We start from the raw sequence: 144179 nt of genomic DNA on the forward strand, positions 1-144179 counted from the left end.
TGACAATTATTATCTTTAATTATGCATTAATAAAAACTATACAAAATCGATAAACTCAAAATTAATTATAACAATACAAATCTAATAAGATCTAAGTTGATAATGGTTTTTTCTCTCATATATACATACACAATTAGACATGACCAAATTTTTGTAACTTTACCCTTATGAATAGTAAATGGCTCAGAAAAACAGAGATAGTAAAAGATAAACTAAAGTATAACAATGAATAACCTAATTTTATCCTTTTATGTAGTAATATCCCTAAAAAGTTAGGAGTTGTTCACTATCATTTTATGTACTCACGTTCATTCAATTATTAATTATTTGTAAGAAAGAAGTAACTAAAAACTAGACTAAATCTACTTAGAGTTAAAATGAAATCAAAAAACAATAACGTCACGAACTACTTGCATATCTTTACACATGTATTATTATGATTCTGATGAGTTATGAATGATAAAGACGACAACACGTACAGATTTAAAAAGTCCGCAGAGCCAAAGGACAAGTGGTGGATACGGAATACTACTTGTAGTACTTGATATCACAAAGGACATTTCTCCTTTATACTTGATATATATAACATTCAATTATTGTTTTCATTCCATTAGTATCTTATTTTCCTTACTAACCGTAGTATACGTTAAACTACCAAACGTAACCTAGCTTCTTTCAGAAACGGAAGGTGCAGTAGTTAAGAAATACCCTAGCTGGCTAGCTTAGCTACATTAAATTGTAACAAATTGATGGAGAAAACAAGAATTGGCAGGCGGAAAAAACCAGAATTGAACATAAAAAATCACTGAATACCAAACATAAAAAGCCATTGATTATTTGGAGTAGGACCCTCGTCATTTAATTAAATTATGAATTGCATGCAATCTGATGAGAAGAACGAAGAGCACGTACAGATCAGATCAATCACTGACCATTTACAGATCAGATCACAGCTATAGATTAGGATGACACTCAAGTATTTGTATGAGAAATTTCTGATAACTCATCAATGATGAGTTGTAAATTTGTAATGTTGCACTATAATTATTCACCAAAAACAATGCCATTATATTTATATCAGTTCAATGCATGCAAAACTTTCATATACAGTATAATTCTGATCGAGGTATGTAGTAATTTTTTATGCTAATTATGAGGTGATATTCTAATTTTAAGTGATTAAATTACGGAGTATTTATATTTTACGCAACTCATGTATTTAGGGTGGATCTATTTAAGTTAGGACAAGTTTTTTAGACTGAATAGATCTCTCATACACTCGCATATTAATATTGCTATACTGAAAATTTTGTAAGTTCATATGAGTTAATGGTTAATTTGGACTGATTTCGAATAATATAGTATGAGTATCAAATTCAGCACATGGTGGGTTATATTCACTCTTATGAACTTATCTTATCTTATTTAAACTTATTTGAACTTTTTCAGAACTTTTTTTGAACTAATTAATTAATTAGACTTTATTTAAATTATTTTAGTTGTAATTTGTACTTGTGTAACCCTTGTTAAACCTTCCTGAACTGAACTTATTTAAACTTATTTGAACTAATAACACCTAAAATAAGTAAAATTAAGATGAACAAACATGCCCTTAAGTTGAAACAAACAAATTAAAGGCTTAATTTTCCATATTTTCAATAATTTGTCCATACTTACCATTTGATATAACTCATACAAGATTTTTTATGTGTTGTATACAAGTTCATTTTTAAAAATTATCTACATGTAGGAGATTAGAGGTCGAGTATATTATGGAGAATTTCACATTTTCACTTTAAAATGATAGTTGCAAATGCAATGAAAGCAGAGTGTGGAAGTGTCATGTGGCTAAGCCATGTATGAAATTGTGGATAAGAAAGTGATATATGGCAAAGAAAACACATCATTTGACAAAGTTCAGACTAACTGCCTATATATGTGCGTACATTTAGGCCTAACCTTTCCTAATATGAAACATTGATTTGACCTACCATGTTAATGATCATAGTACAAAGTCCATCCGGATGTACACATTACTTATGCCCCGTTCTTTTGAACTTCTCTGTAGACCTTTTTAGTTCAATTCAGCAAATTTCAGTCCAAAAGAACGGGACCTTAATTGGTATCTATAACGTACCCTAATTCAAACTTCTTTATTTGGTGTTATTTACTTAACTAAAGAGATAGTCAATTAGATTTGCCTAGCTAAGATTTTCTTATAACTTGTTTGTTGCTCATTTGGATCCGACGTCCTCAACGACCACAAAAAAAAAATCAAATTAAGACAATTATATTCGAATTGAGAGAGTAGCAATAACTTACCCTAATTAAGATGTATTCGAATTGAGTTCTCAATAAGCTAATGGCCGGTTGTATACTTGTATGTAGTAGCGCAGCGTTTCATTACCTTTTGACGGTACTCCCTAAGCTAGGTAGTCGTTATATATACTCGTACTTGGCTACTTCCTACTCCGTAGAAGTTAATGATCGAAGTAGCAATTCAATATTTGTGTTCAACATGATTAGCTATTGTACTGTTTTTTTTATAGCTAGATCAGATTTAAAAAAATTAAATATATGGACCGTTCTTAGAAAATTGATGATTGTAATTTTGTTATTAATTTTCTCAAGGGAGGCCAGGTAAAGTATAATTCCTAATAACATCCAAGATATAACTTTTTTTGTTGTCAGATTGAGGAAGATAGATTATCTCATAGTTTGAAAGTTATGTACCCAAGAAAAAAAGACTGTTTTACTCATAACTTGGCAACTTTTGTGTAAGAGGCTATACTCTAAATAGCAATTATTTTTGGCATCTTTCAATTTTAACACCAACTGTATACTCTAAAGTTGATTTTTACCATTACTTGACTGAACATCAATCAGGCAGCAATGATATACTAGGTTTTCAAAACCTAGCTTACTGTGAAAAATTAATAGTAGTCGCTAGTGTCATTACGGACCTTACTAACTGTAGATCAAATAATATAATTTCAAATACTGTAGTAAATTACTCATATTACTGTACACCAAGTGTATACAAAAGTTACTCTTAAGTTTATACAAAATAACTTTAGAAAAGATTATTTCAAACAAATTCAGGCCAAATATAGCTAGCTAGATTTAATTGTTTAAATAAACTAAGTTCATATAGCATAACAAGATAAACGTATACAATTTAAATCGAATAGGACATACCAAAAGCCCAAGAGCTTTTCAAATTATTTGCATGTACTGTAGTTAATAATGTTTGATCTAATCAAAACAAGTGTTGACGCATTTGTGTTAACTAATCTTAGTTCAACTTAAATCCAAACATTTTTTTTGTTTGAACCTAGATGAACTTATTACCTAGTCCATATTATCTGTCTGAAATTGTTTGAAAGTATCTATACTAATTAAATCGTCTAAATTAAATTTTTTGAGCCTGTCTAATTTTTTAAAAATTAGTTGAACAAAACAAAGTAGGCCTAAAAGTTACTCCGTACTACTTAATTAATCGCTCAAAATCTTCAATGTGATCACATATAAGTACTGTTTAACAGATTGTTCATACAAATATACACACAAAGCCTAGGTGGGCTAGGTCATACTTTGTGTTTCATAATTGATAACCATAAATTAGCTAAAACTCACCTGGCCTCAAATCATACAAATTAAACGTTAATTGTCAGTATAGGTTAATTAACTACTTGTAACCAAATGATGATAGCCAAGTAACTTATTTGAATAAAGTCGTTGAGTTGGTTCCAAAAACCTAATTTGAGATCAAATCCCTTTTACATCACTGTCCTATTAGCTCTCTTTGCGAACAAAAAAATATAATACTACATATTTGTAACTCAGCATGACATACACCATTTATGAAACTTTGGGCGACTAAGCATGTTGTATAATCAAGTATAAGGATTACAAATTAGGTAAGAGATCGAATATCCGAGATCCAAAAACACAACACAAACAAGTAGAAGAACGAAGCAAGTTCAAAGTGAGTGCCTAAGGGTATACTGAATACTGAGAGTGGGGTGTTGTTGTATAGTGTATAGTAGGACAACCATTGCGAAATAGACGTTACATAAGCTAATAAGAAAGCTAAGGATTTTTCTTCACATGCAACGGTCTCCCTCTTTAATATCACGTCCTTTGTCGTTTCTTCCGCCGTGTCTTTCTTGCCTTAGCCTTTTTCTTCCATTGCCTTCTTATCATCATTAATACTTTCAATTTTTCCTATAAATACCTACCTAATTTACATCATTTTACACACAAAAAAAGTGCAACCTTAAGCCTTAATATTTGACCAAAAAACATAATACCATATTATATAATTTCCTACTTCTATATAATCTATACTAAGCTTAGCTTGTTCTATATTATGGCATACTCTAAGCTCATTTCTAAGAAAAATAAGATGATCAACCTTAAAATAGTCATGGAGAAGTTACAAAGGAGTTTCTCAAAAGGGAAGAGGCTTTCGATGTCCGATGTTGATGAGCTCCAAGATCAACATGATCATGAGGAGGAGGTATGTCACTCTGGAGGTGACTCAAACATGGTGCCTGAGGATGTCAAGGATGGGCATTTTGCCGCGGTGGCTGTTGATGGAGGGGAGGTCAAGAGGTTCGTTGTGCCTCTAAGGTACTTAACACACCCTATGTTTCTAGCATTGTTGGAAAAGGCAGCTGAAGAGTATGGGTTTGATCATGGTGGTGCACTTACCATACCTTGTAACCCAAGTGAAATTGAGAATATATTGGCTGAAAGATGGGATGGAGGTAGACGATCTAGTTCTAGGAGAAGGTCTAATAATTATAAGAGAAATTTTAATATTATGGTTCAAAGCTATTAGATTAATTAATTAATTACTTGTATTATGTGAAATGGGTATATATTAATGCATGTAATGCTTTTCTCCCCTTTAAATTCTCAATTTTTTTTTTCTTTTTTTTTTTGGAGGGGTTGTTCTAATTATATATATACTTATTATCTTGCTAATTATGATATTATTAATATAAATATGTTTGACTAATTGAAAAACATCTAATATAAAAAAATAAAATAAAATGGATAAATAAAAATTAGGAATTTACGTGCCACAAACGATCTGGAACCTACACTGCAAATATAATTAGCACGAATAGCAAATTTAAAAATAGTAGAGACAAATATTTATGAGGAAATTTCAAAATGATTTTTTATTGTTAAGTTTATGTTCATTTTAAATTACGAGTATGTACATAATAACTCTCTCAATGATTCCAATCACCAGTTATTGATTACTTCTCCTTTATTAATTTGCCCATACATATCACGAGTTTAGTCTATTTTTACTTGAAATGTGGTCACTTTAGCATTAAAGACACCTATTTAAACCAAATTTTAGTATAATTTGCAATATATATTCATTTAAAAATTTCCTTCAGCTTGCATGTTGGCCTAAAATGCTAGGAAAAATACATGATTTTTACTTATCTAAACTTATTTTTCATAATTGAACTTATCAAACCTTTACAGAGTAAGAATGTGGATGTTAATTGAACTTGGTAAACCCTTCTAATTTTTAAACTAAGTTTATTTAAACATGTAATCCCTTCAATTCATTCTTAAATAATTGACACAATTAAACTTGATACAAATGTCAATGCATTACTTTGATTTTAGATGTATATGATTATATTATTAATAATTATTAAAAGGTTAATATTATGTAACTTTATATTAGTACATATTTAACAATGTGTTTCAAAATAATTTTTTTTATATGTAATTATACTAAACAATGATGATCAAGTTAATTTTTGAGTAGTGAAAAAAGTCAAATATGTCAACTATGGAGGGAGTAGTATTTTATTTTATTTTATTTTTTAAAAAGTTAACTTATGAATGTGTACTTATTTTCTTAATTGGACTGAGCTTATTTGCTTGTGCTAATTTTTTCTCAAATGTGAAAATAATTAAAGTGATCAAATCAAAGGTAAACAAAACAAAGTCTACTATACACCATATATAGAGAGTGTAGATAAAAGGATTCAACTGGAAAAGCAAAGGATCGGAAAGGTAAAATGAAATTATTTTCTTTTCCTGATACTTTATTTATTTTTTTTTACGTATTATTTAAGGCGAATAAAAGAGACACTTGGCAGCATCATATTAAAAAATTTCCCACCAAAAGTATTTTCTTAAAATAAAGTATTCATATTTGTTTCAAAAAAAAAGTATTCATGTTTCTATAACGGAGGATTGTGTCTAAAAATGATATTTGCTTTATATAAAATCTAAACTTGGGTCTATTCTAATTTACTGAAAACAACTAAATTGAATTGATTGGGGCTGAACTGAACAGAACTGAATAGAGTTGAAATGAATTGTTTATGAGAGAAGGAAATTAAGAATTGAACTGAACTGATTGGAGTTGAATTGAATTGAACTGAACTGAAATTAAGCTAAACAGAACAAACCCTTAATTTTCTAGTTCATTATATAATAACCATTATAGAGTGGTTATTTACTTATAATTGAATAATTGGTGTGTCAAGTCCTTATATTTTTACTCATACTAGGGAAGCCTACACGCGCGATGCGCGCGATACAGCTAGCCATCATAGAGGAGTTATAAATTTAACCCTCAAAGTTTACGTACTTTGAGTTGTTGTTGAATTATACTTGTCTTAAGTCGATCAATAAGAGATTATATCTTAATTTATTTAATTGTAGAAATATGTTTTGTGTTATGATTATTTATACGAAAGGTTAAATACTTAAATGCATCAAAATTAATTTTAATTTTATTTAATTGTAGAAACATGTTTTGTGTTATGATTATTTATAAAAAAGTTAAATACTTAAATGCATCAAAATTAATTTTAATTGGGGGTAAATATGTCAATTAACTTTTTCAAGGGTATAATTGTCTTGACATTATTCATAAAAGTATTTTCCCACTTTTTATAAGGTAGGGATGTCGTTTTTATTATTTGGTTTTCACTATTATTATTTAACAACCTTGCATCTATTGTACGGGATTTTACCAGGGTTTATTTCAAACTAGATCGATCCTAGCTATAGTTTTAGCTATAATCAGAATTTAGCTAGAACGGTGATATTGTTTTTCCTCCAAAACTCTAGCTCTCTAGCTAATAGCTAGTGCCAATTAATGATCACTTTAACATCTGATTTCTCGAGTTCAGGGTGATCGACAAACAACAAAGAAAATAGTCAAATACAGTGCAAAGTCATCATTTCAAAATTGATTTCTCACAAGCTGAAAAGGACACTTGCAAAATCGAATGAATTTGCTACTATTGTCGATTAGTAGGGGTGGCAATTCGGGTCAGCAGGTCGGGTTCGGGTCAGATTTCGGGTCGATTTCGGGTTATGCTTAGAAACTATTAAAAATAGTGTAAAACTTAATATTATTACGAAATATGAAATTTGGGTCAAAACGGGTCGAATTCGGGTTGTTCGGGTTCGGTTCAGGTCGGGTTCGGGTCTCTCTCAGTAACTTCGGGTCGGGTTCGGGTCGGGTTTTCGTGTCGGGTCAGGGTTTGCCAGCCCTATCGATTAGAAGATAAATAATTAAATAGGCCAAAGCATATAAGACTTTGTTCGATTTATTCCATTTATTTTACTAAAAATAAGTTCTAAAATAAGGTCATGTTCACATTTACTTAACTTCACTTCTGTTCAGCTTTTAATTTCCCTCTCTCATAAAATACTTATTTTAGCTCAGCTCAATTCAGTTCAGTTTAGTTCAGCTCCAATCAGCTCAGTTCAGTTCAATTCAGCTCAGTTCAGCTCAGTTCTGTAAATGTGAACAGGCCCTAAGACAGTTCTTTTATCATATTTTAACTAAACTGAAATTATTTTTACTCAACTGAAATTATTTTTACTCAACTGAAATTAAATTTATTAAACTTAAATTAATTTTACTAAACTGAATTCAAATTAAACTTACTCATTCTCTATTATATTTCTTCTTTTAATATTTTTTTTAATGTGAAGTAAACAAGAACTAAGTTTAGATAGGATAAGTTCAGAATAAGGATGTGTTCATCAAAACTTATCTTTTTAGAATTGATTTAAACTTTTTATTAGAACTTAATTACCTGCACTTATTTGAACTTATCAAACTTTATTAAAACTTGTTATAATTTGTATTTGAAAAACTCTTATCTGAACTTATTTTTCTTGAATCGAACCAACCTAAACTTATTAGAAGTTATTACACTTAAAATCCATGAAAACAAGGTAAACAGAATAAGCCCAATAGTGTATAAGTGAATTGAAACGGCTGCAATTACAAAAGCGGTGAGAGTAAGTATTTTTAAGGATAAATTTTATGTTATGGGTGATTTTTGTAGTATATATGGGTAACTTTAAATATTTTTAGGGTAACCTTGATTCATTTTACAATAACTTAATGAAAGTCCGTCTTAATCAAGAATTTGTGCAACCATTATCAGTTTATCACCAGATCGAATAAAGATATCTAAAATATGTAATTAAGATGAAACTCATCTGGTATTACATTAATTATTTAATTATCATGAATGTTTTGATGCCACTTCTATGTTATAGTGATAAAAATCTCAATGTCATAAAAAATAAACGGATTTGATTTTCACCTTGATAATTTAGATTTTCAGCTAATCTAATTATAATCTTCCTCTATATAATTATCAAATTATCATTTAAGGATTAATTATTGAAACTAGCTATTCAAGTGACTAAGCTAGGCAAGGGTAGGTTTTGCATGTTCTAATATCTGAACTAATGTTATTTAAACAAAAATAAATTTTCACGCAATTTTTAACACAAAATAAGTATTATTTCAAACACATTTAAGATAGCAAAAACTCTAACTTTTTTCGGATAACTCACATAAAATATAGTTATATATTTTGACTTATATTGTTTGAATTTATTTTAATTTGATATTTGAATTTATTTCACACCCACTCACTGGGCCGGCCACCTCCATTCTTACTACCATCCATATATTACTTCAATTACATTTATTTATCAGAGTATCTAAGTAATAGAGGAAATACCTAAATCTTTATCGGACTTACTAGTGGCCAATGCGAGAGATTAAGGGTGAGGGTTTTGTTTGAAAAATACTTGCCCTAATAGGGCCATATAGTTAGGAAGCATAGTACTTCTATTAGGACCAAAGGCGACAAAAGTTGAAAAAGTGCTTGCCCAAATAATTGGAGATCGCGATAATGCTACAGTTTTTGCGATCAACTTTTCTCATCGCCCCACTCTTGGGTCATCATGACCAAATATTGACATATAGCCATATAGCCATTGATTGTTAATTTCATATGTCACTTTTTTTTTTTTTTTTTTTTTTTTTTTGTTTTTTTTTAATAATATATTATAGTCAATTAGTCATACTATTTAAATTTTATTTCACAAAGTTTTATATGTAACTAGCCATACAATATAATAATCAGGGCTACTTATTCAGGGTTTAATTAGTCATAGGTTGCTTGGTTAGGGGTTATTTAGTCAGTTGTTACTCAATCTGTAAGGGGTTGCCCGTTTAGTGTTTTAATATATGTCAACCGGCTACACAGAAAACACATTGATTTTATTTAAACTAGTGCTTTTAATACTTTGTTAAATGACCAACTTAATCCAAAGTTTTACTTTGAGTTTGAAGGCCAGGTTAGGTTTATTGGTGACATGGCTCAGTATGTCTTGCAAAACTTAGACAATGTTATAGGACTATAGGAGCATAAATTTCCGTAGTAAATTGCGAATTATTGTGGCTATTCCCCGCACGGTTCTTGTAGTTTAATGAGCTCGCCGATGCAACATTTTAGCACTGAATCTTGGTTTTTCGTGAGATTAAGGGCACAATAGCAATTGGTTTTTTTTTTTTTTTTTTTGTTAGTATTTTATTTTTTATAATACGAAGTATTTTTATTTTAGGTAATATTTTGTAGGAGTACTAAATATTCATAAATGTTGTCTCTATCTTCTTTAGATTGTTATATTACATAGTCCTAACAAGTCGGTATAGGTATGTTTCAATAGCAAGAGCCAAGAAGAAATGACTTGATATCGAACTCTCACAAATTTCATCACGTTCATGAATACCCTACAGGCCTACATACACATAAAAAATAAGTACATACATTGACATTTCACAAAAACTTGGACCCTCTTACCTTCATGAATTATTTCTAATGAATCTCTTTTTATTATTAGGGTACGGTACCCAATAGTTATAAACCATGACTTTTAAAATCAATGCAAAGTAGTCTCAAACTAATTCATTGGAGTGATTGAGTTATGTAAAATTGTAATTCAAATAAAAGAAAAGTCTTAATATAAAAGCACGTTAATACATGTGTATGTGTTAATTATCAAGATTTGAATCTGTTACAGAGTACTGTTATTATACTTTATAATTGGTATATTCCCGAGTTAGAACCTGTTTTGATTTACTGAACTGAACTGAACTTAATAGAACTGAAATGAATTGTTTATGATAGAAGGAAATTAGAAACTGAACTGATTGGAACTGAACTAAATAGAACTAAAATTAAGCCGAAGAGAACATGCCCTTAGTTGTGCAGTTGTTTCATTTCACAACCCTCAATAACAAAGATATGTCATCAAAGAGTTGGTAAATGGAGTAATCTTGAAATAAGTTAAAATTTTGAAAAGCGAATAAAACGTCAATCATGTACAAGTGATACACTAGATACTTGGGGCGAGTTCGAATCACGGTTACCCTATACAAATCAATGCAATAGCAACAACTAAAACCAAACCTTTCTAATAATGTTAGCATCATTTTAATAATAGTGATAAGGTTTGACATAGCCAATCAATTATGATAAGCTCCATATATATGTCATTAAAGCTAGCTTGAAAGAGATGTGTTAAGAAAAAAAGTGCAAAAAAGTGCATAAAAAGCGCAAGTAGAGCGACCAGGGGGTTCCACGTGGAATTAGACGAGTGCTAATTGGTAGGGTTTTTGATTTAACCCAATTATAAATATCTAGCTGGATCATTTCTCAGATATTTTTCATTGTCTTCTTAGAATATTATTTCAACAATAAAAAGATATTGTATTAGATATTCATTGCCAACTTTCAAGATTGAATATTTGAATGTATGTCCCTTAGCTAAGTAAAAAGGAAACATGGCGGTTTCCTTTAGGCATCTCTATTGGGGTATGATATTGAATAATGTATGGACAATGGAAGTTATCCAAGAAAATAGTACACATTTCTAATTCTCTATTTGTTGTTTTGTACGGGGTACTTGTATATTGGTCCTTAGTCTTGCAAGTAATAACTACTAACGATACTAAAATATTTTACAAGAAGCGTTACAAGAAATGATGAAAATTACAACCATCTTGATGATAACTCTATAATTTGCAAAAAGAAAAAAATTGACGTACAGATATAGAACTTGTAAAAGGTGATAAGTTGATAGCCAAGAGCACAATAATTAAAGTTACAGATATTATTGATTGGCAAAAAGTTGCTTAATTGTAATATATATGTCAATGTGATAGATGATTTGATAGAATAGAAGTGAGCTAGAATTGCTTGTTTAATGTATTGTCTTAATTGACATGAGTGTAATTGGATTTATTGAAAACAAGAACAGCAATTTTGCTATCATAACATGACTTTGTTTAATTAGTACTTGTACTTTATTATTATTATTAGTAATAGTACAAGTATATAGTAATGATGAACAGAATTTTCATTAGTTGTGATTGGTACTGTACATTGTTAATTTGCATCCAAAATTAAAGGTACATATAAGTAGGGTAATATCATAGCTTACTAATTAAATTAAGAGGAAGCCCTAATTAATCAATTTGATAAATAAAATTTGTTTATCAAATGGCAAAATGGTAAATAAAACAACATAAATGCCCAGGTATCATGGCATTTTCGTAAATATATCAACAATAGTGGGTCCCAAATTTACTAAAAAGTTGTTGGTTTATTTACAATTTTGTCATTTGATAAACAAATTTTGTTTATCATATTGATAAACTTGGATTTTCTCTTAAATTAATGGGTCATAAATTTAATACTCTTCCAAAGAAATAGACTATATTATGAAATAATGATCAAATAAGACCATAATTTGCACATCTGAAATTCTAATTTACGGAAATGACACTAGCACGTCATTACTCAATTTTGGTTACGTTGAAATTGGAGTGTGACATGCTGATATTATATGCACAAGTGTATACGAATAATTATTTTCCAATCCATCCGGAATATATCTTGTCTTTGGAACGTACGCATCATAGCAAAGAACAGGACAGCAACAGTGCTACAACATAACAAGTACAGTAATCTATTGAGACGGAAATCATAAATAATTTACTCGGTTTTCGGATAATCAAAGTTTTCACGTTCTTCCACCAAAAAAAAAAAAAAAAAAAAGTTTTCACGTTCTTATTCAACTCCTTCAATACAGAATAATATCTAAAATATTTATCATATTTTATCAGTATTAAGTGTTATTGTACTTATAGGTTATATGCCTCGGACACTGAAAAGTAACCACTGATTAAGTGACGAATTTAGTGGTGTGATCGTGTGAGTTGATATCAAGTAATTGTACAATAGTATATTAGTATTTTCTTTAAGCATAAGTTTCATTGAAATATATTTATATGGCCATATTATATAATTATTATATGTTATGGATGGATAAGAACTCTTTAATTTATCACTTAATTAATTTTCACAAATTTGAAGATGCTCCTCCAATTTTAAATCAGCATGAGAAATTTAGAGAAAGTAACATAATAAAATTAGTGAGAAATTATGTATGATAATCATTTTATTATTATAATTTATACTAAAAAAAAGCTCGTCTAGTGTGTGGTTGGCCACACCGTGTGACCACTTATAAAAGAATAAGGTAACCTCTATAACGCTGATTAAGTAATCCCTGTAACATTGACCGAGTAACTCTTATAACACTGACGAAGTAACTCCTTTAACACTGACCAAGTAACCCCTATTACACTAACGAAATAATCCATATATTGGATGGCCACACCGTAAAGCCAGTTAAAAAAAAAAAAAAAAAAAAAAAAAAAGGGAATGAACGAAAAACATGAATGACTTGCTAGCCACTTAAGAGGTTAGAGCAACAAAGAGACAATACAAACATGCAATTGATGTCTAATGGTTGGGTCCAATTCGGGTGCCTGGTTGCCAGCAATAATGTGCGCCCTTGACTCTTCGGTATTAATAGAATTTAAAGAGCACGTAGAGGTTGTTGCTTGTTAGTTGTTGCACCAACAGTTGCACAATAATTCAATCACTCTAAGGGGATGCAATAATTCCAATTCTTATTTGTTACTCTAGTTACGTTAGTTTGCTCGTGTTAAGGTTGAAGCAAGTATAAGGGACTGATTTTTAAAGGGAACAAAACAATCTAGCGGACATGGCTTGTGTTATATGATTTGGGCCGAAGCCTAATGTTGAAGAGATTATTGGGCATAGCTTCTTATATCTTAAATGGACTTGTATGATCAAATAATCAAGTGTACGTACAAAAGACTTAGGGTCTGTTTATATTTACTATATTGAGCTGAACTAAATTGAACTGATTTGAGCTGAACTAAACTAAATATTTTATGAGAGAAGGAAATTAAGAGTTGAACTAAACTGAACTGAAATGATTGGAGTTAAACTGAACTGAACTGAAATTAGGCTAAAGTGAACAGACCCTTATACAAAAATGTAAAGGCTTGTTAAAGTTAAGGCTCATTAAGAATCCTCACCGATCAACAAGTTCCAAGCTAGATTACGTTCCTTGATTTCATGTTAAAAGGGAGGGTAATTTTGTTGTCCACTATTACCTTGGTAGATTAGGTTTTTTTTTTTTTTTTTTGGAATAAAGATTAGGGTTGTTTAAAATTGTTTGGATTTGGAAATTCGTTATCATAAAAGTTGTATTCTCATATAGTCATATAGTTATATGTACTCATAGAGTCATGGTCTCATGGATAAATTATCTATTGATTAATAAATGCATTAAGCCATTAATCATTCCCCTGGAAAATATATAATGCCTTGTATTTTTTGTATTTTGAAGCTAGAACAAATTTTATATGACTACTAAAAATAAGTGTTGCATCAATACGAAGTACTATAAAGTTGTTTATAAGAAACAAGTCTAATACGGAAAAATGTTTACCAAGTGTGAAAGTACCTGATTACGAGTAACATGTTTTAACCGAACTTGTTTACGATCCCGTGGTGTTATCTCTTATTTTCGGTATTTTCGCGCACTTTTGTTTTCGAAACAGATCACAAAAAAGACCAAACCCCATTGATGCAGTCTCAACAAAACACACAGAGTTAATGTCACAAACAATGCTGAAATTCCACCGCCATTTTTTAACTAGAATTCTTTGATATCCATGTTTCCAGGTTAGATTATTATCTCTTACCATGAGTTCTACTCCACATTTTCTTACCTCTTCTTCTGATTACTATGCTACTCTGCTTCAAACTTGCTCGAAATCTAAACACTTATCAGTTGGGAAATCAATTCATGCTCAGATTATCAAACAAGGTCTTTTTGCAAGTGTATATCTTTTTAATAATCTCCTTAATTTGTATGTTAAATGTGGGTTAAACTCTGTTGCCCACCAACTGTTTGATGAAATGCCTGTGAAAAAATTGTTTTCTTGGAACACAATTGTATCAGGGTATGCTAAAGTGGGGGAAATGGGTGCGGCTAATTTTGTTTTTCAACAAATTCCGGACCGTGACTCGGTCTCTTGGACTGCTATGATTGTGGGTTACTATCAAATGGGTTATTATGAAAATGCATTGAAAATGTTTTTGGATATGATTAGGGATGGAGTGTCACCTACCCAGTTCACAATTACTAGTGTTCTTGCATTATGTGCAAATATGAGAGATTTGAATGTTGGTAGAAAGGTTCATTCTTTTGTTGTTAAGCATGGACTAGGTAGTTATGTTTCAGTAGCAAATTCACTGTTTAATATGTATGTAAAGACTGGTGATCATGTAAGGGCAAGGATTGTTTTTGACAGGATGGGGATCAAAAATGTTTCAAGCTGGAACTCTATGATTTCCTTGCATATGATGTGCGGTGATGTTGATCTTGCTCGTGCACAGTTTGAACAAATGAATGACCGCGACATTGTGTCATGGAACTCTATTATTACAGGATACAATCAAAGGGGGTTTCATATTGAAGCTCTCCAAGTATTCTCGGAAATGTTAAAGGATTCTTCAATGAAACCGGACAAATTTACGTTGGCTAGTGCTTTATCAGCTTGTGCAAGTCTTGAGAACTTGGAACTCGGGAAACAAATTCATGCATATATGGTAAGGACTAAATTTGATGTTTATGGGGCAGTGGAAAATTCTTTGATCACAATGTACGCTAGGTGTGGAGGTGTAGAAAATGCTCGAAAGATCATACAAAAAAACGGGATTTCCAATCTCAATGTGATAGCATTCACAGCTTTAATGGATGGCTATGTGAAGCTTGGAGATATTAGGCCTGCAAGAGAAATATTTGACTCATTGAAAGACCGTGATGTGGTTGCTTGGACGGCAATGATAGTAGGTTATGAGCAGAATGGACTTAATGATGATGCAGTGTCATTATTCAGATTAATGCTTAGAGAAGAGCCGAGGCCAAACAATTACACATTAGCTGCTATGCTGAGTGTCATTTCAAGCTTGGCAAATCTGGATCATGGCAAACAGATTCATGCTGTTGCTATAAGGTCAGCAGAAGTATCATCCGTTAGTGTATCCAATGCACTAATTACCATGTATGCCAAGGCTGGAAGCATATTTGGTGCCAGACGTGTCTTTACACTACACCGCTATAGAGACAGTGTTACATGGACCTCAATGATTATAGCTTTAGCTCAGCATGGTTTTGGAGAAGAAGCAATAGAACTGTTTGAGAAAATGCTGTCATTGGACATTAAGCCTGACCATATAACATATGTGGGAGTACTTGTTGCCTGTACCCACGCTGGTTTGGTAGAAAAAGGAAAGAGCTATTACAACATGATGCAGAATGTGCACAAAATTGAACCAACTACAAGTCACTATTCTTGCATGATTGATCTCCTTGGACGTGCTGGCTTGCTGCAAGAAGTACAGAATTTCATTAAGAAAATGCCTATGGAACCTGACAATATTGCTTGGGGTTCAATTTTAGCGTCTTGTTATGCTCATAAAAATATAGAGTTGGCAAAAGTTGCAGCTGAGAGATTGCTACTTCTTGATCCAGGGAACAGTGGTGCCTTTGCATCCCTTGCTAATCTATATTCTGCCTGTGGAAAGTGGGCTGAGGCTGCTAAAGTTAGAAAATCAATGAAGGAAAAAGGAATTAAGAAGGACCAAGGACTGAGCTGGCTTCAACTCAAGAATGAAGTGCATGTCTTTGGAGCTGAAGATGCACATCACCCTCAAAGAGATGCAATCTATACAAAGATGGCAAAAATATGGGACGAGATTAAAAAAATGGGCTTTGTTCCGGACACAAATTCAGTGCTACATGATCTGGATGAAGAAGTGAAAGAACATATCCTTAGGCATCACAGTGAAAAGCTTGCTATAGCATTTGGACTTCTAAATACTCCCGAAAACACCACCTTAAGAATCATGAAAAACTTGCGTGTATGCAATGACTGTCACTCTGCTATCAAATTCATTTCAAAGCTAGTGGGCAGAGAAATTATTGTAAGGGATGCTACACGATTTCACCATTTCAAAGACGGTGTCTGCTCATGTAGAGACTATTGGTAGTGTAGATATTTGGTGATAGGTATGCAATTCTTGTATGTGGTTCTTTGCAGAGGGTTATCTTATAGCTGGAATTTATAGGACTGGAGATAGACAAGGTAATATGAGGATGATGAAAGAGTTGAAGCACCGTAGTTGTGAATTAATGAAGACAAGGGATTGGAGAACCAATTGTTGTTATATGAGGTATAGTGCTGTATAATATGTTGGAGGTTGAAAATACAGCTTACTCTTTGAATCCATGTGACGAGTCTGAAAGGATGGTGGTTTTTATAGTTTACTTATAGTAAGCTCATGATTCTTGATTCTAAACCATTCATCACCATATATACCTCAATAGATATTTGCAGAGTGAATTGTTTTGTCGCTCTTTGGTTTTTATCTGTCCCAAATTTATGCAAGTCCGTTCCACTTAAATACTTTATAAAGGCTGTTTGCTCAGAGGAAATCTTCCTGTTCATCAAGTGATGTGTTCTTCGTATCGTTGCCAAGGTCATCTACTACTAGCCAATAAAAGAGTTTACCATGGTAAATGTCCTAACTCCAACATCAATGACTCCTTGAATTCAGATTTTCTTCTATTCGTGATGTGTGTGAAGACCTGTGATGATAATTATTCTCTCTTCAGAAGAATTTTTTTTCGAGTTAACTGCAATAAATACAACAAACTGCTGATATTTTAAAGTTAGTATATCTTTCAACATTTGTTAGGAAATTTGTAAAAGATGTTATAAAAAAAATCATTACATTGAACTGTAAAGTCATTGCCCATTTTGCTGCTATATACATAACTATTAAGCTGGAACAACTTTATGCAAGTGATAAAGTAGCACTCCATTCTTGAAATGGACTTTTTTCTCACATTCTCTGTATATTCCACTATGCAATTTCATTCTGCTACATTCTTGTGAAACAGGGGAAAAGCTGTATGTAATTAGTATCTGGTAAAACAATGAATGGATCTAAGCCTAACAGGATTTCATGAGCTTTTGAGGCAAAATCCTTATTGCCTGGCTGAAGCTGTGGGGCGTAAAATTATTTGTATTGTACATTCTGTGCTCAAGTGCTTCAAGCTGAGCCAAAAACATGTATCATGGGCATCGAGATCAAATTTGTACATGGTATCTAAGCCTCTTAGGACTGTGTAAGTGCCTCTGCAAATATAAACCAACAGCCTTTCTTTGGACTTCAGGCTTTCTGGCCTGCATATCTACCAAGGTTAAAAATCTGGTTATTACACATTTAGAAATATGCAGTTGATGTCAGGTGATCCTTATTGTGTGTTAGTAGGTGATGTATGTGGAATTTGCCGACGGTTGCAGGAGTTATTGTGCCATGGTTTGAGAATTAAGAAGATTTTCACTTTTGTAGAAGGTTACTTGGTGAGTATAAAATGGAAAGAGGAGATGCTCATTCTACAATTAAACTATTGATTTTGTACACATTTGAAGGCAACAATGCTATTGAGCATAACTTCTTGGGTGGTCTTTGCTCCTTAAATTTATGTCAGAGATACCTGGCTAACTGCAACACAGATACACAAACCACCAAACTCAAAAGAGTTGGATGGTCTGGCATCTTACTGCTTCTTGGGTCCTCATGCTTCAGATCACCAAACTCAAAGAGTTGGATGGTCTGGCAATCTGGTATCTTACTGCTTCTTGGGTCCTCATGCTTCAGACTGTTTCAGTTTCAGTTTCGAGAAAACTTCTGATCATTTGCTCCTATATTCATCTTGTTAATCTTTAATACCTTGCGGTTCTCAAGCTGTATACAACATTTTTGTAGCGGATATGGCTAACTAATTGATCTTAATCCCTTTTGTTTGATTGTTGCCTTTGTTGGGATAAGAAATTTAGACATGCTAAAAAAAAACTTTGGGTAAAAAAAGCTGTGGAGAGGTGTGCTGTTTCAGCCTTTCAGGTTGTATTGGGCCTGGTGGCTCTATTTTTGGGATGTAAGACTGTTAGTTGTTTCAATCTTGAACATGTTACTTCTCCCCTACTTGGTCATATCAAAGAAGAAAAGCAGTTAAAAGTAGTATATTCACCAACAGACCAACTCCGTATAACACTTCATCATGTATATCCTATACAATAAATTTAGTCACTCCAAATCAAGTTATACTCATACGACTCATCGCGATTCTTAAATTAGAATATACAAGTTAATTTCCTTGATAATCAAATAACAAAACTGTAAATGAATCAATAATTTTTTATTATAAATGAATTTTATTTATCAAGGAGATAAAATGGAGCGTCCTCTTCTTAAATCTAATCATATAACTAATATATAAAGCTAAACTTTTAGCCAGGCGACGAGATATCGACACTTGGCGTTCCAACTTTTCGCCAAGTGTCGCACCACGTAGGATAGAATTATATAGAATTTAATTTGTAGGATAAAAAAAAGTTAATTTAGAATTCTATTTTCAATCAAATTTGGATAGAATTTTTAGATAAAATTGTTAATTTAGAGTTTTATTTTCGATAAAGTATCAATATTTCATATGTACAAATTAATTTATAACTTTATTAAAAAAAAAATTATAACACTCATAAATTATCATATAAATTTTTTTTGAGAGGATTTCTTTGGAGAAGTTTAGAGTATTTGATGAGAGGTGAGAAGTTTAGAGTATTTTGATTCTCTTTGTTCTCTCTTTTAGGTTTTTCCTCCTCTCTTTAGGTTTTTTTTTTTAAAAAAAAAAAAAAAATTGGAGCGAAGGAATTAGCACCACATCCATTATTTATAATATATTCTAATCAATTTAAACAATATACTTTACAATCTAATATAATTTTATTACTGTGTGTAGACCTTTCAATCGGGTTGGGTCACGAGTCATTTCGGACAGGGTCATTATTTCAGGTTACGGGTCAAGAAATGTTTAAATCATCACAAAAACACATTAACTGCTAACTAATTTTGTATCAATGATATGTTTTAAAATTTGACATATAGATTAGAAATTTATCTTAAAATTCAAGAAACAACCCGGGCATCGCACGGGCACAAAACTAGTATATATATATAAAGGGGAGTTTTTTCCCGAGATTTTAGAGCGCCACGTAGGATTTTTATTTTTAAAAAATTATTAGAACGCCACACAGGATTAATATTTTTAAAACGCTACAATTGGATTATGCCACTGAAGATCACAAATTTTTGTATGTGGCTGGCCACATGGTGTGGCCAGCATACATAACGGGCCCAAAGTTTCGAAGCCCAAAATATAACGGACTTTTATGTAAAAAATAACGGACCCATTTGGTACCCCGTTATTTTTTTTTAAAAACCGTTTTATTTGAAATTGTGTTTTTGTATCTCTTTTCCCAAAACCGCCATTATTATAGAGTTGTCTCTTCATTCAACCGCCATTATCACAGTTTTTTTCTTTCTATTTTCTCTCTCATCTTGCAATTTTCTCTCTCTAAATTATTTACTCTCTTTATTGCTTTGCCTTCGTTCTGAGTTTAACTTGTTATTTTCTGTGTTTTTTGTGTCATCTAAGTTTAATTTTCTGATTCAAAATGGTTAAATTGAAGATTATCAATCGCAAAGGAAAGAAAGGATCGCCTTCTTGTACAAATGTTGTTGAAACAGGTATTTTTAAAATTTTAATTTGTATTTCTTTGATAATTTTGCACATTGTTGTTGTTTTTCGAGTGTTTTGATCAAAGATTATTTGTATTTCGTTTTGATTTTGTGTTATTGTTGTTTTTTATTGTTATTCGACTTAGATTTAAAGTATTTTACCTATATTTTGTTGTTTATTTCATTTAATTTTGTTTTTGTTTTTAAATTTTTGTGTGTTTTTTTGTTAGGGTTACGTGTTTGATGTTAGGGTTACGTGTTTGATGTTAGGTTTTTTACTTTTAATTTTGCGATTATTCTGTTTTCAATCTGTTTTATTGTTTTAAATGCTTAATTTGTATTTCTTGAATTGTATTATATCTTGATTTTTTAGTTGTAGGATATGCTTAATTTTGTTGAGCTTTTTTAATTTTTTTTAGGGTTACTGTTATTTTTATTAGTCATTATTTCTATGGTTACTTGTATTTGTCCTTATATTGTTTTATTAGTAATGCCATCTTATATTGTGTTACTTTTATTGCTTTTTTGTATTTAAATTTTGTGTTTTGTATTTGGTTAGTTGTATAGGATTAGTTGTATTTTTTGTAAACTAGTGTTACTTGTATTAGTAATTCCTTATTGAAGGATGTACATGTTATGGTTACTTCTATTGAGTTACTTGTATTTAGTTATTTGTATTGAGTTACTTGTTTTGATGAATTTTACACTGAGTATTATACTCTTACTTGATTACTTGTATTGAGTTACTTGTATTTAGTTATTTGTATTGAGTTACTCGTTTTGAATTACTTGTATTGGGTTACTTGTATTTATTTTAAAACTATGGTTACTTGTATTTGTTGTAATCTATTGTTACTTGTATTATTAATGGTTACTTGTATTTGTTATACATAGAGTTACTTGTATTGAGTGTACTTGTAATTAATATATAATGTCTTAGTTTGAGTTATTATAGTGTGTATCATTAACTCAAACAAGTATTCTAATTTATTTTGAATTTGTTTATTGAACAGAAAAACATAATGCTATAGGTGATATTGAACAAGAGAAGGAATTGAATGCTGAGGATGTTAATGCCGATTCTGACAATTTAAATGTTGAGGATGTTAACTTAGAAAAAGATAATGCAAATGCTGGTGTGAATGCAGAGCATAGTGTGAATGTTGAGGATGATGTAAATGCAGAGGGTCTGAAATCTGATAAAGTGATTGCAGAGGATATGAAAGCTGATGAAGTTGATAATACTCCAGTAGAGGATGTTAAACCTGATCTTAAACTTGTCATTGCTAAAAGAGGACGCAAAGGTCGAAGAGCTGCTGCAACTGCTACTCAAGGTAGTCAAGTGGTCGAAGTTGTAAAACTTGAAGAGGGGTATGAAACATTATCCTGATTAATACATTTATTCTGTTTTATAGCTTTTATATGTTGTTTCTGTAATATGGTTTAGTTGTGGTTACTTGTTTTATTATTATGGGTTACTTGTTTATTGATTATTGGTTACTTGTTTGTTGATTATAGTTTAATTTTAGGATATTTTAATATGAGTGTTACTTGTTTGGTGTTATTTTTTTATTTTTTTTTATTTTTTTTTATGATTATAGGATAAATTTTTTTATTTTTTTATTTTTATGTTTATAGGTTACTTGTTTGATGATGTTGGGTTACTTGTTTTATGATTATGGTTTACTTATTAAGATTATTTTTGATATGAATTTTGATGGATATAACCTTCAATCGCAGTTGAAAGGTTTGGAATCTTGAGTCTCGGTCAAGAAACGCTAAGCAACACGAGCTTAAAACCTAAACTAGGTCAAGAATACACAAGCACAAGCTTACGTAAAACTTTATAAATTTCAAATCAATCAATCATACTTTTCGTTAAACACCATCACGTATTTATAAGCTAAATAATTAGCCTAAAATCGGTAAAACAAATTCTAATCTAACTAGGAAACTAACTCTAACTTGTAAAGATAATATTTTGCAAATATGATCTTTAAAGTTAAGCTTATCTTATACTAACCGAATTAAACTAACAAAAATATCCTAATCAATTCGGTCACCTAATAATAAACTAAAAATAACAATAAAAATAATTATAATAACAATATTGATGCCTTGGAACCGCATCAATTTTTATGTGAGTGTTACTTGTTAGGAGGTTACTTGTTTAGTTATTTTGAGTTATTTTTAAAAGATTTCTATAGAATATTATTTATTTTTAGTTACTTATTTGTTGATTTTGAGTTACTTGTAACAGGTTTATATATTATGAGCTACTTGTAAGAGTTTTATTTTTTATATGTATTGTTTGTAAGATTTTTAATAATTATGAGTTGAAGTGAAATAGAGTTACTGGTTATTTGTAGTGTATAACTACAATTTGAAATTGATTTTTTATTTTGTTTTGTTTTAGGGAGGATGTAATTGTTTTGAGATGTAGACCGTCTGGTGTTTTAGACTTATATAAGAAGTTATTTGAAGATCAAAAGCAAGCAGTTGAATCTATTGGGTTTGGGAATATATCGTTGATCAAGTTAAGTACCTTTCCAATAGAAATGATTCGTTGGCTTTGTAGCTGTTTTGATCCTGCAACCTGTATCTTTAATTTACCTTCTGGAAGAAACTTTCAGCTTACAGCAGCTGATGTTTATGACGTCTTTATGATTCCAATGGGAACAACACCTGTTCCTATTTCTCTTAAAAAGCAGAATTCTGATTTGAAGACTGGTTGGAGGAACTTGTATGGGAGTAAAAACCTTGATATTTCAGTCCCCCTTTTGTGGAATAAAATGATAAGTGATGATGTGATGAAAAAAGGACATGATGATTTTAAAAGATGCTTTGTCATGTATACTATGGTTACTCTGCTTGCTCCTACATCAAATCGATCTGCTGACTTTAAGCTAGTTTTAGCTTTAGAGGGTGTTAACAAAATCAATACATACAACTGGTGTCAGTATGTATTAGATGACTTATGTGAGAAATTGTCAAGTTGTTCTCTTACACAGAAGTATTTGCCTGGTTGTCTTTTATTGCTGCAGATAGTTTATTTTCATAGAATTAAGGTGGAAGGAAGTACAGTTGATAGTTCATTGCCTTTAATTAAGCATTGGACTGAAGAAAATTTTAGAGAAAGGTTGGGCAATGAAAGTGGGAAGTATGGTCATGGTATGTTAGATGAAGATACGTATCCTGTATCTAAAATTGGTGATACAGTTGATACCAAGAAGCAGAAAAGTAAGGAAACAAAGTCTGTTGTTTCTAAAAATAAAGGTGAGAAAGTAGAAAAGAAAAATGAAGAAAAGAAGAGAGAAGTAAAAAAGAAAGATGTTGTTGAGGCTGAAAGAAAAGTTGTAGGAAAGGACAAAAAGAAAGAAAATTTGAGTCCAAAAAAGAAAGTTGAAGAAAAAAAAAAGAAGAGAAGGAAATGGAAGTCCGAAAACAAAGTTTGAAAAGGCGTAGAGCCTAAGGAAAAAAAGAGAAGGCATAGGCTAAGAAAGGCTGACTTTTATGTTTTTGAAAAGGAAAATATAATTGATTTTGATGATGCTAGAAATGAGATTGAGAAAAAACAGAAGAGAAGACTTGTGAGTGATGGAAATGAAATAGAAGGTGATGTTGTAGTTGAAGATTTAAACATGGATGATGCTGATGATGCAGTAGATGATGATCATGGAATTGAAGATTTAGTAGGTGTTGATGTTGGACGGGAAGATGTTGCTGGTTCTTCTCGTGTTATTTCTTTTGAAGTTCCTCATGAAATTCAAACAAATGATGAAATTTCTAAACTTGCAAAAAATGTAAGTGTTTTAACTGTTTTTTTTTTTATTTTATTTTATTGAAGTATTAATGCAGTTACTTGTATGTTTTTTAAGTGTTAGTTGCAGTTACTTGTATATATTCTTATATATGTAGTTACTAGTATTTTTGTTAAATGTTAATTGAAATTACTTGTATGTGTTTTTTTGTGTTACTTGTATATTTATTAGCTTTGATTGGAGTTATTTATATATAAGGTTACTTGTGTTAATTGAAATTTGTTAACTTGAGTTACTTGTTTTGGTGGTTACTTGTGTATATTTTTTTTTTATTATTAAATTTGTTAACTTGAGTTTCTTGTTTTGGTTATTTCTTATGGTATTACTTGTATATTTTGTATTTGAGTTACTTGTATATTGAGTTACATGTATGTTTAGTGTTACTTGTATAATAATTGGGGTTCATTGGATTTATTTTTATATGGAGTTACTTGTATATTTTTATTTTATAAATTTCTTAGATTGAGTTACTTGTTTTGGTTATTTTTTATTGTATTACTTGTATATTTTGTATATGAGTTACTTGTATATTGAGTTACATGTATGTTAAGTGTTACTTGTATAATAATTAGGGTCCATTGGATTATTTTAAAAAGTTTTTGGTTTAAAATTTGAATGTGATTTATTTGTAGGATGTGGAAAAGAATTATATGCTAATGCAGAGGGATATGAAATTAATGTCATATCAATTTGAGCGTTATGTTGAATCAATGAAGCTACAATTGAACACTGTTGAAGTTCGTTCTAAAAAGGATAAATCTCCTGTTCTGTCTCAGCTAGATCCGATATATAATGATCAGTCATTCTGGGATCAAATCGACAAGATTGTGAAACAGAATGTTGAAATGAAGAAAGTCGTTGATGAAATGCCATTATTTAACCTGTTTTCTTGCACTGATCCAGAATCAAATGCTAGGTTGTTATCTAATGAAGAAGTTCAGAACATTTTTAAAAATGATTCTGCTCAACAAATTCCTATCGAGGATGTTCCTATATTTGATGATTCAATGGGGGTTGATCGTGCAAGATCGGTTGTTGAAGATGTTTTGCAATCTATTAATCTAAATGAGATTAATGATAATGATGATCCTACTGATGATGCACAAGGACAGAATGGAGAAGAAAGAATTTCTGCTGCTTCTGAAGTTAAGAATGAAATGAAAGGAACATCTGCTGATTCTGATGTGCAAACTGATGTACATTTGAAGGTTCCTGAATCATCATCTTCTGTTGCTTCTGATGTTTCTGATGTTAATCCTTTGGCTATGGTTCTTTACAGTCCAATTGTTGAAAGTCAGGACATTCAGTCATCTAGCCAAGATAATCTTGAATTGGCAACAAGTCAAGATATTTTTCAAAGTCTTGAAACTCTGGATACACTTTCAACTCAAAATGAAATTATTTTGTCAAGCCAGGAGTTTAATCAAAGTCAGATAGTGGTTTCAAGCCAAGAATTTAATCCTTCTTCTCAAGAGAATATGAAGGAAATTTCTGAAGATGTTATCGAACTTTCAACTCAAGAGAACACTCAAAATATAACAGAAATTCCTGGTGCTGGTGATGATGCCCTTCCTCTTTCAACTCAAAAATGGCTTGATGAAATTAGAGAAATACAGAGGAAAGACAATCCTGTTACTTCAAAGAGAGGGTTATCTGATAAATCTGTTACTACTTCTGGTGAGGCAGCTGAAGGATCTGATAAGAAAAAGAAGGCCCCTCAAAGAAAGAATCCTCAGAAAAAGGCTTCCACTCAAGCAAAAGGGAAAAAGAGAGAAAGAAAAGAAGTTTTGACATCTTTTGTGGCAGGTTGCACTCCCGAAGAGTCAATGAAAATTCTTAGGGAAATATTTGATGAAGTTGGGATGCCAGATGGTGAGGAGATTAAAACTTCTGATGATAATGATGTTCAATCTGCTGAATTAATTAGCTGCGATATTGACTGTGGTGCACATGGTGCTTATAAATTACAGTTAATATCAAAATTTATGAGGCTTAACTGCAAGAGAGTATCAACAATGAGGAGTTTACGGCTGATGGTTGCAGATTATTGTTTTATTCAAAATTATTTTGGAGTGTCGATGTCGTAAGTTGTTTTTATGTTTTCTTTTTATGTTGTGTTAGTAAAAACTTTTAAAATATGCATTGTGTGTTACTTTTGTTATTAGTGTTACTTGTATATGATTACTTATTTTATTAGTATTGCTTGTATAGGGTTACTTGTGTTACTTATATTCAGTTACTATTATTGGGATTAGTTGGGTTATTTAGATTTGGTTAGTTTTAGTTACTTGTATTGTTGTACTGTTGGTTACTAATTACTTATATAGGGTTACTTATATATGATTATTTGAATTATTGCAAACTAGTTACTTGTATAGGGTTAGGGTTGCTTTTATAGGGTTACCTGTATAGGATTATCATTATTGGTGGTTACTTGTATAAGGTTACTTGTATTGTTGGATACTAGTTACTTGTGTTTGTATAGAGTTACTTGTATAGAGTTACTTCTAAATTAAATTCACTTAGTTATATCTGTTACTTGTAAATTTAATTATTTGTGTTACTTTTAAATTTTTATGTATTACTTGTAAATCAAAGTCATTTATATGTGTTACTTGTAAGTTATAAAATTTTGCTTAAATTATATTTTATTTACTTGTAAATTTTGATTATATGTTGTTTTATGGTCTATGTTACTTACTTTTCTTCATTTTTAAACAGGGAGATTCTAGTATATTTTAATGAGTTCTACAGTTTACCTAGAGAAGAGTTTTTGACATTGTACCAAAAGGAATTGATTTCAAGTCGAATTTTGGATTGTTTTTTTATCTTGTTGAATTATGTTGAGGTTAAACAAGATAATCAATTACCAAGATTCTTTTTTGGTGGTGAACATATGGTAATTCTTAAATACTTTTTTTTTATAATTTTAAAATTTTTATGGTGCATGTCTTATATCATGTGTTTATATATTCTTTATGTATACAGTTGCCTCTTTTGCGTTGTATATGTAATGGAGATGGTTGCATATATGAAAATGAAGTTTTTGGAGCATGGGATTTGTGGACTGAATCAGTTCAGTGTTGTGAATTATTGGATGCATTGTTGGTATGTTTTTGTTTTACTCTTTGTTTACTTGTATTCTATTATTTGATTTATTTTTTACCAGATGCTTTAGTTGAATTTAATTCTTTTGTGCAGATATTCATACCAATCTATCATGGCAATCACTATTCTGCTGTAGTGATAAATTTTTACACTGAAACTGTTGACTACTTGGATAATAGAACCTATTCCATGCATGTTGAAGTTGAAGAAAAACCCAATTCAAAGAAAGGGAAAGTTGCAACCAAAGGGGGTACTAAAAAATTCAAAATTACTACAAATTTTGATGAATTTCACACTGAGTATTATACTATTACTTGGTACTTGGTAAGTTTTAAAATTTTGTTAAGTTAAGTTGTATATTACACTTAATTTCTATAATTACTTGAATTTGGTTATTTTGAGTTACTTGTAATGAAAATGGTAAATATGATCTTGGAATAACTGGGGTTACTTGTAATGAAATTATTGGGGTTACATATATTGTGGATTACAGGTATAATATGTAATTAGAATTATTGGAGTATAGTTTATAGTGTAATTAATTACATGTTAGTTAAAAATATTTAGAGTTACTTGTATTTGGAGTTACTTGTATTTTGAGTTACTTGTATTTTTAGGACTTTTGGAGTTACTTGTATTTTTTTTTTGTAATTTTGAGTTACTTGTAATGAAAATGGTAAATATGGTCTTGGAATAACTGGGGTTACTTGTAATAAAATTATTGGGGTTACATATATTGTGGATTATAGGTATAGTATGTAATTAGAATTATTGGAGTATAGTTTATAGTGTAATTACTTACATGTTAGTTAAAAATATTTGGAGTTACTTGTATTTGGAGTTACTTGTATTTTAGGACTTTTGGAGTTACTTGTATTTGGAGTTACTTGTATTTTTAGGACTTTTGGAGTTACTTGTATTTAGAATTTCTTGTATTTTTAGGACTTTTGACATTACTTGTTTTTTTTCGTATTTAACAGATTTTAATTGTATCAGTTGCCTTTGTAGTTTATTTAAATTGTAAACCTGTAGTTCTAATATTTATTTTTTTCTAGAGGCTTTATATGTCGAAATATTTGGTTTTAAAAGGCCATGATTCTGGAGAATTTGTCAAAGATTTCCTCATTCAAATGATCCCACTTGATTCTCAAAAGTGCTCTTCTGAAACAAATGATTGTGGAATCTTTTGTTTGTACCATTGTGCCACATTTGAGGGGAAAGCATTCAAATGTAAAAGTTTGACTCAGGTATAATGTTTTTATCTATACTTTTATTTAATTTTGTTTGCTATTTTTATTTTTATTACTTATTACTCTAAATTTGTATTTTAGGCATTGGAAAGACGTCGTTTCATAGCAGAAATATGTGCATCTCTGGTTTTATGTAATTTGAATTTAAGACGAGATGATGTTTTAACAAGTGTGAATGCATTTTGTGACAATAACGAAGAGATTTATGTTGAAGTCATACTTAATGAAGAAATAGAAAAGACTAACAATATTGCTCAACAAATAAAGAAGGCGATGAAGGTTAGTCTGTCTAAAAGCAAAAAAAGGAGTTTGTTGAAGAAAAAGATGAAGGCTAAAGAAAATACACCTGATAAAGAGAAGGAAGAAGAAGCCTTTATGATTGCAGCAACTATAGCTGCAGAAAAAATGGCAGAGAGAATTAAGGTTGCTGCAAAACGGTGTTCTAAAAGAAAGAAGTAAGAACTTTAGTAATAAATTTTAATTAGTTATATTGAACAGTTTTATTTTAATATGTTGAACACTTTTTAGGGGGTTGTAATATTAATAGTATGACAGTATTTCATTTGTTTATTTTAGTACATTTTAATCTAAATTTATATATATATATATATATATATATATATATATATATATATATATATATATATATATATATATATATATATATATATATATAAGAGTTATGTTACTTGTATTTCATTACTGTTATAGTTTTACTCAAGATAATTTTAGTTAGTTACTCTTATTGTTTTACTTATCTACTAGTATTGGTATAATTGATACTGTTAACTTATATTAAGTTAATTTTATTGAGTTTAGTTTGGTTATTTGTATTTTTTTAGTTTTGGTTACTTGTATTGTTTGTTACTGTAACTTGTATTGTTGGATGCTAGTTACTTGTATATAAGTTATATATAGTTATTTTATGTTAGATTTGATTGTATAATAATACTTGTATTGGTGGTTAATTGTATAGGATTAGGGCTACTTGTATAAGATTACTTGTACTGGTGATTATTTGTTTTATTGGATACTAGTTACTTGTATAAATTAACTTGAATAGGATTACTTGTATTAGTGGTCACTTTACTTGTATAAGGTCACTTTTCTTACATATGGTTACTTGTATAGGGTTACTTGTATAAGGTTACTTGTATTTTAATATAGGGTTACTTGTATAATTAAGGTTACTTGTATTTTCATATATGGTTACTTGTATAAGGTTACTTGTATTTTAATATATGGTTACTTGTATAAGGTTAGAGTTACTTTTATAGGGTAACTTGTATTTGAATATAGGGTTACTTGTATTTTAATATAGGGTTACTTGTATAGAGTTACTTGTATGAGGTTAGGGTTATTTGCATTTTAATATAGGGTTACTTGTATTTTAATATAGGGTTACTTGTATATGGTTAGATTTACTTTTATAGAGTTACATACTTGTATTTTAATATAGGGTTACTTGTATAAGGTTACTTGTATGAGGTTAGAGTTACTTGTATTTTAATATATGGTTACTTGTATAGGGTTACATGTATTTTAATATAGAGTTACTTGTATTTTTATATAGAGTTACTTGTATACGGTTACTTGTATGTATATATATGGTTTGATTTACTTTTATAGGGTTACTTGTATTTTAATAAAGGGTTACTTGTATTTTAATATAAGATTACTTGTATATGGTTAGATTTACTTTTATAGGGTTACTTGTATTTTAATATAGGGTTACTTGTATAGGGTTACTTTTATAAGGTTACTTGTATTTTAATATAGGGTTACTTGTATTAGGTTACTTTTATATGGTTACCTGTATTTTAATATGGGGTTACTTGTATTTTAATATAGGGTTACTTGTATTATAAGGATACTTTTATTTTAGTTCAGAGTTACTTGTATAGGGTTACTTGTATAGTGTTACTTGTATAAGGTTACTTGTATGAGGTTAGAATTACTTGTATTTTAATATATGGTTACATGTATTTTAATATAAGGTTACTTGTATTTTTATATAGAGTTACTTGTATACGGTTACTTGTATGTATATGGTTTGATTTAATTTTATAGGGTTACTTGTATGTATATGGTTTGATTTACTTTATAGAGTTACTTGTATTTTAATAAAGGGTTACTTGTATTTTAATATAGGGTTACTTGTATAGAGTTACTTCTATAAGATTAGGGTTACTTGTATAGGGTTACTTGTATTTTAATATAGGGTTACTTGTATATGGTTACTTGTATGAGGTTAGGATTACTTGTATTTTAATAAAGGGTTACTTGTATAAGGTTACTTGTATGACGTTAGGGTTACTTGTATAGGGTAACTTGTATTTTTATATAGGGTTACTTGTATACGGTTATTGTATGAGGTTTACTTATATGGTTAGATTTACTTTTATAGTGTTACTTGTATAGTGTTTCGGTTACTTTCATACAGTTACTTGTATTTTAATTTAGGGTTACTTGTATAGGGTTACTTTTATAAGGTTACTTGTATTTTAATATAGGGTTACTTGTATTAGGTTACTTTTATATGGTTACCTGTATTTTATTATAGGGTTACTTGTATTTTAATATAGGGTTACTTGTATTTTAGTTACTTGTATTATAAGGTTACTTTTATTATTTGGTTACTTGTATTTTAGTTCAAAGTTACTTGTATAGGGTTACTTGTATAATATACTTGTATTTTAGTGTAGGGTTACTTGTATTCTAGGTCTGGTGATGCTTCCTGATGATCAGCTGAAGTTTGTTGTTGATTACTTGTAGCTTCTTGTTGACCAAATGAGTTTTCCTTCTCCTTGTTCTTTTGCCAATCCCTTTTGAATTCATCTGCCTTCTCTTGTATCATTTTGAAATGTTCTTCTACCAAGTTTCGTGTCTCTTTGTGGTTTTGACATTTTATAAGTAGATTGTAGCTTCTTCTAGTCATTGTGTGACGCCAAGGCATTAATTTGTCTGACTGAGATTCTTTTTTTGCTCCATCTTCATCTTTCTTTTTCCAGACATGTGCTTTTGCCATTTTAGAACATCTTGTTGAAATATATAAGCTAGGAATTCTTGTCACATTATGATGATGCAAGATCTTGATACAATGATAACAAAGCCAACCAATTTCTTCAAAATTCTTGCAAGAACATGCTATCTTATTTTCAGCTTTGTTATATGTAACCTTCTGTCTGCTGCTATCATCATACTCAATCTGCACTTCATAAAAGTAAAAATCTCCCACAGTAGCATGAAGATAAGTTATGCATCCAATTGAGTACATAAATTCCGTTTCAAAATATCTGAAAATAGTTTGAGTGTACACTTCTGAAGCATGTTTAAGTAATCCCATAAAAGGAATACTTGAGGTTGGGTTGGAATTTGAACATTTAAAATCAGCATCCGACTCATTCTTTCTCCACCTCTTCACTGTTTGATTGAAAATTTTGAAGAAATCTGTCAGGCTTGTGTTTTTGTTGGCCTTAAACCCAACTGCATTATTTGCACTTTCACTTCTTTGTGATGATAGTATACCAGCAGAAAAAAGTCTTTACTTAATGTTGTACACCATTTTTCTCTCAAACCATACAACCTTTTAAACCATTTATTGTTTTCAAGTTTGTATTTGGCAATCATAGAATCCCATCATTTCTGTAAATTCATATTTATAAGTAATGGTTTAGAATACAAGTAATTAAAGAATAAAAGTGAAATTAAATTCAGATTTATAAATAATGATTTAGAATACAAGTAATTAAGAATAAAAGTGAAATTATTGTTTATTATTAAAAATGTAAAAGTAATAGTTACTTATTAAAATTTATGGTTACTTGTTAAAATTTATAAGTAATGGTCACTTCTAAACTATATAAGTAATTATAAAACCATTGTTAAAATTGGTTATAAAATATACAAGTAACTATACACGTAACATCATACAAGTAAGCATACATGTAACATCATACAAGTAACTATAAAACCATTACATGTAACATCATAATTATAATGGTTACTTATTAGTATATATAAATATTAGTAATAGTATGATGTTATAGTATTAAGATTACATGTATTATTTAATTTCTAGTGAGGTTACTTGTATTATATGTGTTGTATTATATGTGTACTTGTATTGATGTTACTTGTATTATATAGTTTTAAGTGAAGTTATTTGTATTATATGGTTACTTGTATTGAGGTTACTTGTATTATGTATTATTTGGTTACTTGTATTAAGATCACTTACTTGTATTAGGAAGATAGTTATAAAGGTTACCTGAAATTCTTCCTCTGTCACACATCCTGAAAGACATTTGTTGAATGCATCTTTGAATGAGGTATCTCTTTTCAGTGCTCCAAATCTTGATACAGCATTCTTTATAAGATGTCAAATACATAATTTGTGTCTTGAGTGAGGAAGGACCTACAACATTGTAAATGAATTATACTGTTAAAATTATGTGGTGTTTTTTTTATTTTTTAAAGATTTGATCTTACTGAAATTATAAGCTAATTCATAAATCACCGTTTCAATTGCTTTAGACATTGCCAAGTCTTGATCTGTAAATATTGAAGCAGGTTCACTACTTCCCATTGACTTTTTAAAAGGGTCTAACACCCACTCAAAAGTTTCTATTTTCTCATCAGCAATAAAAGCACATCCAAACATAACATTCAGCCAGTGATTATTGAGACCAACAATAGGGGCACAAATAAGGTTATATTTGTTTGTCCTATATGTGGTATCAAACACAACAACATCTCCATAAATTTGAAAATCTTCCTTCATTTCAGAATCTCTCCAAAAAATAACAGTGAGTTTGTTTTCATTATCACCACCTCCTAACTTAAATCTGAAAAAGAAATTCCAAAGTTAGTTGTTTTGGTAATAGAAGTTACTGGTATAAGTAGAAAATCATCATCTTCAGATTGCCTTTTGTATAATCTATCTATTACTGTTTGTGCATCACCTCCTTGAATTTCTTTCATTTTTTCCTTGAAATGTAATTATAATGATCCGTTATAGTGTGTCCTACAAGTTCTTCTCCACCAGCTTCACTACTTATTAATCTAAATGCATCTGCTGGTCTTAACCCACTGTCTGCCATTAAATCATTGACTTTTGCCTTTTCTTCTGTTATCTTTCTCTCTGATCTATGTAAATGCTGCCAAACACTTCTTGTCAACTCATGGTTATGTGCTATAACATGTTGTTCAACTACAAACATTCCTTCTTTGTTTTTTTTCCCTAATGAATGCATTGCAACCAGTCCTAGTAATAGGTACTTGATGTGTTCTTTTTTTTTTGTTTTCACTTGGTGGAGGAGGTGTTCTTTTGCCTTTTGGTATACATCTGAATCCTTCTTTAGAACAAACAAAATCCTTTCCTTTAATTTCTCTGTGTTTCCCTTGTGTATACCTTGTTGTTGATTGTCTTATACTAAATCCTACAACCATAGCATGAAGCCTATATTGCTCATATATTTCATCTAAAGTTAAGGCTGTAAAACCTAGTAGACTTCCTGCAAAATCATCCAATTGTAGTTCAGCTTGATTTGCACTTTCTTCTGTCAATGTGCTATTACTTGTTTCTGCAGTACTTGTATTTATTTCTGCAAATTATAAACTGAATTTAGGAATATATAGCTTGAAATTGAAATAATACATAGGAGTTATAATCAGGGATTACTAATTAGAAAGCACTACATTTACTTGTAAGTTTTTTTTAAAGTAGAGTTACTTGTTGTTAATTATTAAAGTAGAGTTACTTGTTAGATTTTTTTGAAAGTGGAGTTACTTATTGTTAGTAAATAACAATATAATCTGGGTTTACTCGTTGTTACTTATTAATGACATAAAAAAGTAGGGTTACTTGTTTTTCAATGGTTACTTGTATATAATCAGAGGTTACTTGTTATAAAGCACTAGGGTTACTTGTAAGTTTTTTAATATAGAGTTACTTGTTGTTAGTTATTAATGTATAGGGTTATTTGTATTTTAATATAGGGTTACTTGTATATGGTTAGATTTACTTTTATAGGGTTACTTGTATGAGGTTAAGGTTACTTGTATATGGTTACTTGTATTTTAATATAGGGTTATTTGTACAGGGTTACTTATATTTTAATTTAGGGTTACATGTATTGAGTTACTTGAATTTTAATATAGGGTTACTTGTATTTTAATATAGGGTTATAAGTATAGGGTTACTTGTATGAGGTTAGGGTTACTTATATAAGGTTACTTTTACTTTTATAGGGTTACTTGTATTTTAATATAGGGTTACTTGTATATGGTTACTTTTATAAGGTTACTTGTATTTTAATATAGGGTTATTTGTATTTTTATATAGGGTTACTTGTATTTGGTTACTTGTATTTTTGTTCATAGTTACTTGTATAGGGTTACTTGTATAAGGTTACTTGTATTTTAGTATAGGGTTACTTGTATATGGTTATATTTACTTTTATAGGGTTACTTGTATTTTAATATAGGGTTATATGTATAGGGTTACTTGTATGAGGTTAGGGTTACTTGTATAAGGTTACTTTTACTTTTATAGGGTTACTTGTATTTTAATATAAGGTTACTTGTATATGGTTACTTTTATAAGGTTACTTGTATTTTAATATAGGGTTACTTGTATATGGTTACTTTTATAAGGTTACTTGTATATGGTTACTTTTATAAGGTTATTTGTATTTTAATATAGGGTTATTTGTATTTTTATATAGGGTTACTTATATTTGGTTACTTGTATTTTTGTTCATAGTCACTTGTATAGGGTTACTTGTATAAGGTTACTTTTATTTTAGTATAGGGTTACTTGTATAGGTTAATTGGTTATTTTTATTGGTTATTAGTAATCTACAATTAATTACTATTTAGTTACTTGTATTACTTGTATTATTTTAGTATAGTCTTACTTGTATATGTTACTTGTATTACTTTAAAATGAATGTTACTTTTATTATAAAATAATATATTGATTACAGAATTCAATAGAGTTACCTTTTCATTCATTTTTTTTACTTATTAAATGATAAACACAATGTAGATTTTACCTTCTATGTAGTTGTTGACATCAATTACTTCAATTTGTTTGTATCTGTGTTCATCTTCCAGATCCAATACTTGATTATTGGTTTTGATTTCGAGATTCATCAATGAATCCTCAATTTGCTCCATCTCTATTGATTCCTGCGAATCAGGTAATTGTTCGAATTCTTCTGCCATAGTTATTCTTGAATTTCTGAAATAAAAATGGATCAAGTTTTCAATTCGATTTTTCTTCGTTTTTATCGCCCTTCTAGAATATTGAGTTTCGCCGCAATAAATGTTTTTTCTGGGTTTTAGGGTTTAGGGATTTGTGCGCGTCTTTTTTATAGTCATTTAGTTTCATTTAGCACGTGTAATCAATCCCGTTTTGCGCGACTATTTAGTTACTTGTATTATTTTAGTATAGTCTTACTTGTATATGTTACTTGTATTACTTTAAAATGAATGTTACTTTTATTATAAAATAATATATTGATTACAGAATTCAATAGAGTTACCTTTTTCATTCATTTTTTTTACTTATTAAATGATAAACACAATGTAGATTTTACCTTCTATGTAGTTGTTGACATCAATTACTTCAATTTGTTTGTATCTGTGTTCATCTTCCAGATCCAATACTTGATTATTGGTTTCGATTTCGAGATTCATCAATGAATCCTCAATTTGCTCCATCTCTATTGATTCCTGTGAATCAGGTAATTGTTCGAATTCTTCTGCCATAGTTATTCTTGAATTTCTGAAATAAAAATGGATCAAGTTTTCAATTCGATTTTTCTTCGTTTTTATCGCCCTTCTGGAATATTGAGTTTCGCCGCAATAAATGTTTTTTCTGGGTTTTAGGGTTTAGGGATTTGTGCGCGTCTTTTTTATAGTCATTTAGTTTCATTTAGCGCGTGTGATCAATCCCGTTTTGCGCGACTATACTCCGTTATTTTTGCTGACATTGCAGAAGGCCGCACCATGTGGCCTGCTACACCAAAAAGGCGCCGACCCAAGATTAGTTAACGTGCCACGTAAGATTATAAATTATAGTTATATCCAATAAATAATTCAAGTGCCACATAAGAATAAATGACTAATGAGATTTTAATGGTTACATTAATTAAATACGAAATATTATCTTTTGAGATTAGAAATTTTATCTAATTTTAAAACAAATACGGAGAAAATGATATATTACATACAACTAATAAAATAACAAATGTAATTACATAAATATGAATATTTTTTTTAAAAAAAAAAAAAATCGATCCGTGCATCGCACGGGCTTCATCTAGTTACATTATACTTGTATCTTTAATTCTTTATACATTCACCCTTACACAATAGTAGTCTGAGAACAGCCAAAAACAAAAAAAAACCTTGTAGCAGCCAAAAAAAAAAAAAAGAAAACAAAAAGTGATGGTCCGATTGGAGATCAGCCAAGTGAGTACTAATGGGCCAAGGAGGCGCAAGCCCGTTATCCTTCCACTGACAAGAGCGGGAGGTTTTCGTTGCTCTGTGAAACCAGCCTCACGCGGTCCCCTCCACTTTAGGGCCCAAGAAGATTGAGCCTTCGCCCAACCCTTTGGAGATATTATCTTTTGAGATTAGAAATTTTATCTAATACTTTAAAACAAATACGGAGAAAATGATATATTACTTACAACTAATAAAATAACAAATGTAATTACATAAATATGAATATTTTTTTTAAAAAAAAAAAAAAATCGATCCGTGCATCGCACGGGCTTCATCTAGTTACATTATACTTGTATCTTTAATTCTTTATACATTCACCCTTACACAATAGTAGTCTGAGAACAGCCAAAAACAAAAAAAAAAACCTTGTAGCAGCCAAAAAAAAAAAAAGAAAAAAAAAAGTGATGGTCCGATTGGAGATCAGCCAAGTGAGTACTAATGGCTAGTTACATTATACTTGTATCTTTAATTCTTTATACATTCACCCTTACACAATAGTAGTCTGAGAACAGCCAAAAACAAAAAAAAAACCTTGTAGCAGCCAAAAAAAAAAAAAAGAAAAAAAAAAAGTGATGGTCCGATTGGAGATCAGCCAAGTGAGTACTAATGGGCCAAGGAGGCGCAAGCCCGTTATCCTTCCACTGACAAGAGCGGGAGGTTTTCGTTGCTCTGTGAAACCAGCCTCACGCGGTCCCCTCCACTTTAGGGCCCAAGAAGATTGAGCCTTCGCCCAACCCTTTTGAGATATTATCTTTTGAGATTAGAAATTTTATCTAATACTTTAAAACAAATACGGAGAAAATGATATATTACTTACAACTAATAAAATAACAAATGTAATTACATAAATATGAATATTTTTTTTTTAAAAAAAAAAAAATCGATCCGTGCATCGCACGGGCTTCATCTAGTTACATTATACTTGTATCTTTAATTCTTTATACATTCACCCTTACACAATAGTAGTCTGAGAACAGCCAAAAACAAAAAAAAAAAACCTTGTAGCAGCCAAAAAAAAAAAAAGAAAAAAAAAAGTGATGGTCCGATTGGAGATCAGCCAAGTGAGTACTAATGGCTAGTTACATTATACTTGTATCTTTAATTCTTTATACATTCACCCTTACACAATAGTAGTCTGAGAACAGCCAAAAACAAAAAAAAACCTTGTAGCAGCCAAAAAAAAAAAAAAGAAAAAAAAAAGTGATGGTCCGATTGGAGATCAGCCAAGTGAGTACTAATGGGCCAAGGAGGCGCAAGCCCGTTATCCTTCCACTGACAAGAGCGGGAGGTTTTCGTTGCTCTGTGAAACCAGCCTCACGCGGTCCCCTCCACTTTAGGGCCCAAGAAGATTGAGCCTTCGCCCAACCCTTTTGAGATATTATCTTTTGAGATTAGAAATTTTATCTAATACTTTAAAACAAATACGGAGAAAATGATATATTACTTACAACTAATAAAATAACAAATGTAATTACATAAATATGAATATTTTTTTAAAAAAAAAAAAAAAATCGATCCGTGCATCGCACGGGCTTCATCTAGTTACATTATACTTGTATCTTTAATTCTTTATACATTCACCCTTACACAATAGTAGTCTGAGAACAGCCAAAAACAAAAAAAAAAACCTTGTAGCAGCCAAAAAAAAAAAAGAAAAAAAAAAGTGATGGTCCGATTGGAGATCAGCCAAGTGAGTACTAATGGCTAGTTACATTATACTTGTATCTTTAATTCTTTATACATTCACCCTTACACAATAGTAGTCTGAGAACAGCCAAAAACAAAAAAAAAAACCTTGTAGCAGCCAAAAAAAAAAAAAAAGAAAAAAAAAAGTGATGGTCCGATTGGAGATCAGCCAAGTGAGTACTAATGGGCCAAGGAGGCGCAAGCCCGTTATCCTTCCACTGACAAGAGCGGGAGGTTTTCGTTGCTCTGTGAAACCAGCCTCACGCGGTCCCCTCCACTTTAGGGCCCAAGAAGATTGAGCCTTCGCCCAACCCTTTTGAGATATTATCTTTTGAGATTAGAAATTTTATCTAATACTTTAAAACAAATACGGAGAAAATGATATATTACTTACAACTAATAAAATAACAAATGTAATTACATAAATATGAATATTTTTTTAAAAAAAAAAAAAAATCGATCCGTGCATCGCACGGGCTTCATCTAGTTACATTATACTTGTATCTTTAATTCTTTATACATTCACCCTTACACAATAGTAGTCTGAGAACAGCCAAAAACAAAAAAAAAAACCTTGTAGCAGCCAAAAAAAAAAAGAAAAAAAAAAAGTGATGGTCCGATTGGAGATCAGCCAAGTGAGTACTAATGGCTAGTTACATTATACTTGTATCTTTAATTCTTTATACATTCACCCTTACACAATAGTAGTCTGAGAACAGCCAAAAACAAAAAAAAAAAACCTTGTAGCAGCCAAAAAAAAAAAAAAGAAAAAAAAAAGTGATGGTCCGATTGGAGATCAGCCAAGTGAGTACTAATGGGCCAAGGAGGCGCAAGCCCGTTATCCTTCCACTGACAAGAGCGGGAGGTTTTCGTTGCTCTGTGAAACCAGCCTCACGCGGTCCCCTCCACTTTAGGGCCCAAGAAGATTGAGCCTTCGCCCAACCCTTTTGAGATATTATCTTTTGAGATTAGAAATTTTATCTAATACTTTAAAACAAATACGGAGAAAATGATATATTACTTACAACTAATAAAATAACAAATGTAATTACATAAATATGAATATTTTTTTTAAAAAAAAAAAAAAAATCGATCCGTGCATCGCACGGGCTTCATCTAGTTACATTATACTTGTATCTTTAATTCTTTATACATTCACCCTTACACAATAGTAGTCTGAGAACAACCAAAAACAAAAAAAAAAACCTTGTAGCAGCCAAAAAAAAAAAAGAAAAAAAAAAGTGATGGTCCGATTGGAGATCAGCCAAGTGAGTACTAATGGCTAGTTACATTATACTTGTATCTTTAATTCTTTATACATTCACCCTTACACAATAGTAGTCTGAGAACAGCCAAAAACAAAAAAAAAAACCTTGTAGCAGCCAAAAAAAAAAAAAAGAAAAAAAAAAGTGATGGTCCGATTGGAGATCAGCCAAGTGAGTACTAATGGGCCAAGGAGGCGCAAGCCCGTTATCCTTCCACTGACAAGAGCGGGAGGTTTTCGTTGCTCTGTGAAACCAGCCTCACGCGGTCCCCTCCACTTTAGGGCCCAAGAAGATTGAGCCTTCGCCCAACCCACATAAATGTAATTACATAAATATGAATATTTTTTTAAAAAAAAAAAAAAATCGATCCGTGCATCGCACGGGCTTCATCTAGTTACATTATACTTGTATCTTTAATTCTTTATACATTCACCCTTACACAATAGTAGTCTGAGAACAGCCAAAAACAAAAAAAAAAAACCTTGTAGCAGCCAAAAAAAAAAAAAAAAAAAAAAGTGATGGTCCGATTGGAGATCAGCCAAGTGAGTACTAATGGCTAGTTACATTATACTTGTATCTTTAATTCTTTATACATTCACCCTTACACAATAGTAGTCTGAGAACAGCCAAAAACAAAAAAAAAAAACCTTGTAGCAGCCAAAAAAAAAAAAAAGAAAAAAAAAAGTGATGGTCCGATTGGAGATCAGCCAAGTGAGTACTAATGGGCCAAGGAGGCGCAAGCCCGTTATCCTTCCACTGACAAGAGCGGGAGGTTTTCGTTGCTCTGTGAAACCAGCCTCACGCGGTCCCCTCCACTTTAGGGCCCAAGAAGATTGAGCCTTCGCCCAACCCTTTTGAGATATTATCTTTTGAGATTAGAAATTTTATCTAATACTTTAAAACAAATACGGAGAAAATGATATATTACTTACAACTAATAAAATAACAAATGTAATTACATAAATATGAATATTTTTTTAAAAAAAAAAAAAATCGATCCGTGCATCGCACGGGCTTCATCTAGTTACATTATACTTGTATCTTTAATTCTTTATACATTCACCCTTACACAATAGTAGTCTGAGAACAGCCAAAAACAAAAAAAAAACTTGTAGCAGCCAAAAAAAAAAAAAGAAAAAAAAAAGTGATGGTCCGATTGGAGATCAGCCAAGTGAGTACTAATGGCTAGTTACATTATACTTGTATCTTTAATTCTTTATACATTCACCCTTACACAATAGTAGTCTGAGAACAGCCAAAAACAAAAAAAAAACCTTGTAGCAGCCAAAAAAAAAAAAAAAGAAAAAAAAAAGTGATGGTCCGATTGGAGATCAGCCAAGTGAGTACTAATGGGCCAAGGAGGCGCAAGCCCGTTATCCTTCCACTGACAAGAGCGGGAGGTTTTCGTTGCTCTGTGAAACCAGCCTCACGCGGTCCCCTCCACTTTAGGGCCCAAGAAGATTGAGCCTTCGCCCAACCCACATAAATGTAATTACATAAATATGAATATTTTTTTTAAAAAAAAAAAAAATCGATCCGTGCATCGCACGGGCTTCATCTAGTTACATTATACTTGTATCTTTAATTCTTTATACATTCACCCTTACACAATAGTAGTCTGAGAACAGCCAAAAACAAAAAAAAAACTTGTAGCAGCCAAAAAAAAAAAAAGAAAAAAAAAAGTGATGGTCCGATTGGAGATCAGCCAAGTGAGTACTAATGGCTAGTTACATTATACTTGTATCTTTAATTCTTTATACATTCACCCTTACACAATAGTAGTCTGAGAACAGCCAAAAACAAAAAAAAAAACCTTGTAGCAGCCAAAAAAAAAAAAAAAGAAAAAAAAAAGTGATGGTCCGATTGGAGATCAGCCAAGTGAGTACTAATGGGCCAAGGAGGCGCAAGCCCGTTATCCTTCCACTGACAAGAGCGGGAGGTTTTCGTTGCTCTGTGAAACCAGCCTCACGCGGTCCCCTCCACTTTAGGGCCCAAGAAGATTGAGCCTTCGCCCAACCCACATGGGCCAACTCTCAACTTGGATAGGGCGAGCCAGCATTATGCCAACCACTGACCCGACCCAATTGGCTGAAGACCTGTCCCATCACAGTAGTGCTCCCACTTGGGTCACAAGCTCGCGTTACCAAGCTCAGCGATAAGTAACATGCTTGTACGAATATATAAATTGAGGAAATGTTTAGAAATCTTTCAATGTGGGACTCTTTTATGTTTATCTCATTAAGCTTTGTAATACTCCTTATTTAGCTTCTTTATTTATGTTTCTTGTTGGTGTCATATAGGTATATATATTCAGCGTTGCTGGGAAGGTGATGAATCGGCTGTTGATGAGAATATTACGTCGTCGATCATCTGTCGAAAATTTCACGCTTACCCCGGGGAAGGAGATGTTAGAGTTGATCTGTGTAAGAGGGAACTTATGCTTCATTTAGGATTTACTGAATATGTTGTTTGTTTTAAGAAGTGAGGTTGCACATGAATTAAAGATGATAGATATTCATACATTGGAAATAATGGGATGCTAATCTTGAGGAATAAAGGGTTAATTTGAGGATGGACTTTATACTGAGAAGCTAGTCAAATCATGTGAAGAAAGAAAGCTAAGGTAAATTAGAAGCTTGGTGAGAATGGCCTTTGAAGAACAAAGCTAGGAGACCCCTGCAGAATGTGCAAATAAATGAATTGATGGGTTTAATTCATATTGGATAGGCATAAAAGGAAAAGTTTTGGTACACTTCATACAAGAATTAGCCGTTCTCGATCGTTTAAAATCACTTTTTACACACAAAAAAAGTTGACTTTTATGTGATTTAGGATGACTAAACATGTTGTATACAATACACCCGTTGTATATATTTAAGTCATTAGAGTGTTTATCCAAATCTAATTACAACTCTATTTTGTTACAAAATTAGTGTAATTTTGTGAATTTGAAGTCAAACTATTAAATGTATCTCCGTGGTTTAAGAATTACTACTTGTACATCTTATAAAGCAAAATCACCACTCTTGGTAAGAATACTACATCTACACACTGCCAACTTGAAAGCTTTGAATGTTTAATGTATGTAGACATGTAGTGCATATTCATGTATGGACTATACAAATTAAAATTAGACTAAAGAAAATCATAAACTAAATACATAATGAAAAATTACAGAGCAAATGCTTAAAATTCTATTGTACAAAGTTAAATCAAATGGTACATACTACTGTGTTACATATTGTAAAATAGTTTATTACTTTATTTTATTTCATTTTTTTTTAAACGATTTATCTAATTATTAAAGTTTGTTTTGACAAGATAGCAATAGTTGAGATTGTTATCAAATTGCCCTAGATACAAATTTGTAGCCCTAAAAAAAATACAAATTTGTAATCCATATTTAAGTTAGCAAATTACTTCCAAAAAAAACCAATTTCCACGTGGCAAAATATGAACGGCCCAATTAAGAATCCAATCCAACAAATGAAATAAATAAACACATGTAGACCATCAATTGGTTAACCACATATCCAAATATGATCCAACTAGGACCCCACATCAGATAAGGTGTAATGCATCAAAATCAACCATCTATATTTCCACATTTCTCCTTCTTTCACCAAAACTAAACCACCATTGTTATCTAACTTAGAGAGAGAAAAAGAAGAAGAAAAAAAAGATGGCTCAAGCAATGGCTTCAATGGCTGGCTTACGCGGCTCATCTCAAGCTGTATTGGAAGGTAGTCTTCAAATCAGCGGCTCAAGCCGGCTTAGTGGGCCGACTACAAGCCGAGTTGCGGTCCCTAAGTTGGGCTTGAATATTCGGGCTCAGCAAGTGTCAGCTGAGACTAATGAGACTAGCCGCCGATCTGTGTTGGGCCTTGTTGCTGCTGGACTTGCTTCTGGCTCCTTTGTTAAGGCTGTTCTTGCTGAGGCTAAGTCTATCCCTGTTGGGCCACCACCACCACCATCCGGGGGTCTTCGTAAGTGTTTTAACTTATTACTTCCTCCGTTCCTTTTTATTGGTTACGCTTTAACTATTTTACTCGTGTAAAAAGATTTCATACTTAAACCAATCATAGGAGGGAGTATTTTATGGTTTCATTGCTCTTAATTTGGATTTTTGACATACTATTTAAAATAAGAGTAGAAGTTTGTGTATGAAGTATGTAACGATCTTTAGACCAACATATATTTATTTTAGGCTATACAGGCATGATCAATTGATCGAATGTTGGATAAAGCTAGAAAATGAAGCATATAAATGGTGTTAAAAACAATACTGGTATCATTTTTGTGTATTAAAATAGGCATGATCGAGTGGCTAGGTAAAAAAAAAAAAAAATACCTTATATGTAATTGAAACGAGAAAGAGTATGATTATAATAACTAGGGTAATAAGTTTGGAATGACACATACTGGTTTGCTTAGTTCAAATTCAAAGTCTATCTACGTTTAACTTGATATGTATTGGGCAGCCGGGACATTGAACTCGGACCAAGCAAGAGACGGTACCTTGCCCTACACCAAGGACAGGTTCTACCTTCAACCCCTGCCTCCAACTGAGGCAGCTCAAAGAGCAAAGGAATCAGCCAAAGAAATCCTGAATGTGAAGCAGTTTATCGAAAAGAAGGCATGGCCGGCTGTCCAGAATGACCTACGGCTCAGGGCCGAATACCTTCGCTATGACCTCAAAACTGTCATCTCATCTAAGCCCAAGGAGGAGAAGAAATCTCTCCAAGACCTCACCAGCAAACTCTTTGACAGTATCAACAATGTGAGTGCTCTTACCGTCTTTAACTGGTTGATCTGGCTATCGATTATAACTTCTCGTGTTATTATTATCAATGAAAACGAGTAAACAACCATCCATTTTGCTAATTGACTTACTTTGTCTCACAGCTCGACTATGCTGCAAAGAAAAAGAGCAGTACAGAAGCAGAGAAATACTATGCTCAGACTGTATCCAACCTTAACGACGTTCTTGCCAAGCTTGGTTAATTGTATATCGCTCATTGTAACCTCGTGTAAGAATTGAATTCATGCTCTTATATTATGAGGAAAACCATTTTGTAATGAAAACCCTTTTATTTCATGTGTAGTTCCTAATAATCTTCAGGGCCGAAACTCGAAAATGCATATATTTGTGTTACATTTTTCAGCCATTGTGATTTCAATTGCAGAGGTATCCTTGGATTCAAATTTCAACACACTTCGGATAACTAGATTTTCATAAACGAACAATGAATTCACCATCCACATAATCCAAATCAGGATCGACAATGTCGAACTCGATCCACATAATGAATTATTCGGTTGTGCAACATTGTATCTCTCTACTTAGTGTGTGGCTGTGTGCCATTCAAACACAAATTGCACAAAAAAAAATGGTAAAAAAAAGATTAAAAACACAAGAGCCTAGTAAAATCATAACAGCAATGATCACTAAACATTCATATTTACTCGAGCTATAATAAGATTGATAACAAGATATGCAGAGACGCCACTGTTTATACTACAGAGACAATGACAAAATACAAACAAGCCTCAAGAGGAAAGACATCATGGCAATCTGAACAATTTCGAACGCCATTAGCTACCAAGAGAAATAAGACAAACAACGTTTGTGGAAGACAAGTACCAACTGTTCCTCAAATACATTCAAGACTCGACTGTCAAAGTTCATACCACGAATACCAGTAGACAGGGGTGAAACAAACCATATACGAATTACAATGATAACATTCTCACCCTCCGCTAAATTATTACTACTAAACTCCAAGCAAACAAAAAGGAAAGATCAGGGTTTCCGAGAGACAGCCTGGAGTGATCCAACTGCATCGCATGATATTTAACTTTCTTCTAATACTCAGCTCACACCCTTATAAAATTAACATCTCATTGATGGGGATGAACTGATACAGAAAACAGGAACTCTAATCCTCAAATATTTGTGAACTGTCAGAATCTTCAACAGGATCAACACAGCAAAGATGGCATTTTGATACAGAAAAGAGTTAAAAGCAAAATAATATTTCATATTGCTTTGACAGGAATAAGAGAGGTATTAGAGAAGTAAAGAAGCGACGATGAGTCGATGAATTACTTGGAGACAACAAAGATGAATGTGTAAGTAGCAATAATACACCAAGTAAAACAAAGTGCAAATCAAGCGAATAATTCACTTGAGATGCCCCTTGACAACAGAGATTGCTAAACAAAAGTGACCCCTCACATCCCCAACTTCCCATCAATGAGAAAACAAAGATCAAATTTATAGCAGAAGGTTCCCGCCAAAAATAAATAAAAAATTTAAAAGTATGCGGAAACTAGGCCCTATTACTGAAACTTGACAGGGAGAACATATAGACCTCAAAACAATGGCAGTTCAACATCCATCAATAAAGCATTAAAGCCTCTCTATCTGCCTCCAGTATAGTATTCATCCCAGCACAATATCTTCTAGTCCTCGACTTCCAACTGCTACAATCTTAGAAAATACTGTGTACACTTAAGTCTCGTTGTCACGCTTTCAGAATAATATGCAAAGAATAAAAGCTAAATTATCAACAAATGACAAACTAAGAGGCACAGATAAACCGACAGACCAAGCAACATTCATGGAAGCATCAAAAAGACAGGTACCTTACAATGGCAGAATGAAGGCAGATATTATCATATTGAAAAGGGCAGAAGTTAAAAGAGCACGAATAAGCAAAAGCCTTGGTTATCACAAGCATCAAAGCAATATGAGCAAAGGCCAAAGGGTAACTTTTAATACAAATCAATACTGTTGAAAGGCCAAGAAACACCTTGATTTTATTTCCACAGCTATGATGAATTTAAAGCAGCATTATACATCAAAGACCTTCAGACACAAAAGCGTTTGGATATATTGACCTCTCTAATCCCCTTCCCAACCCTCATCAGTAAAACAAAAGCCAAAAACTAACAAGGACCCAATCTTGTCTCAAAAGACCAGGAACATAATTCAGAAACTAACAACATTGCCATTAAAGATTGTGACAGAGAACATCACATTTCAACAAGGAACTAAATGACCACAAGAAACAATTCAAATCCCTCCGATAAACCCAATATTCCATGATTCCATCATGAACAAGGGCACCAAACTCCCCTTGCTTAAATCCTTAAATGCCATGTAACAAAAACACCTGAACATATTTAATGATGACAAGCTAAGAGTCAATCAAAACCAAATTAATGGTGTTAAGTGACAACTATCCTCCTATGCAAGTACAGATACAGATAGAAAACACAATCAAAGCGGCACAATCAATATGATAATCTAAGAATCCAGAAGAGCAAAATTAACTTAAAGCCTTAGTTATATCCCACCCAAAAGCAAAACCAAGCAACGGCATTAAAAACATACTCAGCGAGGCACACAATACTCACAAGTAGAAGAACAAGAACCAAGATCTATACCTGCAAAGAGCATAAGCTTAGTGAAAATAAAAAGCTCCATAACAGCAAAAGCATGGTAAGAATAACAACACTAGCAATAAGCATTTTACACTATAAGAAACTAACAATAGACAAACCATAGTCAAAGCATCTCAAGATATGATCTATAAATCTAAACAAACAACTAAAACCCTAAAAACATCCTAAACATAAAAAATCCTAAGCTTGATTAGGAGAAAAATCATCTCCAAGAATCGAGTAGACCAACAAACCAAACAGCATTCATAGAGCATCAAAAGGACAAGTACCTTACAATGGCAGAATTAAGGTGTATTTTATCATATCAAAACAGGGCAGTGGGTAGCCTGAGAGTATAACTAAGCAAACGCCTTGTTGATGTTTTCCGCAACTAAGATGAATGTAAAGTAGCACAAGAGTTTCTTCTCTTTCCATTCCCAGCCTCCTTAAGTGAACCAAAAATCAAAAACTAAAGGAAAAAGTACCCAAGAACCCAACCCGGTCTCTAAAGACAAGGAACATAATTCAAAAACTAAAAAACCTTGCCATGAAAGGTTGTGACAGATAACATTACCCTTCAACAAGGAACTAAAAGACCACAAGAAACAGTTCCATTTCCTCCAATCACCCAATATTCCTTCATGAACCAGATAAACAATTCCCCTTGCTTAAATCCCCAAATGCCATGAAACAAAAACTCCCAAAATAATTAACAATGACAAGCTAAGAGCCTAAGAGGCTTCCAACAGCACAATATTTTCATTAAGGGAAACAATCCCAAGATTCCCAACCAACTTAATGGTGATAACTAAATTAATGGTGACAACTATTCTCCTATGGAAGTACGAATACAACTAGATATCACAATCAAAGCGGCAGAATTAGTATATAATTATTCTACAAATCCAAAAGGAGGCTTTAAGCAACCAGAACAGCAAAAGCCTTTATCATAAATGACAAATGCCTTAATACATCTTTAATAATAAAAAATTAAAAGCCTTAATTATATCCCTCACAAATGTAAAAGCAAGCCACAGCATTAGAAATGTACTCGTCTACAAACCTTGCCATAAAAGATTGTGATGGAGAACACCACACAGGCACACTTCAACACATACCAAAATGACCACAAAAAACAATTCCCCCTCCAGTAAACCCAATTTTCCTTCATAAACAACAAATCCCCTTGCTTAATTCTCCTAATGCCGTGTAACATAAACACCCAAACATAATTAGCAATGACAGGCTAAGCATCCCAATAGCACAATAATTTCATAAGGGAAAACAATCCAGACCAAATAAATGGTGATAACTAAGTGACAGCTTACCTCCTATGGAAGAATGGATACAGCTAATAAACACAATCAAAACGGCAGAATCAATAGGATTTTTCTAAGAATCCAAAAGGAGACATTATACAATTAGACAAGCAAATTTAACTATAAGCCTTAATTATGTCCCACCTAAAAGCAAAAGCATGCAAAAGCATTTAAAATGCTCATTCTACAAACAGCAAGGGAGACAACACTCACAAGTAGAAGAACAAAAACCAACACTTGCAAACAGCATAAAATTAGCGAAAATACAAAAGCACACCAACAGCAAGAACAAGATAAGGATAACCAGACTAGCATTTCGCAAATTATACTATAAGAAACTAACAATGACCAAACCATCGTCAAAGCATCCAATCGGAAATCTAAACAACAAACTGTACTCTAAAAGCATATTAAACATAAAAAGCCTCTTAAAAGGGACACATCCTAAGCATCCAATCGGAAATCAAAACAACAAACTGTACTCTAAAAGCATATTAAACATAAAAAGCCTCTTAAAAGGGACACATCCTAAGCTTGATCAGTAGAAATATTATATCCAATAATAGAGTAGACCAATAAACTAAACAGCATTCATAGAGCATCAAAAGGACAAGTACTTAAGATAGCAGAATTAAGGTTTTATCATATTGAAACGGGGCAGTGGGTAGCCTGAGAGCATAACTCAGCAAAAGCCTTGGTTATCAATGCTATTAAAAGGCAGAGAAAGACCTTAAAATGTTTTCCCCAACTAAGATGAATGTAAAGGAGCACAAGAGTTTCTTTTCATTCCATTCCCAACTTCCTTCAGTGAAACAAAAACCAAAGACTAAAGGAAAAAGTACCCAAGAGCCCAACCCAGTCTCTGAACACTAGGGGCATAATTCAAAAACTAAAAAAACTTGCCATGAAAAATTGCAATGGAGAACATTACATTTCAGCAAGGAGCTAAAAGACCACAAGAAACAGTTCCATTTCCTCCAATTAACCCAATATTCCTTCATGAACAAGATAAACAACTCCCTTTGCTTAAATTCCCAAATGCAATGTAACAAAAACGCCCAAAATAAATAATGACAACAAGCTAAGAGCCTAAGAGGCTTCCAAATAATTTCATTAAGGAAAACAATCCCAACCAACTTAATGGTGATATCTAAATTAATGGCGACAACTATCCTCCTATGGAAGTACTAATACAACTAGATATCACAATCTAAGCGGCAGAATCAATACAATTATTCTACGAATCCAAAAAGGAGGCATAAAGCAACCAAAACAGCAAAAGCATGATAAATGCCTTAATTACATCCTTCATAAAAAATTAAAAACCTAAATTATATCCCTCACAAAAGTAATAGCAAGCCACAGCATTATAAATTTACTCGTCTAAAAACCTTGCCATGAAAGGTTGTGATGAAAAACACCACACAGGCATACTTCAACACGTAACTAAATGACCACAAAAAACAATTACAATCCCTCCAGTAAACCCAATCTTACTTCATGAACAAGAACAACTCCCCTTGCATAGATCTAACGCCATGTAACATAAAAGCCCGGACATAATTAACGATGACAGACTAAGCATCCCGACAGCACAACAATTTCATAAAGGAAAACAATCCAGACCAAATAGATAAGTGACAGCTAACTCCTATGAAGTATGGGTACAGCTAGAAAACACAATCAAAAAGGCAGAATCAATATGACTTTTCTAAGAATCCAAAAGGAGACATTAGGCAATTAGAAGGGCAAATTTAATTATAAGCCTCAATTATATCCCACCCACTAGTTCTACAAACAACAAGGTACACAACACTCCCAAGTAGAAGAACAAAAATCAACACTTGCAAACAGCATAAAATTAGAGAGAATATTAAAACACACCAATAGCAAGAACAAGATAAGAATAACAAGGCTACCATTTCGAATTTTATACTATAAGAAACTAACAATGACCAAACCATAGTCAAAGCATCTCAAGTTTAAATCCAGAAATCTAAACAACAACAAACTGTACCCTAAAAGCATATTAAACGTAAAAAGCCTCTTAAAAGGGATGTACATCCTAAGGCTTGATAAGGAGAAAAATCATCTCCAATAACTGAGTTCAACTACGAAAAACTACCATAAAACACCGCGATTCAACTACCTTCTGCACTGATCCAATCTTCACAAAATCTTACCACACCGAACTTCTTCGATTCATCTAATGTTTACCAGACCTAAGAGCTTCCATGATCCTCCGCGTCTCCTCCTGCTCGGCTTCAGACCGCAGAATTCTCGCCTCAGCTTGCTTCATCGCCACCTTTTCCCACATCTCACCGATCTCAGCCCTCGCCTTGGCTCCCATCATCCTCAACCCTTTCTTCCTTAGCTCCTCCCACGCCACGGCTTCTCCAACCTCCAATTCCAAATCTTTCTCATCAGTCCCAACAACCTTCCCACTCTTCTCAATCAATTCCTCCTCCTTATCATTCTTCTTCTTCTGATCCTCCCCAACAGCCCCAGCATTAGAACCACTCTTAATCTTCAAAACCCGAGCTTTCGATTTCAATCCCACATTACTATTACCATTGTTTTCAGCAACAGCCCCATTAGTACCCTTATCATCCTCAACAACAACATCATCCCCAGCATTACTATAATTATTCTCCCAAATCTTTTTAGACAATTCAAAACACTGAATCTCAACAGGGTTAGTAAGCTTCTTCTTCTTAGCATTAAAAAACTTCTTCTTAAGCCTACGAACCTTATCAACAATCTGAACCTTACTAACCTCAACATGCAAAGATTTCTTAATAAACCCATAAAAATCATCAATTTCAATCATGGGGTCAGCCCCTCTTTTAGCCTTAAAATCAATCATACCTTTCAAAATCAGAATTTCATCATCTTCACTAAACACCCTCTGAAACAACTTCTTCGATCCCTCTTCTGGAACCCCACCACCGGCGCCGCCGGAAATGGCGGCGACACTCCCGGATTTCTCTTTCCTCGGCTTCTTCGACGAACTCTTGAGTGCACTCTCCGACGAGCGCTTCTCGGGTACCTGGCCGGCGGGGAGAGCAGCAATGGTGTACTTAAGTTGATCCTTACCGAGGGTACCGGATATAAAGCCGGGTTTTGAGATGGGCTTGATTTTCTGCAAAGTGGGTTCGTCTTCTTCATCATCGGAGGAAGAATCGTCCTCGGAAAGAGGCCTCTTGTTGCCGGAGGCGACGGCGGTTGGCGCGGCGGAGGCGGAGGCCGAAGTGGGGGCTTTCTTGCCGGAGGCCGGCGGCGGTTGTGGGGTTGATGGGGTTTGTTCTTCGTCGGAAGAAGAACCGGAATTCTCTTCTTCTTCGGGTTCTATGCTTGAATTAGAGGTGGATTCTTCAGAAGAATCTGCCTCTGGTGGGGCTTCAGTCAAGGGTTTCTGGGCTTTGTTGCGAGCCATTGATGGAGAGAGAGGAGAGAGAAAGAGAGAGAAGGAGGAGAGAGAAGGAGAGAGTTGAAGGGTTTGAGAGTTGAGGAGTTAGATCTAAAAGAGGGGGGAAGGCAGGGAGTTATAGTGGGGGAATGGGGTGCATCGTGCGAGGTGTGAGTGAATGTTTGATGCTATCCTTGCTTGATGCTATCCTATCCTTCTTGAATGAGGGTTTGAGGGGGGCCTATGGGGAGTTACTAGATGACCTAATTGACTGTCTTGACTAGTTGACTATAACGGTTTTTGAATGGTTAACTATGAATCTTCGTACAAAAGGGTTTGGAATAGGGATTTGTTAAACATCGCCCACAAAATTCACTTGGTTTGACAATATTGCCCTTGACCTAAAAAAAAAAACACTCACACTCTCATCACTCACACTCTCATCGCTCATCTTCTTTCAACCTCTCTAAAAAAAAAAAATTCAAACAACGGCAATGTCGAGGCGGCAAGGCAAGGAATTGGCGGCGGCGAAGGGAAGGAGGTCCCAAGGAGGCAAGGTACAATTTGTAAAAAAAAAAAAAAAAAGGAAAAACCGCCGTGACGGAGGTGGGGCGCCCTGGCTGGACGCCCAGCCAGCGGTGGTGGCGCCAGCTGCAGACGCCGCCACCAGTAGGCTGGCGCCTGGGCTGGACGCCATAGACACGATTGTGGCGTTTATTCAAGGCGCCGCAGCCGTGGCTGTGGCGTCCAGCCCAGGCGCCAGCCCACTGGTGGCGGCGTCTGCAGCTGGCGCCACCACCGCTGGCTGGGCGTCCAGCCAAGGCACCCCCCCCCTTTTTTTTCTTTTTTTTTTATATATTTGTTTTAAAATATTGTTTTTATTTTATTTTTTTTTTGTGTAATATCTTTTTGAATTGTTTTTATATTTTGTTGTTTATTTTTATAAATTTTTTCAATTTTGTTGTATTTTTTCTATGTTTATATTTTGTTTACAATTATTTGTTTGTTTTTTTTGTACATTTTTATTTTTATTCTCTATTTTGATTTGTTTTTAAATTTTTTTTGTGACTTTGATATTGTTTTTGGTTAGTTAATTTATTTTAAATTTTATTATTGATATTGTTTTTGGTTAGTTAATTTATTTTAATTGGGAATGAATTATTTATGTTTATATATATTCTTCTGTGTTGGTTTTATTTCCTTTCTAAGTGTATTTTTTATTCTATTATTTTTATTTAAGTGTTTTGTTAATTTCTTTATTATGTTAATTTGTTAGTATGTTTTTAGTTTATTTGATTTGGGTAGTGGTAGCTATTTTTCGTATAAATTTTTGTATGTTTATATATTTTAAAATTTTGTGTAGAATTCACTGGGTCGTCATGGTGCGGGGAAGAATGTAGAGCTTCTTAGTAGAAGCTATTCAGTGGAGAGGTCGGGGCATAGACATGTCAGATCCCGTGGTATTTCGGCCTCAACTCGTAGAGAACGGATCCACCGTCGGGATGAGGATGACGATGACGATGATGATGCTGAGGAGGGTGACCAGGAGGAGGAGCATGAGGAGGGCGCAGATGAGGATGAGGATGTGGACGATGGCAGTGGACCGTATGATGATTACGGTCCATTCAGTCAGAGGGTTGATGACATGTACGAGACACATATGGTGGAGGTGCGTAAGGGTAGGGGTGGTAGTTTTGTTAGTAGATCTGGCACATCATCTGCGTCCACTGTATCTAGGGCAAGCAGGAAACGATCGAGGGTCGGTAATGATTCTTGGGTTGTTAGGAGTGAGGTGCCCGGTGGGCCTGTTGACGGGAGTGTGATTCCTAGCTTTCTAGGACACATAGTTGCCCGTATTTGGGAGGACCAGGAGAGGCCTTCAGTTACGGGGTTGTTGAAATGTCATACCCGGGAAAAGACTTGTAGCTTTTTGCGTACATGGGCTGAGGCTTGGCCGGCGGAGAGCGAGATGTTCGAGCGACTGGAAGGCACTGGGGTCACGTTCCTGCCACCATGCACGATAAGATTGACAGTACGCTGATCACGGCTTTCATTGAGCGATGGCAGCCGGATACAAACTCTTTCCACCTTCCGTTCGGTGAGATGACGATCATGTTACATGACGTCGTGGCCATTCTGGGGATTCGTGTTGAGGGTAAACGACTTTGTGCTGTGGCTGATGCGGATCAGGCAGATTTGCTGGCGGAGTTGTTGGCGGTGGACAGGGATGCACTGCACACCGAGGCGCTAGGTGTTTGGGAACACGAAGGTGTGAAGATCGCATCCGTGTTGCAGCGGTGTTTGTACCCCAGTGCACGTAGGACGCACGACGCACAGCTGAGTGCTTATGTTTTTCTACTCCTCGGATGTACCTTGTTTCCGGATAAGAGCGGCGGAAACAAGCTCAGGCCACGCGACATAGTAGAGGCGTGTGACCCCGACAGTGTAGGCCAGTTTTCCTGGGGATCGGCTACGTTGGCGTATTTGTATCGCCAACTAGGATTTGCGAGTCGGGCTGACGCGGCAGGTATCACTGGGTGTCTGACTCTATTGCAGACCTGGATATACGAGTACTTTCCTGCATTGCGACCACATCGTGACCCGGTTCCTATTGATGAGGGGATGTCGCGTGCTTGTGCGTGGAGTCCGCGCTCGGAGAAGAAGTCCGTTGACCGCCTCCGATCGATATGGTTATTGCTGGACAGGCTGTCCCCCTTAGAGGTAACGTTTATAAATTGTTTCTACATTTTATTATTTGCACATATTATATTCATGTTATTAAATTTTAAAACTATGTGCAGGTGAACTGGATGTCTTTCGGCCCGAACCTTAGTGTTAGGGTACCCAGGACCCTGTACACGGGACTCATTCAGTATCGTGAGATCGTCGAGGCGTACATGCCCCAGCGTTGTCTTCTCCAGCTTGGATTTGTCCAAGTTGTCCATCCTCCCCCGGCATGCCCGATGAAGGCGATCCGACCTGCATCGTCGAGGGACTACGTCGTGCAATGGCCGGATATCATGACCGGGTCGTGGGACCAGTTTCCGATGGTGGCCCGCTTATGGACTGCGGAGTTGCAGCGGCCGCCCTCTGGGGTTCCTCCCATGTGTGACCATTACTACATGGAATGGTTCAACCGGTATTCGCACCCGAGGTTGATCGCAGATCTCGACCACAGCGATGATGATTATATGCCACCGCCTACTGCCATGGAAGCGGTATGTCTCATATTATATTTATCGTTGTCTTTTATTAAGTTTTATATGTTGTTATTGTATTTCATCTTTTGTTTTTTGTTGTATGCAGTGGATGGGAAAGATAATGCAGGACGTACATAAACTCTCTCTTGAGAAGGACAACATGAGTGCAACAGAGAGAGCTGTTGTTGATAGTCTGGAACAGACCCTTGCGCAGTGGGAGTCGTCGTCGAGGAGGGATTACTGATGGTTTTGTCATTTTATTTATAGAGCACTTTAAATATTATCGTTTTAATTTATTAAATTGGACATTATGTTGTAAGTTTGTAACATTTTAGATTGTTCTTTTAGCTTCCAACTTAAACATATTATCATTGCTGTTTTTAAATTTTGATATAACTGTTCGTGGATCCGCGCAACTTACCCATGCAACATATAGAATGCAGTAAGCAATACAATATAAAAGATTAATGTTCTCATTAAAAGAGCAACGTACAAATAAGATTACATAGGAAGAATGTAAACATGAAAAACTAAAATGCAGCTAGGGTATTCCATTCGTGGATCCAGTCATGATATAGCGCATCCCAACCCTCTACGCTCGTTGTGCGAATGTTGTACCACCGAGGTATAATCGGTGGCACTGGAAAATCGGATGACATGTCTAGTCGGATGAAATGTCTGTATGACGACCCAAGAAACGCAATAGCTAGCTCTCAACTCTACATGTTGTAGTGTTCCCGAAATGAAGTACCTGGTTTGTCCAATATTTGACAAACTTTTCCCTGTGAGGGACCCATTTCTGCATCACATAGTCCACCAGTGCCGGACACCACTGGTACGAATCCCTGAAGTTAGCCAATGCTCGCTCATACGCTTCCTCTGTGGTAGCCTGTAGGATCTTCCGCCACTTACCATTCACCAATCTCTCTGCCATTTCCAAATTCTTGTTGAAAAGGTTGTAGGCTTTCACTTTCACGCAGTTGTTGATGTGCCATGTGAACAATAAGTGGTTCGATTCTGGAAACAGCTCTGCTATGGGGGCAAAGAGACCTCCCTCACAGTCGCTGACGATGGCTGCTGGATGAACATTAGGCCCGATGTAGTTTCTCAGCTTCTCCAACACCCAATAATAACTTGGAGCCGTCTCATCCTTGATGATTACATGACCAATCAGAAAGTTCTGGTTCGTTGGAGTCATCCCCATGATCTCAACCAGTGGGAACTTGTACTTGTTTGTCTTGTACGTTGAGTCGATCAAAATCACAAATGGCCAAGACTTGATCATATCAGCCAATCAGGATGCACAAGGAAAAGATGAGTCACCTCCGCTGTATCTTCATCAGAATCAAACCAGAACAGGTAACCACGTGATTGTGCCTGGTGTAGCAGCTGCTGTATAGGGATCCTTCCCTCTGACCGTTCAAACCTGAGTTGCTGTCTGACGTTGTAGATGTGTCTTCGGTTTGGATGGTCTTCTGGAAATTTCTCTAACACAGATGCTAATATTTTAGCAGGCTTGACTTGAGCATCACTCATTTCTTTCACAACTACTTTCGCAGCAGGACTTAAGCCGCTCAGCTGTCGATGACCCTCTTCATATACTATCATCTCATGGTTGTGATACCCCCATTTAGAGTAACCAATCACTTCTCAACCTTCACGACTCCGTAGTTGTCGAACCTTTACTCTGAACTCACACCCACAACCTTTCCGCTTTGTATCAAACCGAGTGGCTTTACGAAAATCTCTGTCTTCTCTTTTGCGATAACGGTCACATCTCAAAATGCGATCCATTCTACCATCCCGTTGAGATTTATGAGTTACTACTACCAAGCAAAATCCAGCTGCAATTGCAACCTGTTTTGCCCAATCAATCGCCTGTTGAGCTTCTTCGAATGGACCATCATGTCCAAATATCCCACTGTAATCATTTCCGTCTCCACCATAATCCTGCATCAATTATATATTACAATAAATACATTTAACGGATAATACATTTAATTTCTATATTTACACAGAATTAACACAAAAAAAAGTATAATTATGTATAATCAAACTTAATTTTTATAAAAACCCAATTCGAATTTTCAAACTAAATTTAAAAATATACCATTTCGAATTTTCAAACTTAATTTTAAAAAAACCTATTTCGAATTTTCAAAATTAATTTAAAAAAAACCCATTTCGAATTTTTTTAAAAAATCATTTTCGATTTTTTTTTAAAAAAATAAATAAATAAAAAACAACAACAAAATCAAAAAAGAAAAAAAAATAATTTATAAGGGTGGCGTCTGCCAGGGCTGCCACAGCCACTGGACTGGCGCCTGGCAGGGCCGCCTCAGCCAGTAGAGTGGCGCCTGGCCAGGACGCCAGTCTGGTGGTCTGGGCGTCTGGGCTGGACGCCACTCTGGTGGTTCTGGCGTCTGGCTTGGACGTCCAGGCTACGGTTTGGGCGTCCATCTTAGGCGCCAGAGCCACTCCGACGGTAAACCGTGAATTTTAACGGTGACTTACCTCGTTTTCCGTCGACGACGACGTACCTCCGGCGTCCCCCGCATCTCCGGCCTGCCCTCCGGTCTCCCCCGGCGAGCCAGTACGGCTCCACATTTTTTAAACCGAGATTATTTCAATTTTAGAAAATGGGCATAATGGTCACACCAAGTCATATTTGTGGGCTTTATATGATAATTTGCGGGCGATGTTTAGCGATTCACTTGGAATAAGAGGTCAGGGTCGAACATGAGTGATCGAGCATGGGGAAGGAATTAGCATATTAATATTGTATCTGAAGTATATTAGAGCTTGATATTGTAGAAATAAAGGTTTTTTAGACGATATGGAAGTTGTTACGGTGAGCGTAAGTGCACGAAAGTGAGGGTTTCAAGAGAAGTATTACTTCGGTTTACTTTGTATCTGAGAGCTTACTGCAAGTTTATTGCATAGTAATGAGCTCTGTTCATTGAATGGTGATACGACTGTTATTTATACGAGTAATTTACGTAATATGGAATATGAAGAGATTGAATAATAGATCTTTGACTGTTGTATGGAAGAAAATATATAGTTGTTCCATTTCACGATTTTTTCTATAAAGAACTCTAAATATATATATTCATCTCCACATGTGTCGCTTGTAAGATTTTCTTTCCATTGCATGATAAATTCGTTAGGGGTACAGTTGTCCTTGAAAGTAACCGTTGATATGATTTTTGTTAGTTGCTAAAGTAGTTATCAGCTTTTAAATGCCTATATCGAATGTCAAATCATATTTGATAAAGAATTTTTGTAATTGCTAATTCACGTGCGACTAAGGCGTGTTTGGCAGTATCTTTTATTTAAGTAATTAACTAAAAAACAATGAGTATTTGGCAATGTAATTTGAGGGTAATGTTTAGTGGTATAAGTAGATTTTATCAAAATAGTTACTCGGTAGTATTATAAAAAATAATAGCTAAACAACAACTACCAAACACTCATACTTTAATTATCTATTCTCACAACTGAGTACTTGTTGACAGCTAAGATGAATTGTACAGACATTACAACTATTATCAACACCTCATTTCTTAACCTACATTAAAATATCATCTACATAATTTGAATTACCAAAAAATATCCAATCGAATCCACTTAAAAAGGCAAAAATGTCTACAATTATCATATACAATCAATGAAAAATGGAAAACAAAATCAATTAGAATCAATATAATAAATTCATTAATAATTCATATAATCCATCAAATCATTACAAAATGGAAACAAAATCATTCAAAAGAATTATGCATCATTCAAATAACCCGATATATAGCACAAATACCGAACTAGCATACTACAGAGTATTATATCGTTGTTAATATCTTATATAGGAAAAATTAATAAGAAAGGTCTCAACTATTAACATTCTTCTTTAAAAGGGTCAAACTATTGATTAATTCATGACAGTTCCAACTATGGGGTGGTCTTTCCAAAAACAGTCCTTGACCTACTTATGACTGGTTAAACCGGTTATTGACACCGCATGTCACGAATCAATTGTCTAATGTTTTAAAAAAAATTAATAAAATGTTCTCCCCCCCCCCCCAATTTTACCTACTTGACCCTTTCCATGCCATTAATCTCTGCACCGACAAGTACATGAACGGATGGACCCCTAACCACCTGTTGCTACAAATTCACTCCTCTCCCACTAGAACCCAATCCATACTTTAAAAGCATCCTCCCTTCCTTAACCCAACCATCATCGTAGATCATCCTATACACCAGCCACGCACCTCCCTACTTTTGCTATCCCTTCCTCTCGAGTTGAGTTGTGTGGGAACGTGGGTGGTGGTGAGCAAGGATATGTGGGCGATATTGTGAGAAATGGTGGGCATGGGTCTAGGTGATTGGGTTGATGGGCAGTGTCTAGTGGTTGGAGATAGCGTGGGCTAGGTGGAGATCAGAAAGAAGGGTTTAATTAAGGAAAATTTGACATTTACTACCACCGAAAGCAACCCGTATCAGATTTACTACCCATTTAAAAAAATATTTTATATTACTACCACCCAAAATCACATAATTAAAATTTCACTACCACTTAACGGAATCCGTTAAGGTTCCGTTAAGTTTATTCAAAAAAAAAAATTAAAAAAAATTAACCCAGCCACCCCTCTCCCTCAACTGTCACCCCTTCTCCCCCCTGTCGGCGACCGGCGGCCGGCGCTCAGAGCTTCGGCCGGCGCCGGTGCGAACTCACTCCCCTCCCTCTCCCCCACCCCTACGCAGCCGATGAACCCCTCCTTCCCTTTCCCCGTTCTCGCTGCCCAACCCCACCCCAAATTAAATTACTTCCATTAATTCCGGCGTTTTCGACTTCGGTTCCTAGCACTAAAGCGTCAGAAATGGTTCAAGGAGCCATTGAAGTGATTTGATAGAAGATTTTGATTGAAATTAAATCACAATTGAAGCAATTAGGGTTTTGAAAAGGGGGGAAAATTTTGTGTGGCGATGGTGGTTTACGGTTGACGGAAATGGAGTCCAAGCATTATCTTGCATCAATGGGGCATTCATCTTGTATCAATAGCAGCGACGTGTATTCAGCTTCAATTGATGGTCGTGCGGGGCTGCTGGTGGAGCGAAGCTTCTTGCGGTGGTGCTCGATGCAGTGTTGCGGTGGGGGTTGAAGTGTGGGCTGGGCTTGGTGATGTTGGAGAGAGAAGGGGATCGGAGTTGTGGGTGACGGTGTGAATGGAGGGGTCGGGGCAGCAAGTATGGGAAAAGGGAGGGGGTTGGTTGCGCCGGCTGGGGGAAGGGGGTGGGGTCGCGCCGACGCTGGTAGGGGGGAGGGGGTGACAGTTGAGGGGACGGGTGGCAGTGAAGTGGAGGGGTGGCCGCAAGGTGGTTGAACGGTGGCTAAACCCAAGTAACGAAAACAGTAACAGTCTTAGTCTTTGGTAGTGAAATATACATTTTAGGGATTTGTGTGGTAGCAAAATAAAATATTTTTTTAAATGGGTAGTAAATCTGATACGGGGTGCTTTCGGTGGTAGTAAATCAAATTTTCCTTTAATTAATTAGATTTTTAACAAATGAATGGGCCGACAAAATTGCAACACGTGGCAATATTTACCGGTTTACCTAGTCATAACAGGTCAAGGATCATTTTTGGAAGAACCCTTAATAGTTGGGACTGTTGTGGATTAATCAATAGGTTGACCTTTTTAAAGAAGAATGCTAATAGTTCATACCTTTCTTGTTAATTCTTCCTTATATATATGTTGATAATTGATTAAGAAAAGCAAATAATAACCATTTTTTTAGAGTGAAGGATAACTCAAGGTGTTAGAACTTTCATTCTGATTTCATAACATAATCACTCGCCCTTGTGACTCTCCAAATATCAAAAAGAAATAATAGTGATTCTACTTGTTATAACGTAATCACTTTAGTAGTATTGTTAAGCTCTCTTAAATGAATGACAAAAATAACGGACTTTTAATATGTATATAACTCTCTTAAGTTGATCTAATTATCATTAAATGAATAACTATTGTAAAATAAAAACCATTTTACAAATTTCATTTCTAAATTGTTGATAGGTCCCATTGATATTCGTCATTTTTGCTGATGATCCCTCTATTTAAAGTTTTCACATTTTTTTTACACAATTAAAGTGTTGACATTAAGTACTCCTTTCATTTATTCTTATTCTTCATTCAACTAAACAACCTTCTCTTAGTTAACCAGGCTATGCAATAATAGGTTTGCTGCAAGACTTTGGTTTAGGTGTGTTATTTTAGCTTGCTTACACAACGTTGTCCTTTTTTTTTTTTGGTTTGCTTATTTTAGCTCTTTTAGGTTGTTATATTGCTTTTATTTATTTAGTTCTCTTTGTCAAAAAAAAAAAAAAAAAAAAAAAAAAAAAACTTTTTCATCTTACCATATCAAATTGCCATCTGATTTTACTAGATTCATTTTACATGCTTGTCAAGCTGATTTGTTAGGTGTTGCAAGCATGCATTTTAGTAGAAAATATTTTATCTGTAAGTATATTATCCATGTTAGGGCCTATTCACATTTAATGAGTTAAGCTGAACTGAACTGAAATGAATATTTTATGAGAGAAGGAAATTAGGAGATGAACTGAACAGGGCTGATTGAAGCTGAACTGAACTGAATTGAAATTAAGGTGAAGTGAACAATCCCTTAGACTCATTTTAAATTGCATGCGCTTGAAATTGAAGATGATAAGCCTGTCATTATGCATTCATTGAAATAAATAATCTTCCCTATAAATATTAAAAAAGTTAAAGTAAAATAAAATTAAATGATTGAATTCAAAGTCACAATTAATTTATTTCTATATATTATATGATCTGATCTTATTGTTGAATTGAAATGTGATCATATTTAAAAGCTACTCTTTTATTTATAATTAAAATGTGGCAATAATTAATCAAACTGGACTTTTTGGTATTAATGTTATCAACAACAGTTTATTGTTAAATGATGCGATATATATGATAGAAAATATTAAACTCGGGTAATCGTGGTTAAAAAAATTATTCGTCATGCTAACCCTAATAACACTTGGTATTTGAGAACCAATCACACATTAAATAAAAAAAATTGTTATGTCAAATTTTAAAAGCTTAAATAAATTCAAGGTGTAGCGACACAAAAAGTATTGCCTCGCTAACCTTTGTACTATATGTGAAAGCTGATTATGATTTTGTTGGCTGAAATTTGACCGTTACATACGATACTGAGCTACCTTAAAGTAAATAATGATATGACATGCATGCTAGTTGATTGAAGGTCGGATCTATGATGTAGATTGTAATTATGAAATCTACCGAGATTGTTAATTGAAGTTAATAAGATGGATTTAAGGGTTATTTATCTTTCTAGCTATTTCTTGATTAATTATAGTAAATGAATCTCAATCTCGACATTTGCACTATAAACACCTCATATTAAGATTTTGTTTCAATAATAAAATTGTAAGGGTTTATATTAGTGTATGACTTTTGTTTAGGGTAATTTTACCCCGCCACGTGGTCCAATCAGAAGATGACACGTGTCATCCCCAAGATGGCCCAAAGTGGACCTATCCCTGCTTGACACGTGTCACTCCAGAAACCTGGGGAAATGACGGCCTTCAGGCCCAAATCCCGAGAAAGCCGTAATGCGGCGCAGCCCACCAATGATTAGGGTTCACTAATCTAATCAGGGGCACGCATCCCAAGGACTCTATAAATAGGGAGATTTCCCTCTTTTGGAGGGCACGTTTTACCATTTATTGCAAACTGTCCCTTTGATAGAGACGTCTGAGCTTGGAATCCGAGCAGATACCCACCTAAATTTTCGCACCTTTTTCTTTCCCTTCAGGTTACTAACTTGTTCGTCGGAGGCGGAGCACCACCTAACCGGTGTCTCCGTTTATTTTGCAGGTACAGCTCACGCCGGATAAGTCTTCGTGCTGTAACTCTCCCAAGGGACAAAAACACCCAAAACATTTGGCACCGTCTGTGGGGAGAGTACCTCGAAGATGGTTCAAGAGTCTGTACCACCCCCTAACTGTCTGGGCGATGACCCAGAAGTCTTTACAGACCATGAGGATGAAGATCCTCAGGTCGAAACCTTTACATCCGATGATGGCTCTCTCAGAATCAAGCGCATCCGGCCCAGAGATACTCTGAAGCGGGGTGCCACCTAGGCGGGAACAGGTCGACCCCCTGGGCAGCCAGAAGGGGAAACCCATACGGCCGCAGGATCAGCACCTGTCACCCGAGACGAACTCATGAGGTTCATGACAAGTTTCAAGGGTGAAATTAAAGAGCTGATCACCCAGAGCCGGGCTGGCCCAAGTAGAGGCCAGTCGGCCAAGAAGGCTCCACTGAAAAAAGGGAAGTCAATCAAAGATCGGCAGCCAACTCCCCATATAAAGGAGAAGGTAGCCGGGACCATTGATTGGTCTAAGATTCTTCTTCCTAAGAGTAAAACCAATAATACCCGCCGGACTCAACAGCCGGTGGGAAATAAAAAATCATCTCTTGATGCCCGGGAAATAATCAACTGGAAGAGAAATCAACAGCTGTCTGAGTCGGCTTCAACGTCGAACTTTCCTGACAGCTTCAACAATACTTCTGCAGGGAATGCTCTCTCCCTATATGAGAGCCAGACAGGTGGTAATACCGTCCATTCTGGCCCTCAGATGATTGGAACTGTACCGTATGTACCTGCTTTGGTTTACGGTCAGTATCCCCCTCACTTCATGCAGCCGGCTCTCTTCGGAGGTCAGGCGGCATATCAAAATGTCCAGCCACTGGATTGGAAGCTCCGTCTACTACGCCTGGGTGAACAACCTTTTGCGTTCACCCGGGAGATAACCGAGGCGACACAGCCAGCCAAGGTTAAGAATGTATTGGTGGGTACCTATGATGGTACCACCAACCCGGAAGATCACTGTATGGCATACACCAACCTCATGTACTTACAGGGGTTGGATGATGCCACTTGGTGTCGATGCTTCCCGGCTACATTGAAGGGCATTGCCCAACAATGGTTTGGCAACTTGTCAGCCGGGTCCATTGAAAATTTCAGGAAGCTCGCCTTCCTGTTTGTTTCCAACTTCTCAATGAACATCCCTACTAAGAAAACAAGCCTTGACTTAAGCACTGTTAAGCAGGGAGAGAGAGAAGGGCTGTGCTCATATGTCAGGTGGTTCAATCTAATCAGAATTCAGATTCAAGGACTGTCTGATGAGGTAGCTTTTACAGACTTCTTCAAGGGTCTGAGAGACGGGTCGACCTTTAAGTTCGACCCAGTCAGAAAAGGGGCTTTCACCTTACAGGCGGCCCTGAGGGAGGCGGAAAGCTACATTCAAGCTACCGACCTCTACTCGCCTGGTAACCAGTCGGACTCCAAGAAAGCCGACAAGCAGAAAGACAGCCGGCCTGCTCAGCCGACCAAAAATAAAGAAGAGAGCAGGAAAAGAAAAGAAATCTGGGCGGTTAATGACTCTGATCAGCCGTCCCAGAATAAAAAGAAAGAGTTTAAACCGTACGTTCCTAAGTACGAGTTTAACAAGGACTGCAACTCCATCCTCATGGAAATTAAGGACCGGTTGTCCCTAGAGAAGCCGAATCCAATGAAAAGTTCCATTCAATCAAGGAACAAGAACAAATTCTGCCAATACCATGAGGAGGTTGGCCATGACACCAACGAATGCTTCAGCTTACAACGGGCGTTGGACCGTCTGGCTGACAAGGGGATATTGAAGTCTTACATTTCTAAGTCCCCAGCCGGGACAAAGAAGAAGAACAAGGGTAAGTCATCCAAGACTACCCCCCAGCCTGCTAGTAGCTCGGATACCGACAAGGAGCCGGTCTACACAATATCAGGCGGGTTCTCCTGTGGTGGCCCTACCATCCGGGGCACCAAGAGCCATCTTCGAAAGATGGACAAAGATGATGATGAGCAGGCGTCTGCAAGCACCTCCTTCCCAAACGTCTTGATCACTGAGAAGGACAGGGGCAGCGTCCGTCGTCCGCATGATGACCCGGTCGTCATTGAATGTAAGGTTGCCAGCCAGCTGGTTGGAAGAATCCTTATTGACACCGGCAGCTCATCAGACATCATCAGCCTCCGGTTCCTGCAAAAGCTGAAATACAATGTCAACAGCATGTATCCGGTCACCTACCCCCTAGTTGGTTTTGGGGGCGGGATGGTCTACCCAGCCGGGAGAATTGACATACCCATCCGGCTGGGAGAGAAAGGCCAGGGACGACATATTATCGTCAGATTCTTGGTCGTTGAGGAGTTGACCGCCTATAACATTATCCTTGGTCGGACAACTCTCAACGAAACCAAGGCGGTAATCATCCCGTCTCTCATGCTCATCAAGTATGAGAGGGATGACAGCTCTGTTGGTTCCTTGAATGGGGATCATAAGACGGCCCGGGAATGCTATCTCTTAGTCGTCAAAGATATTATGGCCCCAGGCGGTCAGGAACCAATAGACCTTGACAATGTCAAGGATGCCGACCCAGCCACTGTCCCACCAGCAGTCGGGAAGAAAAAAAAGGCACCTCTGCTGGTGGAGGTGAAGAAAGAGAAAAAATAGCAATCACTGATCGGTGAACGGTCAGAAGAGCTCCGTCCCCAACAGGCTGGTGAAAACATTGATCTCGTTCTGGATGACAGTCGTCCAGAGTATACTGTAAAGGTTGGGACGGTTGCTCATGCTACCTTAGGTGCAAGCTTGCACCTCCTGCTGAAGGAATTCAAAGACATTTTTGCCTTTGAAGTGGAAGAGATGTCAGGCGTCAGCCCGGATCTCGCTGTCCACATACTCGCCGTGGACCCCAAAAAGAAGCCCATCCGGCAAAAGAAAAGAAACCACGGCGAGGAAAGAAGTCAGGCGGCTGCTGCCGAAGTCAAAAAGCTGCTAGACGCCAGGTTCATTCGGCCTTGTAATTTTCCCGACTGGGTGGCCAATGTGGTCCTTGTTAAGAAACCGAATGGGACCTGGCGCATGTGTGTTGATTACACAGACCTCAACAAGGCGTGTCCAAAGGACAGTTACCCGCTTCCAAAGATCGACAGTCTGGTCGACTCTATTGCCGGTCACGCCTTGATGAGCTTTATGGATGCCTACTCCAGCTTCCATCAGATACCCCTGTGGAAAAAAGATCAAGAGAAGACGACCTTCATCACTGATCAGGGGTTGTTCTGTTATACTGTGATGTCGTTTGGCTTGAAAAATGCGCCTGCCACTTTCCAACGGATGATTAATACGGTCTTCATTAATCAAATTGGGAGGAATGTGGAGGCGTACATTGATGACATGATAGTCAAATCCAAGCTACAGACGGATCACCTTGCTGATCTCCGAGAAACATTCACCACCCTCAGGCGGCATAAGGTCATGTTAAATCCAAATAAATGCGTCTTTGGTGTTGAGTCTGGGAAGTTTCTCGGATTCCTGATTGATCAAAGGGGGATAGAGGCTAACCCCGAAAAGATACAGGCGGTGATTGACATGAAGTCACCCCGTTCCGTCAAGGAAGCTCAGAGACTCACCGATCGCCTGGCCGCCTTGGGGAGGTTCCTCAGCCGGTCAGGCGACAAATGCCTTTACTTCTTCCAAGCAATCAGGAAGAAGACCAGGTTTGAATGGGGGGATGATGCTGAGGCGGCATTCCAGAAATTGAAAGAACATTTGCATTCTCTACCTAGGTTGGTCAGTCCTTTGCCTAGGGAGACGTTGTACATGTATTTAGCCGTCTCAGATCATGCTCTCAGTGTCGTTCTCCTTGCTGAGTGAGACGGCGTGCAGCTCCCGGTTTACTTCATTAGCCATGTTCTCAAAAATGCTGAACTCCGGTACCCCATGGTTGAAAAATTTGGCCTTGCTTTGTATATGGCATTCAAAAAACTGAAGCCTTAATTTTTGGCACATCCGGTGGTGGTTTACACCGACCAGCCACTCAAGCGGCCAATATCTACCTTGGAGTCATCCGGGAGAATGTTGAAATGGGCTATTTAAATGCAAAGTCTTGAAATCACTTACGAACCAAGAAAGGCAGTGAAAGGTCAAGCGTTTGCCGACTTTATTGTTGAAATGAATCGTCCGGTGGCTCCGGATAATCTCGACCAGATTTGGAAAGTGTACGTAGACGGGAGCTCTACAAAGAACGGGTGTGGTGCAGGCGTAATCTACGAGTCTCCTGAAGGGGACAGATTTGAGTATGCACTACGCTTCAAGTTTCAGGCCTCTAATAATGAGGCGGAATATGAAGCCCTGCTAGCCGGCATCCGTATGTGTAAGGCGGCAGGGGCCATGAAAATTGACGCCTACTCTGATTCACAATTGGTCGTTAGCCAGTATGAGGGAAACTATGAGGCAACTCATCCGGCTATGATCAAATATCTTCAGGAAGTCAAAGAAGAGGCCGGGGCACTTGAGGAATTCCATCTGAATCAAGTGCCTAGGTCGGAAAACAACCAGGCGGATGCATTGTCAAAATTGGCATCTTCCGCCTGCCATGATACGCTTCGGTCAGTCTTTTGGGAAGTTCTTGAAAAAAGAAGCATCTTTGAAGATCCCATTGGAATTCTGGACCGAAGCTCTACCTGGATGGATGGCATCCGGGCCTATCTTTCAGACGGTACGCTTCCTGATTCGCCACAGGAGGCAGCCGTCCTGAAGAAGCGAGCTGCAAGCTTCGAGTTGAGAGACGGAGAACTCTTCAAGGCAGGGTTTCTTAAGCTTCTGTTGAAGTGTGTCACCCCAGAAAAGGGAAAGGAAGTTCTCGAAGACTTGCACTCGGGATTCTGCGTCTCCCACATAGGCGGCAGGTCCCTAGCCGTTAGAGCCAAATGACATTATTTTTTGCCCACTCTTGAGGCAGACGCCAAGGAGTTGGTGAAAAAATGTGACAAGTGCCAAAAATTTGGCAAACTTATTCACCGTCCGGCTACTGATCTGACGGCCATCCACAGCCCAATCCCGTTTGCAAAATGGGGCATGGACATTCTAGGTCCTTACACGCCTGCTCCAGGCGGAAAGCACTACATCTTGGTGGCTGTGGATTATTTCACCAAGTGGGTGGAGGCTGAGGCGGTTAAGAACATCAAGACCTCAGACGTAATTTCCTTCATCTGGAAGAACATTATCACCCGGTATGGGGTACCTATGTCTATGGTTTTTGATAATGGTCCTCAGTTTGAGACGCCTCAGCTCAAAACTTGGTTGGGAGATCAAGGGATCTCAAGCTATTTTGCATCAGTCGGCCGACCCCAAGCAAACGGCCAAGTTGAAGCCTTCAACAAACTAATCTCAAACGGTATTAAAAAGAAAATTGAAAGAGCCGATGGCTTATGGGCAGAAGAGTTAATACATGTCCTATGGGCCATCCGGACAACAGCAAAGGGGGAAACCGGTGAAACCCCATTTCTCATGGTTTACGGTGCTGAAGCTGTCTTGCCCATTGAACAGTACGAGCCGACTCTAAGAGTCATGCTATATGATGAAGAGGCAAATTGGGAAGCAATGCGCCTGACATTGGATTCACTCCCATAACGCAGGGGAAATGCCGCCTTGCGTCATGAGATTTACCATCTGAGAATGACTAGAGCCTACAACAAGAAAGTACACAAGTGTCCCTTGAAATTTGACGACTTAGTGTTACGGAAAATGGAGGCAACCGGTAGGGCCAATAAGCTGGGAAAGCTGACTCCAAATTGGGAAGACCCCTACCGGATCTATGAAGAAGTAAGAGACGGCAGGCGCCTGCCTGTGGAATGTAGACAATTTGAAAAAGTACTACTTTTGAGAATGTAAGTTTTTTGTAAACAGTGAGTCAATTAATGAGAATTCAGACTTTGTTTGCAAAATTGTTTTATTGTCCCGCCTGGGTAATACTCAAACGGACTCTCCATTTAACCAACTAAGTTTGATACTTAGTAAAGGTTATAATTGCTTGACCGCCTGGGTAATACTCGGATGGATCCTTTGTTTATTTAACTAGGTTTGATACTTATTATGAATTGATAATTGTCTGTTCGTCTGGGTAATACCCATACGGGCTTATTTGTTTAAAATAACTAAGTTTGACACTTAGTGTAAATTTAATGTTGTAACAATCCGATTAAAAACTAAGCACAAAGACGCTTAGTGGCTATACAACCGGTCTCAAACAAGACAAAAGGCTAAAAATGGCCGGATGGTTGCTTATTTTATAAAACCGCCTGTCCCAATCTGGACAAAGGCGTTCGGCGACACCCCTCCGAGTGCAATCGTCGCAGAGAACAAATTATTTGTCGATTCTACGTACCTATGCAGACGGCAAAAATTGAATGACTGAATTGGTTAACTCATAGCCGTCTGACCAGAATGATCTGTGAAGAACGATCAAGTTACCGAATACCGGATACCCTGGGGCATCAGTCGGTCACTGGCTGAAGTTCTCACTTAGGTTATTTATTCCAAAGTTGCGCTTTCTATCCCAATTGGGGCAAAAGAATTGTGCAATGGCTATGCAATCTCTACCAAGACGGACAAACTCCGTCTGGTTAGTGACTGGAACGCCTGTTGGTGCGCGGCTGTGCACTTGGTTTGGGGCAATCACTACTGTGATTGATTGACTTACAAACGTGTCATGCTCTTTGCAGCATCAGACGTTCCTAAGTCAATCAACCAACTCCATTTGAAACCAACCACACAGTCGTCCAGGGGCAAGGACAACCAGGCTTTTGATAAGTTTGGCAAAACATCGCCGCCTGCTTTTGATAAGTTAGGCAAAAAATGCAAAAATTGAAACTCGCAAAATTGAAATTCAAACGCAAACGCAAACGCAAACGCAAAATGATCAAAACCGACTCAGTCGATGCATTCCTTAAAAAGTCTACCCAACAAACGGTTGTAGTGGATCAAATGTTAATCGGACCCCGTCCGAACGGTTGTAGTGGATCAAATGTTAACCAGATCCCGTCCGGGAGAAAAGAGAAATTGTTAATTAACCCGGCTCCTCAGCCGGTAAATATAAAGATACTCGGCACGCAGGCCGGAAAAGCAAGTTTTGGCATACTGCCGCAGAATTAAAGAAAAAATAAAAGAAAGCAAGTTTTGGCATACTGCCGCTGAAAAATCACTTCCGACCTACAGACGGTGCCTCCTGGTGCCTCCTGGTCCTCTTCCTCATCATCTGAGGGAATCTCTTGTGCTACACCTGGACCAGGTATCTCAGGCGCGGGGGGCTCATTGTTGGCGTTAACCCAGGCGTCGAAGGACTCAGGCTCTGGCTCACCTTTTTCTCTCAAGTACACCACGTCTTCGGCGTACCTGTGAGCAAGTGCCCAGATGCCATAATCCTGGTCTGGATACAAGGCAGCCCAGGCGATCTTCATGCGGGCGTCATTGTCCGCATCACCCTCAGCAACCAGGCGGTTTTGCTCCGCCTCTAGGGTTGCTGCAAAGTTCACCTGAGCCTGAGCAACATCCTTCTCCAGCTTCTCGACCTTGGTCTTCAGGTTGGTGTTCTCTTCAGAAGCACCTTGCAAAGTGCCAAGGTCCGCCTAGGCCTTTTTGAGCGCCTCTTCAGACTTATTGAGGCTCTCCTCCGCCTTTCTCTTGGCTTCCTCCGCCCCCTTCTGAGACGTCAGCGTCGCTCACCCATTGGTTGGCCGTTTTCAGATCCGCCTCCAGCTGCTGGATTTTTGACGTCTGTGTCATTATTATTGCTTTAGTTTCAAGTTCATTTACGATAGTGGAGTATAAAGCAACATTATCAGCGTCTGTGGCGGACTTCTTGGCCCTTTTTACCTCCTCCCGTTTGCGGGAATAAGGACGCTTGAGCCCGTCTACCCGCAACATCGCCTGCAAAAAAGCATGTCAAGTTAGTATTGCAGGCGGAGTAAAGCACTTGGAAAAAAATGAAAAAATTGTTAAATTTCTTACCTTAGCCAGAAGGGACAAGATTCGTTCCAGGTTGAACGTCTCTATCCCAGGGATAGCGTTCTTCTCCCTCTTGCTCACCGCCTCCAGCATGGCTTTAGCATGCTTCTGGACGTATGGCCAGCGGGGAGATTGATCTGCACCATAATCAATAGGTGATGAGTGCGAAATTAAGGCAACACCTATCTGTTGCCGATCGTCTGAGGATGACGTCTGTTGGGAGTGGGATTTCACTCGCAAAGGCCACCCCAGCTCAGGCAGGGATTCAAAAGGGTTCTTACCTTCAGAGCCGGCCAAGCGGGAGCCGCTTGCAGGCGTGGTGAACCCCCCGGTTGGTGATAAGGGGTTGACGAGGTCGAGGCACAGACTGCCGCCTATCCTCTTGTTTTGCCCCCCTATCCGCATATGTTGGTTCCTGGCTGAGGCGCCAGGAGTTGAGGCGGAGGTGGATTTTTTGGTCTTATTAAGAATGGAGGTGGATTCCTCCCTAGCCCGTTTGAGATCTTTCTCAAACGTCTTTCCTATCTTTCCCCCCTGCGAAAATAACCAAGTTAAAGTTAGCATCCGAAGAAAATAATCTTTGAGACCAATCTAAGAAAGGGTCAAGCGGTTTTTTACCTTGGCCTTGACTGCGACCGCCTGTTTTTCCGCAAGCTCCTTGCGAATGGTTGCAGAGGATCGCTTGGGTGTCTTCTCCGTCTGCAGCATGTTTAGAGCTTCTTCTGTAAAAAGAAAAAGATTGGTCAATGTCATCAATCAATTCTGATACAAAAGCACTACAGGCGGATGTAAACTCAGACGCATACGTTTGGTAAACATGTGACCTAGACCGCAGGCGGCTAAGAAACACTCGTCCCTGAACCAGGCGCTCTTGGGGATCCAATTCCTGGGGACTTTTATTGTTTCCCCAGTTGACAAGGTCGCGTTTGTAAGGCCGAAAAAGTCCGCCTCAATGATTTTGTCAAAATCCTCATCCGGGATCCGGGGAAGAGCGCACTTCCGGCCCATCAGGTCGGGCTTCTTATTGTACTGACGGAACTCATAGTTCTCCCGCCTGCTGGGAGCTGACATCAGGTAGAACCTGTGCTTTCAGCCGTCGAACTTGGAGACCTTGTCCAAGGTCATCATGTATTGGGGATACGTGGTTAAAGTATACCACGCCCTCCAGCCGCCTAGGCTTCGGCTAAGATAATGCATCTTAGCAAAAGCCTCCCAGCCGGGATGGAGCCCCTGGAACTCGCAGGCGGCAACATACCCCAAGATGTTTGCCCAAGAATTGGGGGTAAGATGCCAGACTCCGAGGCCATAGCCTCTCAAGATTTCCTTCACCGCCTGGTGAAGGGGAAAGCGAAGACCAGCCTTGAACGCCGCCTCATAACAACCGAAGTAGTTGTTAGCGTTCTGCTGATCGTCTTCCCATGCGATGGTGCCGTCCTCAGGCGGCACTCTGATCTTGTACCCGACTCCTAACGGGTGCATCTCTGTAAAGTTCTTCAAGTTCTCCTCCATTTGAACCCTGTCCTTGGTGGAGACGTGAATTTTGAAGGGGTCATCCTTCTCACTCCACTTCTTCCTCTCCTCCTCCTTGTTATCCTCAAGCGGGGGCAAGTCGTCGCTTCTCTCAGAGGTGGAGGCGGAGTTGTTGCTCTCCGTCTCCTCCTCATTTTGTGGTAAAGGGGCTGAGACGGCTTCATCGTCGTCTTGGTCGCATTCCTCCAAAAAGGAGTCCGCGGGAGTCGAAGGGGCACGCGGAGGGGATCTCTCCAGAGCCGTCTGGTTTCTCTGACCAGACGCATCTCCCTCAGGCGTTTGGCCGCCTGAGCCCTCGCTTCGGTACTCCTGATCGACAACCGTCTGCATAGTCCGAGCCATTGTGTCCTGCACAGACACATAAATGGTCGGAATCCAAGCAAAAGGGTGGTCCCAACACCCCGAGGCGGCACTCCCAGTCCTAGACTCAGCCGTCCCCGGTGACCGGCTGGATTCTAACCTAGGTTGTGCCGTGTGTGTTGGTGATGCATCCATTTATTGCAAGAAATATATACAAGCGGTGAAACAAGAAAACGAGCTGAGAGAGGCAGAGACGGTACCTTTAGATTTGATATCTAGACGGGTCCGGCTGGGTTGACGAAGAACGAGTTGTCTCGCTTGCGCTTGACTCAAACGGATGACTTCTGCTTTCTCAAAGTTGACTCTCTTGAAATTTTTTTGTAAACGTACAAAATGACGAGGGTAAACGACTATATATAGAGGGTAAATGTGGGGACATTCCCGTAATTTACCTTGAAGGCGAACGGTTACTCTTTGGTGGTAAAATTACCACCAACCAGAGCGTGACGCGTGTCATAGATGCCACGCGGCATGCCATGTCACGTCTGTGAGGGGCAAATGTTTAGGGTAATTTTACCCCGCCACGTGGTCCAATCAGAAGATGACACGTGTCATCCCCAAGATGGCCCAAAGTGGACCTATCCCTGCTTGACACGTGTCACTCCAGAAACCTGGGGAAATGACGGCCTTCAGGCCCAAATCCTGAGAAAGCCGCAATGCGGCGCAACCCACCAATGATTAGGGTTCACTGACCTAATCAGGGGCACGCATCCCGAGGACTCTATAAATAGGGAGATTTCCCTCTTTTGGAGGGCACGTTTTACCATTTATTGCAAACTATCCCTTTGATAGAGACATCTGAGCTTGGAATCCGAGCAGATACCCACCTAAATTTCCGCACCTTTTTCTCTCCCTTCAAGTTACTAACTTGTTCGTCGGAGGCGGAGCACCACCCAACCGGTGTCTCCGTTTGTTTTGCAGGTACAGCTCACGCCGGATCAGTCTTCGTGCTGTAACTCTCCCGAGAGACAAAAACACCCAAAACAACTTTCATAAACTATTTATAGTTATATTTTTTCTAGTTAAATCTAATCTAATTAATAAATTGTCTGTGCTAAAAAAAAATTAAAAAAATATTGTTGACTATGTGTCCTAATCCTTCAAAATAAGTTAATACAATAAGTAGTGCCCTTACCCTATCTTCTTCAAATAGACACTATATTCCACTTCATAAAAATCCTCCTAAACATTCTAACATAACAAACTTATTTGATGTTTGCTTGGTGCTTTATTTTCACGGTGGTCATAATAATGTTATTATTGATTGTTCTAATATTTTAAACATGTGTATAAACTTTATACTTTGCTTGAAACTGAAGAATAATGAGAACAATACCATTATTCAAACATTAAAAGAAATGATCTTCCCTTCGCCTTGGAACACCCAATCATTAAGCAATCGTTATCCATTATCATTTAATTTAATTGTACATAAAAAAAAAAAATCCAAAGTTGATCTAATAACTCATGCAAATCATTTAAGAAATGATAGCATATCATTATAACGAACTACTTATTAGGTCATGAAATTCTTCTCCATAATATAAGATAAAAATTCAGACAGGTTTAGCCTATTGTGAAAGCTATCTATAAGTAAAAGTGTTTTTGCATTGGTTGAGAATATAGATTCTTATCATTAATTTCGCACAATCAATATAAAATCAAGTAGAATCAAAATGAAATAATGGTCCTTGTCCGTCCTTTTTTCTTTCAAGCTAACATCCTCATCCTTGCTCATCTTCAAAATCAACATGACCATCAACATCAATTAATTCTTTCATGTAGTTTATTTCGATGTTATTACAGAGTACTTCGAAACTGTCATTTGAAGTGCACTAGTTGGTTTAGCATTTCATTCTTTTTAGTGATTTATCTTCAATCATTTATTTTGAAGTTTATTCGTAAATAAGTTGAACACGCATGCAATGTCTAGTTGTAGTTATTTTTTTTTATCTAATCATCAGATCATAAAGCTAAGGGAAGAAGATCGATCTAAAATTTTGTTTTCAATGAACTTTACATCCCAATTCTAATGAAAATAGTTTTCAACGCATTTTATGTCATGTTCGGAACTAAAAATGAACGTTATCATTATTCAAACATTAAAAGATCATCTGGGAGGCTGTGACATTAATATCAACAACCGTTATTCATTACTTCGTATCTTTTACTCTTACTTCAAGATTATTCTATACTACGAAGTACACTGTAGGGTAATTCAATAACTTAGGAGACATATCATTAAATTGATATATTCTCCCACACATCCTTGTATATCCATCTAGCTTTCTCATACAATTTTTTTCCGTAAATTTCTTCTTATGAATTTTAGTTCAAGATGATCATTTTTTTTTGGCGCACAACTGCACAATTAATAAAAAAATCAAAACTATCCCGCTAATACCCTGACAAATTCCTACGTCAGATATCCAAAACAACAATCTGCCACATCATACCCCCAAAAGGAACACACACCGTAGATCTCCTCTTCAATCCAACGGTCCACCTCACCGATCCGTGCCATTCAATTTGATTGGCTAATAATCATTCCCACACCCTTTAAATACTCCTTCCACACCTTGATTCTCTCTCATCATCTCCACTATCTCTCCTCTCTCTCAACAACTGCCGTGCCCAAACTTTTCCCTTCACACTACACGCCAACAATCGCCGCCTCACTTTCTCTCTCATCGTCATTAATGGCCGGAAGAGGCAAGAACATCGGCGCCGGCGCCGCCGTCAAGAAAGGTGTCTCTCGCAGTAGCAAGGCTGGTCTTCAGTTTCCCGTCGGAAGAATCGCTCGTTTTCTTAAGGCTGGTAAGTATGCCGAGCGTGTTGGTGCTGGTGCTCCCGTCTACCTCGCCGCCGTCCTCGAGTATCTCGCCGCCGAGGTATTTTCTCTCTCCTCTCTCTTTATAGTTTCATCATTTTTGTTGAAATTTTTGTTGATTTGTTCGAATCTATCCTGGTTGTGTTCTCATTCGTAAATCTTCTTTGATGATTATCTTATACTCGAGCTTTATTTTATTTTATTTTTGTTGAAATTTGTGTTTATCTGTTCGGATTTATTTTGCTCTGATTCGTAAATTTTGATATTAATTATTCTAGGTTTAATCTGATATTTTTAATAATTTTGTCGATTTTTCGATTAATTCGACATTTCGCTGTAAACCTAAAATTCGCCTTAATTTTTCATTTCAATCAAGCCTTAAAATTCTCGTATCAGATTTTAATTAAACCTAACATTCTCTTTCCAAATTTATTGCGATTTTTGATAACCTAACTTTATTCGTTTCAATCAATGAAGGTATTGGAGTTGGCTGGAAACGCAGCAAGAGACAACAAGAAGACCAGAATTGTGCCGCGTCACATTCAATTGGCCGTCAGGAATGACGAGGAGCTCAGCAGGTTGCTCGGCGATGTGACGATTGCTGCCGGTGGTGTTATGCCGAACATCCACAACCTCCTCCTCCCCAACAAGGGCCCCAAGAAGTCGGCTGCCGATGACGAGTAAATTCGACATCGAAAGGAATCCAATCAAAGTTTAATCTTAGAAATTTGTAGAGATGGATGAACATACAAGCAGATAGTTTTATTTTCTACACAGTTCTTTAGGATTTTATAATAGTTAGTTTGTCTAGTTTCTATGAGATAACTTTGGTTTTTAGATTAGGGGTAGAATTTTTTGGTTACAAATATTTGGTATCTTTTATGGAAATTGAGTTATAAAGCTTGAATTTGAGCATTTCTGGTTGGAAATTTTGTGCCTATTTGTTGCTAATTGCGTTATAATTCGTTCGGATTATGCTATTTATGAAGAAATTCACCTAATGTTTTGTTAACGTCGTGAAACAAACGTCTCTTTCAGTGAATTTCGTATTGTGTAATTGTTGTGATTTTGTAATGCTGATTCTGTGACCGTTTTGAGTTGAGAAATTTGATGCTCAACTCCTTAAATGTGGGCAAATCGTTGTTCTAGAAGATTTGTATAATTGTCTATTCATTCGAATTTGTTAGTACTAGTTGAAATGTGACAAATTTTGTTAGGGATTTATCCGTTATAGACTTATAGTTGTAAAGTTCTTGGAATGCGATTTTGGTAGAGTATATAAGAGGATTAGGCGGGCAAATTGGCAAATTTGAATAATAAAATTTCTGAGTAAATTTTGTAGATGCAATTTGAATTTGTTACTACTAGTTGAAATGTGACAAATTTTGGTAGGGATTTATACGTTATTGTTGTAAAGTTCCTGGAATGCGATTTTGGTAGAGTATATTAGGAGGATTAGGCGGGCAAATTGACAAATTTGAATAATGAAACTTCTGAGTAAATTTTGTAGATGCAAAAAATAGTGATAAGAATACAAGTATGATTTTCACAATAAAGAATAGACAAATTGTCAATTACATTTGTATATGCAAATAAGAAGTCAAAAGAGGGGGAGGGTTAACAATCAATATTTTAGCTCATCAAACAGGGCAGAAAACAACATTGGAAAAAGAAGGAAAGAAGGTTTATTTAGGTAGGAAGAGGTCGGGGACCAGTAGCTCTGTGTTGTTGCCTGATCATGTGCTCTTCTGCTCTAGCAGCACTGGCGCCAACGTAGTAAGCAACAAGGAACAACCCATGAATGAAACATAGAATTCCTCCGATCACGAATAAATGCTTGTGTGAGAATCCGCAAGACTGTCGTGATCTTGAGTTTGATACCGTCCCAAGAACCAGTAGGGGGAAGGCGATCAGCAATACGATCCTGGTATGTTGCAATGGAAGATGTTAAATTTTGCAATATAACACGAGTCGTTTAAAAAAAGTGACTAATACTATAGGAGTGAAGGTGTTTAGAGCACGTACCAAGAGACAATTAGGGAAATCACAGCTATTTGTTTGTTCGAAGAAGATCTGATGTACTCTTCCCTAGATGATATGCAAACACACCCACCGAGTACATTGGCAATAATATGAGCTATTGCTAGCAATACACAGGCTGCAAATCCGAGCTTGTATGCTTCATAGCTCGGTTCTCTGCACTCGAATATCCAAACTCTCATGAACCTCTCCTGCAATGTTCAATACAGATCAAATTGAATCAGTTATTCTCTTCTCTATTCTAGTGATTTCTCATGGAGTAAATGATGAGATGAAAGCATACCTTGTTTTGAGCAAATTGAGCTTCGATGCCTAATATCCCGGCCACAATATCCATGATCATGATAAAGAGACAGACCACAGGCCCCATTCTTTTAGACAAAAGCGGCATTTTATGATTTAGAGAAAAATCTCCGAAGGTTTATTTCTATCACAAGCTTGATTGAGATTTAATAATATTGGAAGGCTTTAAGTGTTAATTGGTCTAACAACGTACTCGCATTTATAAGAGGGAGCTTACAAGGGGGAGTCCTTAAGAAGTAGGGAATATAGAATAAAGTTTTAAGGCATACTTGCTGATCATCCCAAATAAAATGTGATGACATGAAGAAAAGATTAGCTGTTGGAATTTACACAAAAGTAAAGGCTTGATAGTTAGCTATTGCAAGAGATTGAACTAAAAAGGTTCTTTTCTCCTCTTAAAATTGTTCTTTATTCCAAGTTTGGTGTGTCTTTCAATCTGTTGGTTTTAGATTCTTGGCATGGGAAGCAAGGAAAGAAGGGTATCAACAGCACACATTAGTACAAGGCATCGCTAAAGCTCATTACAGTACATTCTCTTGCAAGCTCTACAAGATTATGGCATATATGGTAGTAGATTTGCTTGTCTTCTTTGTTTCTCAATCAAACTCGAAAGTAAAGATGGTTAACGTAGATATCACTTGAAAAAACTTCTCATTTCTCGTGGGATATAGTTTTTTGGAGTAATAAGTATTGATCCATCTACTTTCAGTGTAAACAACTGCTCTTACATTAATAGTCTAATACGAGTAATTTTGTAAAAGATATCACGATCCACTTTAATATGCTTAAACCCTTTTAAGACAACCCACTTATGACTTGACCCGTCTGTAGATCCGAATCTGACCCAACCTGCCTACTAACTAGTTCTAAAATTTCTAATTGAGAACCCATAACCTTGTTCTTTACAAATTAAAGCTTTGTGAACTTTTATCTTTTTAATTGGGCCTTTGTTCATCCAAATTGAATAAAAACAATGGGCTTAAAATCTAAAGTTATGAAAAAGAATATACTAGTACAAATGGATCAAGATAATCATAAAACTGGATAATACTGTAAGAGTAATAAAATTGAAAAAAGGGTCAATGGACCCCACATTCAGAAAACAGATAAATTGCTGACAAAATAACATTTGTACAAGCTTTGAGCGCTCTCTAGAACAACCGACTCACACTCCCTTCAACCAACTTTTTATATTACACAATCATAATAACTTTGATCATATAAAATCCCTAATTTCTTTTTATCTTCTTCTCTCACAAATTCAATTGAACTCAAATTTCTGCATTTCTGGAAATTTTTTCTCTCTCCTAGTGCATTTTAATGGCGGCTTCGTTGAGATGGAAGAGCTTCTTCGAGGAGGAAGATCGTCCAGAAAAGCCTAGAAGTTTTGGCGTTACTGAAATTCGTGGTCCTCAATACTCTATCTTCTCTCAAAATGTTCTTGAGGTAATAATTTTGATTTTTCCTTGAATTTTGGTTGTTCATTTTCATTTTTGTCGATTTAAGTATTGAATTTAATTTCTCAATGTTAAAAATGTTATGATGTGATGGAGATTGAAGTGTAAGATAGATTGATTTGATTTGTTTCAGTTGCATGAAGAAGTTGATGTGATTTGTTTCATTTGCATGAAAAAATAAGAATTGGATTCATGTTTTAGGTGAATGATTATCATTGAAGAAATGTTTGATGGATATGTAGACTCTGAGTTAGTAAAATTTTAGCTTCAAATGCTACCCGTGTGATTTTGTCGCGAACTCCGAAATTAAGTATATATATATATATTATATATATATATATATATTAATTTTATTTTTTATTTTATTGATGTTCAACAATATAGCTCCCTGTAGATTGCTCTTTTTACTTTGTGTCAATTATCCTGTAATTCTGTCTGGAATTAGTTGTCGCATTACTAGTTTGAATTACGCAATTTATACTCATTATGTTGATTCATACTCAGTAGTATGCAAATCAAAACAGTAGTCTGCTGCACTGTAAGTACAACGGCCTTTAGTTTGTTGCCAATATAAAATAAAATTATTGTTTGAGTTTGATTACAATCACGGAATACTTGGCAATTACTCTTTATTATTTGAAAAAACTGTTGAATTCCATGATCATGAGATGTTGGACTACACTAATAGGAAGCAAGATGGAAGTCTATATTAAAGTTGCATCAAATTCTTACCCTGTTGAGTCACACTTGAACTAGTGGCCTCTAATTATTACTTTGATGCCTTGTTTCGGGCGGATGGAATGGGCAGACGAGTTGGCTAATATTTTTTTGGTAACCAGGATGTATTACTTAACTACTAGAGTTCATCATATGAGGATTAAGTTACAGACCCATTGTTCATGGCTGAACCATGTTTGTCGGAAAGGATAATATTAGTACAGTCCAGGGGAGGGTTGAAAACACAGGAGTTCCTATATCATACATAGTTTCTAGTTACTATATCCTAAGCTAGCTTATATGCTAATCCATTATCTGAGCTTCCTTTGAAAGGCAGTTGCACTCCATTTTGTCTGCTAAGCGACGCCATACTCCCTGCATTGGGTTATAGTGAAAGTCAACCTTACATTATGAACATTATGTTGCTTAATCTCTCCAATGGCTTGTCTTGAGCCTGTTTCCATACAGTAAAAAACTAATAGATGTGTCTTCTATCATTGTAGAGCTTTCTGGATTTTAGTAAACTCAGAATGAAGCGAGGAGATAGTGTATCCTTTCCAAATTAGAGATTTAACCCAATAACCATTTCCATCCCTGCAATCTGCAGCACAACCTGCTACTTTGCTGTTGTGGTTAAAGGAAGCATCAGTGCTAATTTTCATAGACAAGGGTGGTGGTGGACCATGCATGCAGGGTGGGCTCCTTGGCCCTGGTTGGTTTTTGTGATTGAAGAACCATTCAGTGGTGATATTGGATTTGATAAATACCGGTTCTACAAGGACCAAATAGCAAAGGAAGATAAAAGTCCAAGGGAGGGGGTGGTTTGAAGTATTAGTTGAAACAAGGTTAGTTAAAAGCCATGATTGGAAGTTTTTGGTCAAAAAAATGGGAAGGTGAATGATGTCCAAAGTTCTGTTGCTCTCTGGCAGAACAAAAGAATGTGCTCCATAGATTCTAAGACATGAGTACATAAAGTTTCAGTGCTGGAAGCTGAAACCATTCTTCTATTTAAGTTAACATTATTGGGAATTCTGTTCCAAAAAGCTGCTAAATAAAGAATATGATTTTGTGCTATCCAAACACAATCCTAAGATGGGTTACTAGGCAACATGTCTTGGCTGAGAATTTGTCTGCCATTAATCTAGAAGCTGTTTTTGGGTCAACTTTCCTTTTGATGTTCTTTGTTGTTTGAGAAAGGAATTTTAAGGATTATTTTGAGTAGTTCATCACGGATAGGGAAGTTTAAATCATGCTGAATATCGTGGGGATTTCTATATAAATCACTAAGAAGTTTATTGTTCTGGTTCTTAGGGAAGGGCCCAATGACATGACTTCGTTCTAAGAGCTTCATCTCCACAGGTCTATAGATGTTCCATCTCCATTTCCCAGTACCTGCACCAGTCCCATACCTTCCCCACTGCTTTCCAAATGTGAGATCCTAATCGAAGCTTAAGGGTTCTTGCCTATTATTGACACACTTCTCTAACATTAGCTATTTAGCTCAGCCTCCCAATTAATCTTGTTGTCAAGTTTCCAGTATAATCTGGTCAACCCTATCAAATTTAGGTGAGAATTTTGAGTGAATCCTATGACCTCTGTATTCTTAGGTTGACACAGGCTCTTCCAAGCTATCCAAGTGATTTACTTGCACGCAAGCACGCACACACACACACACACAATGAGTTGGTTCATGGCCGTAGTATGGCCCTTTTGGACTATGCATATTTTTCCTCATTTTTTGACACCATGCCAGGATTGTGTTAGTTCATGTAAGACACCTTAAGCCTTGGGCGCACAGTTTTGCTAATGTTTGAAAATTGAGTTATATTTGCCTTTGATCTTAAGGATGTGATATGCAACATTGCACAACTCTTGCTACAATGCCACATCCTTTTGGGGACATAATCCATATTGGCTTTAGCACATTATTTTGTTCAAGTGTTGGTCTTAAATTGCACAACATTGTATGGAGTATGAACTATGAAGTGACTTCTGTCCTAGATTCTCCCTAACTTTATTAGTTTGGTGGAGTCCTGCAGGTTTGCAGTAACATAGTGCCTTATCCATGTTTAAAAGTTGGATGCTTTCCAGAATTGAAGCTTATTTTAATGTATAAATTAGTAGGACGTATGTCTTGTGACCCCTGCCTCTCTCTTTTTGGATGACCAGTATCTATTGCTAGCAGCAAATGTGATTTCAAAATTTGATCTTGATTTTAAACATTAAGATCACAAATCTTTGCTAAACAGTTGTTTGGCTTCAACACAAATTTTTTGAGATAGATTGATTCCAGTAAAGTATCAGGCAAGAAGTAAATGATGTACTAGAGTTTTACTGACTGTACTAAATGAAGATCATTTTCATGTTTACTTAAGAAAATATGTGTGGAACATATGGGTTATATTTGCTATAATTTTGGTAATACTGGTAAGTTTTTTGGTGATTAGCCAATCAAATGTGAAAGATTTCAAGATTCAACCATCTGTTTTTTAGTATTCCTCCCTGATATTCGAGGGGCTTCGTGCCTTCTCCAAAGCCAGGTCAGTTGCTGCTTTGATCAGCACAAAGTTTCTTAGAGGGTTGCTTAAGCATTTGAAGATACGGCTCTTATATTTTGCTTCATATTCACTGCATATGTAAAGAGTAATCTTTCTGTTTCTCTGACAATATAAGCATATGAAAATTTAGAAGTACAGTGCTTGTGTACTCTATAGTCTATATCACTGTTGGGAAAGGGTTTTCAATATCTTGTCGAAATGCTGGTTATGAGGAGTCATGAACTATGGAATTCTGGTCAAACATCGAAAATCTTCACAACAAACCACTGCTGAGAAAGCTGTTTTGTTATTCAGAAACATCTAGTAGCCACATTTCTGAGAGGAACCATTAAGAGCTTCCTGGGGCCTGGGGGTGTTGGATTTAAAAGGGTTAGGAGGGAAGGTCCTTTAGAAACTTTAATTAGCACTTGTGGACACCTTCCTTTTTCTTTGCAAGGCAGCTGAATTGACATAAAGCAGCCTTCTGATTGCAAGTTAGAGCAACATCCTAGAGTTGTTATGCTGACAAAGCATCAAACTTGATTGCAGTTTATTACTGATTATTTCATTAAAGTTTTCTTGTTGCTTTATATATTATGGGGATAGATGTCTCAAAGTGATATGATAATTACCTCCCCTCCCCCCCCCCCTCCACAAAAGTGAAGTCTTATTTATGTGGAAAGTGAATGTTTATTGTGGCTAAGTTGGTTTTGCACACATTGTAGGATGTTTTCGAGTCAATGGGGCAGTTTGTCGATGGTCTGAAGTTTTCTGAAGGTTCTCATGGCCTAACACCAGAGAGCTACATAAAAAAGATGACTGATATGGCACACAGACATGATGTTTACATCAGTACCGGTGATTGGGGAGAAAATTTGCTCCGCAAAGGCCCATCTGCTTTAAAACAATACATAGAGGTAATTAATGATCAGGATTTATCCTCTTTTGGCTTTTTTTACAGGCAACTACTACCTAGTCAAAATTGTTCTGAAATCTTTTTCCGGTACTCTTCAGGAATGCAAGCGCTTGGGTTTTGACACAATCGAGCTAGATGCAGGTTCACTTGAGCTTCCCGAAGAAACTCTTTTAAGATACGTGCACATGATCAAGGATGCGGGTCTGAAAGTTAAGCCTCAGTTTGCAGTCAAATTTGACAAGTCTGATATACCATTGTCTGGAAACAGAGCATATGGAGCCTATATAGCCCCAAGGCCCAGATCTTATGGTAAATTGGCCTGCTCCTTGATATTGTAATTTACCTTGACGTGCTTGATTTGGAAATCATTTGAACAATAATTTATTCTCTATTATGTATCTTGAAGTTGTGAATTTGTGATTACTTGATGCTTTTTCTGTCGTAATCATATGCCTTAACTGCTACAAAAAAATCTGAAAGGTTTTTGTTCATAAATTTATCTTGTTTTCTGGAGGTCCTCCTTTTTAAGGTGTGTGAGAAAATCATGTAGATCTACTTATATTTAAAAGCAGAGGAATATCTTGAAAGTGAGCAAGCTGTTATTAAACGACAAAGACTTTGTTAAACCTTCTGGTTGATAACATCTTTGCATGCTTGAGCTATATGTCCTAATAGGGGTGGGTGATTAAATCCATGGAGGTTTCCAAATGGTGCAACGCAAAGTATGATAATCTTAATACTCTGACCTGCAATAATTTCGTTAACTTTGTGTATGAATGTCCTGTTTCTGCATGTCTAGATTTTGTTGAAGATGTAGACCTCCTAATCCGAAAGGCAGAGAGGTGTCTGGAGGCTGGGGCGGACATGATAATGATTGATGCTGAGGATGTTTGCCGTCGAGCTGAATCATTAAGAGCAGACATCATTGCCAAGATTATCGGTCGATTAGGAGTTGAGAAGACAATGTTTGAAGCTGCGGATGCCAGAGCAGCTGATTGGTTTGTCAGCCAATATGGTCCTAAGGTGACTATCTTACAGTATCTGCCTCTTTCCATTCCGAAATTATACTCTATTAATTTCTTCTATTTAGTGAACTGGACATCTTACGTAATCTGTACGTTCTTGCTTATTATCACACTTTCAGGTGAACCTTTTTGTGGATCATTCCCAAGTGGTAGATCTAGAATGCCTCCGCGGGAGCAAAGTGGGCAAAAATCACATGTCTGTTCTCGGTTCTGCATATCGTCTGTTATAAGGTGACCTTTGCAAATCCGGTATAATTGTTGTGTCTATATGCGTGTTCCCCTTTATTTTATTTAATTGCAGTCCCGCTAGCTGTACTCTAAAGAAAACATGTGGAAGACTCGTATGAGTTTTGTAACTATCAGTACTCCAAATTATTTTAATCGTCTTCTGATATGTGATGTCTGTATATGCGGTTGGTGATCACCAGATGCAGATCCTGGCTTGTACTTTGTGCTCTAAATTTTGAACTTTTGGAAGTTTCTGCCCTTAGTGTTTTGGAAACTGATTTAAGCATTCCCCTACAATTAATTTCAATTAGTTCTCCTTGAGAGGAGCATGAGATTCTGTGCTATCAGCATAGGGAACCTGGTAATCGACTTTGGGTATGCTAAATTAAATTCCCTTGGTTCTGTTAAGTTGGTTTTACGATAAAGTGTTCAGTTAAATGTTAGTGTCAGCCATGATAGAGGAAGAACGAAGAATAAATGCAATCTTAGAAAGACGGTATATCATAAACCCACTGTAGGCTCGTAACATTCTTGTGTTAGACGGTTGTAAACATGAATGCCTGTTATTGAGAAGCTATGTTTCTCGGACTAGAGTACTCGTGTTTGATACAGGCACAAGCCCAAGTGTCCGACTTGACTACTTTATGAAAATTTCCCATGATATTGGCTCCCAAATGAAGAGTCAAGTGCAAAATCGACACGAGTTAAAGTGAAGAGCTGGTCCGAGTAACATAGCTGACAAGTAGGGTGACATTTTTCGTCTCACGATTATAATCATTTAAGATCTGCCAAAGAATTTGAAGCCTTTCACCAACACATGCCAGCCTAAGAACAGTTATTGTTGCTTGATAAATCCTAATAGTTGAAAAAAAATAGATCCTGCAACAAGAATAATTTTTTGTGTGATATTGTCTGGCATAAGTCACATAACAAACTTGAGGATCAATATTCAATATAACAACTGCGAATTTATTTTAATTCCAGTTTGTAACAAGACCTTGTTATGCTGCAATTTATATATTCATGTAATAGCCTTAACTAAAACCAGTTATCCTGTCAGGCTGTCACATGGTACTAGAACAGTCATACATCTTACATCTGATACATGTTTCAATCTTTTTGATGGTGACTTTCTATCCTTTTCTTATTGGGTTATTGATTACAAATTTACAATAACTGTTTACAAACACTAGTATTTCTAAACTGAAGTCACTACCAATTCAACAATACACAAATGTCCAAGTAAATAAGATAAAAGATCTCCAGGAGCTGTATAAGACTAGTCACTACTCACCCGTATACTATTCACGGCTTTCTATACGAGTCATTGACTATTAATATCTTGATCATGTATTATTTGGTTTTGAAAACACTTGTTAAGATAAATTTAACAAGATTTATTGTGATAACAATTTTTTTTTACTTGTATTAAAAGATCATGTAATTTGCACGCAAAACTAAATTTATCGGGATTGTAATTGATTTGAACTAAATTTTTTGAGTAATTGATTAATGTATAGTTCTCTTACTTTCGGAGTAATATTTTAAGCATCAAGAGTATGTGCACATATGAATGAAATGTTATATGAAGAGATTATTGCACGATCTTGTATGATCGTAATATCAATTCCATCCAATATGATTAGCTATTTATGAAGCTTAAATAATCTAAATACGACAAATATAATACCAAGTTACCAACACTTCTAAAAAAGGCTATAAATCTTGAAATAATAAATTGCAGTGGGTATTTACATGTGAGATGTCTTGCAGTGGGTATTTACATGTGAGATGTCCTACATTAGAGAAGAGGAGAAAGCAAACAGTTTTACAACTAAGAATTTCAAGGGATGTCCTAAAGTATAATTTTAACCTTTTAAGGAGCATCCCTTGAATACAGTAGAAAGTGAATTTTGACCTTTATTGTAAAAGTCAAATGAGGTATTATGACTATATGAGTATAATTTCTTAATTATTAATGAGCATTAATACAGAATAATTGTTCCTATATAATGAGTGTGACAAAATAGGAAGATTAAATAATTATTACAAAATAATTATTTTTACTTCCTTGCTCTGAGAATTATTGTCACATTCTCCCACGCCATTAATACGTGCTGAATCAACAAATATAGGAACAAAACCAAGTTGCCAGAATTACATGCACAATAATAAAATTCATAAGGTGACTATATTTATTTTTTGGTCAAAGAAAAATTTCAATTTTTTTCCATAAAAATGCTTTCTTGTTCTTCCCCCTTTTCTCTTAGATTACCAACTTATACATTATAAATTGTTCTCACAAACTCAAAAATGAGAGAAACAGAGTAAAAAAAACTAAAAACAGAGTATAAGAAACAGAGGAAAACAGAGAAATTTAAAAATGTCAGCAGTTTGGACAGCAGTTAAGAAATCATTGGATTGCAAGTCAACCCCATCATCTGAAGTTCATGAACCAAAACCCAAAACAAAGACCACAAACAGCTGCTGTAAGCCTAAATCACGAGCAACCGTACCGCCTTTGTCGTCGTCGTCGTTGTCATGTAAATCAACCATCAGAGATGTGATTCATGGCAGCAAGAGGATCAAACAAAGCTCATCAAGTCGTAGTCCGATGTCGATACGCAGCAGTGATTTGATCAATCCTGTTACACATCATGTTAGATTCACCAATTCTGATCTTAAGAACACAAAAGATCATGGTCATAATGCTAATGGTTCACCCTCAAAATTTTACCTTGGTTCCCCTGCACCTAGACCAAGATTGAGGAATGTGAATAAGGGGCTTGATTCTCCCTCAACTGTTAGTAATGAGCCAGGGAGTAGCGCTGTTTCGGGGTCGTCGTTTCGAAGTAGAAGGTTATCGATGGCCGAGGGTGAACTTGGTGGGGAGTTTAGACAGAATTGTCATAAATGTGGTGAGCCATTAGCTAGGCAGGATGCTGAAGAACATCATCTTTCTAAGCATGCAGGTAATTTAAATTTTAATTTAATTTAATTTATTATATTTAAATATAATATAATTTATTATAATGTTTTAACTTAGTGTTGCAAGTTTAAGTTTAGTTGTTTTGTTTGTTGGGTACTTGGCATAAAATATCTCCAATGTGGTTTCAATTTTCTTTTTGGTTGTGTTATATTGTATACATATAGAAAGTGAGGGATAACTCAACTGATTATAGAAAATCATGGGATCGATTCTCACCCCCGTCCTCGTGGCTCACTCCCTAAACACCCAAAAAAAAAAAAAAAATTGCATACATAAAAATAGTCCTGATTTGCCTCACACCATCTTCACCTTATGGTCTTAAAATGATCACCTATGCCACCATGCTCCAATTGTTTCATTCTATTTGCCCCGTTTAATCCAAAAAGCTCTCACAAAAATCGGACTATGGGGCAAGTGAATTTACCATTTCCCATTAGGTAAGATATCAAGAATACAAGGAAAAGTATCATCACTTTTGGTAAAATAGTGTAGCTTTAGTACATTACATTAATTTTCAAAGTCAATGTGTGCTAGCTTAATTAGAGCAAAGATTAAGTTTCACAGTCAATATGCATTTTTGCTTATGCATTTTTTGTTAACCAAATAGATACATTTTTGAGTATGAGGAGCAATGCATGATCCTTTTCATTTTTATTTGTACAATTTTGGTGCAGTGACTGAAGTACTAGAAGGGGACTCATCTAGGAAAGTCATAGAGATGATTTTCAAGGCAGGATGGATTGATGTCGAAAATCGAGGACGCATCGACAAGATCCTGAAAGTCCACAACCCACAAACAAAGGTAGCACAATTTGAGGAGTACCGCGAAATGGTTAAAATCCGAGCAAACAAGCTACAACATTCCAAGAAACATCCCCGTCTCCTAGCCGATGGCAACGAACTCCTTAGGTTCTATGGCACAACAATTGCTTGCTCCTTAGGCAAAAAAGGGTCCTCAAGTCTTTGCACTTTGCAAAGATGCAACGTCTGTTGCATTCTAAGACACGGATTCTTGCATAGCGAGGGTACAAGCAATAGTATTATGGGAATATTTACTACTTCGACGAGTGAAAGGGCATATAGAAGCATAGATACCGATGTTGAGGAGAAAGAAAACCATAGAAATTCCTTGAAGAAGGCTTTGATTGTATGTCGAGTGATCGCGGGGAGAGTACATAGGCCAATGTTGGAGAATATACAAGAGTTTGTTGGTGGTAGAAGATCAGGGTTTGATTCCTTGGCTGGAAAACTAGGATCAAATAATTCTCATGTTGAGGAGCTGTTTTTGTTAAAATCAACAGCTTTGCTTCCTTGTTTTGTCATTATTTGTAAGCTCTAAGAAAAGAGCTCTTGTACAGTCAATACAGTTTAAAACAATTAAGGAAAAAATAGATAAAGAAATGAACAATAGTTTGGATATTCTGAATTTCTAGTGCAAGTAGTAGTATAGAATAGAATTTTACCTAAACAAATGTAAAATTAGATTTCTTCTAAAATCATGAAGTAATTTTGTAACCAAAATTGTAGCACAATGAATATCCTGGTAGCTAGTAAGAAAGTGTAACTGCGTAACAATTATGGAGTATTTCATATCGGGTATTCTGTATCTCAATCTACATCCCTAATACGCTTAAAAAGTTAAAATTTCCCTTATTTATGTTTTGAATTGAACATCTTTGTACAATCTTGATTCTTGAACACTTGGACCAACGAACTAAGGTTTATCATAAGGTTGAATGTGGAACAATCTCAAGAAAATATAAAAATCATATTCCCTCTGTTTTTATTTGCGTGCCCTAATTTAATTACCACACTTGTCAATGCGGAACTTTGACTATTAATATCTTTAATTATCCATGAGTACATAAATATTGATCAAAGCGTTACATGTGAATAGTGATAAAGTCAACGTAAAACAATGAAGTATTAATACTTCGTAATAAAGTCCCACATTGACCATGATGCTAAATAAATAACAATATTTTAATAACGGCATAGAGTTTGATGAGTACGACCATACTTGTAGGATTTGTTCTATAGGTCGTACCTCTGTATCCTTAGCCACTAAGGAGCCAGATGACTAAGTCTGGGTGATGATCTATGCCCGTTATGATGTGAGTGTGACTATCCGCTTTCATTGGTCCTGATTAATGACAAGCAATCGAAGATCGCACCTTGTGCCTCCTTGTGGGGCGTTGGTAATCATACGGTGTTCTGACAGACTTCTCTCTTTTTTTTTAAAAAAAAAAATTGGGATTAAATTCCGTCTATTCCCTGATATGCTCAAAGTTTCCCTTATTTTTGGATGTCGCTCTTAGGACAACCTCTGTATAATGATCACCAAGTGCCCCCGATATTGAACTAAAAGTCTAATACAGAGTTATTGTTATGCATCTATCGTTCCTCATCTCATGCTCGTAGGCTCGTAGTGACTCTCTTTGTTCAAGTGTCCCATATGAATGCTTCTAAGCTATAAAGATCTTTTCACATAGAAATAAACAATTTATATTTTGAACTTCTTTACTTAGACCAAATAAGGTTTTATAATAAGGTTGAATGTGGAACACTAGAACAGTCACAAAAAATAAATAAACTAAAAGCGTATTATTAATTTATTATAGAGTCCCACATTGACCATGAGGCTAAATTAAAAACAATATTTTAATAATCGTATACAATTGATGGGTACGACTATACTTGTAGGATTGCTATCATTGATCAGGATCAATGACAAGCAATCGAAGACGTTCCTTCTGCCTCCTTGTGGGGCGTTGGTTATCATACGGTGTTCTGACAGACTACCCTTTTTTTTTAAACTCGGGATCAACATTATATTATATGCTCTTGGTTTGTAAATTATATTACATCGCTGCCTTGTGCTTCAAAGTGCTTTTCATATAAATGCTAATGCTCATGGAACATATGCTTGTACTTTTTTTACCCCCACAATAATTTACTCGTGATCAATTTCCGTCTACATCATATGTATAATATGGTCGGTCCAGGGTTCAGGGTTAAACTGTAATTTGCAGAATTGTAGCACCTCGTGATTCCTTCAAAGTGCTTTTCATATCAATGTTAATGCTGTTGGAACATATGCTTGTTTTAGTGTTCTGGTTGTTTTTACTTTTTTTACAAAATTCCTCTTCCCCTTTTAGTTCCTTTTAAAGAAGAAATTGCATGCTATTGTAACTTGGCTTTGTTCTTTGTTCTTTCATAAAGTAACTTTAATCATCCTCATTATAAATCTTTTGCAATTCAGGTAAATGTTTGGCTACGTTGCATTATCTGAAAGAACCAAGCTAAGATGCTGATTCCTTTGTTTTTTTCTGTTTGGTAAAAAACCACTTTAAACTAAAACATATTCATTGCTAAGTTTATCAACTATAAGTCTGTATAATTCATTTCTACAACTTATACTCTTAAAATCTTCATCAATACAAAATGGCTTATTTCTTGCTGAAATTTTCACTGATACATTTGTTCATTTCTTATACATTCTGCTATGGGTACGCAGAACTCGAACTACTGCTAAAACTGAAGGCGTCTTTGGTTGGACCTAGGAGCTCAGCCCTTGAAGACTGGAAACAATCTTCATCTCCAACATCACATTGCTTGTTTTCAGGGGTCTCATGTGACATGAGCTCTCGAGTAATCGGTCTAAACATCTCATGTGTGCCTCTATATGGTTCAATCCCACCTGAAATCGGACAGTTTAGCCAGCTGAAAACTCTGATTCTAACAGGTACTAATCTGTCAGGCAGTCTTCCACAGGAAGTAGCAAACTTATCGACGTTGCAATTCCTTAACATCTCAAACAACAACATAAGTGAGCAGTTGCATTCAATTATGTTCAGCAAAATGACTCAGCTAGAAGTCATGGGTGTCTACAATAACAACTTCTCCGGGCCACTACCTACAGAGCTCGCGAGCCTTAAGAAACTGAAGCATCTGGATCTTGGAGGAAATTACTTCTCAGGTGAGATTCCATCTCAATACTCAGAGATCCAAGGCTTGGAGTACTTAGGCTTGAATGGTAATGCACTGACTGGTAAGCTTCCTTCGAGTTTATCACATTTGTCGAAACTCAAGTTCTTGTATGTAGGCTATTTCAACACATACAATGGAGGTATACCTAATGAGTGGGGTTTCATACGATCACTTCGAGTTCTTGATGCTGCTACATGCAACCTTAATGGCAGTATTCCTGTAACTTTAAGTCACCTGAGTGAATTAGACACTCTTTTCCTGCAGAAAAACAACATTACAGGTCATATACCAGCTGAATTTGGTGATTTAGCCAATTTGAGAAACCTTGATCTTTCGTCTAATTCACTCACAGGTATGATTCCTGAAAGTTTTTCACAGCTAAAGAAGCTTGAATGGCTGAACCTATTTTCGAACAAAATGAATGGTCCGATCCCTTATTCTATCTCTGAGCTTCCTAGGCTTACAAGATTTCAGGTATGGAACAACAACTTCAATAGTCAACTACCTAAAAATCTAGGCCAGAATGGAAAACTCGAAACGGTTGATGTATCAGGCAATCAAATTACAGGTCAAATTCCAAAACAGCTATGCAAAGGAAGAAGACTAGAGTACCTTATATTGTTTGGGAATTCTTTTACTGGTCCTATCCCTGAAGAGCTAGGAAACTGCAAGACCTTGGTTCGAGTAAGATTAGCAACAAACTCGTTAAATGGTTCGATTCCCTCTGGAGTATTGAACCTGCCAAGGGCTAATATGATTGATCTTAGTCACAACAACTTGGTTGGTGAACTTCCCCTGTATATTACAGGAAATTCCCTCCAAACTCTAGACCTTTCGAGCAACTCCATCACCGGAAGTATTCCTCCATCTATTCAGAAGTTGGTTAGTTTACAGAAACTCTTTCTTGGAAGAAATAACTTGTCAGGAAACATTCCTGATGAGTTATTCAATCTGAAAAGCATATCGATCATCGATGTAAAAGACAACTACATAACTGGGGAGATACCGAAATCTGTAGGAAATTGCTCCTGTCTGATGTCCTTAGATATCAGCAACAATCACCTTAGTGGAAGAATCCCACATGAAATTTCAAAACTGAAGATTTTGAGCAGTCTGAATCTGTCAGAAAACCATTTGAGTGGTGAAATTCCTACTGACATGCAGAATATGACTAGCTTAGTGACACTTGATCTTTCATATAACAACTTGTCAGGTAGAATTCCATCTGAAGGACAGTTTGCTCTCTTCAAGGCGGATTCATTTACCGGTAATCCAAATCTCTGCTCCCCATCTAAGGTAACTTGTGCTTCATCAGCTGAATCGAGCTCGGGTCATGCTTCTCAACTAGGATCATTCCAAACATTACTCTTACTTGTTAGTAGTATTTTTTTTCAAAATGTGTTCTAGCTATTCACTTCTGTTATTTCTTCTAAATGTTTCTAGAGTTTCAGTTAATAGTTTAGTTTGTCACTAAAATAATTAATGGACCCTATTTTTCCTTCTAGTAGTAATGTAACGGAGTACTTACAGTTTTACAGTTTGACTTTTACGCTTTTCAAGTTTGTCACTAAAAGCTATGTTACAACAACGATGCTAGCAATCATAGCATTTTCCCTATAATTAAATCAAGTTTAGAAGGATTTTTATGAAAAAAATATGAAGCAAATTGTGCGAAGTCTTCTAATTTTATCTACTTATTAATCAGACTGACATTAGTCACATGAAGTAATTCTTTATTATTGATCAAAGTAGCATTATCAGAAAGTCCCACATTGACACCACAACTAAAAAAACAAAATAATTTTAATTAATTTGTGTTTAATGATAAATGAACTTTAACCTTAGACACCAAGTTAGAAATCCTAGTCCGAAAAATGAATTGGGACCGAGTCTGTTCACATTTAAAATTCAGTTTTCTTAAAAAAATAATTATAATAGAAAATCAGTAAAAATAATTTCAGTTCACTAAAAAATAATTTAACTTATTAAGTTGAATCAAACACGGCCTAAGTCTATAAAGGTCCGTGACATTTTTTATACTTGAGTTTGACAATATGAGTAGATAGTCACATGCTCACCTTCTCGTGGCATTAGAAAATCACATTTTCACCTGCCAAAATTTCTTCCCCTGCTAATCTCTAACGTATTCTGGTTTGTGCATATATAAGAGAGACTAAAAAACCAAACATTATTACAAAAACATAAACCTTAGAACTTCATTGTTACATAATATTTAGGATTCCTATTAGGTTTCGCAAATAAATTAATATATAATATGGCTGGATTAGTCCAACAACATGATCATGAAGAGAAGAAGAGCATGAAAGCCTGTGTCATAGGAGGTACAGGATTCGTGGCATCCCTGCTTGTTAAATTGTTATTGCGAAAGGGCTATTTGGTCAATACGACTGCTAGAGACCCTGGTAACTAACTCTCTTTTTAACACCTTTCTTTTGAGCACATTTTTATTTCATGGTACTGTATGTAATTGTGTAAGACTGTAACACAGGAAGTTTTAGTTTCACCAAACTTTCTATTGATTGAGACATGTGATTTTGACATATAATTAAATGCTTGTACAATTATGTTGATTGATGTAGGTGATGAGAAGAAGATATCACACCTCTTAGCACTGAAAGATCTTGGTGAGCTGAAAGTATTTAAAGCAAATTTAACCGATGAAGGGAGCTTTGATGCCGCGGTAGAAGGCTGTGATGTTGTTTTCCTAGTCGCCACCCCTGTCAACTTTGCCTCTCAGGACCCTGAAGTAAGTAAGCTTTTTTTTATGAATATATAGGAAGTATTGACTTTGATCTTTATAGTGATGATTAAGATTGACCTTAAAGTCTGATATTGACAGGCAGATATGATTAAGCCTGCAATGCAAGGAGTAATAAACGTATTGACAGCCTGCACGAAGGCAAAGTCTGTGAAACGCGTTGTTATGACTTCATCTGCTGCTGCTGTTTCGATCAATAGTCTCACCGGGGATGGTCTTGTGATGAGCGAGGAGGATTGGACTGATGTTGATTTCCTCTACTCCAAAAAGCCACCTCTTTGGGTATGTACTAAAACAAATTTATACTACCACATTAATTAATTGAATGTGTCACACTTTAAATTACAATTGTTCTTTAATAATTTACAGGGCTACCCTGTGTCTAAGACACTAGCTGAAAAAGAAGCCTGGAAATTCGCTAAGGAAAACAACCTCGATCTCATTACTGTGATACCATCTTTGATCACTGGTGCTGCTTTCACTCCTGATGTCCCTAGCAGCATCGGTCTTGCTACGTGCCTGCTAACAGGTCCATAATTCTCATTCTAAATGTACAAAAATAAATGTTGTCATTAGTCCTGTAGTCATAAGACTCATGTCCTGCAGGAAATATATGTCGCGATTTTGCAGGAAATGAGTCCCTTATAAATGGTATGAAGGGTATGCAGTTACTGTCTGGTTCAATTTCGATTACACACGTAGAAGATGTTTGTCGTGCACACATTTTCCTAGCAGAGAACAAATCAGCTTCAGGGCGTTACATCTGCTGTGCTGTTAACACTAGTGTTGTTGATCTCGCCAAGTTCTTAAGTAACAAATACCCTCAGTATAATGTTCCTACAGAGTATTATTTCAAACTATTTTTCTTAAATTGGAGTTTATAATGATTATGTATGACTCAAAGACAGTGAATTTATTCGGTGTTACATTTTGGTTGATGACTGCAGTTTCGGAGAACTTCCTTCTAAGGCCAAGTTGATCCTTTCTTCAGAGAAGCTCGTTAACGAGGGATTCGAGTTCAAGCATGGGATTGGAGAGATTTATGACTCGACTGTGGAGTATCTGAAGAGCAAAGATATATTGAAGAATTGAAGGGAAAATACAGCATCTTCTTAGTTCTATTTTACTAGTACTTTGTTTTGGACTGGAAGTTTTTGTATATTTTACAATGATTTTCAGCTGTTTTATCTACAATTATACAATAATCTTTTAGAACCATTGGAAAACTCACAAATTGCAGCAAATTTTATCATCTATTTCACTGATAAGAGTATGACACTGAAAGGTGTGTACTCCACTAGTAAGATTATCAAGGGAGCACTACTTACTATATAGAAAGATAGTAGTTTGTCAAAAGCTTATAGCGGACATAAACTCAAATTGTCCCACATTGAGAATATAAGCCAAATATGTAATCGAAAATTTATATAAGTGGGCTTGATTTTTCTTTTCAATTTTTGAGAAAGAAGCTAGATTATCTTCTTAATGGGCTATCCAATTCTAGCAGTTTACGTGAGAATAAACCAACAATAAAAAAAGCCCATAAAGCCCAGAAAATTTCAGGCTCAAGACTTTAGGGAAGCAGTTAATCATTCTGATTCTGATTGCTTAAGTCAAAATTTGATTAGTTAACAAATCTCTTAGAATATCATAGCATAAGTGCATAATAATTGATCAACCTTAATACTCCGTACTATGTATGTTTGTTTCCTTATTGTTGAAAAAACTACTTGCATTTGGTTTGGAAAATGAAAACAGAGTAGAAAGGAAAAACAAATAAAAAGGAAAAGGAATCAATTAGGTATAACTTTTTCATTTGTTAGGTTTAACCAAGAGGAGGATAAGGGTATTAGTTATCCCAAGTTTTTGAGAGGTAACAAATGAGGGGTAACCATTACCCTCAAGTAATGGTAATTGTTACCATACTTTTAAATCAAACACATTATAACGACATTGGTTTAATTGAATTTGTTTCCAATTCAAAAAATGCACTAACCAAACGCCCCCTTAATATGTTTGTTTCCTTATTCTTGAAAAACCTACCCTGGTCACTAATTTTCAATTACTTGCATAAGTAGCACTGTAGCAGGGTTGAATTTTTACTCTCTTTAAGATATATACCCTTTCATCTTATCTACGAGTAAGAATTTGTATTTCGTAACCAATTTAAACTTTTAATTGGTTATACTTATATGAGAAATAATGGTTACTATGTATGTCGTATGCTGTCCTTGATGAACAAAATGGTATCTTTTATAGGTAAAGGTTTTCTAACCATTTAGCGTTGAATTTTGGGTAATGTACTAGATTATATTTTGCGTGTATATTTGACAAAAGTACGTAATACTAATTAGGGCATGTTCACACTTACTAAACTGAGTTGAACTGAACTGATTGGAGCTAAACTGAAATGATTACTTAATTAGAGCTGAACTGAACTGAACTGAACTAAGCTGAAATGAATATTTTATGTGAGAAAAATTAAGAGTTAAACTGAGCTGAACTAATTGGAGCTTAACTGAACTGAACTGATTGGAGCTGAAATGAACTAAAATTAAGTAAATGTGAATAGACTCTTACTTTGAAAAGTAAGTTTGTATGCTTTAATATTTCAACTTACATAAGAGGTTTATGGTTGAATCCTTATTTTCTCTCTCTCCAAGGTGGACCCATTCATCTTATTTATCTACAAACAAGTACCATAACTAGCTTAGTCTAAATCCGATTGGCCCTTTTTGTTTGTAAAAAGATTATTATTGTTGTGTTCATATTAATGAGCAAAATGGTCCCCTTTATATGTAGGATTTTTTTGCTCATTAATGGTACTCCAAACATGCTTTCTAATCCTCTAGTATAATATATTAATATCTGATCTGAGTTGGCCTACCATTTTTTGAGGTGCATACGTTACCTGCTAGTCATAGGAAAAAAAAAAAAAAAAAAAAAAAGATGTGAACACTTCTCACTTGTGCTACCAATATTGATTTTGTCTCTATGCATGAATTATTTCAAAGAGATAAACGTACCTATAGCCTTTTGATGTAACCTTAATCGTTGACCATGTGGGTTGTGGTGAATGTAGAGGTATTAAAACCACCCCCAACCCCACCCGATTCAAAATCGACTCGAAAAATATCTGATTCAGATTTGGACTCGTGTGGACATAATAATTTAGTATAACTCAATTTTAAAAATTTATCCGACCCAACCCGACCTTATTAGACTCAATCTGATTATTCGAATTGACACCCTATCTGAATGTATGGTGCACAAATATATACGGAGTATGTATATATATTTGCTCATGTAATCACTGAATAAGCAAAAATTCCTTGGTAGATCTTACGTCTTGATTTATACAAAATTTATCAACTATGCATTTGTTATAAAAATTCTTGGTTATTGACAAATGACAATGGTAATGGTTGTAACATTTTTGGCTGCTATATACGTACATACAAAGCCTTTTTCTTTAACCTTAAAAGATATGTGGCGTCATAAAAGACATTCTTTATTTCAAAGTAATTACAAACCTTCTAATGATTAATGTAATACTTTATAATTACTCTGTATCTTGACAATCGAAGACATATGGTACTCGTAGCTTTTATTTTAAATCCCAATTCTCTTCTATATATAAGAAGTATTATGATTATGTTAGCTTTTATTTTAAAGATCCCAATACTATTCTAATAATTTTATTACTTTTTTGACCTATAAAGTTCTCTTCAATTAAGTACTATTTATGCTGTCCTTATTAATGAAAAAAATGTTATCTTTTGTATGTAAAGGTTTTCTAACCATTTAGCGTTGAATTTGCATTGTACCGGATCATATTTTGCGTGTTTATTAACAAAAGTATGTAATATTAATTACTTTGGAATGTAAATTTGTAATAGCTAATATGTCAACTTGCATAAGAGGTTTATGTTGAATAATTATTCTCTATCTCCATGGTAGACCTATTCGTCTTACCAATCTACGAGTAAAATGTACCTTAACTAGCTTAGTCTAAAACCGATTGGTCCTTTTGTTTGTAAACTGATTGTTATTGTTGTGTTCATGTTATAAATGAGCAAAACGGTCCCTTTATGTGTTGGGTTTTTCGGTCATTAATGGTACTCCATATATACATGTTTTGTTTTGATTGTTTTTCTAATCTGAGTTAGCCTACTATTTTTATAAGTGCATACAGCAAACAGCATACGTGAATTGCATGATCATAGATTCATATTACATGCTAGTTACAGGGGGAAAAAAAAAAGAACGAAATAGAAAAAAAAGAAGAAGATGTGAACAGCACACTTGTGCTACCAGTATTGATTTTGTCTCTATGCATGAATTATTGACTAGAAACAAGGTACCGAAAACCTATAGCTTTTTGATGTAACTAATTGATGTAACTAATTGTTGACCATGTTTGTTGTGGTAGTTATTATATTATATGGTTATTATACTCCCTCCGTTTCTATTTACTTGATCTATAGTCATTTGACACGCAATTTAAAGAAGAGATTAAAGAAGATAAACATAAGCTAAATTAAAAAAATAATGTCATGAAACCCCAATTTATCCCTTTTATTGGTGGTTTAATTTTTTTGTAATAAAAATATCGTTTGTCTACTTTAATTAACTTCTTAAATTGCGTGCTATGGGACTATAAGTCAAGTAAATTGAAACGGAGGAAGTATGCACTAAGATATATATACGGTGTATTAAAGATATTTTTCTTCTTCTTATTTTAATGATTAAATGAGTGTTGATTAATCATTGAGCAAAAAAATAACCTTGATGTATTTTGTACCCGGGTGTATATAACTTTTTTTTTTTTTTTAAACTATGTCTTTGTAATAATAATCCTGGTTAATTACAATGGTAATAACATTTTTGGCTACCATATACTTCCCCCGTTCTTTTTTACTTGACCCGCTTTGACTTTTACACTATTCACTACCTCTTCTTTGACCGTCTTTTGTGAATAATATGTAAGGAAAAATAAATTCATATGATATCTTTTTTAATTCGTCTCAATAAGTACAGTCGTAATATACAATTTTTATAATTTTTTTTTTCAAGAATTAAAGTTATTGATCACTAAAGTTTGCATTGACAAGCGTGATAAAAGAAATAGGTCAAGTAAAAAAAGAACAAAGGAAGTAGTATATACATACTTACAAAGCCTTTTTCTTTAACCTTAAAAAATATGTGGTGTCATAGAAGACTTCCTTTGCTTCAAAGTAATTACAAACCTTCTAATGTAATACCTTTTCCGTTTTTTTTTTTTTAATTTTTTTTTAATTTTTTTTAGTTGCAACAATTTAACTTTTACACTATTATTGTGTTTCACTTTGACTAGTTTTGACGATTTATACATAAATATAAATATAGTCATGTGAGATTTTGTTAGATTCGTATCGATTTGTACAATTTTAATATCTAAAATTTATAATTTTCACATATTGATAGTCAAAGATATTAATGATTCAAAACATACATCGGCAAGCGTGAAAAGAAGTGTTGCAACTAAAGATGGGCATCGTGTCATGCTGTGCCGTCGTGGGCCGTGTCGGGGTGGGGCTCGTGTCGTGCCGTGCCAAGTTTTGGCACACCACAGCCCACGGCACGACCCACGTGCCTAGCGGGCCGTGTCATGCGGCGGGCCACCACGTTTTTATAATTTTTTTTAAATATATACATATATATATTATAAAAATATCAATATATATATTATAAAAATAACATGCTGGTGGGTTGTGCTGGCGTGCCAACGATCGTGCCCGTGCCGTGTCAATTTTCAATATTTGTCCCTTGTCGTGCGGGCCCGTGCCGCCCGCGTGTCGACACGGCCTGTGCCATCTTTAGTTGCAACTATAGAAAAACAAGGAATTACTTTATAATTACTTTATATCTTTGACAATTGAAGACATATATGGTACTCCAAGCTTTTATTTTAGAACCCAATTCTCTTCTATATGTACGAAGTATTATGTTTGCTTTTATTTTAGATCCCAACACTATTCTAATAATTTTACTACTTTTTTACCTATAAAGTTCTCTTCTATTAAGGATATATAAAGGGATTATTAAAGGTAATGCTCTAGTTATAAACTCTATGTTTTTTTGAGTTTGCCTCATTCGATTCACCGGAACTTAGTTTCGACTACATTCGGATTCGATCTGTGTTGCACACCTTGACTTATAGTAAATTAGTAGGTGAGCTTCCCAACAAGAGTTTTCTACATTCGGTGAGGCTTGAACTCGAGACCTCTCTTAAACGACATCAAACTGCTTACCACTTGAGCCAACTCTTGTTAATCATGAACTCTATATAATTCCTTTTATTTACTGTCTTACACTTTTACCTACTTACCTTACACAATTTACACTTTTTTTTTTTAGCTTTTTACACTAAACTTTATCCAATTTTTTTTTTTCTTACACTCGGCCAACCTTTTATTTCTAAAACTCGTTAAGTTTTTCCATATATGTAAGTATGTAACCAATCTTTTAATAAGAAAGGGACTATAATAATCTCTTTCCATTTCCATGCAAATTTACAGGACGTCACAAACATGATGTGTTGACCCTTTTGGTTTTGATGGACAAATTGACAAACTCGACTAATGAGTGTTTTGAGTCTTTGGTGAATAAAGGATTCAAGCAAAGTTCGTTCCGCAGTAGGAACTTGGATGCGGAGTAGCATTCTCCAAAAAGTCTCATGCAATCTCACGTTCTAGTTTTAATTGTGAGCACTCAATAATATAAAGTTGGGAAGGAACTCAATGACTTATGATTACTGGAATAAAAATTAGTTTTAAAAGATAATTTTTATTTAAGGAAAATGATAATTTATAAATGTTTTATCTAGCCTTTTATTTTCTGAAATAAAGATAATTATCTTAATAATTATCTTAGTTGTTTTAAATAAATAATTTATAAATTATCTTTTCAAATAAAATCCGTTTAAAATAAAATCCTTTTAAACTAGTTTTTGATAAAGTCAAATAAGCAGTTTTATTGTTGCATGAATATTTGAATACACGGTTTTGTCAAAGCAAATATTTAGCATGTTGTTGAGATAGTGGATTAGTGAGCAAGGCAAGGAAACCTCCTTCATGATCAACATCTGTCACGTTCACTCCACAAATTGTTAGTGGGGTGTTGACATGTGTATGTAATTGTAGTGGGAGGTTAATGACTAAGTCTTCTCTATAAATACTCATGCAAACTATCTCAGCAACTTACGACTCTTGAGCATAAAAATTCCAGTAGTATAACATATCATAAGAAGAGTTTTTGTCCTTCAAATATTCTTGAGTGCAATAGGTATTTGTAATCACAGATTGTATTCAAGTACTCTGGGTTTGGGATTGTGAGTTTGTAAAGTGAGGTTAAAGAAGCTTCGTTGCTGAAGTCTTCTGAGAGTTGGGAACAAGTTCCTAATTTGTGGAACTTGTTAACAGGGTTTGAATTTTCACTTGTAATGAGTTTGATTACATAGTGGAAATTTGGAAAAGCCTATATCTACTCTTGTCTTTGTTTTATTTAGTTAAATTCCGCAAAAGTTTTAGAATTCACCTCAAATACAATTCACCCCCCCTCTTGTTAAACCTGGGCACCGTGCCGGGCCGGGCCGCCGCGGGCCGTGCCTGGCGGGCCACGGGCTGGTTCGTGCCGTGCCCGTCGTGCCGGCGGGCCCAGGATTTTGTGCCGTGCCGTGCCGGCCATTTTCACAGGCCAGCCCACGGCACGGCACGACCCTCGTGCCTGGCGGGCTCGTGCCGTGGCGGCCACGTGCCGGCCTGCGGGCTGGCAGCGGGCTGGTGCAGTTTTCAATTTTTATTTTTTTTTATTTTTTTTTATTTTTTATATGACAACATTATAAATTAATAAGTTTATAATGTATATAAGTTATAAAATTATAATTATAAGTTTTATAAGGTTATAACTTATAAGTTTATAACTTATAAGTTATTAAGTTATGAATTTTATAATTATAAGTTGAATATTTATGTTTTATCATTTGTATATTCAATATTTATATTTATATATTTACTTTATACTATTACTTTAAAATTTAATGTTTATGATTTATTAGTAATTGGTATAATTTTATTTTTTTTTAATATGAATTTACAAATTGTAACAAAACGGGGAAAAAAGGCAAATTGGACTTTGGATGTGAATAATGCGTACTTTATATTATTATTACTTGAGTTGAGAAAATTGTACAATGATAACAATGATAAAAATCTTACAATGATGGTATTAAACAAAAATTGGAAAATGATAAAATTGATACTTTTAAAATCGTACAATATACAATAATTGTCTATTCTTCTTCTCCTTCTTCTTGCTCGTCTTCGTCTTCGTCTTCGTCTGCGCCTTCGCCTTCAAGGTCTTCGGCTAGTTGCATAGATTGGGAACTAGCCGAACCCGAACCGGAAGCGGAGGTTCCTTCTTCGTTGTCGTTGTGGTCGTAAGAACGGTCTTGTGAGCGATTTTTCGCATCCAACCAATCTTTGAAACACACACACATTTCTAGTGTTTCGGGTTTTAGACTTGTTCTTCTATCGTCTAAAACCCTTCCGGATGCGCTGAAAGCTCGTTCGGAGGCGACGGAGGAAACTTGGATAGCAAGAATGTCTCGTGCCATTGCCGCCAAAGTTGGATGCTTCGAGCTTTGTTGTTTCCACCATGCAAGGAGGTCGAGGCTGTTTATCTCATCGTCGTCCATGCCTTTGGTGAAGTCGTAACTCAGGTACATCTGCAACTCCGAGACGTCTCTTTGCGTTCTCCTGATTGATGAATCACCTGAAAACCTTAAAATCAAGTTAGTAGCTTGTGAAAATAAATGTTTGGCCTTCTTACTTACGTTTTTGGATGGTTGGGAAGGCCCTGAGCGAGGAACGGTGCCATATTTGGCTTCATAAACTCTATATAAAGCAAAAAACTGATCCTTCACATTAGTCTTATAGTTTTCTACATCATCGTCAAAAAACATGCATTGAAAGTAAATGTCAACTAACATAAATGTGTTTTCATACTTTTGCCTAGGATCTAATATGGAAGCAAAAATATAAATCAAAGGAATCTCACTATAATATTTACGCCACTTTTTTTCCATTGCTGGAAGATACTGATCATAATCACTTTGATGGCGATGATCAGCGAAAAGTTGGGCGAGTAAGCATGCATTAGAAAGAAAGTTTTGAGCACAAGGATTGTAAACAGTAGAAAAACAATACGTCATGTTATATAATAACTGTAAAAATTGCATATATCTTTCACAGTTATTCCAATCATCATCATACAAAGCATTTTGTGGAAATTTTTGGTTGTAAAATAATGTTAACGGGCCCTTGTACTCAATTGCCTTTGTTAACATGTCATAGGTGGAATTCCACCTAGTTGGGCAATCGGTTCTAATTTTTATTACCCTTATCTTTTGTTGTTTTAGAAAACTCTTCCATTCTTGGTATCTCATGTTAGAGCTATTAATAGACATAATAGCATCTCTGATTTTGCTGTAGTATGGGCCAATTGCCCGAACTCCATCCTGTACACATAAGTTAAGTGCATGGCAAACACATCTAGTATGAAGAGCTTCACCGTCTAATAGTACATCGGTTAAGTTTTGTTTGATAAGATAAGCTGTGTATGTCATAGAGGTTGCATTATCAAAAGTCATAGACATCATTTTATCTCGAAGGTTGTATTCGTCTATTGCTTGCATTAAATGGTGAGCAATGTTAATGCCGGTGTGTGGGTATTCCAGCATTTTGAAATGTATTATTCTTTTTGTAACATCCATTGATCATCTACCCAATGGCAAGTCACACATAAATAGTGATATTTATAACCACTATCCCAAGAATCGGCTGTTAAAGATACTCTACAGTTAAGGTTACTCAATTCGGCTTGTAACCGGACTTTGTACTCTAGGAAATTTTTCATTGCGGCGGAACGAACGGTTTTCCTAGAGATTCTTTTATGTTGGGGTTGTAGTGCTTTGTTAATGTAGGTGTTGAATGCGTCACTTTCCGAGAAAAGAAAAGGTTGTTCGGCGTGTACTATCATTTTTCCTAGTTCATCCCTATCCCTCTCATAGTTGTATGTAAAGCCGTATGGATGGAATTGGGAAATTTTGGGCTGGGTTGGATCACTAGCTGGTTTTGCACAAGCTTTCATGTGTCTAGATAAGTGTCCCGTCCCGTTTTTGGTAACTGCCGTGAATACACTATTACATGTTTTACATTTTGCCCATTGTTCACCATCTTTACTTAGGACAAAATAACGCCATACCTCACTCCTTCGGTTTTTCAAAAGTAGCATCTCAGTTTCGGTTAACCATTCATGATGTGTGTGATGGTTAGTAGTGGGACTAGTGGGAGTGGCAGTAGAAGGGGTAGAACCGGAGGGAATTCGGGTACTTTCTTGGCTACCTTGGCTAGAACAATAGTTTTGTTGATCACCGATATAATTAGGTGGAAATTGGTATGGTGGTAGTGGAAATTGGTTTAGTGGTGGTGCTGGAAATCCCGACGTATTATATGGCTCATAGCCCGGGGGGAAGTAAATGGGGTCATTGGTCTGACTCGTAATTTGGGGGCTCGTTGTATTTGGTGGTTCCCTAGAACTACTACTACGGATAAGTCGGCCTTTCCCCCTAGACCTAGATGATGGGTTGTTCGATGCCATAATTAACAATTAATTTTTTAATAAAAAGTGGTTAACTATAATAATAATAATTAATAACAACAATTTTAACAATAAAAATATCAATAATATTAATTAATAACAACAACTATAACAATAACAATAACAACAAAAATAAATAATAACAACAATTGTAACAATAATAATAATTAATAACAACAATTATAACAACAACAATAACAATTAACAACAATAATAATTAAACAAGATTATTCTAATAATAACAATAAAACAATAATAAATTTAAGATTAGTTTAGATCTTACAACCGTGCTTCAACGCTCCACTAATTACGATTACGAACTTTTTAATTTTTTCCGATATTAGGAAAATAATTAGAGAATTTAAGAGAATAATTAGAGAATTTAAGAAAATAAGGATTATTAGAGATTTAGAGAATATAAGAGATAAGAAGAAGAGATTGTGATTTTGTGATTTGGGAATGAAATGGAGGTGAGTATTTATAGAATTTTTGGGGAGCAAATTGGCAAAAAACTAGCCGTTTTTTAGCCGTTTTTTTGGCTTATTAAGGAGCTAGAATAAACGGTAACATTACCGTTGGCCCGCGGGCCGTGCCTGCGGGCCGGCACGACGGGCCAGCACGGCGGGCCATGCCCGTGCTCGTGCCGGGCCGTGCCTGGGAATTCTCAACCCTGTCCGTGGCACGGCCCGTGGCACGGGAGTTGAACTTCGTGCCGTGCCGTTCTTGAATTCGGGCCGTGCCGGGCGGCACGCGGGCCAACCCGGCCCGTGCCCAGGTTTACCTCTTGTATTAGCCAGTTAGACTTTCAGTTGGTATCAGAGCGGGAACTCAGAAAACGCAGGCAACCCTGTTGAGCAAGTTCCTGGGAAAATGGCTTACACAGAGGAAAAGGAATTCGGGAGTACATCCATTCAAAGGCCTCCATACTTCAACGGCAAATATTATCCTTATTGGAAGGATAAGATGGAAATTTTTATCCAAGCAGAGAACTATCAGGTATGGCAGATTATACAAGTAGGAGATTACGAAATTACGAAAACGAATGCTAACAATGAGGTAATCCCTAAACCTATGGATGAGTATGAAAAAACTGATTTCGAAAAATTAGAAATGAATGCTACTGCTAAAAAGTTTTTAATTTGGGGACTTGGACCCGATGAACATACTCGTGTCAAAGGGTGCAAGTCCGCAAAGGAAATTTGGGATCTTCTGGAAGTTACACATGAAGGAACGTCAGATGTTAAATGTTCCAAAATAGACATTCTTTTGTCTCAGTATGAGCGCTTTGAAATGGGAAACAAAGAATCCATTAAAGACATGTTTACTCGATTTAAAAGTATTACTAACGAACTAACGTGTCTTGGTAAGATAATTCCTATAGATGAGCAGGTCAGAAAGATCTTAAGAAGTCTTCCAGACAATGACAGATGGAGAGCAAAGGTTGCAGCTGTGCAGGAATCAAAAGACTTCACCAAGTTCAATCTAGAACAGCTTGCGGGTTCCCTCATTACCCACGAGATCCAGTTGAACAACCGGACTCAGGAGACTGTCAAAAGTCAAGGGCTAGCACTAAAAGCTAATGAAGAATCCGAAGAGAAGTCTGACATTGATGAAGAAGAAGCTGCAATGTTGGTGAGAAGGCTGAAAAAATTCTACCGTAACAACAAGTTTTTAGACAAGAAGAAAGGATACAGTAAAAGAAATCAGGAATCCAAAGCCAAGTCATCTTGTCACAAATGTAGAAGCACCAACCACTTCATCAAAGAGTGTCCATTATGGGAATCTGAGAAAGGCAAGGGAAAAGAAGCTGATCAAAACAGAAACTCCAAGCCTAAATTTTCTAAAACAAATTTCAGGAAAGCTACGATTTCCACGTGGGGAGAATCAAGTTCCGAAGAAGAGGAACAGGAACACACTGACGATGAAGTAGCCAATCTCTGTCTAATGGCGAAGCATGATGATGAGGTAGTCATTCAACCTAGTTATTTGAAATCTCTCTCAAAGGATAAATTAATCTCTTTATTGTTAGAAACCTTAGATGATTATAAAGAATTATGTGAAAAACTAAGGCAAGCCAAAAAGGCAACTGGAATTAGTAGAGATCATGTCAAGTATCTGAATAGCTCAAGAAATGATGTTCAAGGCAGATTTTTTGAATTATTAGATAAGAATATCATGCTAAAAGAATCCCTTGAAATAGTCAAGAGTGAGAATATCATGCTGAATGTTGAATTGACTCAATATAAAATGTTGTGTACTAACATTGATTCTTGCAGGTCTACTGAAGTTCCTTTAATCATGTTCAATACTGAGTTAGAACATGTTAAGAAAGATTTAAAGGATACTAATGATAAAAAATGCGAAACTAGAAAAGGACTTAGAAATTGCAAGAAAAAGTAAAAGTACAGCAAACATGGATGTTCCTAAGTGGGTACAGGAAGCTCAGACAAAAAGAACAGAAGGTCTAGGCTATGTTCATAAGAAGAAGTCCACTGGAAAGAAAAAGAAGTATGTGGATTTACCTAGTGAGACCGTTTGTTCTTTTTGTGGTAAAAAGGAACATCGCAGTGAAGAATGTACTAAGAAAGAAAATCAGTACAATAAGAATGTGAACTATGTTTGGCAGAAGAAAACTGATTCAAATGTGTCAACACAGGAACCCATGAATGAAAGGGTTCCTGCTACTAACCCTTAATTTTTTTTGCAGGTCGCAGTGAGGGGGAACAACCAGTGGTACCTCGATAGCGGTTGTTCTAAGCACATGACAGTAGATGAATCCAGATTTCTCTCACTGACGGCCTATACAGGGGGAACAGTGACCTTTGGAGACAATAAGAAAGGCAACATTGTTGCTGTTGGCAAAGTAGGAAGGTCAAGTTCCCATGCAATTGACAATGTATTTTTAGTCGAGGGTTTGAAGCATAATCTACTCAGTATTTCTCAGTTTTGTGATAAAGGAAACTCTGTAAGCTTTTCTTCTGAAAAATGCAAAATCATCAACAATAACACTGGAAAAATCGTTTTGGAAGGAACTCGTAAAGGGAACACGTATACCGTGGACCTTAACAAAGTTCCAAAATACAATCTATCTTGTTTAAGTGTTATTGAGGATGATCCACTTCTATGGCATAAACGTTTTGGACATGCTAGTCTTTCATTGCTTGACAAATTAAGGTCAAAGGACTTGGTAATCGGACTACCTTCTATCAAGTTCCTAAATGATAAAATTTGTGAAGCCTGCATCAAAGGAAAGCATGTTCGATCATCGTTTAAATCAAAGAAAATGGTAAGCACCACAAAACCATTGGTACTCATTCATATGGATTTGTGTGGCCCCGTTAGAATTCAAAGTAGAAGTGGAAAAAGATATGTCTTAGTTCTTGTGGATGATTATTCTAGATTTACATGAGTCATATTCTTACATAGTAAAGATGAAACTTTTGATATGTTTATGACTTTCTTGAAAAAGACACAAAAATCAGTAGGTAATCAACTTATTCATATGAGAACTGACCATGGTACGGAATTCGAAAATTCCAAGTTTGATGAATTTTGCAGGGAACAAGGAATAAGTCACAATTTCTCAGCACCAAGAACACCACAACAAAATGGTGTGGTTGAGAGGAAGAACCGAACATTGGAAGACATGGCAAGAACGATGCTAATAGCGAGTGGACTTCCAAGGAACTTTTGGGCAGAAGCCGTCAACACAACATGCTATATCATCAACCGGGCCATGCTTAGACCAATGTTGGACAAGACACCTTATGAACTGTTAAAAGAGAGAAAACCTAACATTGCTCATTTAAGAGCCTTTGGATGCAAATGCTTTGTTCACAATAATGATAAAAGAAATCTTGGAAAATTTGATGAAAGGAGTGATGAAGCAGTCTTTTTAGGATATGCATCTAATAGTAAAGCTTATAGAGTTTACAATAAGAGGACTATGTGTGTAGAAGAAAGTATACATGTGATTTCTGATGAAACTAATAATTATGATTGTGTACAGGAATATGAAGATGGAGATTTTGAAATTGGTCTCACTCGTTCAACAGACCAAGATGAAGAATTAATTCCCAGAAAGCAGCCTGTTCGAATTACTGAAAATGCTGAAAAGGAACCTACTGGAGTTCCAAATAATGCTGAAGCTTCTGTTCAAAATACAGAAGAAACAGAAAACATAGAAGGCGAAGCAAATGCAGAAGCAGAACACCATGAAGAAATGGAAGAAAGAGCAACCCAAAATAACACTTTTATACCAGCTCAATCATTTCAACCAAAGCCATGGAAACATCAAAGGTCACACCCCCTGGATAAAATTATAAGTGACCTAAGCAAGGGAACTCAGACGAGATCCCAACTGAGAAACTTTTGTGCATTCAACGCCTTCTTATCAACACTGGAACCTCGAAATCACAAAGAAGCCTTGGAAGATGCTGATTGGATTGTTGCCATGCAAGAGGAATTAAATGAATTCGAAAGAAACAAAGTGTGGCACCTTGAACCCAAACCAACAAATCAAAAGGTTATTGGTCTCAAATGGGTGTACAGGAATAAGCTAGATGAACATGGCACAATTGTAAGGAACAAGGCAAGATTGGTTGTCAAAGGCTACAATCAACAGGAAGGTATCGATTTTGAGGAGACTTTCGCTCCTGTAGCTAGATTAGAAGCAATTCGTATTTTAATTGCATTTGCTGCATTTATGGGTTTTAAACTTTATCAAATGGACGTCAAATGTGCTTTTTTAAATGGTTTTTTAAAGGAAGACGTCTATGTTGAACAACCACCTGGATTTGAGGATCCAAACTTTCCTAACCATGTTTTTAAGCTTGATAAAGCACTGTATGGATTAAAACAAGCTCCAAGAGCATGGTATGAAAGACTTTCTAAGTTCCTTTTACAAAATGATTTCAAAAGAGGAAAAGTTGATAAAACTTTGTTTTTAAAATCAAAAGGAACTCATTTATTAGTTGTACAAATTTACGTTGACGATATTATTTTCGGTGCAACTAATGAATCTTTGTGCAAGTACTTTGCTGATTTAATGAGCAGTGAGTTTGAGATGAGCATGATGGGGGAACTCAACTTCTTCCTTGGGCTCCAAATTAAGCAAACTGATGAAGGAATAATGATCCATCAGCAGAAATATGTGAAGGAGTTATTAAAAAAATACAGTATGGAAAGCACAAAGATAAACCACACTCCCATGGGAACAACCACAAGGTTGGACCAAGACCCCAAGGGAACTCGTGTGGACCAAACAAAATACAGAGGTATGATTGGTTCCTTGTTATATTTAACTGCTAGCAGACCTGACATTTCCTTTAGTGTAGGTCTTTGTGTAAGATTTCAATCGGATCCAAAGGAATCGCATCTAACAGCCGTCAAAAGGATTCTACGATACTTAAAAGGGACGGAAGACTTGTGTTTGTTCTATCCAAAAAGTGACTCGTTTGACCTAAGAGGATATGCTGATGCTGATTATGCAGGAGATTAAGTAAATCGTAAAATCACATCAGGTATGGTCCAATTCTTAGGCTCTTGCATGGTATCTTGGAGTTCCAAGAAACAAAACACTGTTGCTCTATCCACTGCCGAAGCAGAATATGTGGCTGCTACTGCATGTTGCTCTCAATTGCTGTGGATAAAACAACAGTTGCGTGACTTTGGTATTGTTTTAGAGTGTGTTCCTATTCATTGTGATAACACAAGTGCCATTTGTATCTCTAAAGATCCAGTACAACATTCTAAAGTCAAGAATATTCATGTAAGGCATCACTTTTTGAAAGATAATGTTGAAAAGGGCTTAATAAGGCTAGATTTTATTTCTACTGAATGCCAAATTGCTGATATATTGACTAAGCCTTTAAGCAGAGACAAGTTTGAAAAGATACGTGTGGAATTGGGGATGCTACGGCTCAAGTGATTTTTGTTTGGAACCCCTAAGGTAAAATCGGATGTAACTAACAATGCTATACTCAATCTTGTGTGCATAACACAGCTGAAATTACCCAGGGGAAAGATTTGTGAAAGTATTGAAAAGTCACTTATACATACTTTTAATATGTAAAAATATTGAGCCATGTTGTTTCAAGTTCCCTTTTCATCATTCTTTAATTTCTGTATTATGATCACGTAAATTATCATTATAATTTACGATCAATCTGTACATTTTTTTTATTTTATTTTATTTTTTATTTGTATTTTTGTTCTTGATTTTATCTTTTATTTCCTCTTTATTCTTATCTTTTATTCATATTCTTTATCTTTTATTTTTTCCTCCTTATTTTCCTGTGTTTAGTTCTGTTTTCTTTTCAAAATTCAAAAAATACAAAAAGATTTTATTTGTTACGTAAGATAAGGAGCATGTATATCAACTCCTTAACTTACGACTTCATTTTATATACATTGAATTAGATGAGTGCAATTATTTCACCCAATTAAATCCTACTACCTCTAAAACTACCCCACTTCCTCACCTTTTAACCGTCACTTTTCTTTCTCACTCCTCCCAATTAAACTCGTCTTCTTCTTTCCACTCCACCTTCACCTATCAAATCAATTAAACTCCCCATAAACTCCCATAACCGGCCTCACTCTCTCTCCTTCCTATTCACACTATTCATCTTCTCCTTCACTTCATCTTACCTTCAAAAGACCACAATTCCATATGGATCTTTCCTTACTGTGTTGTTCAAATCTTTTGGTATTGATGTTGAATGTGAATCCCCTACATATCTCAAACCCGATAATATCCTCTCTGAACAATCATTACTTAGACTGAGTCTTAGGCTTAAAAATGGCAAAGTATGTTTTGTGCCTCGGAAAGGAGGGGAGAAAAAGAAAGGGAAAGGGAAAGAAGCTGAGGAAGAATGTGATGCAAGTGATGAGGAGTGAAGTGACCAGGGTAGTGAGGATGCTAGTGAGGGTGCTACCACCTCCAGTGATTCTGAGGGAGATAGGGAAGAGGAAACAAGTTCTGACGGAGAGAAAAACAAAGAAAAAATACTTGAGGGAGATGTGCAAGGAGAAAAACAGGAAGATTCTGAGGGGGAACATAAGGAATTTTCTGAGGGGGAAGCTCAAAAATCTGACTCACATGAGGGGCAGGGAACTGATCAAAGTGAGGGGGAACATACAACAGACTCTGAGAGCACAGCTGGACCACCTGTCATTCCTGTGTTTACAGGGGGCCTTAGAAGAAGTAAGAGGAATGTGGTCAAGCCTGCCCTTTCTACTACACACCCTGTGACTGTAGAAACCATCAGCTCCTCAAACAAATCTGATCCCACCTTCAAACCTACCCAAGTTCCCTTTGCCACTGAACCCTCTTCTATTCCTGTCTCACCTACTAGGCAGCCTCCTCATTTACCTTCTCCTCCTCCATTTCAGCCTACTGGCTTTGCTGCTTTCTCTGGAACTCGTGTGTCTCTTTATGATTTTCAACAGGTTAAAGCAGATATGGAGAAGTTGACTACTCTGGTGAGCAAGAAACTGGAGGAAATGGCCTCGGAACTGCTCTCTCTTAAAGGCCAGGTGCAGGCTCTGGCAGAATCTCAGGCAACCGGATTTGCAGGCATGGAGGCAAAGCTTGCACAGGCTGAAGGCAAGTTTAATGAAGGCAACAAGGAGATCCTGGAAACTATCAACAAAGTAGCCTTTGAGGAAGTCGAGGAAGACTCACTTGATCCCACAAATCCAACCCTTGATCCTACCAATGCAACCTTTTAAATCCTTGATTGCACTTATTTTAATTTCATATGTTGAACAATTTCATTTTGGTTTTGTTTAATCTTTCTGAACTTTGGCTTGTACGCCTTTATCTTTTGCTACATTCTCTATGTTCCTCTTCTATTTCCTATATCGGAACTTGGCTCTTATTTTTCATATGATTGTGTGTGTTTGTTGATAATTCAATGCCTAACTTATATTTGCCTTGCATTATTTGAGCTCACTATTCCCTACGTAGTCTAGTGGGAGTATAGCAAACTGTTTTTTCAATCTTTTGATAATGCCAAAAGGGGGAAAAGACAAACTTCATGGCGGCTAAGGCGTTTACCAAGGAACTCACACATCGAAGGTATACATTTTTGCTAAGTTCAGATAACTCAATAAAGTAATTTTCTTTTGCTCAGTCTTTTTGTTTTACTTAAGTAAATACATTAAAGTACTTTTCTAAGTTCTTTAATTAATCTGTTTGTTTTTAAAGTTTTCATGTTTTGTTTTAAGTTTATGTTGCATGCCTGGATGATTTTATTTACCTAAGTTTGTCAATGTTTGTCATCATCAAAAAGGGGGAATTTGTTGACCCTTTTGGTTTTGATGGACAAATTGACAAACTCGACTAATGAGTGTTTTGAGTCTTTGGTGAATAAAGGATTCAAGCAAAGTTCGTTCCGCAGTAGGAACTTGGATGCGGAGTAGCATTCTCCAAAAAGTCTCATGCAATCTCACGTTCTAGTTTTAATTGTGAGCACTCAATAATATAAAGCTGGGAAGGAACTCAATGACTTATGATTACTGGAATAAAAATTAGTTTTAAAAGATAATTTTTATTTAAGGAAAAAGATAATTTATAAATGTTTTATCTAGCCTTTTATTTTCTGAAATAAAGATAATTATCTTAATAATTATCTTAGTTGTTTTAAATAAATAATTTATAAATTATCTTTTCAAATAAAATCCGTTTAAAATAAAATCCTTTTAAACTAGTTTTTGACAAAGTCAAATAAGCAGTTTTATTGTTGCATGAATCTCTGAATGCACGGTTTTGTCAAAGCAAATATTTAGCATGTTGTTGAGATAGTGGATTAGTGAGCAAGGCAAGGAAACCTCCTTCATGATCAACATCTGTCACGTTCACTCCACAAATTGTTAGTGGGGTGTTGACATGTGTATGTAATTGTAGTGGGAGGTTAATGACTAAGTCTTCTCTATAAATACTCATGCAAACTATCTCAGCAACTTACGACTCTTGAGCATAAAAATTCCAGTAGTATAACATATCATAAGAAGAGTTTTTGTCCTTCAAATATTCTTGAGTGCAATAGGTATTTGTAATCACAGATTGTATTCAAGTACTCTGGGTTTGGGATTGTGAGTTTGTAAAGTGAGGTTAAAGAAGCTTCGTTGCTGAAGTCTTCTGAGAGTTGGGAACAAGTTCCTAATTTGTGGAACTTGTTAACAGGGTTTGAATTTTCACTTGTAAAGAGTTTGATTACATAGTGGAAATTTGGAAAAGCCTATATCTACTCTTGTCTTTGTTTTATTTAGTTAAATTCCGCAAAAGTTTTAGAATTCACCTCAAATACAATTCACCCCCCCTCTTGTATTAGCCAGTTAGACTTTCATGATGTATACACCTTGTGGTCACTGGTCAGACACACAACATAAATGAGAATGTGTCCTTTCCTCATGTATGTAGCATAAAATATGTGGTGTACACAATCCTTAGTTTGAATATTCAAATTCTGATATTTATACCTTAATCCGAAGATAATTATTTCCGTAATTTTGTTGCCTATATAAACCAGAACTATCACAGTTTCTAAGGTCCAAGATCAAGTTACACAACATATACACATTAATATCTACATTACTAGTAAGCCAACATGAATAACACAAACTATACCCAAAACCAGTTAAACCAGCCAAATCATGAGATGAAATCGGATTCATGTGGCATAACACATGAACGACGAAGTGCTAATTACAAGCCAAACATCTGGAGCTATGATTTTGTTCAATCCCTTACAAGTGAATTTACAGTACGTGAGACATGATCCATAATCTATATATATTCGCGTTTTAGTTAGATGATCTTATATTTTCGTATATAGCTATAGTACTCATTTTTTACTATATAGGTTCGAGTTATTAGACTGTCAATGTCACATAACATGCCCCGGGTCAAAATTCATCGCCTTTTAACTTAGAAGTTTAACTATTTTTTTTGTTACATAATCCAGAATAAAATGCAGAGTACTATAACTAGAATTTTTTTTAATGCAGGAAAGAAAATACAGAGAACGAGCAGAGAAGCTTAAAGTTCAGGTTATGCATATGTTGAGTGAAGCACCAGAGTTGTCGAAGCCACACATAGTCGAAACCATTAGGAAACTCGGTCTGTCCAACGCGTTACACATGGAAATCATGGACACCCTTGATTCCATGGTTTCTAATTTGAACAACAATAATAATAATGCTTGTTTTGAACAAAATATCTTAGGTACTTCACTAAGTTTTAGGCTTCTTCGGCAGCATGGATATAATGTTTCACAAGGTGATGAAATCCTTGCATACTAAACCTTAAGACTAAAAAATCGATAGTAAAAGTACTAATAATACTGAATTGTTTGATTTCTCAGAAATGTTTGTCGATTTCATTAGTGAGGTGGATTTCTTCAAGGAAAACTCGAGTTCAAAATTCGACATTAGAGGCATCCTTGAGCTGTATGAGGCTTGTTACCTAGCTGTGGACGGCGAAGAGCTTATGGAAAAGGCTAAGGCTTTTTCCCAAAAGTATCTCACAGACAACTATTTCGACATGGATGTTAACCTTGCTAAACAAGTTGCTTTTGCCTCAGAAATTCCATGCCATAGGAAAGTATTGTGGTTTGATGTCACCCGCCAAATTCGAGTTTATGAACTCAAAGATAATAAAAATCTAATATTACTTGAATTGGCTAAGCTAAATTTCAACATTGTACAAGCCATGCACTTAGAAGATCTCAAAGAAATGTCACGGTAAGGATATAATAATAATATTAGCGTGTAGTCCCTCTATTTTTAAATGTCGTGTGACAAAAATAGTGTCAGTGGGAACATTAATGTTGACATTTGTAAATCATATTTTCTAAGTGACTCCTAATCTTTTCCGTGTTTTCAGGTGGTGGAAAAATCTTGGGCTAATAGAAAACATTAGCTTCACACGAGATCGATTAGTTGAGAGTTTTTTATGGACAGTTGGAGTCGCGTGTGAACCACAACATTCACTTCTCAGAAAATGCCTTACAAAAGTTGTGACTTTTGTACTTGTTCTTGATGATGCGTATGATATATATGGTTCTTTGGAAGAGCTAGAGTGTTTCACCAGAATTGTAGAGAGGTTGGTTTATAAGTACTATGTATCTCAAATAGCCTATTACTGTATAAGACACGGCCTCACGTTCAGACTAGTACGTACACATGTAGATGTAGCTACATAAATCATTGGCTAAAATACGTAACTTTTTACCTATTTGAATAAGATAATAAACATTGGCACATAACATTAAATTCTTACATATTTTAACCATTTTTAGGCAATGTTTAATGACATTTTTAGATTGTTTATTACTCGTAATAATCAATCGTTATCAGTGGCGGATGCAAGTGTAACTAACTAGGGTCCCTTGACCCCACTTGAAACATAAAAAAAAACCTTATGTTAAAAATATTTTACTGATGGTAAGATATTTATCAGTGAAGGGATGAAGATAGGAAGTAAGTAGTAGAATGGTAGGAAAACTCTTTTCTTGTTTTTCAACTTAAGTTCACAATACGTGAACTTTCATTTATATAGCCAAAATAATTGAATACAATAATATACATTATTGTACTTTATACAAATTATTGTACTTAGTAAAGTCTTCATTGACTTTAATTACCACATGTGAAGTTCAATTCAATCATGTTTCTCAACACTCCCCCTTTGAACGTTCACATGGAATGGGGTACAAGTTGCCTCATTAAAAACCTTGCTAGGTAAAACCCTTATGGGGTAAATACCATAGCTAGGGAAAAAGAGTACAACGATATAGTATTATATGCTTTGGTATACTGCCTCGTTAAAAACCTTGTCAGGAAAAACCCGGTGGGATAAAAACCTGATCGAAGGGAAAAAGAGTGCAGTACATATAATACTCCCCCTGATCTCAGCATAGTTCACGAAGATGTCGCATTCCGATTTTGTGAACTAACTGTTCAAATTTCTTCGAAGGAAGTGATTTGGTGAAAAGGTCGGCAAGATTTTCACAAGACTGAATTTGCTGGATATTTATTTCCTTGTCCTTTTGCAGATCATGTGTGAAGAACAGTTTTGGGGCAATATGTTTCGTTTTATCTCCCTTAATATATCCTTCAGTTACTTGAGCGATACATGTTGTACTGTCTTCAAAGATGATGGTTGGGTCTTCTGTTATTGTGTTCATTCCACACTCTTTTGGATATTACTGGTCATCGACCTCAGCCACACACATTCCCGTCCTGCTTCATAGAGGGATATCAACTCTGCATGATTTGATGATGTCGCGGTCAATGTCTGCTTTGTTGATTTCCATGATATTGCAGTGCCGCCATAAGTGAACACATATCCATTTTGTGACTTGGCATTTTGAGGATCTGATAAGTATCCAGCGTCTGCATACCCAATGAGAGCAGCATCTTGTTTTGGTTGGTAATATAAACCAAGGTCTTGTGTCCCTCGTAGGTACCGGAGTAAGTGTCGAACTCCCTTCCAATGCCTATATGTTGGTGCATTGTTGTGCCTGGCTAACAAATTCACAGAGAAAGCTATGTCGGGTCTAGTATTGTTAGCTAAGTACATTAAGGCTCCAATTGCACTTAAGTATGGTACTTCTGGACCCAAAATCTCTTCATTTTCTTCTCGGGGTCTAAATGGATCATTTTTCATATTCAAAGAACGAACAACCATTGGGAAGTTGGTTGGGGTTGCTTTGTCCATGAAGAAACGTTTCAAAACTCTTTCTGTATAGTTTGATTGATGGACAAAAATGCCATGACTCAAGTGCTCAATTTGTAGTCCAAGGCAAAATTTAGTTTTCCCAAGGTCTTTCATCTCAAATTCTTTCATCAAGTATTTTGCAGTTTTCTCGAGTTCATTTGGGGTTCCGATGATATTTAAATCATCAACATAAACTGCAATGATAGCGAATCCTGATTGTGATCGCTTTATGAAAACACAGGGACTAACTTGGTTGTTTTTGAATCCTTCTCTCATAAGGTATTCACTCAGACGGTTGTACCACATCCTTCCAGATTATTTCAATCCATAAAGTGACCTTTTTAGTTTTATGGAAAGCAGTTGTCTAGGCTTGTGGTTTTCTGGTAGTTTTAGTCCTTCGGGGACTTTTATGTAAATGTCCGTATCGAGTGACCCATACAAATACGCAGTCACTACATCCATTAATCGCATTTGCAGTCCTTTTGTGACTGTCAAACTTACCAGAAATCTTAATGTAGTTGCATCAACCACTGGAGAATATGTTTCTTCATAATCAATCCCTGGAATTTGAGAAAATCCTTGGGCTACAAGTCTTGCTTTGTATCTAACTATTTCATTTTTCTCATTACGTTTTCTCACAAATACCCATTTGTATCCAACGGGTTTTACACCTGCTGGTGTAAGGGTTATTTTCCCAAAAACTTCTCGTTTTTCAAGTGACTTTAACTCAGCCAGCATTGCCTCCTTCCACTTTGGCCAATCACTCCTACGTCGACATTCTTCTACAGTTCTTGGCTCAACATCATTTTCATCAGACACGATGTCGATTGCGATGGAATTTGCAAATGTTTCATTAACGATAACATCTTTCCTATTCCACTGAGTCTTTGTAGAGACGTAATTCATTGAAATTTCATTGTTATCGATGTTTTGAACATCTTGTTCATTCCCCGTAGGGTTGTCTTCTTAATCGTCCCCTTTTGGATTATCATCATTTTCTTTACTTTCATCCACATTTGTTTTTTCTTGACCTTCTGACGGGGGAACATCATTAGTCTCATTTTCTATTCCATCCAATCTTTTCAATTTTCTTGGCTTATAATCTTTTGAACCAAGTGGTCTTCCACGCTTTCTGCGTGCCTGAGATTCATTTTCTATGGCCTTATTACCAGTTGGGATTTCAATACGTGCAGGGGCATTTTCTGCTGGTATATGTGATTTTGTCACCTTCTTTGTGTCTACAAATGCATCAGGCAATTGATTTGCAACACTTTGTAAATGAACAATTTTCTTAACTTCTTGTTCACACATATTTGTTCGTGGGTCTAACATCAACAGTTGTGTTGCATTCCAAATGAGTTCAATTTCTTTCTTACGTGGGTCCACTTTCTCTCCCCCTAAGGCTGGGAATACTGTTTCATTAAAGTGACAGTCCGCAAATCTAGCCGTAAATAAGTCACCAGTCAATGGTTCAAGATATTTAATTATAGAGGGGGATTCAAACCCGACATAAATTCCCAGCCTTCTTTGTGGACCCATTTTTGTTCGTTGGGGTGGAGCAATGGGAACATATACAACACAACCAAAGATTTTTAGATGTGAGATACTTGGTTCTCGACCACAAACAAGTTGTAGTGGTGAGAATTTATGATAAGCTGTAGGTCTCAATCTAATTAGCGCTGCTACATGTATTATAGCATGTCCCCAAGCAGATGATGGCAATCTTGACCTCATTAATAATGGTCTTGCAATCAATTGTAATCTCTTAATTAGTGATTCAGCTAGACCATTTTGTGTATGGACATGAGCGACTGGATGTTCAACATCAATTCCAATTGACATACAATAATCATTAAATGTTTGGGATGTAAATTCCCCAGCATTGTCAAGTCTTATTTTCTTTATTGTATGATCTGGGAATTGTGCTCTTAATTTGATGATTTGGGCAAGTAATTTTGCAAAGGCAACATTTCTACTTGAAAGTAGACTAACATGTGACCATCGTGTAGAGGCATCAATTAAAACCATGAAATATCGAAATGGTCCACATGCTGGATTAATTGGCCCACATATGTCTCCCTGAATTCTTTCCAAGAATTTTGGAGATTTAGTAGCAATTTTGTTCATAGATGGCCTTATTATTAATTTGCCAAGTGAGCATGCAGAGCATGTTAATTCATCTGATCGGGGAATTTTGACATTTCTTATTGAATGTCCAACTGAATGTGCTATTATTCTTTGCATCATCCCAGTTGCTGGATGTCCCAAACGATCATGCCATAAAATAGTCAAATGTTTGTCATCTAACTTATGGTTAGATACCATATTGATTTCCACGGGTCGTATGTTTATACGATATAACCCCGAAGAGTATGCTGGCAATTTCTCATATATATGTTTCTTGCCATGTTTTTCTGCCGTGAGGCATATATACTCTTTTTGATCTGTTGTCATTGTTTCTAGATGATAGCCATTTTGGCGTACATCTTTAAAGCTTATGAGATTTCTTCGAGATTTACTCGAATATAAAGCATTATTGATTATTAATTTTGTTCCATTTGGAAGCATTATACAAGCCTTTCCAGATCCTTCAATTAATTTAGCTGACCCGGAAATGGTGTTTACATTTGCTTGAAACAACTTTAGTTGTGAAAAATAATTTCTATCTTTTAAGATAGTGTGCGTTGTTCCACTGTCCAAAAGGCATTGATATTCGGAACTAACTTGAGGTAGATCCATATCTTCATAAAATAAATTTGAGATTAGTTTAGAATAATATCTACAAACTTTTATTGATGATAGAGATTAAAAGTACATTAAAATACAGGGAACTAAGAAAATACATTAAAACATAGCATATGTTACATTAGTAGATGAGAAACCTAAGTATTGTTGTTTTCTCCAAGAATGAAATCATTTCCAATTTCAGCATTATCCATGAAATAATCAGACACATCAAGGCTGGGACAAGGAGCATTTTCCTCATTAACATAATTTGCTTCTGCATTTTTCTCTTTGCCTTTTACAGAAGCCTGGTAAAGGTCTACCAAATGTTTGGTCGTTCGACAAGTACGTCCCCAATGTCCTGTCATGCCACATCTGTAACATGTGTCTTTTCCTTTCGAAAGAGTTTGTTTGTGGCTTCCAGATAACTGTCCCTTCTGTTTTTCAAAATTTTTGAAATTACTGTTTCTTTGAAAATTATTTCTACCACGACCACGGCCGCGTCCGCGATAATTTCCACGGCCTCTTCCACGGCCATTGTAATTTCCACGTCCACCTCTTCTTGTAGCATTTGACTCGGGTGGATAGGAATTTGTTGCATTTGCCTCATGATGAGTAGCCAAAGACCCAGTTGGTCTGAGATTATGATTTTTCAACAAAAGATCGCTATTTTGTTCCGCAACAAGCAATACACTCATTAATTCATTAAACTTCTTAAAACCTCTTTCACGATATTGTTCTTGCAACAATATGTTGCTTGCATGAAAGGTAGTGAGTGTTTTTTCAATCATTTGTTCATCGGTGACTGGATGATCACAGTATCTCAATATAGATACTATCTCATGTATGGTTGAATTGTAATCTATTACAGATTTGAAATCCTGGAACCGTAAATTTGTCCAGTCAAATAATGCCTTAGGAAGGAGCACCCTTTTGTGGTGTCCAAATCTTTCATTAAGGCAGTCCCATAATTCTTTGGGATCTTCAACCATCATGTACTCAGTTTTAAGACCTTCATGTAAATGATGCCTTAGTAAAACTAAGGCTTTTGCCTTTTCTTATTCAGTAATGGGTTTTTCAACCGTCATTGCAGAAGTGGTAGTATCAGTTGTTTGACCAGGGGGACTTTTATTTTCTTTAACAGTGTGCTCCAAGCCTTGAGCTTTCAAATTCATCATTGCGTCCACTTTCCATTCCAGAAATTTCTTTCCAGATAAATCTAAGATGCTGAACTGTCTTTTCATAAGGTCTCCCATTTTAGCTACAACAAATTTCGTGATAATTAGATTATAATAACAAATTATATGTACAACTCACATGTTTAGTTCTTCCATATTTATATTTAAGTTAATAAGACACGTGATAATTAAATTTAATAATAATAAACCATAAGTAATATAGTCTTTTCTCCCCCTTGGTTTATTATTGTGAGTAATTATATGATTAGACAAAAATTAATCATGTTAGTTGCAAAAAAAACAGCAAAACGACAACAATGACAGTAGTAACAATAATTATAATGATAACGGTAATATTATACAATGATGATTAATAACAACAAACATACATAATAAAACAAAAACAAGCTTTTAATATACTAAAACGACAAAATAAGTGAGTTTTACTTATACATAATGACAAAAATTAATATTGCTACTAATAAAATTACAAGCGCCGTAATTAAAAGGAAATATTGTTTTATCTTCATTAAATCTTCCTCAAAAGTGAAGTTGTGGGTGTTTTGGTTGCCGTCGTCGGGGAACATATCGGAGAAGAAGGGGGTGAAAAAAAAATTTAGGTGATTTTTTGATAAAAAGTGGGAAGAGATAAAGGATTTGTGGTGAAATTGGGGGAAAAATCCGTCTTTTATAGAGGTGGGTTTATCTGTTACTGTTCTGTACAACTGTAAAAATATCATATAACAATCTAATATACTGACAAAAATTATGGTCTAAATATATATATTTATAATTGTAAAAGGTTATCACACTGGGAATGCAAGCCATAGTGGTCCGAGAGCCCTAATATCTATAAAAGATCATGGGTTCGAAAACGGAAAGAAACACAAAAAAGTATGTAAAAGTAAGAAAAATAATAAGTATAAAAAGGCTACATCTTTTTGTTAATCTAGTTAATAATAATATGCATGCAAAGCTACTACTTAGCAATTATAATAACTAAGATAAAAATTTACGTAAAATGAGTATGTAATATCAACATGGATCAAACAAAGAAATATCAACATGAATAAACAAAAGAGAACTTTCACCGTTGTTTTTGAGGTATATATAATACAGTAAATGTTTGAGTTTCTGGTATAGAGGATCCCAAATATGGGCAACTATAAAGCATACTCCTCGAAATATTTAGAAGTGGATAGTATTATTTGTTATAAATTTTTTAGAAGTAGGTATAAATATACCTGACTGAAAACTGGTGCTGATAACGTGTTAAAAATATTTTACTGATGGTAAGATATTTATCAGTGAAGGGATGAAGATAGGAAGTAAGTAGTAGAATGGTAGGAAAACTCTTTTCTTGTTTTTCAACTTAAGTTCACAATACGTGAACTTTCATTTATATAGCCAAAATAATTGAATACAATAATATACATTATTGTACTTTATACAAATTATTGTACTTAGTAAAGTCTTCATTGACTTTAATTACCACATGTGAAGTTCAATTCAATCATGTTTCTCAACACCTTATATAATTTTACTTTTTCCTATAAAAATTGCTTATTTTTTTTTTTTTTAAATTATCCGTTAAAATTTATCAAATGTATTTGACCTAGTTGAATATGTTTTCTGGATTTGACACTATTCGTTACTATTTCTAATATATGCATCACATTTTAGATGGGATTATGAAGAAGTCGAACAACTTCCAGAGTGCATGAAGGTTTGCTTCAAGGCACTAGTAACAACTACTTATGAAATTGCTACTGATATCCAAAAAGCTAAAGGCTGGAACGACATATCGCCTTTCTTAAAATCCAGCGCAAGTTTTCTGCACTATTTTTGATTGCTACTGCATATAAAAAAAACCTGAGTTCACAATTCTCATCAACAGACATGTTTTCGTTTTTTTAGTGGGCTGATTTTTGCAAAGCACTGCTAAGGGAAGCTTGGTGGTACAAGAAGCGATATATACCATCACTCGACGATTATTTGAATTCAGCATGGATCTCTTCCTCTGGACCTTTGCTTTCCCTTATTGCTCTTCTCTGCACAGCTGATTGTACATCAGAGGAGCTGAATGATAAGTGGGATGACAGTCAAGATCTCATATATTACTCGTCGTTAATCATTCGACTCTTGAATGATCAAGGAACTTCAGCTGTAAGTTCAAGAATTGAGCTAAATTATTGTTTATAGGTAGAAACTGTAACTTGTTGCACCTTACAGATCGGCCTGAGCTGTAAGCTCAAGCCGATCTGTAAGATACTATAACATAACACGTACTAATGTTTAATAGGCACCCAGACTATATTGTATCTTACAGAATTTTATGAGTCTAAAAAGCTAGCAAGCTAAGAACGTAACAACTACTAGGCTAGATGAAATTTTTTGATTTGTGTACACATTCTAATTAATGTGGAATTTTTCTTCTAAAACGTACATACCTTTAAATTTATGTAAATGAAAAAATTCGAGATTGACTTTATGTTGTATTTCTCTCTTTCAATAGGCGGAACTTGAGAGGGTGACGCACATTCATCCATCATGTGTTACATGGTAGACGCGGGTGTAACAGAGGAGATAGCTAGGGAGCATATGAAAGATATAATTGACAGTGCTTGGAGTAAAATCAACATGGAGTTACTCAGTGCGACTTCAAAGCAGCAAACATTTGTGAATCTTGTTATAAACACTGCAAGAGTATGCCATTTCATATATAAAAAAGGAGATGGTTTTAGCGTTCAAGATGGTGATACAAAGAACAAGATCAAACGTTTACTCATTGAACCACTCAAACTTTGAATTCGAATCATGACATATTTATAATTAGAGATACGGAGTGTAAATGATTGAAATTATGTATTTGCATGCGTGAAATATATAAAGTCAAAATGTTTAGCTAAAAGAGAATAAATGAAGTATAAATTAAATTAAGGTCATTTTTAGCTTACTAGCTATTGTAGTATAATTTGCTTACAAATAATCTTCTTATTAAGTTTGGATTCCTGTATTAATTAAGGAATTTAGTAAGTTGGAGACATGGAGTGAAAGTAAGAAGAAGAAAGGTAGTCAAGGAGGCAAGTGATCACATGAATTAAGTAAATAAATATTCCATTTTAAGTAGCAACAAGATTTTTTGTGAACATTCTAAATTACTTCCTTTTTTTTTTTTTTTTTAATGGATCACTTTGACTTTTGCACTATTTACATACCATGATTGACTTAATTTTTCCAACTCTATAAAATAAATAAATGTCCCTTCTCTCCTCTCTCTCCTCCTTTCTCTCTCAAAAACCCTAGCCTCCATTGTTGAATTTTGAAGGGGCTTCCATCGATTTTAATCGGTGGAAAGCCCCAATCCTTGTTTCTTTATTGTTTTTTTAAGGTTTATAATAATACTTCCTCCTTTTGGGAGGAATTTTTCTCCCTCGAAAGAAAGGGTTTCAATTCCGATCTCCTTCAAAAGACAAGGGTTTTTCGACCTCCTTCGAAAGACAAGGTTTATCTCCTCTTTTCGAGGGAGAAATTTCTTAGTTTTGAATCCATGGTAGCAGATCTAATGGATTGTCGTGAAATTATTTCGTTGGTGAAAAAGTTATCAAGTTTTCGAATACGAACAGATGAATCAGAAGGAAAACATCCTCACGGATACAAAGGATCGTTAGATTGTCTCTCCAACAAGGCTGTAATTTTCAGCGATATAAGCGGGAGATGCTCCGCAGTGCAAGATCTACTCGACGATCGTAGTTTTTATGAAGGAATATTCTATTTGATTCAATATCTTATGTATTTGTTAACGTCGAATCTCTATTGTAGATGTCGTATGACTTTAAATTAATGAAATATTTTTGCTATTCAAAAAATAAATAAATAAATAAATGTTATTACATAATATATCATTAGATTAGTCATAATGTCTAGTTTCATAATATGATTTTGTTATAATTTTTACTAATATACAATTGAAAATATTAATGGTTAAAGTTGCATCTCGATAAATATGCCAGTAAAACTGACGCATTTAAATAAACACAGAGGGATTACATAGAATATATGTAAATATTATGTTTTGATGAAGGGAGTATTATCTAACCATTTATGCCTCAATTCATTTAACAACAACTTAGGGTCTGTTCTCATACGTTGAAATTCAATTCTGCTCCTAATTTCCTTCTCTTATAAAATATTCATTTCAGTTCACTTCAGTTCAGTTTGTTCAGCTGAGTTCAATCAATGAGAACATACCCTTAATGTACCGAATATCCTATCATCTGGACCAAAAATTGATTACTCCCTCCATGTTTATTTAAGTTTGACTTTTTTTTTACTATTAACACATTGGTTTTAACTTAATTATATTACTAATTATAAAAAATAAATAATATTACTCCTATTATATAATATACCGTTGAATTCGTCATAATATATATAATTCCATGATATATTATTTCCTATAATTCTACTAACATATACTCATAGTAATTAAATAAATTATGGTCAAACTCGTTTCTCAACATGCATATTTTGGGCGTCTCGCTGGAAGAATTTCTTCCGGTTAGGGAACAAATGAAAAGTCGTTTTAAAATTGCCCTTAAACTTTTTTTTTTTTGACGAGTGCCCTTAAACTAAATTAAAGAGTCACTTTCTAGTTTCTTATAAGTTAGAAGTTTAGAACATATCACAGATGTTGGATCAGAGTAGCACCAAATGGCAAAATAGATAAAGGATCATCATTCATCAGACAATTGTTAATCATTGATTCAATTTAATAAAACAAGTAATTAATTAATTAATTAATTAATTAATAATATGGTTAATTTATTCAAATAATTAAAATAGCCCAACAACATGAACAAATTCTTCTCCCGTGAATCAATCTCACACTTCTTCTTCTTCTCTCTCCTCCCCCCTTTCTGGGTTCATCGATTCCACTAATCCTTCCTTCATTCATTCATTCATCTTTTTCGCGCTTTTCCCCTTTCTCTCTCTCCTCCATTTCCCAGATTCTGTAAATTTTTTAGGGTTTTGATTTCAGTTGGAGGGAGAGAGAGAGAGAAAGTGTGTGAAAAAATGTCGAAGAAGAAAACTTGCGGAAGCACCATGACTCTCAAGGATTTTCATGGCGGTTCTATCCCATCTGACCTTCCTCTTCCTTCCGCACCTGGCGTGTATGTTCTTCTATTCTTATTGATTCACTTTGATTTTGATTTTATTTGTAGAAATTTATGATTTTGATGTGGTAATTGGTTGCCCTAAGATCTGAGCTATCTGGGTTTCAATTTGATTTTTGTTTTTTAGCTATTTGATGGTAATTTGTGTGGAAAAGGATGTTTTTTTATTGTGTTTTTTATTGGATTGGATCTGTGATTGAAAACCCTAGCTTGATATTGCTTATGCGAATGAAAACAGGATTGCGAGGCCGGCTGATCGACCGGGTTTTGATCGACAAAGCTCATGGGGAAACCCAATGGTGGGTCGATCTGACCATCGATTGCGCCCGAGTTCGTCGGGTTCGATTAGGAGTTTGGATGATAATAAGACCCCTTTTCTTACTAGTACTGCTAACATAGGTAGAAATTTTGATGAGGATGAAAGGAAGCCGCTTGATGGGGGTGCTTCTGCTCCTCGTAGGACTGTGAATGATGATAGTAGTATTGGGGTTTCGATTCGGTCTGACCATCGAGCTGATGTTGGAAAGTTTTCTGGGCAACCGAGTTTGGGGCCTGTGGTGCCTCATATGGGGGGATCTGGGGGGAGGTCTTACTCGGCTAGGGTTGTTGAGGGAGGCCATTCGGGTGCTGGTGGGAGTTCTCGGCCAAATGCGTGGGGTGTTAAGAAAGAGACTCGTGTTGTGTCTGATGCCGGGCCATCTTTGTGGAGTGGACAGAGTACTGTTTCTAAGTTTGCACAAGCAAGTGCACTAGACCAGATTTCGTCAGGGAGATGGCAGACTAAGCCAGTGCAAAATCAGGTGGATGTAGAAGTCATTAGGTCATCTGATTCGCCTAATAGTTTGAATGGGAGGGAGAGTGACTCTTATGGTGGTGGTGTAAACATTTCTTGTGAAAGGGAATATAATGACACTACATTGGTGAGGCAGGTTGAAAGGGGTCTTGCAATAGAAGACGGGATTCGTGGTGGTTTTAAGGAGATGCCTGGTGTTGAGAGGGTGCATTCTCCAGTGCAGAATTCTGTGCTGTTTACTAACGAGGGTCAACCAGCTCACCCTGATGGAAAGTATGGAGGTCCTCTGTTGCAGCAGCCTCCAGAAGTGTCTGAAAGGCCTAAGTTGAAACTACTGCCAAGAACCAAGCCTTTGGATGTCCAAGAGCCATCTTCTGTTGACTGTAGGCAGGTATGATTAATATGATAATTTGATAATTGTCTGATATCTAGGCTGTAGGTTCTCTATTGTGAATGCTTATGGTAATTGTTGTGTCCATCTTCCTGTTTTTATGAAGGGTTTTCAACAGCCAATTGATACTGGACACTCAGACAGAATCCATGGCAATGCAAGTCATGTGAAACCTAGACCAAGTAGTAGTGAAGCAAACCAGGGGAAACCTGGAGTAAGTGGCAATGAAGCAGCTGGGCATCAGGTTGTGGAGCGTCCAAAGTTGAACTTAAAGCCACGTTCACAGCCAGCTGACAATGTAGTGGGAAATACTCAAAGAGAAAGGTAAGTTCCTTGCTTGGATGCTTCAGGAAGCTCATTTCTACTTGCATCCTTCTTTTGATTATTAAACCATTTGCTTTAAGTCCGATCTATATTTTGTAATTTCTAGTGAATCTCTTTACTTTGACATAGGCAGCTTGCCCTGTTGCTTCTGATTTGTGGTAGCCTGACATATTTTTTTACCCTACTTTGTTCTGCTTTTTTATAAATTGAGCATTTTTTTAGGGTATTGGAGGGAGGGTGGGGTTCTGTGGGTTATTGCTTATAGCATGTGATTTGAATTTTTTGATCAAGTTTGATGATTCATTTTAAGTGAGTCTTTGTGTTTTCTATATAATGCATAGAAGTGCTTTTATGTTTTTGGTAGATTAAGCCAAAGTTCCTTCTCCTTAACCTTTCTATAAGAGGAGGGTGAGGTGGGGTGGGAAGTGGTTTCTGATTCTTTTAGGAGGTATCTGTGGTACTTGTGTTTGGAGGTTTTAAATAGAATGCTTATTTTTATCTGTATATAGCCATCATTTATTTTCTTTATTTTTTGTTATTTTGTAAAAGAACAAATAAATAAAACATATGATCATGAGTCTCTGGTAGGTTGACTGAGTATGCAGTTCTGATTATCATAGACCCCTATAACGTTCATTTATTTTTAATAAAATTAGTAGTCACATTCATTTTTTTTTAATAAAATTAGTAGCCTCTTATTAACCTGCAGTTAAGTTCTTAGGTTCATTGTGGTATTTCCAAACCTAAATTGGCCAGTTAAGCATTTCTTCCTGGCCATTTTTTTTTAATTTATAGTCTGAAGTAAGAGTAATACCGCCGAGAAGATTCACGAAGCCATGTGGCATCAGCAATGCCATTTTTTCACTATGCCTTTCATAACTTGATTTTCAGACCCAGCTGCAACTGTAAGCTGCATTATGGTGCATCCGCCTAGTCACATGCTCTCATCCTTGTTTGCACATTCCAAACATGTTTCCCAAGGCAAACAATGTTTCAGTTGACATTATTTCTCAGTATTTTCACACCTTAACCTCTCTAAGAAATGTATGATCTATACTCAAGTAGAGTATTTTTGGAGGGAATTTTCTCTCCTAAACTCTACTTTATTCTTTTCTCTCTCACTTTTTTAAAAAATAAAATAAAATAAAATTTGATTTAGATTTTTACATAAATATTAATTTACCTTATTTTTTTTGAAAGAATTATTAATTTGTCTAGGAACTTTATTGTTTCATTATTTATCGTTGTGCTCATTTTTCTAGAAACTTCTATATTTGAATTTCACATACTATAAATTTTAAAAACCGAGCATGGTTTGGGAGTTATTTAGTAGATTTACAAATTGCACCCCAAGCTACCACAGGACTTTTAGAGAAGGCTAATTCTGTATGTTCTTGCTGCCCTATCTGATATGAACATATGCACGGATTTATCAATTGTCTGCATCTCAAATGATTTATCAATTCCTTTCTTTGGTAGCACTTAATTTTTTTTTTGGTTCTGTTTTTTTCTCTTTGGTCATTATCATGTCATAACTTAGCTTTCTACTCAGCTCTGTTAAATTTGTTAATTGTGTGGAATTCTGGACAAGGTCATTTTAACGGTAGTCTTAAATTGTTTGTCACTCAAATTGGTATTGGTAAGCTTTTCTGTGGCAACAAAAATATAGAATATGGTGGAGATTGGGTATGTGGGTGATCAAAGGTAGGGGAAGATGTGAACCTGAAATGTTTAATACTCGTTAGCATTATAGTAATTTCCTTAATTAAAACGGTTCCGTCTATTCTTTGTGTTTATTGTGAAGTAGTAGGCATTTTGCTTCAGTCAATTTTCTATTGGAAACAAACTCTAAGTTATTGGAGGGGCAGACTGTGCATCAAATCCTTCCTTAAGTTATGATCAGGAATTTCAGGATATGAGGTATTGTGGTGGGGTTGAGGTTAATTTTGATGGGCAAGGTTACAGATTAACAATGTAATGTAGACTTATTTAGTTACTGTTTTATGGTGACAGGAAGGTACTTTGTTAGTGTTCTTACTGATATTTTGCATACTCACAAACTCCCATAGTCCCATCACCCCATGGTTTCCTTACAATAGAAATTTTCTGCTGATTCATTTTCTACCATTACATAGTTTCTTCAATTAATTCTCAACATGTACTTTGTCCTCCTTATAAGGCTGTATTCTGGTCTATAATAAATGATCTTTGTTTTTAAGACTAAAATGTTTGTTATGTGGGATTAATATGTTGCGCCGAGTTGTGATTTCCTGAATCCTGATAAAACTGGCTTTAGAGTTAATTATCCGTTTGCATTAATGCAGGAAGGCGGTGTTTGGTGGTGCTCGGCCAAGGGAAATGGTAAATGTTCAAATTCAAGATTATCTTGTGTGAGCCTTTATTTTTTCTGAATATACTTGTGTTGTAATACTCAGACTCACCTAGGATTGTCCTGTCCAAATAGTGTCCAAAACTCTAAATGTTCGGATTTACTTCTTTGACATGGTTCAATGGACAGCAATTGGCATGGAGCCTCATGAGTCATGAGTTGAACTGATGCAAATTTCGAGTGCTAGAGACTGTAGTTTAGAGGTTGAAATTAAGGACTAGTTTGCTACTCAGAATGAATGGCGGGCTGAAAACATTGAAATACAAGGGAAAGGTGAAAAGCCTATTACCTTTTTCTGTAGGATATAGAAAGCTTTCTTTTGCTTCAGAGTGTGGGGCTTGCAGTTAAGAGGTTGTGGTGCATTTGAAGCAGTAAAAGGAAATACCAGGGTCTTTAGGGATGAATATTTTTTTCTTTTGGGGTGGGGGGTTTAGTTATTTGTTTTTGTCCTAAAAACTATTTTTATGTGGCCAGATTTTGAAGGAGCGTGGTGTTCATGATGTTGTCAACAGCCATGATGAAGCGCAAGGTCCAAGCGGGTAAGGATATTACTCTTCCCATTATATCAACCACAAAATTGATTTCATCTGTGTATTATATCTAAAACGCTGAAGGATTTTTCTCAACTGTACATTAAGTACTAAACTACTAGAGTATCTATCAGTTCTACGTGCTTACTTGTATGGATTATTGATTATTTGTGTAGGACTAAAAATGATTCCCCTCGTGCTGAAGTAGCAGCTCCTGCATATGGTAATACCTCACGCCAGGGTGAAAGGATCGATAATCTTTCCATTGATCAGAGGACTGGAAGAGGCCATGAGAAGAGAGACCAAAGAGGAGATATTCAGAGAGCTGATGTGCAAAGAAAGAATTGGCGTAATGAAAACTGGAGAAGTGGCCGAGACACCGAGAAGCATCAGCAGGAGAGGCAAACTTCACCAGAGACTTGGCGCAAGCCTGTTGAACAGCCTAAGCCTAGTGACACTGACAATTCTGGACTGCGTTTTGGAAAGGCTGTTTCTGCTGTTGATCTTGCACAAGCTTTTTCAAGATCAGTGTCAGGTCCCAAACCTGTTGATCAATTATCTGGTCAAAGAGGACTTCCTGCTCAAAAGGGGCTCCCTGTTCGTTCACAGGTGCCCTTTTCAAGGCTTACCAGTTCACCAAGACCTCAGATCAATGGTTACTGATTGGTTTAAGACAATTGCTTGAGAGATCGCTCGATCGCGGGAGAGAGTGGACAGGAATTTGCTGCTTGTGCTGGATCAAGAGAAGTTGTGAGGAAAATGAGCTTAGGAATATGCCTGAAACATGGTGAATAATAAGGGGATTTTCAGCTGTCTTTGCTTTTTTTGCCGGATTGTTGAGTCCCAATGAGCAAGGAATTTGCTGCTTGTGCTGGATCGCTTGCACATTCGTTTTTCCTTGTCAGGTAGAGGATTCAGGTCCTGTGATAGGCAAGGAACTGACTGGTAGTTGCTCAGTTATCGGCAAGTCAAAGCAGGGGGGTTTCTTCGATAATCCGCCTCATACCCATTTGATATGAATGATATTTGGTTCATTACTGTTTCAGATGATTACTTGGGTTTTTACAGACTTGCCTTTGAGCATGTCTCTGAAATGTCTTTGATGTACTTGAATGTGTGGAAATCAAATTTCATTGGACTCATCTTGAATTTCTGGCCAGTATATGAGCTTGTGCACCATTTTTTAGCATTCCGTGCATAGTTTTACGTGTATTATGTTAAAATTATTGAGCAATTCAGTCCATTAATGAAGTCCAAAAATTAGTACTCAGTGTCAACCTCTCTCAAATTCAATGAAATTAAAATATCTTGTGCAACCGTTGTACACGACCATGTCGATTGCAATTGACCATAAGTATAAAAAGATGTATAGTTTTCTACCAGTCTTGATAAAGTTCAAGATAGGTGAATTAGAATTTAACAAGGCCAATAAACGACTTGTTCTTAGCTTGACTTTCAAGACAACGAAGACTTTTTAACAACTTGATTTTTATTATTTTATAATTCAATAATGATTGGTTTATGGCTTCTTAAAGGATAGATGAGTTTTGGTACCAATCATAATTGTTGAAGCGAAGATGAAGTTCTTACCTCTTGTTTCTCTTTGCTGTCTTCTTCTTGGCATTTCGCCTCTTCTTGTCGCTCCTACTCCGACGTTGCTGTTCCAGGTATGTCTTTGTCCGATCATGATATTTGTTTTTATGTCAATGAATATGTTTGGCTAATATTCGCGATTTCTAAGATAATATCATTAACACGAAAATATCTCTTGAATAGGGATTCAATTGGGAGTCATGTAATAAACAAGGAGGATTGTACAACTCTCTCTTGAACTCCATTGATGATCTTGCTAGAGCTGGTGTCACACATATTTGGCTTCCTCCACCTAGCCACTCGGTTGCTCCTCAGGGTAACGCCTTTTATCATACATTCTATTTTATCTCCGCTCACAACTTTATGTATTGAATTCTATGTCACTTTATTATTTTACTTTTATCCTTTAAAAAATAAAAGAAAATGATTAGGTTGTGAGAGGAGATATATTCAGTTATTCACAGATTTATCTTAGAGAGAAACTTGAATTTACCTGTTCTTTGTATATATATATTTCTGTAACAAGTTTGTTATGACAAAATTCGATCAGTTATGTTTTATAATTCATCTCTTTGAATTGCAGGGTATTTGCCAGGAAGATTGTATGATCTTGATGCTTCTCAATACGGAAACGAGCTTCAGCTGAAGACATTGATCAAAGCTTTTCGCCAAAAGGGAATAAAAGCTATTGCTGATATAGTGATAAACCATAGGTGTGCAGACTACAAAGATGCAAGAGGGATATATTGTATATTCGAGGGAGGAACTCCGGATGATCGCCTAGATTGGGGTCCTTGGGCCATTTGTAGGGATGATATTGAATATTCAGATGGCACTGGCCACCTAGATACCGGAGATGGTTATCCTGCTGCTCCTGATATTGATCATCTGAATTTACGAGTACAGAAAGAGCTGTCAGATTGGATGAATTGGTTGAAAACCGAGATTGGTTTCAGTGGATGGAGGTTTGATTTTGTGAGAGGTTATGCACCTAATATAACCAAGATATATGTAAAGCAAACTAAACCAGACTTTGTTGTAGGAGAACTTTGGAACTCGATTTCTTATCAAGATGGTAAGCCGGCGTATAATCAGGATGCACATAGAAATGAGCTGGTTACATGGGTTGAAAATGCTGGTGGAGGTGTTGTTACTGCGTTCGATTTTACTACCAAAGGTATATTGCAGGCTGCAGTCCTGGACGAATGGTGGCGAATGAAGGACTCGAGTGGGCGACCGAGTGGAATGATTGGAGTTTCACCAAGACATGCTGTTACCTTCATTGATAACCATGACACTGGTTCTACTCAAAATTTGTGGCCTTTCCCATCTGATAAAGTCATGCAAGGATATGCTTATATTCTTACTCATCCCGGTATACCATCAATTGTAAGTATGATCACTAGTTTTGTAACGTTCTTTTTCAAATTATATTTTTTTGGTATATAGAGAGCCACAAGGGCATGGATTGATGAGAATTGATCCCTGAATCTCTTAAAACTGGGAGAGAAGCTGTAACTACTTGAGCTATCCCTCACTCCTTTTTCGAATTATGTTACATTGTTTTAAGTATCTTTAAGACTAACCGTAAGTTATATTTTGTGATTTTACAGTTCTATGATCATTTTTTCGAATGGGGACTAAAGGAAGAAATCGTTAAGTTGGCTGCAATCAGGGTAAGGAATGGTATATGTGAATCAAGTAGAGTGATTATATTGGCCTCGGATTCCGACCTCTACGTTGCCATGGTTGATGAAAAGATTATTGTTAAGACTGGTTCAAGATTTGAAGTTGGTGACCTAGTTCCATCAAATTTTAAGATTGCTACTTCAGGAAACGATTACGCTGTTTGGGAGAGGGAAAGCTTAGTTGTAATATGAATGTTGACAATCAATTTGATTGTCAACGGTTGCTTCAATGTACCTACTTGTCTTGCATAATTATTCTCCTACATTTTTAATCAATTTTCATGTACTTGTATGTATCTCTTCGATGTTTTGATGCTCATAAAGAGTAGTCCAATATGTAAAATTGATAGACCCAAAAAGGTCAATTTAATTACGAAGTATATAGACAAGATTCGATCTTATATTTTGAAACAACTCTAAAAGTATTACCGACAAAGCGAGCTGACATCCATGATAAATTTTTTACAAGTTTAGCTGAATAATGTGGTCAAAAGTGGTCTTTACTTTAGTCAAAACTCTATCATAGTACCATAAGGTGAGATAGAATATGAAAAAAAAAAATTATTTAACTAACTATTTCTATACTAGATTGGTAAGCAGAATACTTTTTCCAATTTTCTAGGTAATCACATATAAATGGAATGATTTAAATTGTTCATTTCAGTTTCCCACTTTGGGCATGGGAAGTTTATTAATAATTACCCTTTTTCGTGGCATGTATTCAACAAGTTTTTCCCACAAGTTAAAAAGTGAGATTTTTTTGACTCCCTTGTCCCATTATCGAGAGATTGTTATATACACTCAGGTGTATCGTACACCCAATTAACCCCAAGGTTAGTTTTTGCTTTTATTTGATAAAATGAAAAACTAACATCAAAATGAGAGCAAATAGTCATGATTATACGGTACACCCGGGTGTATAAAATAATTTCTACCCATTATCTTCTTAACAAGCTTTTTCCACCGCAAGATATAAAAAATGAGGTAGGTACTTCTTAAAATTACATGTAAGAAACTAAAAAATACATAGTATATTAGAAGCGTCTTTATACCAATTGATGCCATAATTGGCGCCTAAAAGTGTTGCTTGCATACCGGCAACGTGGGGCGAAAGGATAAAGACTATTGGAATAATTGGATAGAGACTTCGTTATAATTATTTTTGTTCACACTTGATGTGTTTTCTTATACAATAGGCAGGCGAAATATCAAGCTTGATCACCCAATTAACCCCAAGGTTAGTTTTTGCTTTTATTTGATAAAATGAAAAACTAACATCAAAATGAGAGCAAATAGTCATGATTATACGGTACACCCGGGTGTATAAAATAATTTCTACCCATTATCTTCTTAACAAGCTTTTTCCACCGCAAGATATAAAAAATGAGGTAGGTACTTCTTAAAATTACATGTAAGAAACTAAAAAATACATAGTATATTAGAAGCGTCTTTATACCAATTGATGCCATAATTGGCGCCTAAAAGTGTTGCTTGCATACCGGCAACGTGGGGCGAAAGGATAAAGACTATTGGAATAATTGGATAGAGACTTCGTTATAATTATTTTTGTTCACACTTGATGTGTTTTCTTATACAATAGGCAGGCGAAATATCATGCTTGATCATATATTAAACGCGGGTCTGGGCCACACCCGTAAACCAAGAGAGAAAGTCCACTTCACAAGTCCAAGGAATTTCCATCCCAAAACCATATGGCAATAGGAGGAGTATCCCATTAGCCTTATAAAGTGTTTAATTCTCTCTTCTCCAACCAATGTGGGACACTTACATGTGGTGACACATGAGAAGTTTATTCTTTAACAGATCATAATTTTTAATGATCATACATTTGTCTAGATTTGTGTTGAATTATTTTAAATTTGTTCAATATTAAATGGAATTTTAATTTTAATTATTGAGTAGCTAATCATGACCAAAAGGGCAAAAGGAGTAACCATCTTACCAATATTGTAATTCAAACGAAAGATAGGGCTATTGCATTAATATGAATAATAATGTCCTTGCATCTTTTAAACAAGTGTAATATAAAGTCCTGTCACATTTTCATTTATATGGACTCTATAAAGTCGTGTGTAAATTGGCCATATTAAATTGAAAATATGAGAGAATGTAAAATTACGTCCAAAGTAATTAACATGATAGTATTTGTTGAGAGTATAAAACACTTCGATTTTTGTCAAGCTACTTGATAATTTAACTATTACTTGTACAATTTTGTTTCCGACACATATTGTCTTTGTTAAAATTATTGATTTAGCTAGGTAACATCATAAACATAATCAATAATCGCAATTTCAAACATGTAGAAAAACACGTCACGCCTCAGGTGGGAAAACATACACCAACTAGAACCTCAAATACTTACCAAAAAATGCAATCAATTGACAAGATTAATTGATAATCAACTTTTGTCAGCTTTAGTTCATACATTACGGACCTACCATCTCAAAAAGACACCATAACAGGATTTTTACCTTTATAATTAACGGACATTAGTGCTTATAAACAATTAGCAATCAGTTAATTAACATATTTGTCAAAAACAAAAAGATATTAAAAAATAACATACCCAAGAATATGTTTTTTTAATTACTTGTACTTTGTATAAAATTAGAAAAAAGCGAATCTTATTTCAAGGAACAATGAAAATAAAATAGATGACAATTTTGTCCACAAGTGGTTGGTTTTTTCTGGGATGGTCAACTTTTATCAACTAAATAAATTTATTAGTCTAATGTAAGACATTTTTTTTGCTTCTCTTTGTTTTATGTTTTGTCTCTAAACTTGAAAAGTTGAAATTAGTGCAAATAACACAAAATTCCACAAATTAAAATTATACAAAGAAGCTTCTCTTTCTTTTTCAGTTCCACCCTATTCTATATTTCTATGTTGTTGCCTTTCACATCTTCATCCTTAATCACCATAAATAATTATAAATTTAGACATAATTTTGTTTAATTACTTGTTTTCAAACATCATTATGGAAATTAATTGTGACCTTCAAGTAGATGTCAATGGCCAACATATTTTTTGGGTGAACAAGGTAATTTTTCTTGATCATATTACATTATATTTGCATGTTATTACTACGTATAAAATATAGTTATAACCTATGTTTTTAATGCATTTACTACATAGTTGGTACATTGTATTACAATTTTGTGGTGTATTAACTTTCTTTTTTTTTTTTTTTTTTGGCAGGAAATTTATGCTCAATTTTCTAGTAAGTTGAGCAATATATTTGAGAAAAGGTGCAAAAATGGTGGCAAGGAGACGAAAGTAATATTCCAAGACTTTCCGGGTGGACCGACCGGCTTTGAGCTTATCACAAGGTTCTTCTACAACAATGGTGTCATCGACATAACTCATTCGAACGTATTGTTTCTACAACATGTAGCTAGATACTTAGAAATAAACAAGGTTGTGTTTGGAAGGCCTAGTTTGATGGATCGAACCGAGAAATTTCTCGAGGGAGTCGATTTATGGGATTGGTCCGAGCTTTTACTAGCGTTGACTGACGGTCAACGTTTATTGATCGATATCAATCCAGTTTCTTCGGTTCGAAGGTTAGTAGGTGAGTTTGTTGAGAGGCTTGCATCGCGTTGTTTAACAACACCTTCCTCTTATTCTTCTAAGTGCTCGAGTTTTCGATCCTCATGTGATTCTAAGAGCACTCTAATAAGTAATAAAAGTGGCTATTTTCGTATGTTTTGGTGGTTCGAGGATCTTACAACAACTCTCACTATTGATTTGATTGAGTTATTGGTAAAGAAAATGGTGTTAGAGAAATTCGATCATGTTACAATAAGCAAGTTTATTTTCTACTATCAAAGAGTGAGAGTTCTTGGTGTTACAAATATAGTTGTAAGGGCTACAATCGTCGAAAAATTAATCAACCTACTTTCTCTCCTTGATAAGAGGATTATTTCAATCAAGGGATTGTTTGAGACCTTGAGGATTGCTTCAAATTTGAAGCTAACACAACCCTACAAGAGTAAACTCGAGATTTTAATTGGTTTGCAACTTGATCAAGCGACATTGGATGATTTACTTCTTCCATTTCCTCTAAGAAAAACAAAGAAATATACTATGTACAATGTGAACATTGTACTAAGATTTTTGAAGAATTTTCTTTTGGATGGGAACATAAGTCATCATAAGCTTTGCTCATATCGATTGAAAAGAGTAGCGCGATTGGTGGATTCATATGCTAGCGAAATTGCACCGGATCATCGATTGAAACCCTCCATGTTTGTTGCACTTACCATGGTAATCCCAGATTCTGCTCGTGACTCTTGTGACAAGATATACCAAGCTATAGAAATCTTTCTTGAGGTAACCATCCATTTTAAGTAATAGAAATATTTTTATTTGAAATTACAAAAATAAGTTGTTATTGTACAAAATAACTTATTATGGCTGAGTACTTTTTTTTATTAGTACTTAGGCCCTGTTTGATTCACCTTAATTTTGCTGAACTGAAACTATTTTTACTAAACTGAACTTAATTTTACTGAACTGAAATTATTTTTACTGAACTTAAATTATTTTTACTGTTTTTCTATTATAATTCTTCTTTAAGAAAACTGAATTTTACTGAACTGAACTTATTTTTACTGAAGTGAAATTATTTTTACTGAACTGAAATTAATTTTACTGAACTGAACTTATTTTTATTGAACTGAAATTATTTTTACTTAATATTATTTTTTTAAGGTGAAAAGAACCGGGCCTTACTCTTTTATGCTACTTATGTTTGTAGGTTCATCCAAAACTCAATGAAGAACAAAAAACTCAAATATGTGCAGCATTGAACTACAACAAGCTTTCGCCACAAGTACTAAACCGGCTGTCTAGAAACACTAGTTTTCCGTTGTTAGCAATAGTACAAGCCGTAATTCATCAAAATCCTACACTAAAACGCTCAATCAAGGACACTAATCACCTCAAAGTATTTAGGAATTTGAGTTGTAGGGGTCATGAAGCGAAATCGTTCACAACTAGGGATGAAGTTCTTGTCAAAGAGTTAGCCAAGAAGGAGGAGTTTAGAGTGCATCTACAAGAAATGGGATGGACAGTTGTAGAATTAGAAAATATTTTTGGTAAGTTACAAAGTCATTATGTCACAAATGTAATGACAACACCAAAAGTGTGTTGTGTACATAATGTTAAACATCTCCCAAAGCTTTGTTCATAATGGTAAGTGTTAGGATTATTAGGACGACTTTAATTAGTTATTGTACTTCTTCATCATTGTGGTAAACTTTTGAGGCTTGGACCTCAGTAAATGAAAAGTATGGCAAGGAAAATTCCTCATTATATCCCCCCTTTTAAGTACGTATAACGTATTATGATTCAGTAAACATTGATGTATGTTTTATTTATTTCTTTCGGTGTATGTGTATATAATCCGTATAACTTTTTATAGTTATTATTTTTGAACTATGTAGCATGAAAATGACTCGAGCTTTGTTAATAAAAAAAAACATGTCGCAAATAAGAATTCCTTAAGCGTCAGTCACTTTTAAGCCTCATTAACACATAATGTCATTTCTTAGCTTTATTAACACATAACGTCGTTTCTAAGCTTCAATAACGCAGAAGCTCCGGGTTTCGAAAAAGGAGAGACCTCAAGCCTTTTTAGCCTAGTTTATGAACTTTTGTACGTTATTTTAGATTATCTGTTTGTATTCATCACTTGACAATGATAGTAAGAAAAAAGTTGACTATTAGGGTTGACAACTTAGGGCCTGTTCATATATACTTATTTTCAGTTCAGTTCAGCTTCAATCAGTTCAGCTCCAATCAGTTCAGTTCAGTTCAGCTCTTAATTTCCCTCTCTCATAAAATATTCATTTCAGCTTAGTTCAGTTCAGTTCAGTTCCAATCAGTTCAGTTCAGTTCAATTCAGTTTCAATCCGTTCAGTTCAGTTAAGCTCATTTCAGTAAATATGAGCAGGCCCTTAATGGAAAACTTTAGTGGGGTGACTAATTGGGATGACTAATTCGGAAGGCTTATTTTGGAAGAAAACTTGAACTTTTGGTCAAAAAGTTGGCAAGCTAGCTTAATTCCAAATAGGGTGGTTCTGTTTGTTGAACAAATTATTTGGAATTCCAAGATTGATTAAAAAAAATATATATTGTACATCTATATAATATTGTGCCATTATTTAGAAGGTTCTTGGACCAATTAATTAGTATATCTATGTTGAAAATGTAAATAACTTGGACTTATAAGTGGGTACCAAACTAATTTTATTTTCCCACTTCTTTTAGTAAAGTAACATCTTCTAAAGAACTATATATGGTTCATGACGAGTAAATTTATTTTGCGATGGATGCGGCTGTGAGTACGCTTGTTGTGGACCTAGCTAGATCATAAACACAACATTAACGATTTTTCTAATATTATAAAGGTCTCGTCTGGAAAAAGTAGCAGTAGCGGCAAATGGCTCGAGTATTGTTAAGATGACAACTAGAGCTGTCAATTCAGGTGACAGGTCGATTGGGTAAGAGTGGGTCAGATCAACTCAGGTCGAGTCAATTCAGATTAATTCTATAACCTATGCAGATCGGGTTTGGGTTGGGTCATGCTTAAGTAGGGTCACGTCGATTCATGCTTCTTATCGGGTTTAGGTTGGGTCGGGTGAACAATAGGTCGGGTTTAATTCGGGTTTTCACGGGTTTAATCGGGTTAGGGTAATTCTCGAGTTCGAGTCGGGTTCGGTTCAAGTCAATAATTTGCAGGTTAGAATCAGGTCAGGTCGGGTCATTCTCGGGATTGAGTCGGGTTCGGTTCAATTCAATAATTTGCGGATTATAATCAAGTCAGGTCATTTTCAAGTCGGGTCATTCTTTGGTTTAAGTCGGGTTCGGTTCAAGTCAATAATTTGCGGGTTATAATCAGGTTGGGTCAATTTCAAGTCGGGTCATTCCCGAATTCAAGTCGGGTTATGTTCAAGTCAATAATTTGCAGGTTACAATCAGGTCGGGTCATTTCCAATTCAGGTCATATTCGGGTTCAACTAACTATAAATAGATAATTATCATTTTTATCAAGCTAATTATTTCCTTTGACTATAATATATATGGAAATATACTAGGGAATTGAACTACAATCTATAATTTAGGAAGAAAATTATCTCCTATGACCATACAACAAATATATACTATATTTAACTCTTAAATTTGAGGATGATGCTCCTTTCTTTTGCTGGCCTGGACTGACTTGGTCTCCCTAGACAAAATGCTTTGATCAACAATAATAAGGTGGTCTAAATTGCAGTTAAGATGATTTGAAATCGGGTCAGGAATAATTTGGGTTGAATTTAGGTTGGGTCAATAACAAGTCGTGTTAATTTCGAGTCGTGTTAGTAACAGATTGAAATAAATTTTTGGGTTGGGTAAGTAATAGGTATAGTAAAATTCGGGTTGGGTCAATAACAAGTCAGGTTGAATTTGGGTCTGGTTAATAACAAGTCGGGTTGATTTCGGGTCGGGTTTGTAACAGGTTTGGTGAAATTCGGGTCGGGTTAGGAACGGGTCAGGTTGAATTCAGGTCAGGTTAGTAACAAGTAGGGTAAAAATTGGGTTTTGACGGGTTAAAAGGGGTTTGGGTCAATTTCGGTTCAAGTAGGGTTCGGTGCAAGTTAATTAAATTGGCCAATGTAAACCGGTAAATCGGGTTGTAAACCGGTAAATTGGCCGTTTAAAAGAAAATTGAATGGTTCCACACACCCAATTGGACTCCCGGAGAGTATTAGGGACCATGGTAAACAATTCGGCAATTTTTTATTTCCGGGCAAAAAAAAGTCAAAAAATTTCAAAATTGAAGGCTAATATCAACACTTTTTGAGAAACTTTGGAGGTTTCGGGGCCTAGTGTCGAAAAGTCTTGAAATTCTATGGGATAAATCTCGGGGTCATATAATGCCGTTTGGAACCATATACGATCATTATTTGTTGTCATAAATGTTCGTTGTAGGCTTGAATTAATGAAATCAGTGCAAGTTATAAATCGGTAAATTGGTCGTTGAAAGGAAAATTGGATGCTTCCACCCACCCAATTTGACTCCAGGAGAGTATTAGGAACCATGGTAAACATTTCGGCAATTTTTATTCCACGCGAAAAAAAAAATCAAAAAATTTCAAAATTGAAGGCTAATATCCACATTTTTTTGAGAAATTTTGGAGGTTTTGGGGCTCGGTGTAGACAAGTATTAATATTTTAGGGGATACATCTCGGGGTCATATAATGCTGTTTGGAACCATATATGATCATTATATGTTTTCATAAATGTTCGTAGTAGGCTTGAGTTAATGAAATCCGTGCAAGTTGTAAACCTGTAATTAAATTGGTCGTTTTAAGGCAAATTGGATGGTTCCACCAACCCAAATGGAATCCCAGAGGGTAGGGGCGAGCATGAGACGGGTACCATTAGTACTAATGGTTCGGGTACCCGATACCCAAAATCCCTAAAAGTGATATCCGTATTCCGAACCGATAAAAGTTCGGGTACTCGGACTTCGGGTACCCGAATATTCGGATCGGTTATTGGATACCCAATAAGATATCCAATAATGATAATTAAACTTAATTATGTAGTTATTATAATATAATTTACCACTAATTAACAACATTATCATATAATTTTGACCAAATTATTAATAATATTACAAATCATTGATATTATAAAATAATTATATAGTAAAGTAAGAGTTTAGATTTTTAAAAAATAGATTTAAGTAGGGAAACAAGGAAAAAAAATGTTTATCGGAACGGATCGGGTAACCGTTAATTTTAAAATGAGACCCAATATCCATACCCGATAACAAATTATCGGAACGGGTACCCGAACCGTTATGAAT

General features: G+C 35.6%; 14 protein-coding genes across 14 annotated transcripts; 12 read left to right on the top strand and 2 right to left on the bottom strand.

Moving 5' to 3' along the window:
* Positions 1-4264: 4264 nt before the first annotated feature.
* LOC110693739 (auxin-responsive protein SAUR50-like) lies at positions 4265-4913 on the top strand. Its single transcript, XM_021870912.1, has one exon. It carries the CDS (start codon positions 4373-4375, stop codon positions 4844-4846), a length of 474 nt encoding a protein of 157 aa, XP_021726604.1. The 5' UTR covers positions 4265-4372; the 3' UTR covers positions 4847-4913.
* Positions 4914-13694: 8781 nt separating this feature from the next.
* On the top strand, positions 13695-18836 carry LOC110693451 (pentatricopeptide repeat-containing protein At2g22070-like). The gene is made up of 2 exons (XM_021870561.1): positions 13695-17339; positions 17728-18836. Exon 1 carries the CDS (start codon positions 14463-14465, stop codon positions 16812-16814), a length of 2352 nt encoding a protein of 783 aa, XP_021726253.1. The 5' UTR covers positions 13695-14462; the 3' UTR covers positions 16815-17339; positions 17728-18836.
* Positions 18837-43669: 24833 nt separating this feature from the next.
* LOC110693453 (oxygen-evolving enhancer protein 3, chloroplastic-like) lies at positions 43670-45226 on the top strand. Its single transcript, XM_021870564.1, has 3 exons — positions 43670-44044; positions 44540-44838; positions 44964-45226. The coding sequence occupies exons 1-3, from the start codon at positions 43741-43743 to the stop codon at positions 45060-45062; spliced, it is 702 nt and encodes a 233-aa protein (XP_021726256.1). The 5' UTR covers positions 43670-43740; the 3' UTR covers positions 45063-45226.
* Positions 45227-50727: 5501 nt separating this feature from the next.
* Positions 50728-52422, bottom strand: LOC110693452 (GLABROUS1 enhancer-binding protein-like). Its single transcript, XM_021870563.1, has one exon. It carries the CDS (start codon positions 52260-52262, stop codon positions 51033-51035), a length of 1230 nt encoding a protein of 409 aa, XP_021726255.1. The 5' UTR covers positions 52263-52422; the 3' UTR covers positions 50728-51032.
* Positions 52423-75846: 23424 nt separating this feature from the next.
* LOC110693455 (protein H2A.7-like) lies at positions 75847-77024 on the top strand. Its single transcript, XM_021870566.1, has 2 exons — positions 75847-76156; positions 76573-77024. Exons 1-2 carry the CDS (start codon positions 75965-75967, stop codon positions 76777-76779), a joined length of 399 nt encoding a protein of 132 aa, XP_021726258.1. The 5' UTR covers positions 75847-75964; the 3' UTR covers positions 76780-77024.
* Positions 77025-77571: 547 nt separating this feature from the next.
* Positions 77572-78735, bottom strand: LOC110693454. Its single transcript, XM_021870565.1, has 3 exons — positions 78419-78735; positions 78121-78326; positions 77572-78019 (listed from the first exon to the last, which is right to left on the bottom strand). The coding sequence occupies exons 1-3, from the start codon at positions 78524-78526 to the stop codon at positions 77785-77787; spliced, it is 549 nt and encodes a 182-aa protein (XP_021726257.1). The 5' UTR covers positions 78527-78735; the 3' UTR covers positions 77572-77784.
* Positions 78736-79565: 830 nt separating this feature from the next.
* Positions 79566-85647, top strand: LOC110693456 (protein HEAT-STRESS-ASSOCIATED 32-like). The gene is made up of 5 exons (XM_021870567.1): positions 79566-79884; positions 83875-84066; positions 84164-84374; positions 84865-85088; positions 85210-85647. The coding sequence occupies exons 1-5, from the start codon at positions 79759-79761 to the stop codon at positions 85318-85320; spliced, it is 864 nt and encodes a 287-aa protein (XP_021726259.1). The 5' UTR covers positions 79566-79758; the 3' UTR covers positions 85321-85647.
* Positions 85648-87388: 1741 nt separating this feature from the next.
* On the top strand, positions 87389-89869 carry LOC110693740. The gene is made up of 2 exons (XM_021870913.1): positions 87389-88290; positions 88982-89869. Exons 1-2 carry the CDS (start codon positions 87702-87704, stop codon positions 89644-89646), a joined length of 1254 nt encoding a protein of 417 aa, XP_021726605.1. The 5' UTR covers positions 87389-87701; the 3' UTR covers positions 89647-89869.
* A 1882-nt stretch (positions 89870-91751) lies between these two features.
* LOC110693353 (receptor protein kinase CLAVATA1-like) lies at positions 91752-93752 on the top strand. Its single transcript, XM_021870490.1, has 2 exons — positions 91752-93593; positions 93741-93752. Exons 1-2 carry the CDS (start codon positions 91752-91754, stop codon positions 93750-93752), a joined length of 1854 nt encoding a protein of 617 aa, XP_021726182.1.
* A 567-nt stretch (positions 93753-94319) lies between these two features.
* Positions 94320-96349, top strand: LOC110693741 (anthocyanidin reductase ((2S)-flavan-3-ol-forming)-like). Its single transcript, XM_021870914.1, has 6 exons — positions 94320-94720; positions 94898-95064; positions 95158-95358; positions 95446-95605; positions 95707-95920; positions 96024-96349. Exons 1-6 carry the CDS (start codon positions 94573-94575, stop codon positions 96166-96168), a joined length of 1035 nt encoding a protein of 344 aa, XP_021726606.1. The 5' UTR covers positions 94320-94572; the 3' UTR covers positions 96169-96349.
* An 18991-nt stretch (positions 96350-115340) lies between these two features.
* Positions 115341-125214, top strand: LOC110693457 (alpha-farnesene synthase-like). Its single transcript, XM_021870568.1, has 7 exons — positions 115341-115547; positions 115792-116062; positions 116148-116526; positions 116669-116887; positions 124090-124231; positions 124324-124576; positions 124934-125214. Exons 1-7 carry the CDS (start codon positions 115392-115394, stop codon positions 125212-125214), a joined length of 1701 nt encoding a protein of 566 aa, XP_021726260.1. The 5' UTR covers positions 115341-115391.
* A 2034-nt stretch (positions 125215-127248) lies between these two features.
* On the top strand, positions 127249-133187 carry LOC110693458. The gene is made up of 6 exons (XM_021870569.1): positions 127249-127580; positions 127822-128767; positions 128874-129091; positions 131416-131452; positions 131955-132019; positions 132187-133187. The coding sequence occupies exons 1-6, from the start codon at positions 127483-127485 to the stop codon at positions 132671-132673; spliced, it is 1851 nt and encodes a 616-aa protein (XP_021726261.1). The 5' UTR covers positions 127249-127482; the 3' UTR covers positions 132674-133187.
* Positions 133188-133468: 281 nt separating this feature from the next.
* Positions 133469-135705, top strand: LOC110693459 (alpha-amylase-like). Its single transcript, XM_021870570.1, has 4 exons — positions 133469-133677; positions 133787-133919; positions 134187-134992; positions 135217-135705. The coding sequence occupies exons 1-4, from the start codon at positions 133588-133590 to the stop codon at positions 135481-135483; spliced, it is 1296 nt and encodes a 431-aa protein (XP_021726262.1). The 5' UTR covers positions 133469-133587; the 3' UTR covers positions 135484-135705.
* Positions 135706-138015: 2310 nt separating this feature from the next.
* LOC110693460 (BTB/POZ domain-containing protein At3g22104-like) lies at positions 138016-140631 on the top strand. The gene is made up of 3 exons (XM_021870571.1): positions 138016-138355; positions 138514-139647; positions 140075-140631. The coding sequence occupies exons 1-3, from the start codon at positions 138293-138295 to the stop codon at positions 140507-140509; spliced, it is 1632 nt and encodes a 543-aa protein (XP_021726263.1). The 5' UTR covers positions 138016-138292; the 3' UTR covers positions 140510-140631.
* Positions 140632-144179: the final 3548 nt, after the last annotated feature.

Source organism: Chenopodium quinoa, unplaced genomic scaffold (assembly GCF_001683475.1).
Source record: "Chenopodium quinoa cultivar QQ74 unplaced genomic scaffold, ASM168347v1, whole genome shotgun sequence".
NCBI lineage: Eukaryota > Viridiplantae > Streptophyta > Magnoliopsida > Caryophyllales > Amaranthaceae > Chenopodium > Chenopodium quinoa.

Bases quoted from the DNA above. Each gene is read 5' to 3' on its own strand.
- LOC110693739 (XM_021870912.1), top strand. From the start codon at position 4,373: ATGGCATACTCTAAGCTCATTTCTAAGAAAAATAAGATGATCAACCTT.
- LOC110693451 (XM_021870561.1), top strand. From the start codon at position 14,463: ATGAGTTCTACTCCACATTTTCTTACCTCTTCTTCTGATTACTATGCT.
- LOC110693453 (XM_021870564.1), top strand. From the start codon at position 43,741: ATGGCTCAAGCAATGGCTTCAATGGCTGGCTTACGCGGCTCATCTCAA. The intron at 44,045-44,539 runs GTAAGTGTTTTA...TGTATTGGGCAG, and splicing joins ACCACCATCCGGGGGTCTTC to CCGGGACATTGAACTCGGAC. The intron at 44,839-44,963 runs GTGAGTGCTCTT...TTTGTCTCACAG, and splicing joins TCTTTGACAGTATCAACAAT to CTCGACTATGCTGCAAAGAA.
- LOC110693452 (XM_021870563.1), bottom strand. From the start codon at position 52,262: ATGGCTCGCAACAAAGCCCAGAAACCCTTGACTGAAGCCCCACCAGAG.
- LOC110693455 (XM_021870566.1), top strand. From the start codon at position 75,965: ATGGCCGGAAGAGGCAAGAACATCGGCGCCGGCGCCGCCGTCAAGAAA. The intron at 76,157-76,572 runs GTATTTTCTCTC...CAATCAATGAAG, and splicing joins TCGAGTATCTCGCCGCCGAG to GTATTGGAGTTGGCTGGAAA.
- LOC110693454 (XM_021870565.1), bottom strand. From the start codon at position 78,526: ATGCCGCTTTTGTCTAAAAGAATGGGGCCTGTGGTCTGTCTCTTTATC. The intron at 78,327-78,418 runs GTATGCTTTCAT...TGAACATTGCAG, and splicing joins CTCAATTTGCTCAAAACAAG to GAGAGGTTCATGAGAGTTTG. The intron at 78,020-78,120 runs GTACGTGCTCTA...GCAACATACCAG, and splicing joins ATTTCCCTAATTGTCTCTTG to GATCGTATTGCTGATCGCCT.
- LOC110693456 (XM_021870567.1), top strand. From the start codon at position 79,759: ATGGCGGCTTCGTTGAGATGGAAGAGCTTCTTCGAGGAGGAAGATCGT. The intron at 79,885-83,874 runs GTAATAATTTTG...CACACATTGTAG, and splicing joins TCTCTCAAAATGTTCTTGAG to GATGTTTTCGAGTCAATGGG. The intron at 85,089-85,209 runs GTGACTATCTTA...TCACACTTTCAG, and splicing joins TCAGCCAATATGGTCCTAAG to GTGAACCTTTTTGTGGATCA.
- LOC110693740 (XM_021870913.1), top strand. From the start codon at position 87,702: ATGTCAGCAGTTTGGACAGCAGTTAAGAAATCATTGGATTGCAAGTCA. The intron at 88,291-88,981 runs GTAATTTAAATT...ATTTTGGTGCAG, and splicing joins TCATCTTTCTAAGCATGCAG to TGACTGAAGTACTAGAAGGG.
- LOC110693353 (XM_021870490.1), top strand. From the start codon at position 91,752: ATGGCTTATTTCTTGCTGAAATTTTCACTGATACATTTGTTCATTTCT.
- LOC110693741 (XM_021870914.1), top strand. From the start codon at position 94,573: ATGGCTGGATTAGTCCAACAACATGATCATGAAGAGAAGAAGAGCATG. The intron at 95,359-95,445 runs GTATGTACTAAA...AATAATTTACAG, and splicing joins CCAAAAAGCCACCTCTTTGG to GGCTACCCTGTGTCTAAGAC. The intron at 95,921-96,023 runs GTATTATTTCAA...TGATGACTGCAG, and splicing joins CAGTATAATGTTCCTACAGA to TTTCGGAGAACTTCCTTCTA.
- LOC110693457 (XM_021870568.1), top strand. From the start codon at position 115,392: ATGAATAACACAAACTATACCCAAAACCAGTTAAACCAGCCAAATCAT. The intron at 116,527-116,668 runs GTAAGGATATAA...CCGTGTTTTCAG, and splicing joins GATCTCAAAGAAATGTCACG to GTGGTGGAAAAATCTTGGGC. The intron at 124,232-124,323 runs GCAAGTTTTCTG...TCGTTTTTTTAG, and splicing joins CGCCTTTCTTAAAATCCAGC to TGGGCTGATTTTTGCAAAGC.
- LOC110693458 (XM_021870569.1), top strand. From the start codon at position 127,483: ATGTCGAAGAAGAAAACTTGCGGAAGCACCATGACTCTCAAGGATTTT. The intron at 127,581-127,821 runs GTATGTTCTTCT...GAATGAAAACAG, and splicing joins CTTCCTTCCGCACCTGGCGT to GATTGCGAGGCCGGCTGATC. The intron at 131,453-131,954 runs GTAAATGTTCAA...TTATGTGGCCAG, and splicing joins GTGCTCGGCCAAGGGAAATG to ATTTTGAAGGAGCGTGGTGT.
- LOC110693459 (XM_021870570.1), top strand. From the start codon at position 133,588: ATGAAGTTCTTACCTCTTGTTTCTCTTTGCTGTCTTCTTCTTGGCATT. The intron at 133,920-134,186 runs GTAACGCCTTTT...TTTGAATTGCAG, and splicing joins CCACTCGGTTGCTCCTCAGG to GGTATTTGCCAGGAAGATTG. The intron at 134,993-135,216 runs GTAAGTATGATC...GTGATTTTACAG, and splicing joins ATCCCGGTATACCATCAATT to TTCTATGATCATTTTTTCGA.
- LOC110693460 (XM_021870571.1), top strand. From the start codon at position 138,293: ATGGAAATTAATTGTGACCTTCAAGTAGATGTCAATGGCCAACATATT. The intron at 138,356-138,513 runs GTAATTTTTCTT...TTTTTTTGGCAG, and splicing joins ATATTTTTTGGGTGAACAAG to GAAATTTATGCTCAATTTTC. The intron at 139,648-140,074 runs GTAACCATCCAT...TTATGTTTGTAG, and splicing joins CTATAGAAATCTTTCTTGAG to GTTCATCCAAAACTCAATGA.